At 40.5% G+C, this 144179-nt stretch overlaps 3 protein-coding genes across 9 annotated transcripts; 2 read left to right on the forward strand and 1 right to left on the reverse strand.

The window, feature by feature from the left end:
• The first annotated feature begins 8438 nt into the window (after window positions 1-8438).
• LOC119737770 (THUMP domain-containing protein 3-like) lies at window positions 8439-26065 on the forward strand. Of its 2 annotated transcripts, XM_038212360.1 has the most exons (9): window positions 8439-8671; window positions 14349-14426; window positions 15959-16536; window positions 18366-18435; window positions 19155-19267; window positions 20319-20406; window positions 21853-21866; window positions 23054-23177; window positions 24600-26065. In XM_038212360.1, exons 1-9 carry the CDS (start codon window positions 8459-8461, stop codon window positions 24759-24761), a joined length of 1440 nt encoding a protein of 479 aa, XP_038068288.1. In that variant the 5' UTR covers window positions 8439-8458; the 3' UTR covers window positions 24762-26065. The 2 variants fall into 2 exon arrangements, with proteins under 2 accessions (XP_038068288.1, XP_038068289.1); XM_038212361.1 differs by lacking the exon at window positions 14349-14426.
• Window positions 26066-30172: 4107 nt separating this feature from the next.
• On the reverse strand, window positions 30173-102954 carry LOC119737771 (ankyrin repeat domain-containing protein 26-like). The gene is made up of 58 exons (XM_038212362.1): window positions 102623-102954; window positions 101710-101824; window positions 100011-100184; window positions 98352-98458; window positions 97812-97949; window positions 95883-96034; window positions 95084-95114; window positions 94842-94914; window positions 93677-93746; window positions 92640-92986; window positions 92008-92079; window positions 91795-91822; window positions 91526-91588; window positions 90128-90243; window positions 88729-88810; window positions 86873-86892; window positions 86467-86503; window positions 84663-84970; window positions 76555-78371; window positions 75918-76020; window positions 73471-73678; window positions 72150-72282; window positions 71841-71921; window positions 71095-71193; window positions 70380-70464; window positions 67870-67983; window positions 67629-67655; window positions 67042-67137; window positions 66322-66426; window positions 62979-63113; window positions 60732-60811; window positions 59791-59875; window positions 58769-58825; window positions 56139-56258; window positions 54893-54939; window positions 54474-54621; window positions 53062-53187; window positions 52601-52663; window positions 51322-51387; window positions 50488-50625; window positions 49882-50001; window positions 48734-48805; window positions 48066-48164; window positions 46331-46381; window positions 45947-46020; window positions 44267-44336; window positions 42992-43090; window positions 41306-41387; window positions 40639-40667; window positions 39983-40042; window positions 38309-38377; window positions 37956-38012; window positions 37040-37129; window positions 34633-34716; window positions 33818-33912; window positions 32922-33033; window positions 32417-32462; window positions 30173-31623 (listed from the first exon to the last, which is right to left on the reverse strand). Exons 1-58 carry the CDS (start codon window positions 102826-102828, stop codon window positions 31487-31489), a joined length of 7518 nt encoding a protein of 2505 aa, XP_038068290.1. The 5' UTR covers window positions 102829-102954; the 3' UTR covers window positions 30173-31486.
• A 117-nt stretch (window positions 102955-103071) lies between these two features.
• On the forward strand, window positions 103072-113539 carry LOC119737772 (deaminated glutathione amidase-like). Of its 6 annotated transcripts, none has more exons than XM_038212363.1 (7): window positions 103072-103264; window positions 106161-106507; window positions 108507-108662; window positions 109839-110048; window positions 111738-111848; window positions 112468-112569; window positions 113214-113539. In XM_038212363.1, the coding sequence occupies exons 2-7, from the start codon at window positions 106238-106240 to the stop codon at window positions 113397-113399; spliced, it is 1035 nt and encodes a 344-aa protein (XP_038068291.1). In that variant the 5' UTR covers window positions 103072-103264; window positions 106161-106237; the 3' UTR covers window positions 113400-113539. The 6 variants fall into 6 exon arrangements, with proteins under 6 accessions (XP_038068291.1, XP_038068293.1, XP_038068292.1 ...); XM_038212365.1 differs by having other exon boundaries at window positions 103072-103249; XM_038212364.1 differs by having other exon boundaries at window positions 103072-103236.
• The last annotated feature ends 30640 nt before the right edge of the window (window positions 113540-144179 follow it).

Genomic DNA, 144179 nt, shown 5'->3' on the forward strand with positions numbered 1-144179 from the left:
AAGATCAGCGGCATAGGCAGTGCCGCCTATAGACAGGGAGTACCGGTAGAAATCATCCTGAAGACCGCAGGCTGGACAAATTGTTCAACATTTGCACAATTTTACAATAAACCGGTTCAGGCTTCAAGTTTTACTAAGGCAGTTTTGGACTGTGCCACGGTACCTTACGAATAATTAATAAACATTATTCATGTTAAAGCCACACATGTATCATACAAGCCTTGTCGAGACCTGTAAACAGTCTCTGTTTATGTCATTTCAATTGGTTTTCAGTCAGTGGGCTTGTGGTGGCCCATATGCAATTTCGGGTACACTCTTTGAAACTCTCAGGATCACTAGAGGATACCTCAAGAAGTTCCAAACCACTTGATGCCATTCTTTTTTCTGAGCCTTTTGTGGCCGTGGCCATGATTTTAAAAAGTGGGGGGCATCGCGCGCAAAAAATATTTTTAAAAATGTTACTTTTCTTTTTCGCATTTGGACAGTTCACCCAAGTGCTACATCACAAGGAAAAAAAATCCACATTTTGCCTCTTTTGGGGGTAGGGCAACATTTTAAAAAGTGGGGGTCACATGTCGCTAACAGAAAATCGACCTGTAAAATGCAATCTTGAGGTTTTTTGTTTTTGTTTTTGTTTTTGTTTCAATCCATTATAATTTGGCAAGGAAAAAAAGTTGACATGTCAACTCATAAATTCTTTGGCTCCCATTTGGGGGGCGTGTCACACTTTTTTTCATAAAAAGGGGGCATACGTGTATTCCAAAAGGAAGTTTATGCGAGCCCATATGGATTATTGCACATTCTTTCAAACTCTCACAAACACCTCTGGACACCTCAACAAGTGACAATCTGCTCCACCCCACTCTCCCCCCCATTGGCCATTAAAATGGCAGCCGTTTTTAACATATCTGGCATATTGTACACATACATGTACAAATGGACAAATAATCAATTTTATGAGACATTTATGTTTTGATATACAGTGAAATCTCGATAAGTCAAACTTTGAGAGAATGGGCTCAAAATTTGAGCTAAGCTGAGTTTTGAGTCAAGCAGGGTTGTACATCACTGTTATACAACTGAAGGGAATAATTAGTCTTTGTTTGACTTAACAGGAGGTTTGGTTTTACTCTTAATATTGAACTTTGTCATTTTCAAACAATATTTCCAATGACCAAGTACCACATTTAATAATATCATTTTTATAAATGAAGTGAAGATAAATAAATTTGAAGTTAAAAAGGCTATTGCAGTTTGTGTGTAAAAAAACGAGGTCAACATTGTTGTCAGGACAAAATAAACTACAGTGAAATCTCAAAATGTCAAACTGTTGATAACTCAAACCTCCTGTTAAGTCAAACAAGGACTTTTTTCCCTTCTATAACAGTGATATACAACCCTGCTTAGGCCAAAAAAGTCTCCGGTTTCTGGTATGGAGCTTGCCCAAAAAGTGGTGCGGCGACGCCGTTTTTTTTTTTTTTTTTTTACCTGATTTTTTTGCTTCAAATGTCGGCTGATGACTGCAAATGGTGCCCGACTAAACTTAGTGCAAATATATGGGAGTCCAGAGAGGCCACATAAAGCTTATTCTCGACCATAACCCAATCTAAAAACACGTTAAAATTGTGCAGCAGCAGGATTCCAGTCAAACCAGTGAGTTTGGCGGTTTTGAGACATCATCTTTCATTGAAAAAAAACTTTTTCATTTTGCCGACGCGCATGGCAACGGCGACGCGCGCGCATACCAGAATTATTTTCTGTCATGTTTTATTTTCAATGAAATAGTTTTTAAAAACTGAATAACATAATATAATACATTTGCGGGGTGAATAAACAAGAGAGGTCACCCACTGAAAAAAAGGCGCTCTCTCTTGCCCACAATATTTCAAAAAAGGCGTATATGGACCTTTTTTATATAGGTAGCAGTCATCAAGGCAATACATTTGTCTTGCTGTGACATACCAGAAATAAACCTTTTAAGCACTCATTGTTACTGAATTAAAATAACAAATGATGCCCTATAAGACGGCCGCTATACTCATAAAGTCTACCCATGAGGTCTAAGAAATACGAAGGGTGCTCAAGTTTAAGGAATAAGTCAATCTGGCATGAAATGTCATCATGGCCTACGTCAAAGTGAAAATGCACAAAACGCTTCTCCGTCCCATAAATTCAAAACTTTTATTTTTCGATTCATTGACATTCAACGGTTGTATTAAAAAATGCTATCAAAAGCTTGGAAAACACAACGACTATTCTCTATCAATAGAATTTCTGTAGAAATATAACTATGCAGTTTTTCTAGTATATATTTTCCTGCTCAGTCTGGCAATTGACTTTGTATTTCGTTAATCTTTCAGAAATTTGAGATGATTAACACACTGTTATAATGCAACTCAAAATATAATATACACGACTACATGTAATCGTCGCACAGATTTTTCGTATTATTCAGGGAATTATTGTAATTAAGGGAATTATTGATGTTAATGTATTTTTACTCTGTCGGACGATTTTAATCAAATTTGGTATACTACTTTTAATTGGATAATTGTATTTTGGAGGAGACAGGGGTTTTTACCAATTAATCTGAATAAATAAATTATTATTCCATCCTGTCTGCTCATTGTCTCTGTCCCTTTGCCAGATTCATGCTATTGTGTCTCATTCAGTGCACATCACTGGAGTTCGTTTCATTCCCTTTAACGCGTTTCTATCATTCCGTTGCCCCTGTGAGCGTCCTTCGTTTGTCTTCTAAGGCCAAAAAAAGTCTCCGGTTTCTGGTATGGAGCTTGCCCAAAAAGTGGTGTGGCGACGCGACTTTTTTTTTTTTTTAAACCTGATTTTTTTGCTTCAAATGTCGGCTGATGACTGCAAATGGTGCCCGACTAAACTTAGTGCAAATATATGGGAGTCCAGAGAGGCCACATAAAGCTTATTCTCGACCATAACCCAATCTAAAAACACGTTAAAATTGTGCAGCAGCAGGATTCCAGTCAAACCAGTGAGTCTGGCGGTTTTGAGACATCATCTTTCATTGAAAAAAAAACTTTTTTCATTTTGCCGACGCGCATGGCTACGGCGACGCGCGCGCATACCAGAAACCGGAGACTTTTATTTTGGCCTTAACTCAAAACTCTGTATTCCACACCAAATTATAAGGGATTGTAATAAATACAAAAGCAAAACAAAAAAGCTCAAGATTGCCAGTTACAGGTCGATTTTCTGTTAGCAACGTGTGCCCCCACTTATTTAAAAGGTTGTCCCACCCCTAAAAGAGGCACAATTGTGGAATTTTTTTTTCTTGTGATGTAGCACTTGAGTTAAATGTCCAAATGTGAAAAAGAAAATAATTTTTTGTTAAATTATTTTTTACATCATGGCCACGCCCACAAAAAGGTCAGAAAAAAATGGCATCAAGTGGTTTTGAACTTCTTGTGGTATCCTCTAGTGATCCTGAAAGTTTCAAAGAATGTACCCAAAAATGCATATGGGGGGTCATTTTCGACCGTAAGAGAACAAGTCAAAGTGCACGTTAATTTTATTGTTTGCCTTGAGCAGAGCCAGGCTTTAATTCATACTTATAGGAACGATACACGGTAAATACACAATCGCATTTAGCACAGAGTTTACTCCAGTGCGTAGCCATTGAATACTGGTGTGACCCATAGATATAGAACTTAAAAAACTAGATCAGTGGATCGGACGCGCGTATCGGATACGCGCGTTTTGACAGGACGCTGCCATTGGTCACGTGAATAGGGTCAAACATTTAAACGCGCATTTCTTCGGCATGACGATCACTTGTACTCCATCACTGCTTGAAAATGGTGGCAATCTGTGCGGCAGCAAAGTTCAACTAAGACGGAGAAAGGGACCCGGAGGACAGTCTTTCAAGAAGTTAACATCATGTGTGAGTAACTTAATACACAGAATTTATCTCTTGAGAGTACATTTCGAACAAGACAGCTTTTATAAAAATTAACTCAATATAGGCTACGTTACGCAATGCCAAATGGGCATAAATCACAGGAATGGGTGTGGAGAAAAATCCCCCATGTGTGATCCAAAGGATCCTCCGAATTGTGTAATAACCGCGTAGGGCCTACTTAAAATATTTTCAGTGTAATGTTTTAAAAGTTGAGATGGTACTCCTGATCCTGAACATCGAATAACAATTATTTCTGGCCTAACATCACCCTCTCCTCTCCTGCTTTTCAATAACAGTCCGAGGATTGGGAGTCACTTTTTGTTGTGGGATGTGGGTGATGAAAGAAAATGCACCATTCTCCTAGTTTGAACACATCAATGAGAAAAATTCCAAATGGCAGTAAATGGAATCCGACAAAGCACGATCGTCTTTGCAGCGACCAAGTATTACAGTGAGCCTTGGGGCCAGGATAGGCTGTCGATAATTACTGTCATGTATTTAAAGGCCTATCATGTGCTTTATTTGTTTTATTTCGTAGAAAGACTACAGTCTCGTGTATGGACTTCAGCACGAGAAAAGCTGCCAACGGCAAGGAAAGAACCGACCCAAGCCCCCGTCGAAGATATTGCTTCAGTGCATGGCCGTACCGGCAAAACAAACATCAGCGATAGAGCATGCATACAGTGCCACCAGAAATGGATCTACCCTCGGAAGTAGCAGGAAGGCTATATAATCCAAGCTTGAACAGGAAAACAGACAACTCCGGCAGGAAAATCGACGATCATGTCGAAAAAGATCTTATCCGTCAGAGAGGTGATAAAAGGCGTGTAAGAGGAGCAACTTGTTACTCCAGAGACGGCCGACCAGATGGAAACACAGTTTCCTATTCTGCAATTGGAAGTCACTTTGCTGGAGCTGGGAAAACTGCGCCTTGCTCAACGAATCACAATCATACAAGTGAACAGATGAAGAAGTTTGCACTGCTGGACAAAAGCGTACGTCTTCGTCAGAAAGAAGATTGCACTGCCGACTGTGCGTACAGTGAGGAGATAGCTGGCTACGCATGCATAACTGGGCCTCGTGCGTGGACCATAGCTAAAATTTAACAAGTTTCGCTTAGTATTTCGTTATCGTCTTATTGTTGCTCCTCAGAAATTGAAAGATTGAATAGCCCTCTGTTTGCGTTCATGCATATGAGGAAGATATATTGGATTACTTATTCTGGTTCATAAATTTATGGGAAGCAATACTCACCTGCTGGTAGTTGCATAGTATAGACCTTCACATAAATATTCGGATGGTGACAACCAAATGTATTTTTTTCATGAGCAATGATATTCTTGACATCTTGATAAATGGATGATATGGATATGGAACTGCCATTTCATCAGATTATTTATTAGCTAACGAGTAAGTTTTCATTGTATATAAATTGTTTATTACCTAAAAGTTATATAGGTATTAGTTTGTTCAGTACTCACAACAGATGGCCAGAGACTTGTTTTTGTAGTCATCCATTCATTTCAAATGTAATGTTCCTATTGATGTTAGCAGTATTAATTGATGGCCAATTGAAAATCATCTGTCAGGTGACATAGCTACCATCTGTAAATAAAGCTATTATTATTATTAAAGCAACGCACTATTTCGAGTGCCCGTTTTTATCGTTGCTCATTTACAGAATGAGTTTCTGTTATTTCATTTTGATGTTGGTAAAATTAAAAGTTTATGTTTTGTCTGATAGGCAAGTAACGGTTGATTTTTATTGCACATTTGCCTTTGTTAAAGATATAAGAACGTAATGTGGCTACTTTTCGGTACAAATTAGTATTCTTGGCTGAAAATCAATTACCTTCAACACAGTCGCCAACTTGGCCCCAAATAAGACACAGAGGCAAACTCATGTGTAACTTTTCAAAGGAATATGAAATGTCACATTGTCAAAAAGCGTAGTTACAAATGTCAACCTGTTGTTAAGAACTTCAACGCATAGCTGAATTCAGGTGGGGGTGTTGGCGATATTTTTCCGTCCAGCATTCACCAGCTGCCCGTTGCGCGTGGCCCTATTCACGTGACTTTGCAGCGCGTCCATGAAGAACCCAGAAGTTTTGTGCACAGTGAATGGCGCGTTCGAACGCGCGTCCGATCTAGTTTATTTTAAGTTCTATATACATGTACATCTATGGTGTGACCGTGTATACTTTGCATAGCGGTCTGTTTAGGCCTAGCCCTATAACCATTCTTTAGAGCACATTAAATGTTATTCAATCGAGTCTAGGTATAGGCTTTTATACTGGCTAGTAAAATCACAGTGCTTCAGACTACCTTCCTCATCTGCAAATATTAAGTAATATTTTGATTATGCTTACCTATAATCGAAAATCAGCTGCGCATGTACATGTACGTTGAGCGGCGATACAATGACGGCTAGAAAATGGCGTCGGTGCAGTGTACAAAAATACTTTGTCAAAGTTCGGAGTATTAGTCCGTCAATGTAATTAGTCTTTCACTGATTTTAAATTGTCCAGCAATGAATATGATTGGTATTGCATGGATTAGATTTGTCATGCATAATTATTCATGCCCCGAAACGTCGTCTGACTAATCACTACTAATTCTGTTCCCGGTATTTGACGACTTTTTCATTGACTAAATAAAGTTTTCAGTGTAGTGATAGATTCGATAGAATTACAATTTACACTTCATTTCTTTCGTTTAATTTTTAAATTATACCGGCCCCTAAGAAGCGGCCGGCTGCAGCCTAGGGATGCACACGGTAAATAGGCCTAAACCCATCCGCCGAGCTCATGAATAAAAGTTATACATGTACCCTCAAACTAAGACTTAAAGAGCGTTCTGAGAGCCATAAAATTGGGGAATTGAAGAGATGTGGCAATGAACTAGCTCTGGCCCGGACTTGGGGATTCAAGTTCCAATTCTGATCATTTTGGATGAAATTGAGTTCGAAAGTAGCGCTATATTGCGATGTTGTGGAGGGATCGTTTTTGAAGACCGCTTCTGCTTTGAGGAAAATAGGGGTCGTCTTCTTTGGGTGAGAATATATCTCGAAAAGTCAATGGTCAACCCAACACAAAAATGAAAAGAAAATTAAAGCTTACATGTTGATCATCATTTTCTGTGCAGCTTAAATAAATGTGAGAGTTTTGAGTATTTTTAAAAGAAATTTAAAGTATGAGCATTTATAGCACTGGTGTCTATGGGAATTTTAAACAGGGTTGCATCCCTCCCTCCATAGAGCTAGCTATAGGCGCGGCGCGCACGGTGTCGAGTGTGCAAACCATAGAGCTACATGTATATTAATAGCTCTATGGTTGCAGACCAGTAAATCGGTCCGAAATTGCCTACGCCGGTGTGGCAGGTAATTCTGTCCCCCCTGGTAAATGTGTCCCCCCGGACAGATTTAACGGGTCTTGACCCGGTAAATCTGTCCGGGGGGACACTTTTACCTAGGTAAACCTGTCCCCCTCTAGGTAAATCTGTCCCCATGCACGACGTTAAATGTGTCCCCCTGGTAAATGTGTCCCCGTGCAACGTCACAAGTCTAGCACCCAGACTGTATATTAGTAAAGTTATTAACTGATTTTGCGCGGCGCCTTGCTAAATTCGGGAATGGTGCTTACGTCAAAGCACAACTCCCGTTTTGATGACGACTTCGGGAGCGAGCGATTTGCATGGTGGGCGTGCGCGCGAGTGTACCGCACCTACGGAGGGCGTGCCTTTTCTGCTTTCTTGCAGAAACATAGATCGGTTGATTAACATCTAAACGTTAATTTCATTTTGATAATCATTGATGAAGGGTGGAAAAATCTAAAAATGTATACCCTGTGCGCTGAATTCATTATAATAACATCAATATAACAACTTATGCGTGCAAAACTAGGGGGGACAGAATTACCTGGAGGGGACAGAATTACCTGGAGGGGGACAGAATTAACGGGACAGGGGGGACACTTTTACCTAGGTAATTGTGTCCCCCGGACACTTTTACCGGGGGACAGAATTATCGTCCACACCGGCCAAATCAGTATTTGAGCATACTGTGTCATGAACTGGAGGGTTTGTAAAAAATATGCGTGGAAGCCGTGCACAGGACTGTGAGCTTGTAGTTCCGTTCAATTTGGATGAAATTGGGGTCCTAAAAAGCGCTCTATTTTGCAATGGAGTGTAGGCATCGTTTTTCAAAATGGCGATGGGCTTCAGGACTTTTTTAAGGGGTGATCATCTTCGGATGGAAATTTCTCCTAAAAGTCATCAGTTGACCCCCCGTAAAGAAAATGAAAGATGATGAAATAAGCTTTAATTTAATGTGTAACTCGAACACCTTGGAGAGTTGTGAGTATTTTCCCCGAATTTCTGAAGTGGGAGCATTTATCATTGGGGTCAATGGAAGTTTATTTACTGGTCTGGAACCCTATGGTGCAAACCCATGGCTGCGTTAAAAAAAAATCGAGAGGGCGCTAACAGTGATGTGGATATGTCAAAGTTCAGTCACGTTGTGCGCAGTGCATGCTTGCTTTGCGTTTGCACTTACTTGCAGCGGTCTGCAACTTTAGTGGGGGAATGGAGGGGGACAAGAAATTCCTCTTCGGTGCCACAGTTGCCACCGGATTTGAGCGAACTGCACTTGACGAATGTACCGAGAAGCTTGGGCATGAGATAAATGCCGCTGTCGATCGAGGAAGAGTGTTCTTTGAAATTCACCGGAACCAATTAAGAAAGGCAGGTGATGGGTTAGCTCTAGCTGGAGTTACCCAGCCCTTAGCCCAGGTTGGACGAAGTCTTCATTGCAATACGACTACGTAACGTAGGGAGGAAAGGGAGTCCACCAGGGCTACCCAGCCCTGAGTTTTATCATTGGGTTGTCATCTAGGGCTGGAGCGTATTTTTTCTCGTAACGTGTAGTATATTCAAAAATTTTGGAAAATGTTCAATTTTGTCCCCGTTACACACTAATTGCAACTGCAACTCACCCCAAACTTGCCTGGAATAACCATTACACAGGTCCTTGAAGAAAAAAACGATCCACGATGAAGATTCAGCCTACAATTGCAGTGAAAACAGGAGGAATAACAGCTAACTTGACAACCTTGCTGGATTGGCCAGGACTGCTATTGGTTTGTGCACACAAAAAAAATTGTGTACAATGAATGGCGGCGGTCGATTACCATCCACGTACAGCTCGCTGGTACTACGCGTTTTTGCAGTCGGTGCATGACGTGACGCGGAAGCGTAATACCCGATGACTGTTTCATGCATTAAGAAGAGGTTCACTCGCATCACAGTGCGGTACTGGAACGGCAACCGTCGAGTTGGCCGGCTATCGTGCATTCATAGTGCAGTGTTATTTACACGACGGTTGCCGTTCCAGTACCGCACTGTGATGCGAGTGAACCTCATCTTAATGCATGAAACAGTCATTGGGTATTACGCTTCCGCGTCACGTCATGCACCGACCGCAAAAACGCGTAGTACCAGCGAGCTGTACGTGGATGGTAATCGACCGCCGCCATTCATTGTACACAATTTTTTTTGTGCACAAACCAATAGCAGTCCTGGCCAATCCAGCAAGGTTGTCAAGTTAGCGGTTAGGCCCTATTCCTCCTGTTTTCACTGCAATTGTAGGCTGAATCTTCATCGTGGATCGTTTTTTACTTCAAGGACCTGTGTAATGGTTATTCCAGGCAAGTTTGGGGCGAGTTGCAGTTGCAATTAGTGTGTAACGGGGACAAAATTTAACATTTTCCAAAAATTTTTGAATATACTACACGTTACGAGAAAAATACGCTCCAGCCCTAGATGACAACCCAATGTTAAAACTCAGGGCTGGGTAACTCCAGCTAGGTTAGCTCTACTGAGTGGAGCGTTGAATTACGGGTACCCCTCCATTACGGGTACCCCTCCGTATGGAGGGGTACCCGTAATTCAACGCTCCACTCAGTAGAGCTAGTGATGGGTGAACGAAACTTGTGTTTCACTGTCAAGCATGTCAAGTGTCATATGACTGTTTGTTCTTTTTTTCTATCGGCACTTAGGCCTACACTTACACTTACGGTTTAATGGGTAAGTTAATTAGGCATAGCCTTTGTGACCCCATATCCTATCTTTTATTGCTCCCAGTGACAATCCAGTCTTTTCTTGAATGCTGCTACAGTTTTGGCATCTACTATAGCTGGAGTTACCCAGCCCTGAGTTTTATCATTGGGTTGTCTATTACTGGCTGGAGCGAATTTTTCTCGTAACTTGTAGTATAGGCAAATTTTTTTGGAAAATGTTCAATTTTGTCCCCGTTACACACTAATTGCAACTGCAACTCATCCCAAACTTGCCTGGAATAACCATTACACAGGTCCTTGAAGTAAAAAACGATCCACGATGGAGATTCAGCCTACAATTGCAGTGAAAACAGGAGGAATAACCGCTAACTTGACAACCTTGCTGGATTGGCCAGGACCGCAATTGGTTTGTGCACAAAAAAAATTGTGTACAATGAATGGCGGTCGATTAACAGGCACAGAGAGCGATCGCTGTCAACTACTCGTTTTTGCCGGCTGCGCTGGCTGTTGGCGCATGACGTCACGCGGAAGCGTAACACCCGATGACTGTTTCATGCACTAATATAAGGTTTACCACTCGCATCACAGCTTTGGTACTTCCAGTACCGCACTGTGATGCAAGTGAACCTCTTCTTAATGCATGAAACAGTCATCGGGTATTACGCTTCCGCGTCACGTCATGCACCGACCGCAAAAACGCGTAGTACCAGCGAGCTGTATGTGGATGGTAATCGACCGCCGCCATTCATTGTACACAATTTTTTTTTGTGCACAAACCAATAGCAGTCCTGGCCAATCCAGCAAGGTTGTCAAGTTAGCTGTTATTCCTCCTGTTTTCACTGCAATTGTAGGCTGAATCTTCATCATGGATCATTTTTTACTTCAAGGACCTGTGTAATGGTTATTCCAGGCAAGTTTGGGGTGAGTTGCAGTTGCAATTAGTGTGTAACGGGAACAAAATTGAACATTTTCCAAAAACTTTTGCCTATACTACAAGTTACGAGAAAAATTCGTTCCAGCCCTAATAGACAACCCAATGATAAAACTCAGGGCTGGGTAACTCCAGCTACATCTACTACTGCTTGTGGAAGGGAATTCCAGATGTTTATCACTCTATGGGTGAAGAAGTTCTTCCTACATATGTACATCCAATGTTTTTCTTCGGGGATGGCTTGAAGAGTTTAAGAGAGTGACCTCTTGTCCTGGTTTAGTCCGAAAATTTGGGACTCTCAATACTGTGTATCAGAGTCCCAAAACTTAAGGTATCCATATCGTGCAAAAGTTTGTGCTGCATAATAAAACCGTGTGAATCAAATTTGCAAGCTTCTTACTCAATACATTTTCTTCAATAATCCCCGAAACTTTTGCCTCGCAAAGTTGCTGTTGTGAGCATTGCATCACCAAAAATTCAGCTTTTAATTCTAATTTTAAAGAGAGGTATCGAAATCCAAACGTGAGACATCACATTGATGTGTACTGCAATGCATTGTGCAAAAAGACTCCTCAGCTATAACATTTTCATCGTGTAGATAAAACAGTGCCCTCTTGTTGATCTGAGTGAATGCAAAATGTTTCATTTTTTAACAGAGGGCGCTATGTTCATTTGGCCATCGATTAAAAAACAAGTAAGCTGCAAGGCTCTTCCTGCACCTACCCAGAATACCTTGGGAATCAGACATACATTTCTAGAGCATGGAGAATGACGTGGATGGTTTTTGAACTGCCAAAAACTTGCCTTAAAGTTGGATTTAAGGTCTCAAATGTTGCAGGTGACATGCTTGCAACTATATCATTTTGATGTTTGTGTTGTGTGGGCATTAATTAGCCAAATGGTGAGTAAAAAAACGTCAGTTGTAATTTTGCACGTTTTTATGCACTCACGGTCCCAGTCTGGTCCTGGTTCTGTCAGCTGTTTTGAAGAATCTGCTGCTGTCTACTTTATCAAGGCCTTTCAATATCTTGAAACTCTCTATAGTATAGGTCTCCTCTTTCTCTTCTTTTCTCAAGGGAATACAGGTCTAGAGCTTGCAGTCTTTCTGCATATGAAAGCTCCCTTAGGGCTGGGACCAAGTTGATGGCCCTCCTTTGAACTTTTTCCAAGATATGTTATCTTTTTTCCAGCCATGGCCACCGTGATTGGACACAGTATATGACCTTTTCAACCTAAAGCAGACTTGATGACACCTTTTTTTGTAATTTTTGAACAGTTTCTTGGGGTAGAAATTAGGATTTTCCTGCGCGGTTTACAGCTGGTGCCGCGCGATTCAGCGCCTTGCAATTCACGGTACATCACGCGGTGATCGCCATCTTTATTTTCGTGTTGCGTTTTGTCGTTTTCATCGTCATTTTACTTCCAAACTTCCCTCAAAAATTCAAAACCCTGCCCTTTATGTATGACATACCTGCATGTTCTTAATGTCGCCAACTAGTAGTGGGTCAAATAATTGAAAAGTGGATTTTGAACCATGTTGTTCCCATATAGTATAGGAACTGGGTCCGTAGTTTCACGATCGCCCAAAATATAGGCTAGCTGGAGTAACCTCAGCCCTACATTTTATCATGGTGTTGTTGCGCCATGGTTGTACTACTATTAGGCTGGAGGTAGACTCGTGAACATGGCTATATACAAATGTACATAGCCACGGTCCACAGTTGCGTAGAAACGAGATTGAACAGGTACCCAGACCCGGATGGCTCCTACCAATTCGCACGTGCATGACTCGGAGTACCAGCGTACCGTGCCTGACCTCAGAAAATCAAAAGTTCAGCTCATACATTTGTTGTCGTGTCGAGGTCGTTTTTACCCCTCAAATTTCTTGGCAATGCAGGATCCAATTTTTTTCACTAGCCAGCCGGGCTTCTAAAACAGACTCTTAACTAGCCCACTGGTATTTTCACTAGCCCGCATGTTTTTTTTGGTTTTTTTTATAGAGTGTCTCATAAACAAAAGTTGGCATACATGTAAAACGTGTATAGAGCAAGTGAAAGTTGATCCATGGTGGCACGCTTCAGGGCCCCTCGAAAATGAAAATTAACGTGTAAAAGTCAGAGTTTTTAAAAATTAATTTTGGTACACTGATTTCTTAAGAAAATCACCCTTGGACTTTTATGGAAACTGAAAAATTACATGATGTGAAAGAGACTACTTGCCAAAATAGACCGCTCACTTAGCTTCCTAAAGCATGAAAATTTATGAAATAATTTTATGGCGGTCATTGGGTAAAAACTTAAACTTGAGACTAAAATGTCTTTTGGGACGGGGCCGTATCATAAGTCTGACGCCTCATAGGTCCGACGCCTCATAAGTCCGAAATTTCGGACCTATGAGGCGTCGGACTTATGAGGCATACCGGTACAATTTATTTATTCTGCCTCATAAGTCCGACGCCTCATAAGTCTGACTCCTCATAAGTCCGACAACGGAAAAACGAGGCGTTTAATTTGTCGGACTTACATGTACGAGGCGTCAGAGCTATGGGGCGTCGGACCTATGAGGCGTCGGACTTATGAGGCGTCGGACCTACGAGGCGTCGGACTTATGGGCCTTTATTTGGTTAGGGGATACGATTTTGTCGGACTTATGAGGCGTCGGACCTACGAGGCGTCGGACTTATGAGCGGACCCCTTTGGGACGGGTAAAGATAAAGGTAATTTTTTTTTAATGAACTTGAAGGATTCAAGGTCATTAACAAACAAATCTAAACTGACCGTTGATAAGAACTGTTTTAAAACGTGACCCAAACGAGCCTGAATAAATCTAAAATCCAATCAGATGTAGATGGGTATATATCTTCGCGTCGTTATCATTTTCGTTCTCACACAAGTACCCGATGTGAAAACAGACGTGGTTCACCAAGGAGACCTTGGAGCGAAAATAGGTCGGGGCCTTAGTAGATTTCGTTTCCAACTGATTTCTCGTCTATTCTGAGGCAATCATGTCAGTGTTTTTCAATAAACAGATCTAATAATTTAACCCTAAAACAGTTCATAAATTATACACAAAATTGATACAGGTTTGCTTTCTAACTTTCATGAATTATTTCTTCCTGTCCTTTCATCATTGCTGTATCCCAATAATGTTTGACTCGCCAGCCGGGCTACTTAAGGAATAGTTTGACTAGCCCGCCGCTGTTTTGACTAGCATTTGGCTAGCGGGCTACCGCTAATTTCGAACCCTGCAACCTGTACAAAAAATGCTACTCACCGTGGGTGTGATGTTAAATATGCAAAAATCGACCGTATGGTTTCGTAGTTATTTTAAAAATGGTAAGGCGTATACTTTTTAGGACATATATCGTTGATAAATACTTATTGTTTGTCCATTTTTGATGTTTTTGTTTCAGGCATTGGATCTCCGGACCATCGATCATCTCTTCGTGGTTGTTAAACGGTTGAAGGGACTCAACCTGTCTCAGGAAAGAGTAATATTGTGTAGTTGTCAGTAGTGCAGGAAGTTAGTAGTAATACGAGTTATGAACTCAAAAATTGTAATAAACAAAAATTGCCAAAATACGTACTGGATTGAGTGCAGTATCCCGACATCAATTTTCACAATTTTTAATCCTAACTCCCTAGGCCTTTTTGCTAGGATGTAGCCTCAATCCTGCAAAATCCTCCAATTTGCCTCATGGAAAAATAGCATATAGCCTCAATCCTGAAAATTCCTCCGTTGTTTCTTGAATATGGTCCATGGAGGGGTGACCACTGCCTGAATCCTGCAAAATCCTCTGGCTATGACTGTCAATAGGCTGAGGCAGAGGTAGTGACATCCTGGAGCAGTGCGGAGGATGTCAAGTATAATCAAGGACTAAATTCATGCATGGCTGAGCATAAACAACACAAGGTTCGGCCCAAGACCTTGACACAGTGCGTACTCCGAAATCAGCAACGCACTTTGGCCATGTAACCTCAATCCTGCAAATTCCTCCAATTTGCAAAAAGGATTTTGGAGGATTCAGGGCGGTTAGGGTTAATCAAGGTGAATACAGTACAACTTTTAGAAAATAACTTGCGTGCAGTAGACTTTTAACACAATTTAGGACAAAGAGTGGCATCAGGATACTTTATTTATATGGTATTGGGTCTTCCGATACTTTTTCTGTTTCAGTGCAGCAAAACATGAACATTCTAATACATGTACACATGTGAACTACTCTAAAAATGTGGGACTCTCAATACCATGTATGGAAGTCCTGAAACTTAAGATAATGAAAACATGCAACATGAGACTGGCACATGAAACAACTAGCCCAGGTTAGACGAAGTCTTCATTGCAATCCCTCCGTAACGTAGGGAGGAAAGGGAGTCCACCAGGGCTAATGAAACAACCAGCACAACACCGCTTTAGCACTGCATCAGTCAAGTGTGTCAAAAGAACAATCTGGTACCTAGTCTCTATTTCACATTCTCTCCATTGTCATGCCACCAGACTACTGAATGGTCAATCTTTTCAAAAAGTTGGACATGTACAAAATGTACATGTACCAGTCTAGTCTTAGGCTACATAGTGAAATCACTTGGCTTCACATGTCAAAGAAGAGTCTCCTATAAATATTGAATTAAGACTTCCTTGGCTGGTATAATACTGAGGACCTTGTCTTTGCCTCGTGAAAAAAATTGAGAATATTGTCTGCTAAACGATGAGTTAAGTTGGCGTGGTTTTGTTTTGCATGTTTTCTTTCGGCCTACTAAAGGTCCCAGTTTGCATGTGTACTTTGAATTAAGACCATTAACTTGGCTTGTGAAAAACTTATCAGGACCTCATTTTTGTGTGACATCTGGAAACATTGGAGAATTGTGTCAGCTAGAGAGAATATAAATTTAGCCTGATTTTTCTCCACTTTTTTTTCTGCATCGAGGAATCTCCATCTAGTTTTATCTTCAGACCTACTTGATTGCAGGTTTTGCACGGTGACATTTAATTTCACGCCCACCCCGTCTCTTTCTCGTACAGGATGAAGCTCTGCAGGAACTCTGCCGTCACTTGAGCCACTCAGACTGGGTGCACGCTGTGGACGCATGGACGCTTGTCAGGGGAGTTGATTTCATCCCCAGCCTGCTGGAACATACCGTTCCCTCACCAACCCCAACGGAACGCCTCTTGGACAATCTTAGCATTGCCGACACGGAGACAAATCGTTCACAAAAACCCTCTGGTGAAGATTTTGTGACCGGAAACAGTCCGTCGAAAGAAACTCCCCCCAGGAGCAATCTGGAAACTTCCCATCACCAACCGGTCACGGATACACGACCTCGTAATTATCTGCCCACGTTCAGAGTGACCGGGCACCGAGTCAGCGACAGTCACCTGTTCTCCTCGCGAGAGGCCGCGGGGAAACTAGGAGAGTATCTCATCCAGCGCTACGGCTGGCCCGTCAAGATGAAGGAGTTTGAGATGGAGGTGCTGGTGAACGTCAACAACAATGACGCGACGATCGGAATCAACCTGACGGCGGAGAGTATGCATAAAAGGAACATCGTGCACTTTGGTCCAACAACGTTGCGCTCCACGCTAGCCCATTGCATGTTGAGGTATTGTAGGTCTACACATTAGGGGTGTGTATTTATGGGTAGTACGGGTATTCAGCTACCTGATTGAAAAAAACACGGGTACCCAGGTACCTGTTAAAGAAATCCAACTCCAAAAATTTAAATCGTGTAACTTGCTGTACGGATTGTTCATGAAGGTCCGCAGGTAATACTTCCACAAGGGTGCGTCATTACAACAATATACAAGTGTGTACAGTGACCTCATTATAATTATGAAGTTTTACAGTGTAAATTTGCATTTTTTGCATGCGTCATGAACGTGAATCTGTTTTGTTTTTCCATGTAGCCCTGTTTTCATTTTGAAAAGTCTGCACAAATGGCATTCAAAACCTTTCTTTTTCATTGTCTGAGAAGTTACCAAGTAATATGTAAAGTTGGTTATGGGTGCCCGATCCCATAATCTGAAACCGGTTCTTGACACCAGTGGTCGGCTACTCGGGTACCCAGTTGCGATGCACACCCCTACTGCATATTTACTAGAATGAGATCATACACTCAACCAAAAAAGAAAGTCCCCCCCCCCCTCAATACTTTTTTGTCTAACTCAAAAACTACTGGGTATATGTTGCTCAAACTGCGACAGAAACTCCTATAGCAATCAAGCCATGCTCTTTGTTTGGCCCAAAACATTGATAATGTGTACAAAATTATGCAATTTATGACAAATGGTACCGAAAAAAGTTGCACTTTTGTATGAGTGCAAGGTGAGTTTGAACCACAACTTGCACGTATACAAAAGTGCAACTGTTTTTGGTATCGTTTGTCATAAATTCTAACACATTATCACAGTTATGGGCCAAATAGAGAGTATGACTGGATTGCTAAGGAATTTCTGTACTGATTAGTCGTCATTGGAGCGATAGGTGCTCATAATGAAGGGGGGGGGGGGGACTTTCTGTTTTGGTTGAGTGTACATGTATGTATGTTTGTTGGGTATGGCGGTTGGGTGTAAAAAATCTGACACCTGGGGGCGCTGCTCAATGGATACCAGCTGAGCAAAATTTGGCACTAGGTGGCGCTGTTTGTTCACATTCTGGAACTGCAATATTTGCCACTTGGGGGTGGGATTTGAGGGTGGACATCACCTGATACCTGGGGGCGCTGTTCAATGCTGATGGGAATGAATATTCCTCTGGCATTAGAAGGCACTGTTTGTTAGTATTCTGCAATTGCAATTTGATTCCCCCCCCCCCCCCCCCCCCCCCCCCCCGCCAATGCATAGTCTGAGCATCAGAAATGTGTTTCATTACCTAACCGCCCTGAATCCTCCAAAATCCTTTTTGCAAATTGGAGGAATTTGCAGGATTGAGGTTACATGGCCAAAGTGCGTTGCTGATTTCGGAGTACGCACTGTGTCAAGGTCTTGGGCCGGACCTTGTGTTGTTTATGCTCAGCCGTGCATAAATTTAGTCCTTGATTATACTTGCATCCTCCGCACTGCTACAGGATGTCACTGCCTTTGCCTCAGCCTATTGACAGACATAGCCGGAGGATTTTGCAGGATTCAGGCAGTGGTCACCTCTCCACGGACCATATTCAAGAAGTAATGGAGGAATTTGCAGGATTGAGGCTATATGCTATTTTTCCATGAGGCCAATTGGAGGATTTTGCAGGATTGAGGCTACATCCTAGCAAAAAGGCCTAGGGAGTTAGGGTTTTAATAAGTGAGCGCATGGAACTCCCAATCTTTTAACCATATTGGCCAACTGAATTGCAGATACATGTAATTAGAAAAAAGGTCATAGTTCTCTTCTCATTTATATCTAGTATCTTCATAATTTCAACTTGGTGTGAAATGTTTCTGTTGTTAGGTTAGGTGAGCCACAACCGGGAGATGTCATCTGTGATCCTATGTGCGGCGGGGGCTCCATACCGATAGAGGTATTACATGGATCTTAACACCTTCAAAGGTTTTAGAGTATTCGGGAACCATGGAAGATGATCTTGAACTCATTCACTATGGAATTATAAAACAAAATCAACAACATGTGCATTTAATGTATCAGCCAACGTTTGGGCTTGCTGTCTCAAGTAGGTGCCATTCTGAGCCAGAAATTGGCAAATCTGGGATAAGGGAGACGTAGCTGTGACTATTGGCATTGTTTTCACTGACCACCGGCATTGTAATAGGGAAGTGGTGGAGGTAGGACATTCCGCTTGAGATTTATCTTGCACGATGGAACTTTGCGAGAGGAGATACTAATTTCAATGTTTGGTTTTGCCCTTTATACCGACCTAGTTTTATGAGCACCATATTATCAATGATTTCTGAGACTTCATGAGAATAAAAAAAGCTTGAGAATTCTTTTTTAAAACATAAAAAACAAAATCTTGCAAAATACCTGAGCATATGGTGCTCATAAAATAAATTTTCCTGTTTTAAATCTCTTTTGCTTTTTGAATCTCAGGAGGTTGGAAAACGGGTAAAAATTGTGGCTGTGAAACAACCCAGAGTACTCTGTTAACAATTATGTGGTCAACCCCCCCCCCCCCCCCCCCCCCCCCCCGCACCACCACCATTAAATTGGTCTATTGACTGAGAACAATTTAAAACATTTTGAGAAGCTCATTCAATGTTGTTTCTTCTAAATTCCCGACAGGCTGTGCAGAACTGGCCATGTTTCGTCCTGGGTGGTGACAATCACGACATAGCTTGTCAACATGCAGGAGGCAATGTCACAGCTGTGAATGAGAAAAGACGATCAAATGGAAGGTATTGTAATGGGATAGACCAGTGTTGTTGTAGAGTCCGTCACAAGTCCGTCACAAGTCCATCACAAGTCCATCACAAGTCCATCACAAGTCCATCACAAGTCCATCTCAAGTCAATCACAAGTCCATCACAAGTCAATCACAAGTCCATCACAAGTCCATCACAAGTCCATCACAAGTCCATCACAAGTCCCCCACAAGTCCATCACAAGTCTATCACAAGTCCATCTCAAGTCCATCACAAGTCCTTCACAAGTCCATCACAAGTCCATCACAAGTCCATCCCAAGTCGATCACAAGACCATCACAAGTCCATCACAAGTCCATCACAAGTCCATCCCAAGTCCATCACAAGTCCTTCACAAGTCCTTCACAAGTCCACCACAAGTCTATCACAAGTCCATCACAAGTCCATCACAAGTCCTTCACAAGTCCATCACAAGTCCATCACAAGTCCATCCCAAGTCGATCACAAGACCATCACAAGTCCATCACAAGTCCATCACAAGTCCATCACAAGTCCATCACAAGTCCTTCACAAGTCCTTCACAAGTCCACCACAAGTCTATCACAAGTCCATCACAAGTCCATCACAAGTCCTTCACAAGTCCATCACAAGTCCATCACAAGTCCATCACAAGTCCATCACAAGTCCTTCACAAGTCTATCACAAGTCCATCACAAGTCCATCACAAGTCCATCACAAGTCCATCACAAGTCCATCACAAGTCCATCACAACTCCACCACAAGTCCTTCACTAGTCCTTCACAAGTCCATCACAAGTCCATTACAAGTCATACATTCATACTAGTTGGACTAACTATTTTTTTGTTTGCATCAACATACCCAACATTCAAGGCTTTTCCCTGATGACCACAAAAAGTTACATGTTCCCTCATTTGATCATGGCATGCATTGGAAATATGGTTACTCGCATTACACAAAAAAGAGATTGTAAAGCTTGTAGTTCTGAAGATTTCATAAATTTTCCACATTTCAACCATGTCCACTTTTGCTTGAAATTGGTTTTTGGGTTTGTCTTTCTTTTTAGGCCTGATGTTTCAATAGATGTAGTTCAGTGGGATGTTACCAGCCTACCGTTACGTAGTGACTCCATAGACCTCCTTGTATCTGACATGGTGAGGATATACCTTATTATCATCTGCTGATTTCGTTTTATTTCCACAAACAACTCTTTGAATTGTAAAATGTGACCTGTTCTGTCAAAAGCAGACGCTTGTGGGCAGAGGTTGAAATTGAGATAGGGCCAAAAAACGCTGTGGGGTGATTTCTTTTGATTTTCTAATTTTTGCATATTTGTAATCCTGAACATGTCTAAAATATACTATAAAAGTTTTAAACCCTAATTTGAACTCTAAATATAGTATTTTTGATGATTTGTTAAGTTTTATCAGTTAAAGAAATGACTGTTTTGTGACGTTCGTGGCCATTTTCTCCGTTTTCTACTTTTCGACACAATGAACTTCAAAATAGCATAACTCTGCCCAGGAATGACTGGTTTCAAAAATTAAACCACCTATTAAAAGCAAAAAGAACATATTTTTTCACAATATGCAAAAATCTCATTTTTGACCTTATGCCCAGAAGAGTCTGATTTTGACAGAACAGGTCACAAATAGACTGGCACCTTTAATGAGAGTACTGTATGGATTCAGAATTAGTGTTTTGGTCATGAATTGAATACTAGGCATCTCAGGAACAAGACACGTATGGCCACAATACAATATGTCTGCTCCAACCAAACCTTGCTCTAGTGATTTGTATAAGGACCCTTCTGCATTCAACAATAATTGACCACGTAGAACAGAAAGATTTTTTTAATGGATCAGATCAATCAAGTCCAAAACAAAATAAATGTCGTTTCAATCAGTTGGGTATTTTTTCGATTCGGTAGGTTATTATAAGCGAATGGGAGTATACAGGGTGAGTCCAAAAGAAAGTGACTGAAAGAGAGAAAAAATTATTTGAAAAAATATGTGGCTGTCTCCATTTAATAAAAATAACATAAGGATGAAGTACATGTTACTCACAAGTATGTCTATTTGATTACAAATATCACAGCATTCATTTTTGTCATTTTTTAATGTTTTTTAAGGGAAAATCATTAATCAAGGTCACTTTCTTTTTGACTCACCCTGTGCACAAAATAAGTTTCAAAGTTCACTTCAAGAAAGATGGTGGTTTAATAAACGACAGACATGAATTGTGCATCCCACCACAAGCCCCACCTTAAAAAAGCCAGGAAAAGTAATATTTACTGTGAAGACTTTTTTGCAGTTGAAACACAGATTAGAGCTTTGACTGTATTAAAACATAAAATACTTCGCCTTTTGCTACTTAAGTTTTCACTTTCTTAGAGTTTAGGCACTCTCCTGAAGATGGTCAGAGCATACTGACCGGAACGTTGAGTTTATACCTCTGGTTCTTTTCAGAACCATTCTCTTAGTTGAGAAATTATTCGCACATGGTGTTTCCGCAAACCTTTCATTATTCATTATTTAAAACATAAAATGTCTCATTTTTTCCCTTGCAAAACCTGTGGTGCTGGGTCTTGAATCTACCAGCCATTTGGGAAAAGGTAAGAATAATTGACATGTTCACTGCAGAACAGAAATTTTGGGGTTAAGCACTTTAGGATGGACTTTATCCTTTGCTTGGATGACCTATCACAAAGAGACCTCCTCACTTGAAATAAGTTCTCAGCCACTTTTAATCACAGATTACCGATTACCAAATTGATCTCCGTTGATATATAAATCACAATTTAGAAAAAAGTACTGGCTAACCAACACTCTTTTTTTTTTTTAAATTTCTTTCTGGTAATGAAACCAAGGATTCCTCAAAAGTGCCCTAGGCACTGTAGCTCGAAAGCCTGACGAAATCTGTAGAGAGAAGACAGTGAGAAGAAATTACAGTTTTAGAGGTGGGAGGAAAACCCCAGAGGAATACTCTGGGGGGAAATCCACGGAATCAGGTAGGGACTGAAAATCCATTCCACATGTCGTCACCAACACCACAAAGTGAAACTCCACGCGTTCAACCATATTTAACACGTTATTTTTGTTTTCACGAAGTAACACTCAAGTTCCATTTACCATTGTAATGCATGGCGTGCACTCTACTCAAATGCGAGCAAAAACGTTTTCACGAAGTAACACTCTTCTTGTTTGAGCGCGCGCATGCTGACCTCCGTTTCCACGAAGTAACACTAATCTAGTGTTGTAATACATTGAAGCGTACTACTTCGTGAAAACAGAAATTTATAGTTTCGCAGCTGTTTTGGTTTCACGAACTAGCACTCATCTTTTTTCTCCTATTTCTTGTTGATTTGATATACAAACAGGTGAAAAACAGCAAATTTCATATATACATCAAGTGTCCACAACGAGAAACCCAACTGAAAATACTCATCAGTTTTGATGCAAAATGTTGTTCTAGAAGGCGTTCAACTGAAGATGCTGTTTTCTCCAATTGCTAGTTTTTTACTGGTATGTACGTGAGTGTTACTTCGTGGTGTCGGTGACGATGTGGTCAGGGCAGGAATCGAACCCGGGCCACAGCGGTGGAAGGCGAGGAAAGAAACCACTGCGCCAGCCTGATTCTCTTGAATAAACCACTAGTCAACCAGTGGTCCTCAATAACACTCACCTTGTGCTGAAGCAGAAAAATCAGTCCACTTAAGATGATGACGATTTGGAATGTAGAAGCATGCATGCTGCACTCTCAATACTTTGTTCATCTGAGATTTTGAATAACTTTCAACAGGATGGGGAGTCGGCTGAATAACTGGGAGCTGTACCGCCGTGGGCTTGTGGAGATGGGCAGGGTGTGTCGGCAGGGTACCGGCAAAGCAGTGCTACTCACGCAAGACAAGAAATGCATGGCAAAGGTGAGATCATAGTACGATGCCGTCCGGTTTGTAACCCAATAGCGCCTGTACTACATTGTATTACATTGTATGGGCTCCGTGCACAAGTACCCCCTCAACGGTAAGAAAGAGAGAGTTGGGGAGACCACTGGGAGAGACATTCAAACGCATTGCTGACGACGCCTGATGCTCAGATGACGACACTATGACTTTTGCGCATTCAAATTAAACAGTCGTGCGTGCTTTGTGCTATACACACACGAACCAGTACGTGCACGCAGTGTACCGTCCACGAGTCTCTCAAAGGAATCCGTAAAAGAATGAGTGCTCGGGCAGTTTTGGGTGGTTCAGGGAGTAATAGGCGGTTTGAGACGGTACCATAGAGCTATATTAAATTACTAGAGCGCTAACTCGCCATTCTGCGCGCGGAGACGCTTTGAAGCCGTCCTGGGCGCAGACATTTTGAATTCATGAGCTCGTCTGTAGAACATAATGAGATTAGATGGATTGGATTTTGAAAGTGTACTCTACATGCAACGCGCAAGTAGAACTCACGCAAACAACTGAAGCGCGTCATTGACGGTTAAAAAAGACGTGACGGCAAAAAGCATCTGCAGCGAATACGCGCACGCGTTGCGCTGTTCGCGTAGAACAAGATGACACGCTCATTTGCTGATCGTGCGTTTCGGTTTTGGGCGTATCGGCTTCGATAACGCGCCAGTATGGAATACAAACGCAGATATGCAAATAGCCGTACAAAAGCCGTACAAAATGTCTAGGTCTTCATAGGTTTGTGCACAAACATGGATGCGCCCAGCAGGCATTACTTTGTACACGAAGTTAGCGCTCTAGTAATTTAATATAGCTCTATGGACGGTACAGAGATGAATGGGTTAAACAAGAATAGGCTTGCCATGTTGAGCTAGACCTGAAAGTTTCAGGTTAGGACATTATACACTCAGTGACTCGGTCAGTGACTCAGTCAGTGACTCAGTCAGTTAGAGGACAGTAGACTGGCCCTTCAAATCCAGCAAATATATCCTCATCAAAAAAACCTTTTTTTTTTTTTTTTTTTTACATCTTGTTCAACCCTTTCAAAATATTGGATCCACAAAAATGATTTGGTATGGACTCTGTTGGAGCAGTAGGCAACACTGTGTGGCCTTCCTAAAAGTGTCAGAGTGGGAAATCTGTGAGATTTGTCTATTGCTCATTGTACATACCACCAATCTTTATCTGAATTGACACTAACCCGTATCGTCTTCGCTGAGGAAAGTATCTGAGCTTGGGCTCATGGCAGCAGTGGTGCCAACTTGTTCTTCAACCTCCCTCTCTTTTACAGCTTTGAGGGGTACTTTTGCACGGTGTACATACAGAGACGTAACTGTCATTTGATTTGCTTTTAATTTTTTTTCATTCGATACGTTCTTCTTCGACCTCAAGATTCTTCAGAAAGTGAGTTCGGTCTGGAAAAGGCAGCTGCAATTGACGATCAACATCGGCGGACTGTTTGCGTGTGTCTACGTGCTGAAGAGACGAGGGCAGGCCAAGCCGACTGTAGCCCAGGGCACCCATGACGGGAATGGACAGGAAGGGATGGAGTAAAGGGCACTCAGACGGAATAGACCAATCTATCAACCAATTCGCGCCGGAGGCGTATACACGCAAAAGTTTTGCGATGTCCTCAACAGATGACAGATAAACACGCAGGGAGCAAGGCTGGAAATATATGTCAGCGACCCGCTCACAGCAAGCAAGGCCGGAAATACGAGTGTGCTGCTTGAAGGTCATGGCTTCAACCCGCCTGGCTTGAGGTCGAGTGAAAAGTAATCCTGCGCCGCGTTCCGTTCTTGTTAAAATAATCCCGGCGAGAACTGGTTAAAGCGTCTGGCTTGAGGTCAAGTGAAAAGTAATCCTGCGCCTCGTTCCGTTCTTGTCAAAATAATCCTGGCGTGAACGGGTTAAAGCCCTGCCCAATGGTTTTTGGCCAATCACAGCCGTGACTAATGTCCGACATGTGTGCACAAAAGTCTGCTTATACAACGTACTACAGACATCCCAAGGACTGACAGACAAAGAGAGTAGGGATAACTCTTCAGATCATTGCGCAATTCTTTTGTGTGGTTAAAGGGAATGTACAACATTTGCTTCTGCTGTAATTTTCAGAAATGGATGGATTTGGGGGTTAGTATTTGTGATGCGATCAAGCTAAATGAGTTGTTTGTCGACAATTATGATTTTAAGATACAGCCCAAAATAGGTCAGCAGGGGTGGAAATTTCAAAATTGACTTTTTTGTAAAATCGGAAGGCTACATATGTCCTCTTTCATGTCAACTTTTTTTTTTCAGAGAACTAGAAACACTCATGATAACGTAGTTAAAATGTGACATTTTTGCTAAGGAGTTAATATTCACTAACCTGAAATAAAGCATGTTTATTGTTACTCCATAAACTCTTCAAGTCTGAATTGTTGATTTCTCTGTTTTCTTCTTGCTGATCTGCCTGTGTTCTAAGTCCCATAACTTCTAAACGGAAGGTCGTATTCACATGGGGTTTGCACCAAATATAAACTGAAAGATAGCTCTATTAAAAAAATGTTAAAAAAAACAACAAAATTTTGATAATGGCCGAAAAGCGACTCATAATAGCTTGATCGCATCACATTTTATAGCAAATATTGTAACACTGACTTGTTTGACGTTTTGGGTTCGTAGATGCTGGAAAAAACCAAGAAAAACAATCATGTTCTTGTAGTCTGGTTCCCTGACCCCTCTTAAGATGAAACGGAGCAATTTATAGAAGTAAGGGAATTGCAAGGTCAGCGAATCAGTCTAACTGGCTTGTACCCGTTCACATGTGTGTAATCGATTGCAAAGAAAATGCGGACTAACTAAATATGATAAATTGGGAGCAGTATTTGAAAAAAGCCAGTTTACCAGCGTTGGAAATTGATACACAAACACCAAGTTTTCTTGAAAATGTCAGCACACCAGGTGCCATGATTTTACAGGATGCTTTAGAATGTCATTCGCTAACAGTCCAATGACTTATTTTGCAATAATTTGGTAGTTTTAATTTTTCATGTTTGCAAATGTTGTATATTCCCTTTAAGCTCAGGGCAAGCAGGCGGATTTGGTCACGCTTTACTGCTCTCCACAGTGCTGTTTTTGTGCAGCGACTCTTGCGCGACACAGTTACTTTAACACTTCATATCCCTTCACCTGAAACTGACCTGCAGGGTTTGAAGGGTGCTACATATTGCTCTGAATATTGACTTCCCACAGAGGGTTATTAAAGGAAGATACAAGAAAGTTAAAGGTAAAGGGGGATGAACCTGTGTTCACAGGAACGGAGTGCCCATCTCTCATTCATTAGCGATTGGGCCAGACTCATATGCTGCTGTGGGGGGGATAGCCACACCTCCTCCACAGCGAATAATGCCGGTACCCATTTAACACCTGGGTGGAGAGGAGTAATTGAGGTAAAGCGCCTTACTCAAGGGCACAACACGCATGGCCACGGTGGGGCTCGAACCCACAACCTCTCGATCACGAATCCTGTGCTCCACCGCTAGACCACACGTGCCCACTTACAAAATGAAAATTTTATTGGGACCACAGCTCAAACATTATTGTCAAATTAAATGTTTTCCACAAAGATGCCACTATTTGCAGTAAATATTTCTTTTATTACATCAACACGCAATAGATATACATCAAGTAATTGTTATTCAATTCAAACCATATATATTAATCATTTTAATAATACTTGTTAATTTATAAATGGGGAAAAAAAAAACTCAAATAAAACCCAAAGCAGCTACGTAATGAAAAAGGAACTTGCATTTTGAATAATATACCCTGTACTTGAGTTGGTCATTAGACTGAACTGTTCTTGGCTTCCGTGTGTGTTGCATAAATAAATGAGTTAGTTATGAAGTACTGAAGTATTTAAAAATGTTGAACCAAAAGTTACTCTACATTGTACCGCAGTCAAAAAAATATGTAATGTCGTAAGAATTAGCAAAAAATAAAACTACAAAGTTACAACTATAACGTGACTGCCTAATATAACACATTACTGAAAACTTCATATGACCATAAGGATGTAGCCCTCAAATAATTGTGCTTGTAACGTCATTAAGTTTGGTTCAATCATTTCATGGTGTCTGATAAACATCTAACACTGGTGACGAAAATCCTGCTTTTTGGGGGGGGGGGGGGTCTAGGGCTGCGGTATCCACTGCACTGTGTCACTGGCAGAGCCTAAAGCTATGGCCCCATAGCCAAAATACTTGATTCCCATGTGGCTAAAGTTAGACATTATATGGACGTATTTGAAACCCTTATCTCGAGTGACTCGTGAACAGTGTTCTTGTACTTATGACAGCTACTTTTGGGGGTACTCGTACAATGGGAAATTTAGGCAACGGTGCTACCCCACTACTCGCCCTTTAGAAAAACAGTACCCCAGAAGTGAAATTCTAAAGAAAACGGATACAAGGACAACAATGCAAGTACCCCATAGTTGCCCGTTACAAATGCCAAGTGCGTGTGGAGTGCAGCTGGCAATGCATTGAAGATGGCAGCCTCCATGAAAATATATTTAATCCTGGAATGGGTACAAAAAAATGGCTAAGACAAGCCCACTCATTAATCACGTACAATTTCATTGTTTTTTATCATTACTGCTCCTGCACTTAAATGGGTGCTTTCAATTTTATGCACATAAATATTAACGCAGGTTGTGGTAGGGGCCTAAGTCTGCCATCTTTGTTCTTGACGTTCTTCATCTACTCCCCAATAAGTGGGGAGTGAAAATCCTGTTCGCAAACACTGTTCGTGTGTTGGTTCTCATGATTCGAAAGCTCGTTCTCACGTTCGATCAACATGAGAATGGGGTTTACAATATGCCCTATGAAACCAGAATAATTTGTTCACATATTCAGTTGGTACCCGGTCTTGCAATTCTACACAATATGCGACGTGGTCAGTCAAAAACAGGCACTTTTGGGCAAGAAGTCAATTTTGAGTTGTAGCTTTGTTTTTGGAAATTGGATGTTCCAAAGCGAAGTTTTTAACTTTTTTGAAATCGGACTGTCTTAAATGTCGCGCTAATTTTGAACAAAAATTTGTGAAATGACATTCCTCCCTAAAAGTGTTTTGAAAAAGACTTTGAGCAATGAAATTTCAGTTTACAAATTTTACAGAACATCTTAAACATGTGTGGCATCACAATTTCACAAAATCTCAAAATTGCTGAAAATCACCCAATTGTCATTTTGCAGCCACGGTTATTTCTCCATTCCTAGCGCTGCCCAAATCTGCCTGGTTTTGACACACCACGTCACATATACTGGTAGCCCCATAAATGTGGCCTATTTACTGGACTGCCTCCGTAAACATAGGCCACACATCCACATGTACAAAAACGTGTCGCACTTTGCCAAATTTTGATTTTCGCATTTAGGCTTAGTTTGTAGGTTTTTTTTGTTTTAGAAGCATACTCACCCTCTTTATAGGCTAATCAGAAAGTGCTGCCTTTTTCAGATGTATATTTTTCGTGAAATTTCCAGATTCATTTTTACACGTTTGCGTATCAAAATTTCAACATGAAATTTCACAAAAAAGGCAGCACTTTCCGACTAGCCTATAAAGAGGGTGAGTATGCTTCTAAAGCAAAAAAATCCTACAAACTAAGCAGACTGGCAGACCGAGTTAGAAATTCAGCAATATAAAACATATCCAACGGAATATTAAGGAGATTCACTAAAAATTTTAGTGGCTGATTTTCAGTTCTGAAAATTCGAGGGATTTTATGAAACACTGCTTTTTACCCTCAAAATCTCCCTTAAACATACCACATTTCTACATGAGGCACTCTCTTAATAATATTAACTTTTATATACTGCTACAAAAACGTCGCAAATAGGCGCATGAATAAAATTAATTTAAAATCTGGAACACTTAATAAATAAAAAGTTGTACATTTACAAGGTACTGAATACTACACAAATCTCATCTTTAAGGAAAGAGGAACGTTGAGGAATTTTGTTGAGGTGAAATACTGAAATTGCAGGAATGGAGGGTTTCTTATCAAAAGCTTTTTGGACGGAATTCAAGGTAACAGGCAAGTTTAATTTTATACGAAGGAATTCTGCATGAGCACCAACTCTTGGATAAATAATTTTAAAACGAGGCTAATTGGAGAAAAGAAAATTACAAGTCACATTTTTTTTTGTATGAATACCATGAATCTATTGGGCGGACTTTGAAAACTTGAAACAAGGTGAAAAAAAAAACAATTGCTTTGTCGTACAATATATTATTTCATTTACTATAGAAAACCTCTCAAATTCTTAAAAAATTAAAAATATTAGTAAATATTGAATGGGTACTATTTTAGCAACAATTTTTTTTTTTTATCTGTAATGCCTCCAGGCCTGTGAAATGTAAGTAATTACAAAACCTTTCCTGTTTAGGCCAAGTAAAAAAAATAACTAGTCTCTCGTCATGGCTTTTTTTTTTAACAAAGAGGGCGGGCGGTACCCCCCCCCCCCCCCCCCAAGTTTGCAGTTTTTCCTACATGTACATGACGGATGGATTCTTCCATTTTATCACTCTTGCGCTGATTCAAAATTGTGTCCGAAAGAGGCCATTACCCGTTCTGCATAGCTACAAGTTTGTGTGAAACAGATATCAAGACATATTGACGATAATTGTTCAAAATATATTGCAAGTGTATGAATTAAAAGAGGGGGGGGGGGGCAGGGAGGTGGGTGGGAAATGGAAGCGGGAGGGGGGGGGGGAGAGACACGAGAAACTGGCTGATTTTTTTACTTGGCATTATCACCATTGTTCCAAAACAGGCAGTTGGTCTTAAAAATGTGGATTACAGGATTCACAAAAAAAACCACTGGCAAATTCGCCCTTTTCACACTTCCGCCATGGGCATGCACAGCCTCCATCTGGCAACTTTACACAATAAATATAGCCGGTTCAGTGATTCCCGTGTCGGGGTTCAGATCACTGAACCGGCTATTTTTATTGTGTAAAGTTGCCAGATCGAGGCTCTGCATGCCCAATGGCGGAGCGTGAAAAGAGCGAATTATCAGGTATATGGTGCCAAATTGGGTTCTAGATGACTTTAACACTTCATCAAGAAATCAAATTGAGAGGAAAAAAGGAGTGCAATTTCTCCTTATAACTGATATATCTTCTAACAATGGACGGACGTAACCCCAAAAATACTTCTCTACAGTGACTGTGCCTAATGCAGTAAATGTGGCCAGTTCCAATTGCCATGAAACCATATTGCACAGTTTCAGATATTTTCCTATCTAAAAAAAAAATGCATATCAAGTGAAGTGAAGCGATCCTCTTTCAAAGGTCGGTTCATACCGAGTGTGAACATGCACACTGAATGTGAATACAACACCGTACAGGAATTTTTAACCTAACAGAAAGTACCCACACTGCAAGAGATGGACAAACTTTGGCCAATTTTGCTGCCAAAGAACGTAACGGAAAGACCCTTCCAATCAAATTGTAAAGGTTTGTCACAATTTAGCAAGAATGATTCTTATATAAGATTTTAGGCTTTGCATGGTGGAGTATCGATACAGCTTCGGTTTGCGGTAACAGCATGTGGTTGTGTCTACTTTCTCTCGGTAGATTTAGTTCCAATAAGAACCGTCCTGCTAGTTCAAAAAAGGAACTTGTCCTGCTAATTATATTTTATTTACTTTCGTTAAGTACATGTACATTGGGCGGTGGGCCTTCTCGCAATTATCTTCACTGAGGCCGAGTAAGATAAGTTTGTTCTCAACGTTCTGACTAGCCTGCTCTAGTCCTCGTCAGGAGAATGATTCTTCCTGTGAAATTCACTTTGCATTTTCCTCTAGGAGTATGAACAAAACCTTACTATTCAAACAACCTATGAGTTTAATACTTGTTTTTATGACAGTAAAAACAGTCCAAGTAGCTATAGGGGCACTCTATGCTGAAAGGTTCTGAATTTTATGGGGAAAAAAAATATATCCTTTGGCGACCAATTCAATAACAATTCATCGGAACAGTACAACCGCAGTTAAGAATACAATGAAGAATACAAACATCACACACACGCAAACAATTTCAGTCCGTTATATATAATTATACACACACGTCCAAACTCTCTAAATTTGACAAGAGTCTTTTTAGTTTTCAGAACAAACAGTATATAGTTATCACAATTACAAGGTTAACAGGAATCACACACAAGGAGATTTCAGACAGTGTACAATTAAATACAAAAGTCAGGAAAACGTAGTTTGATTGGTTTTGTTTTTTTAGACGAAGTAGTTCTTACGGAGCGTGGCAAGATACTGGTTGTTCTCGTGCCGGAGCGGGGAGTTGTAACCGTCGTAGCTGCGACTCAGCGCACTGGCTCGCAGTTCGGCTAGTGAGGACCCAAGATCTGTGGGTGCTGGAAGCGGGAAGGCCAAGAAATGCAGTTTTATTCAAAGTGCCAACCTCGGTATAATTCCGACCCCAACAAATTGGGATTTGGATATCAGTGATCTGACTCCTATGAAATGCTACAAGTAGTTATTCAATGGGGAGTCAGGTTGGCGTCGCGGTACTTAACTTGCCTTCCACCGCTGTGACCCGGGTTCGATTCCTGCCTGGGCCAATCTATGGGTTGGGTTTTCAGTCCCTACCTGATTCCGTGGGTTTTCCCAGAATATTCTTCTGAGCTTTTCCTCAAACCTCTAAAACTGTAACTTCTTCACATTGTCTTCTCTTTACTGGGCCCCATGGGAGATCAGTGGATTCCACTGAATTGACTACCCAGTTAAAATAACAAATAATATTAATCTGACACAGTACATTGCCTTAGTAATAGCAAAAAAGTGTTGTCGCCAAATATGTAATTATATGTAATCTGGGCACAATTTTACACAAGCACAAGTACAACCTAATTGAGCAACATCTTATGCGCATGCGCACGTGCCAAAACGCCTTGCTCAACCACAAAAGGCTATAAACCATTACCACAGATTTTCTTCTGTTAGCCAGGTTTTCTCTCAAAGCAGAGTGAAGATATTGGGCCCTGATTGATATTCATGTAAAGAAGCTGCACAATGCCTCCAAATCAGTGCCTGTAGTTTGAAAGTGATGACTATGGAAATGATTGCAACAATAAGATGGAATTAACACAGCTTGCAAACAATCTGTAACTTCTCACTTTGCCAAATCCAGTTTTCCAGAGTTCTTACCTGCTTGTAAATGTCTTGTGATACTCTTGTCCAACTCACTCCATACCTGCAGGAGAGACAAACAAATCCAAGTGAGTTTTTTTCCCTCTAAACTCAGGATCACAGCAGACTATCCAAGCAAAATACTTCAGGCCTTTTTGTTAAACAGATTGTTGATAAAACCTACACCCTCTCATTCTTCAAAATCCACCAAAAGGTTTCAGAGAATTTTGCAGGATTGAGGAAGAAAGCGCCCAGGCGCTATCAATTCAGAGGAAGTTGATTTCCACAGTAAGTTTACATAAAAAGAGTGTTACACTGGTTTTCTGCATGAAGGTTAAAAATATGAAGGAGTCACTTCTTCCAAGCCTAAGCCTAAAAAACCACAAGAGAAGGTGAACTTTGACCACAAATATAAACTTTTCTAAAACTCTGCACAATCCACGTGAGATTTTGTTAGCACCAATTGTTTTTTTTTTCCTGCATACTGTTTGAAAGAAATTTTTCAGATTATACAAGCACTGACCTTCTCAGTGATGGAGTCAATGTGGGGACTCGGGGCTTGTTTCTTGGGCAGGTGACTAGGAGACAAATCTAGGCTTCCATCTAGCATCTGTCGGTTACGTTGCTTCTGCAGCCTGGGGGGAACATTGTCAAAATATGGTGACATTAAAAAAATTAAAGAACAAAATTAGTCTTTCCTCGTCGAGCTAGACATAAGTTACACTCGGCAATTAGGTCAGTGACTCACTCAGTCAATCCGTCACATGACAAAAGGCTGGCCATACGGCAGTCCTGGGTCAAAACGTTGCTGTAGAACGCGATAAACTGGCGTCGCGATAAACCAGTGCCGCATTAAGCCGCCGCCGCGAGACGGCGTTATCACGACGAACCGCTATCACCCACGAACCGCAAAAAAATGTCGTCTGGGGAATCTTGTTGCGTTCATGTAATGCACGCCCACATGTTTGGCCTAATATATGAACGATTTTTAATGGACCGTAATAGCCTGCAGAGTAGCGCGTGTGCTTCAGTTTCCCCCATTTTCCTGGGGAGATTTTACAAGATTCCCTAGACTTTGTTGCTAGCGGTTCATGGGTGATAGCTGTTCATGGGTGATAGCTGTTTTTGTGATAACACCCTCTCGCGGCGGGTTATCGCGTATCAAACTACGTCTTGCCCCTAGACCAGCCAAACAGTGCCCAGCAAAAATCAGCAACAATCGTTCGCAACTGGGAACAAAAAACTAAATGACATTTCCTGTTACGGGTGATTATGACAACTACCATTTGAAAAATTTGAGAGGGAAAATACAGGGCCTTATGTCATGGAGCCGTTACGAATGACACAACACTTCGCAAATTTAATGACAAACTTGTTGGACTTATTCACAATTTTTCCTTTATATTTTGCGACACCTACGAAAACTTGGCCTGTGTGTCCACGAGTCTGTCCTGAGATTTCTCGAGTTGAGCAGCCAATTTGTCCTGTTTCTTCACCGCATCTTGGTACAACTCCTTCAAGCAAATACAAGGGTAAATTTCAGTTTGGTTAACACAAGCTTCTGGTGTTGTGATTAGTTTAGTAGACATGTCAAAGATTACAAACAACGATAAATCTGAAAACAGAAAAAAAATCAACCCCATTTGGCTGATTGCATTTTTCTCCACCTGTGCCCAGTTTCGTCTCAATTTGCCAGAACGCCTCACATATTTCATAAAAATGACAAACTGTACTTATTTTAAAAAATCTGATCGCCACAGTAAAGTCTGTTCTGAGCAAATATGGCACATCAGGCCGGAGTATATCCACAGGTTCCCTTGGCATAAAATAGCTGGAAATATATTCCCCGAGACAGGATGCCAGTCCTTAGCAGGTTACTCCCTGGCTAATGCTGGTAACCAATTATACTCCTTGGTGGGGTGAGGTAAATTGTGGTAAAGTGGCCTGCCCATGAATACAACATATAACCAGCAGTTAGATTCAAGATCCTCTGGCCATATAGCCTCAAACGTAAAACAGTAGGTCATATATCCCCCTCCCCCTAAAAATGGAACCAATTAGTCCCTCTGCCCTCTACCACCCCCAACTGCTTTGCCTTTTACTCCCTGTACTGCCTGAGACGGCCCGATCGCTCTATGGTTTTATAAACTCATCAGGGAATGTTAAAATACAACGCAATACACTGTTGTACAGGTGCTAATTGGTTAATCAGATTTGTGATAATCTAATCTTACCTTGAATCGTGCAACCTCAACCTCCATTGTTTCCTTCTGCGCCAGCATGTCATGATAGCTGCTTCGCAGTCTACCGATTTCATTCTACAATTTAGAACACAGTGGTATATTTCAAACGTTAGCAGGCAATAGAAATTCATTAGTTCCTTAGGCGATTTTGCTAAGGGTTCATCTCAATTTATATCCGGGCCGAGTTCCGGACAAGTTGTGGTTGTTGTATCGGATATTAAGTTGCAGGATTCTGAACAACTTCCCCGCAATTTTCCTGCAAAGAAGTCATCAGCATTGATGAGTCAGGCAGTTGCTGATAAACACTTTTTCGGAACATGTCCGGGACAAATGCGGAGCTTCTTCAAGACAAAGTTAACTTGTCTGGAATTCGTCCCAGATATGAATTGAGACGGGCCCTAAGATCCTTCCTAAATTCTCCAAAATCCACCACTGTGCAGAAAGAAATGGCCCATTCTTTGCACTTAAAGTAGCTGGGCTCTATCCTCCTTAATCCTACAAACTCCTTCAAAAACCTTATAATGGATCTTGAAAGATCTTGGAGCATTAGGGTGAAAACAAATGGCATTTTGAACATCAACCCTTCAATTCCGTCTCAACAACAAACAAAGTTCTTAGTAATTTGTCAGCCTGGTTTGCTTCAAATAGACTCTCTCTGAACATTAATAAGACCAATTTTATTTTGTTTTGTCCAAGACAGAAAAAATATGCTCGCTCCAAAGTCAAAATTTTTATTGATGACTTTCAGATCAAACAGGTCAGTCATACCAAATTTCTTGGAGTTCATTTTGACCAAAACCTCACTTGGAACAATCATATTGATTCCGTTGCTCTGAAAATTGCTCAAAATGTTGGTGTTATTAGGAGAGCTAAAGATAGTATTCCTCGCAGTTATTTGATTACTCTTTACAATACCTTGGTTCTGCCTTATATTTCCTATTGCAATATTGCCTGGGCTAATACTTACCCGACAAAACTGAACAAGATACTTCGTATCCAAAAACGTGCACTCAGATACATAACAGGGTTGAAGTATAGTGCAGAATTGCTTTAGGAAGTATAATGTGCTCGAAGTATCCAACATCAACCACATGCAAACTGCGGTATTTATGTATAATTACCACAAAGGCAACCTTCCTGTTATTTTTAACAATTTCTTTTCAATTAGCAACCACACATATAATACTCAGTCCTCGAAACATAAATACACTCAAGTTAAATGTAAAACCACAGCTCTCCAACACAGCATTCGCTATCAAGGCTGCCAACTCTGGAACGGATTGCCATCTTTCATTTCTGAAGCGAAGTCTTTAACTGTTTTCAAAACATTGTATAGAAACTACTTGCAAGGAAATTGATTTTGTTTATTACTACTTTACCACTCTCACAGTGTTTACATTGTACATTGTTTTATACATACATTCTTGTCTTTATTAAGTTAATGGAACATCTTAGATTGGGGTGGGGTAGTTGGGTGTAACGGGAACACTTGGGATTTTCTCGGGGGGGGGGTGGGTGGGTGGGTGGGAGGGGGGGATTAAAAGGGAGTGTTTCATAAGTCCTTGGACTTCTTACAACTTCCTTATAACTTCTCTGCTTTTCATTTATCTTTGTTACTTATCTTTGTCATTTACTTTTATGTTTTGTTTATCTATTAAGTTACGTACTTTATATGTTTTCATTATGAAGTTATGAAATAAACTAGATTGATTGATTGATTGAATTCAATGCATGGCCTTTTTTGACGCTTTACAGTTGTTAACTCAAATAGGCAATAAAACAGCATCCATTAGTCTTTTATTTTAACACAATTAGAGGGCCTCACGTTTTGATGCTGAGGATGAAATCGTTAAGCCATCTAATTTGCTTGATTTGCATATTTCCGGTCAATCCAGTCGGTATGCAGCTTGCAGCAGTTTTATTCATTATCATTTCTTTAGTTTGATGGCGAATCTGTTTAACTTATCGTGTAAACATATTGTAAAAATGCAAAAAAATAGTTAGTGGCCTGACGTTTCGACCCTAGCAGAGTCTTTCTCGAAGGCTAAATGACAAGACTATAAACATAAACAGGTATATGGATACATTACTGATGTAACAAAAGCAGTCAAGTGGAAATACACAGAGAAAATACACAGAGAAAGCAGGCGGCTGAACAGAAAGGAGGGTAACAAAAGGGAGGGGGATTGGGGGAAGGGGATGGTTGACCACAAGAGGTGGGGAACACAAAGGACAAAGTCAATGATGGGGAGAGGGAGAGAAAGGTAGTTAATTGGTGAAAAAGTTATATTTCACCATCCCTTTCAATGTTTTACACCAAGATGAGCACAAATTATTCCTTCCTGTAACACTAAAGGCCTATAAAAAAACCCACTTATCTGGACTCCAAAATCCATACCTTGAGATCGTTAATGGTGTTCTCCTGTTCTTTCTTCAGCTCATTCTCGTTGGAGTTTCTCAGCGTCTCCAATTTCTCCCGAGCCTGAGACTGTGCACAGAATAAAACAATCAGAGAAAAACAGAATCACCAAATGTACTGTGGGTTTTGCCTGGGAAATATCAAGGTTGTGCCACTGAGAAATGTTATGGGCAATAAAGGTTGGCTAATAAACGAGATAAGTTTTGCTGGTCTCAGAGGGCCAGCCTAGTCTCCTCTTCGTACCTATCTCACTGACTATCACTCAAAGACAATTGGGCAGTGCTCATGTATAGGATTACTCCTTTTAACGCCAATGAATGGGCTAGGCAGGCATGCAACTTTGAAGAAACTTAAAACAAGGAAACTCCAATCTTTACAAGACGTTATGTGAGGAAAGTTTGCATGCCTGGCTAAATCCCGCTCATCGCATAGACCAGATGCATGAAAAGACTTCCAGTGAAAAACCATTCTGAGACATCTGAATAGAGCACTGACTTTAATACTCTCTGATTCCACGACTGTCACTTGAGAGCCAGGCAGTGCTATTGTATAGGATTACCCCATAATGCCAATGAATGGGCTAAATCGGGCTCACTGTGTAGACCAGACGCACAAAAAGACTTCCAGTGAAAAACCATTCTGAATCAACTGAATAGAACACTGACTTTAATATGGACTGAATCCAAGACAGTCACTTGAGAACTGGGCAGTGCTCTTGTATAGGATTACTCCATGACGCCAATGAATGGGTTAAATCCAGCTTATTGGGTAGAGCAGATTCATGAAAAAACTTCCGGTGAAAAAACATTCTGAATCAACTAAATCATTTTTTGTTGCACTTTGGGACCGAATACACTCGGCTTACCAAGTCTTGTTAATTTAATTATTGTCCTACCTGTTCTTCCAAGTAGGTGTTGACCTGGTCTAGTTTCTCATTTAATTCCATCCTTGCCTACAGGGGGGAATGAGAAAGACATATTCAGAGTAGGTGTTAAGGCAGCACGAAAACCTGCCAGAGTAATAATCAAAAAAAAAAATGTGCCAACCTGACGCCATTTTAAGATGCACCGTTGGAAAGGCCTTCTTTCGTTGATTTCTTCGAAATGACACCTTGCCAGAAAAACAAATTTCACAGGGAGTTTAGTCCCCTTACCATCTTTCAACCAATTATGCTTTTCAACAATAATTACGCCAGTTACTTTTTGGATAGATGCGAGTGATGGACTGTAGCTTTAATGGTTTTCATACCTTGGCATCCAGCTGCTGCTTGTACTTCTCCAATTCTCCTTTCTCGATGAAGTTATGCTGCACTAGCAACTAGAGGGAAACAAGAAAAACAACAGGACATTGCGTCGTGACATGTCATGAAACAGTCTAGCATGTCTTAACTTTTTTTTATACCTTCACAAGGAAAAAACATTAACACAGCTTTCAATTTTGTTACTCAATTAATGTTTATTCAAATTCCCTGAGTTTTCCCTGAGAAATTTCCAAAAGTCTATGAGAAATAGTTTCGCTTTAAAGAGGTTGTGGAATACTCGAAGACATTTCCGTCATTTTTCAGGTATATGTAGCCTAAGGTGTGATGAAATATAAACGACTATTGTGTCTGTCACGAAACGAGTACAAAAGGTACAAAAGGTACTCGTTTATACTACGCTGCATCGGGAGTCCTGTTTATTACGTCAAGATTTACTATGTTTTGCTTGCTGCCCCCAAGACAACACAAATTGTACGTTCGGGTCGAAACAGGACCTGAAAAACAGCTCTCAAAAGTACCTTTTGTACTCATTTCATGACAGACACAATAGTCGTTTTTATTTCATCACACCTTAGGCTACATATACCCAAAAAATGACAGAAATGTCTTCGAGCATTCCACCACCTCTTCAACAAGGCTGCTAGGAAGTCTAGAGGTGGTGTAGCACAGCTGATTGTTATTGTCCGGAGAGGTATGTAATATTCACACAGCATAAACACTAAAAAGCCACCACAGCCAGTCAGTCACTGGACACATCTTGGACACACATGGAGCACGACGCACATCCACCAAACTGGCAAAAACCTTTCCCTTCTTGGTCACTGTCAAATGCCCTGAGTTTTCTTTGACTTTTTGGGTGCTTTTCCCAAATTCCACGAGTTTTCCCTGACTGGAAAACTGAAAACTAATTTTCAAGGTTTTCTCTGATTTCCAGAGTGGCTGGGAAAACTGGTTGGTAAGTCCACAGTGGCTTGTAACTTTGATGTTCTGACCCATCACAGCTGAGATTGCACTACCGAAAAAATGTCTGACTTTAGGGCCCGCTTGTGTCGTGCAGATCGGAATCGCGATCAGTGATCCGATGTGTCGATAGCTGCTCCAGATCACTTTTAAATGGATCCTGCTCGCGAGGTGGATTAGCAAGATTTAAGATGGCGACATGCACGACGGACGGAGAGAAGAAGTAGTTTTTTTATTAAGTACACTTGAATCATCAAATGAGCTTTTGTGACAATTTATCTTCATAAGTCTTTTAGAATGTATCTTCATGATTAAAAATAGTACGATTGATTTACTTTTGCTGGAGAGTATCGATAGCTTGTCATAAAAATAGCCATTCTGCGTACAAAATCCGAAGCAGGGGACATTCGTGTGCGCCCTATGGATTCGAGAGTGGTTCTGTTTATTTTCGTACGGCACTGGATCACATGATCGCGATTAGGATCTTGAATTGAAATACATTCACTGAACGTACCACGCATGCACCTAGAAAAACATGCAATTTGGCATTGGAAAGTCGCAGGTGATGTTAGCACACGTGTAGTTGACGTGGCTTATACATCAACGTGTTGTACAAACTTTCCAGAATTTCCAGAAATGGAATCAAAGCAAGTCAGAAAACAGGATTTGGGCATAAAAAAAATTCAATTATGGCATATTACCTTCATCTGGGTCAACTCTTCTTCCAGCTTTCTCCTCGTTTTCTCCAGCTTGTCTTTACCCTGTTGGGCAAAAGAAGAAATTAATAAACAATAGGTATTTTAAGAACAAAATACAATGCCGTGCCTGATAGATATGCCGCAACAGAAGAAAGCAAATAAATGACTTTCTCTGATTTATGAATATTTAAACGTGATTCCCATGCTATTTTCGAAGTTAACCTCTAAATATAGATTTTTTTTCAATAGCTATTTTCCTAGCAATATAAAAGTTATTCATTTCTGAATGAGACATCAAATGGAAACAAATCCAACAGCGTTTAGTTATTGAATTATTTCTTCAGACAATTTAATGTTAATTGGCTACCAGACAAATATTCAGCTCTTGCATAGAAGGGTTCATTTGTGCACTAAATGAAGGCCGTGTTTCAGAGGGTTGCAAACACCCAAAATTGGAATACTTGTTTGGGGGTTAAAACAAAACATAAACATTTTAAATTTGTGAAGAGAAAACAAATCCAACTTTTGAAAAGCACAGGGTATGCAGCAAGTACTTTTAAGAAATGTTGGTGCCTTAAAATGTTCAACTGCTGAGCAATTGAAAGGTCTCAATGTGAAGCTGAGGAGATATCTTAGATAATAAACATAAAGAATTATACCTTCTCATGAGTCTTTGCTGACGACAACTCTGCAAGTCAAAATCATAAAGAGATACGGTATGTTCGGGTTATGTTATGATTTTTTTTCAATAGCTATTTTCCTAGCAATATAAAAGTTATTCATTTCTGAATGAGACATCAAATGGAAAAAAATCCAACGGCGTTTAGTTATTGAATTTTCATTATTATTATTATGTTCATTTATTACCACAAAAAGTGGGAAGCAATATGGAAAAGTTACTGGTTGAAACTATGCACATAACTTACATTGATATCAATAAACCATTTCCATGCACAAATTCCTGTAAACTTTACTACCAAATAATTTTTTTTTGAAGGGGATTACAGTCTCAGACTGTTGTTGCATCAATAGCAATGAGCTCTACTGCGGTACTCAGTACAATGGAGCTTAGCGGACTACTCAATGATGAGCATTGCATGGTACTAGGGGTGGGTCTGGGTGCCATACCTTTCTGCAACTGACTATGCAGTGCTTGGAAATACGTTGTACTAGAACAGGGTCAGGGTACCATACATTGCTGTGGCTGACTACACAATGATGAGCACTGCTTGGTACTAGGTCGGGGTCTAGGTACCACATCTCATTGCAACTGACTACATAGCATTGGTAATTACACGGTACTTGTATGGGGACAGGGTACCATACCTTGTTGAAACTGTCTATTCTGTTTCTCAACGTCCACTCTCAAAGAGGCCTCTCGTTCCAACTGCTGGTTCAAGTCGTCAATCTACAACAATCAAAACAACAAACTAATTTTGAAAGCATCTCTCACATCTTGTAGCTTAGCCCTCCTGCGGCCAATTTCACGGTGCTGCTAAGCACACAAATTTGCTTAGCACAAAAAGAGTCTGGCTTAGTAAAAGCAGGTTACCAGCCAAAACTCCGTGTGATTTTCATGCTAAGCAAACAACAGCTGAATACTAATCACGAGCAATATACATCACATGGAGTTTTGCCTGGTAACTTGCTTTTATAAGCCAGTCTTTTTTTGTGCTAAGCAAATTTTTGTGCTTAGCGGCGCCGTGAAATTGGCCCCAGTCTTCGGCACTTCACAACCCTTCAAGTTTTGCAAAACTACTTTTGCCCATAGAGTTAGCACCCACGCCTTATATTCCTTTGAGGTAATCTTCTGTGGAGTATGGATAACACCTCAAATCCCTGCACGGTTCCTTAGTTAACCCTAGTCACTGTAGCACCCAAAACCACCCTGCCTATATTACTCACTGTAGCACCCGAAACTGCTTGAGCACTCTATGGGTATGTTCAGACACCAATTTAGCTATAACAGTAACAGTTACAACAGTCGATCTGACTTGAAGTAGGATTTTGTTTTCATGAATGGTTGGCGGTAGGAAAATTAAGAGATTCACGGGTGCTTTGTGCTCACCTTGCAGTCCCACAGGACGTTGTTTGTTTAATACAAAAGCGCGCCACTGAGAAGGCGTTACGTCAACTCCGGGTCACAGCGCTGGCTAAAACGGGAAGCGTTTTAGCTAAAACCCTTCATACATCGTTTTAGGAAATAACTCGTTCTGGTGTAAAGATAAACCCTCCCTCCAAGGGGGTTTAAGTTGCCGTTTTAGCGACGAGTTGAACTCGACTCGGTCTAAATAAACAAGCGTTCAGACATCGTTTTAGCAAGAAAGTTACACCAAATCGAGTTCAACCGGTGTTTTAAGGGAATTTAAAACGGTGTCTGAACGACCCCGGTTTATTGACTCTTCGGTGAATGAACACAATGTAATACAATGCAGTACAAATGCTAATGGTTAAGCTCAGGGCAAGCAGGCAGATTGGGTCATGCTTCACTGCTTTCCACACTGCTGTTTTTTGTGCAGTGACTCTCTATATCCCCTTTTCACACTAGAGCCTCTCAGCCCGGGTTGAACTCAACCCTGGGTGAACCAGTGCCACCCCGGATTGAGTTTTCGATTTTTCAACCCCACATTCAACCCCGCATCGTTTCACACTTGTTTCATGCAAATCAAGCTTATCATGCTCAGTTACTACTGCTTTGAACCCTGGCAAGAATTTCAACCCGGGTTGAAAATCTCAACCCTGGTCTAGAGCAGGGTTGAGTTTAACCCCGGGTGAAATCAATCTCGGGGTTGACGGGGGGTTGACGCAAGATGCATGTTACCCTGCATCAACCCCGAGATTTGTCTAGTGTGAAAAGGGCTTCCGAGACACAGTTACTTTAATACTTCATATCCCTTCACCTGAAACTGACCTCAAAGTTTTACAGGGTTTTTACATATTGCTCTGAATACTGACTTCCCACTAAGGAGGGTCAAAAGTGAAGATTTGAAGATCAAGCGTTCCGACCCCTACCTGTCTTCGTTGCGTGGCCACCGCTGCTTCCATGTTCAGACGTTCTCGCTCGTAGCCCGTCTGTAAGGTGTTGAGACGTAGCTCAGGGGCATCTAAATCCTTCATTTTTATAGAAAATATTTAATAAAATAAAAATTAGTCTTAATTTGGTAATTTTCGTGAGACTTAATACAGACAAGGGGGAAAAAAACAGGTTTAGGCCAAAAAAAATAAATATTCGGTCTCTGGTCAGACCAAAGTTCCGGAATTGACGCGGCCACGCGGCTTTTTTTTTTTTTCTTCTTCAAGCTTGGATTGTACAGACAAGGTGGGGTACTATTTTGCTTTTTTGGTGTCCTCATGTACATTGGTGTCCTCCATAATTTGCCTTGGTGCTTTCGATCATTTGCCTTGGTGCAATTTCCCATTCCTTGGTGCTCTTTGGTAAAAAAAAATTGAGGTGCGGAAATAGAGGGCGCTGTTGGAGCTACCGCGGAACATTTTGGAAATAAAAAAGATCGACGCGCATGATTAAAATCGACGCGCGCGCTGACCAGAGACCGACTTATTTTTTTTTTGGCCTTACTGTAACTTCTAATTTTCTTTTACATTATTTTTTTTTTGACATCAGATTCGAACCAGCCAACCGCGTCAAGAGTGGTGGTTGAGTGGTAAGACCTCTGCACTACTAAGCAGGAGGTTGTTGTTATTTTTTCTTGCAAGCCCTTCGGACAAATGAGTATCCACTTCATTAAAAATACGGCAGTGAAAGGCAACTTTCAATTATTATTTATTATTATTCTGGTTTATTTTTAAAAAAACACCAAGTCGGCAGTCACTATAATGTGTCTGAAGAGACCGGCTTACAAGTATTGATACATATAAAACATATAAATAAAAGGAGATTCATCTAAAAAGTATGAGAACCTGGATTATACAATATTTTAAAAAGTTGATAAGGTATTAAAAAAAACCACCAAAATTACTTAAATATCTGAAATGATAGCATAAAAACTGGATCAGGCTTATTAAAAAACTAGAGCGATGTTAAAATGCATGTATAAACTGTTCAACAATATTAAATATATACAAATTGCAAAAACATACAAGCATGTTAAAATTGTATAAAAACGTGGGTTATTTGAAAGAGGGAACTGTTCTCCTATAGTTACAAAATTCTGAACAGTGCTGGTATGGTCGAATTTGTGTATCTCTTATATTAAATAAATATCTCCAGGACATAAATTCCATCCTGTGCAGGGACTTCTTTCCAATTTTCTTATCTGTTCTTCTTACCTTGAGTCTCTTCTTGGCTGTCCTCAGCTTGGCCTTCAGTGTGTTGATTTCTTGCTCCTGAAGTTGGGTCCTGCAAACGAACAGTGTAACCATATGGGAGTTTTGTCCGAGACCCAAATTTTTGAATTCAATGCAACTAAAACCACAAATCTGACTCCCACTGCATCTTCAAACCAACTATCAGCGCTATGCAATAAAGAAGAAAGGGTGTGAGTACCAGTATGTGAATATTGGCAATCGTGGACTTAAGACAAAAAGGGTTAGGGCACAAACAATGCATCCATTTATTGACCGAATGTCCACAATTGAAATTCTTGTACAAAAACAATGAAAGCTGTTGCTAAAAAGTTACAAACGAAGGAATGAGGATTAGGGACAATAGGGTTCCACGATTGCTGTTGTTTACAAAGATGCCTTTTGTTTATGGTGTAAATCGAGGACACACACGTGCGATCTTTCTTTGTGGCATACCTTAGCCTTGACCAAATCTGTCAAGCCAAGCTTTTTTCCCTGACAAACAGTCCGGCAGCGGTTTTGCCCCACTTGTCACGGCACACGAACGCCGTGCACTTTGCCGGTACGTATACATGTACAGCGCACTTTGCTGGTACGTAAACAGTAGTTAACCTACGTACGTACTACGCGTACACCCCATGGAGTAACCACTATGCGGCCGCAGTCGAGGCGAAAGACAGCCTTGACGCAACCGTGGCCAATTCCTCATGTGTTTCTTTACATTCTCGATCGATATCGATCAAAAATTTCAGATGCACATATTTTACACGATAGCCAATCAGAGCCCGTGCACTTTGACCCGAACAAAACAAACCACACGCACGTGTACAAAATTTATTGACCTTTCGACTGCATACAGTGCAGTAGTGACGAATATTCATTTGATTGTCAGCCATTATCCAATGAGAGAAGACTATTTACCCTAGCGCATACTACAGCCTGTCTCAAAAAAATGGTACAATCGAAAACAATTTTTTTTTTCAATATTAAATCTCAACATAAGCAAGTCATTTTGAGCATCACATTAAAGAAAAAAGACCATGCTTTCCAATACTTTTTGTTTCATCTCATTTGCTTTTGTCAATCCAGAGATAACTCCAGTTTACTGCAGAACACAAAAATCGAGTTTGTTTCTTTTGCCAAGTTGCAATCTTTGGTGAGCTTCAAGACAGCATGGCACAGTACTCGAAACAACTCTGCCCATGCATAAAAGTGGCACAAAATTGATTTTGGTGTATCGCACTAAAATTGATTATATCTCTGAATTGACAAAAGCAAATAAGATCAAACAAACACTATTGGAAAGCCCAGTCTTTGTTCTTTAATATTATGTCAAGTAAGAATGACTTATTTTGAAATTTCATATTTCACCAATTTTTTTCTCTGATTGTACCATTTTTTTTTTAGACAGGCTGTATATTATCATAATGAGCATATACCGTTGCATCAAGGCCATCTTCCGCATGACATTACTGGCATGGTTACTGTATCATACTGTACAGTGCGGATTTGTGTCTGGGGCATCGCGGATCGCACAGGAAAAGCAGCGCAAGGCGTGGCGTACCGTACATAATTATGTGCCGTGACAAGTAGGGTAAAAGGCTGCCGGCCCGTTTGTTCAGGGAAAAAGCTTGGCTTGACAGGCTTGGTCAAGGCAAGTCATACCTCTGTACTTCACTCTGCCACCTCTCCTCGTAACTCCTCTTCATCTCCGCCATCTTGCGAACTTTCTTCTTTTCCTAGGAGACAAATTCAGTTCAATCATTTTAGATATGATAAGTTTTTTTATGGAACAACTCAAATTCCTCAGCTTTGCCACAACTTTGCCACTGTGTATATCTGCCCCCTTAACCCCAATATTCCGTTGCCATAACATCTCCTTCTTTGTGTATGAAATCTCTGAATATGAAAGCCCCTCCACCGTTACAAAAAAAAGGAATTTAAAGTGCAATACAAGAAATTAATAAAGGGCACTGGGAATGTAGGGTACATATTGGTGATGACATTAGAACGGGACAACATTTTTGTTTTGGTATGCTAAGAACCGACCTCATCCACTTGGGCCTGCACCTCTGTCTTGGCTCTCTCCAACTGTGCAATCTGAAACAAAATTAAAACAAGAAATTTAACGATACGTCTAGTAAAAAGTGACGACCATTTGTTAGGGAACTTGACTGTCACTTATTGGACGTAGGTGTGCCTTACGCATTGACCACTAAAATCTGTGTGGGATATTGTTTGGAAAAATTGTAAAGAAGTCAAGAGGACAAGGCGGTTCTCGAACCGCGCGTCTCGCCTGATTTCGGGATTACCTTTAAAGAGTGACCTTTGACCTTGGTATGTGACCTTTGACATCATTAGCATATGGAGGTTCCCACGTTGCATCTATGACCCAAGTTCGGTTCAAATTGGACTTCACCTTTTCAAATGTGACCAATTTTACATTTTCAGCCAATTTAACAACTTTACCTCAGATGACTTTTGACCTTGGCATGTGACCTTTGACATCATTATCATATGAAGTTTCCCATGTTGCATCCATGACCCAAGTTCGGTTCGAATTGGACTTCACCTTTTCAAATGAGACCAATTTTACATTTTCAGCCAATTTAACAACTTAACCTCAGATGACTTTTGACCTTGGTATGTGACCTTTGACATCATTAGCATATGAAGTTTCCCATGTTGCATCCATGACCCAAGTTCGGTTCGAATTGGACTTCACCTTTTCAAATGAGACCAATTTTACATTTTCAGCCTAATTTACAACTTGACCTCAGATGACTTTTGACCTTGGTATGTGACCTTTGACATCATTATCATATGAAGGCTCACGTGTTTAATCTATGATTCAAGTTTGGTTCCAATTGGACCTCAACGTTAGAAATGAGAGTAATTCCTTGAAACTTTAACCAAAATATCACATACATGTACACATACTCAAGTTAAGGGATTTTAAACACAACCATCGTTTTAAAGTTCTGCCCACGGATCACAAAAAAGGGTAAGTGTTCTTTCAGCAAAACGAAAACAATTCATTCAGAAATGTGCGTGAATTATTTTTTGTCTTGCTAAAAAAATACTGACCTTTTAGGCCAAAAAAAAAAAGTCTCCGGTTTCTTGTATGGAGCTTGCCCAAAAAGAGGTGCGGCGACGCGGCTTTTTTTTTTTTTTTACCTGACTTTTTTGCTTCAAATGTCAGCTGATGACTGCAAATGGTGCCCGACTAAACTTAGTGAAAATATATGGGAGTCCAGAGAGGCTACATAAAGCTTATTCTCGATCATAACCCCATCTAAAAACACGTTAAAATTGTGCAGCAGCAGGATTCCAGTCAAACCAGTGAGTTTGGCGGCTTTGAGACATCATCTTTCATTGAAAAAAAACCTTTTTCATTTTGCCGACGCGCATGGCTACGGACGACGCGCGCGCATACCAGAAACCGGAGACTATTTTTTTTGGCCTTATGATCCGTGGACAGAACTTTAAAACTGTGTTGGTGTTAAAATCCCGCAACTTGAAAAGTACATGAGTGATTTGAATGATTCCTGCACTAAAAGAAAGCCTATTAATTGGGCTTTCATATCCTAGATTTTGAAAAGTGCTACTTGCAGAACTTTATTTCAAACATGGTCCTGCTATTTGGGTTTCCTTTTCATTTTTACTCACCCTGTACATTCATACGTACAGACATAGTGATTGCATAGTCTCTTTTCTGAACAAAGTCCACGCGAGACAAAAATGAAGGATCTAAAACGAACTCTAGCATCAGCTAAAAACCCACCCTGAGCCCAAGCCGTGACCTCGATTTGACCTCCAATTCCCAGAGTCCTCTGTGGTCTTCAGCTTCTTTGGCAAACAGACTCCGATTCGCTGTCTCCTCCTGCAAGGGCAAAACAAATTCTTTAACCCTAACTCCCTAGGCCTTTTTTGCTAGGATGTAGCCTCAATCCTGCAAAATCCTCCAATTGGCCTCATGGAAAAATAGCATATAGCCTCAATTCTGCAAATTTCTCCATTATTTCTTGAATATGGTCCATGGAAGGATGACCACTGCCTGAATCCTGTAAAATCCTTTGGCTATGACTGTCAATAGGCTGAGGCAGAGGCAGAGGCAGTGACATCCTGGAGCAGTGCGGAGGATTTCAAGTATAATCAAGGACTAAATTTATGCTAGGCTGAGCATAAACAACACAGGGTCCGGCCCAAGACTTTGACACAGTGCGTCCTCCGAAATCAGCAACGCACTTTTGCCATGTAACCTCAATCCTGCACATTCCTCCAATTTGCAAAGAAGATTTTGGAGGATTTGGGATGGTTAGGGTTAATGTTTTAAAAGTTGTGGAGTTTTTCCATGTAACTGGCCCTTATGTACAAAATTAGTAAGTTCAAAAGTGCAGTTTTTTTTGTTGAAAGTAGTTAGAATGTCATTAGGACCCATAAGTCACATACTTGCAATTTTCCCTCCATACGCATCGACGTTGTCTGCAGGTTTGACACCAGATCTTCCAAACTGACCCGCATCTGCAAGTAAATACAACCAAATAATCTCAATTTCTCTGGTAAGAGGGACCACTCAGGACATTTCTGTGTCCATTTCATGTGTTGGGCAATTCCACGGTTACTCACGTTGCATTTTTGATGTACTTTTGAGTTTCCTTGGGCTGTAATTACCTAACTGAAAAGGTTTAATAACCGTTATCCCCATGGTAGATAGAGTAGACCTAGACCTACCTAAGCACCAAAGATGACATCCAGAAAAATGTGTTATGTGTGATAAACAAGATGTACAAAATTGGTTACTCACGTTACATTTTCATAATGTGAGTTACCGATTTTGTGCGTGGTCCTATTTTGGCCTGAATCTCCAAATGAAAATTCCCGACAAACGATTCATGTAGCCTGATCACATCACATATGGTCAGAGCAGGAAATTGCAACCCAGGCCATAGTGGTGAGAGGCGAGCGCTTTCTGTGCCACCCATGCCACCCAATACTGCTTATCTACTGTTTATGCATTAAAGCCAGAGTCCATCATTTGCAGCTATCCAAAAAGTAACTGGTGTAATTATTGTTGAAAAACACACTTGGTTGAAAGATAGTAAGGGAACTAGACTGCCTGTGAAATTTTTCTTTCTGGCAAGCTGTCATTTTGAAGAAATCAACGACAGAAGGCCTTTCCAACGGTGCGTATTAAGAAGCACCGTTGGAAATTTCCCGTTAGTGGTTTGTTTTTTATTCGGCGAAGGGCGCGCATGCATTGACATGACGCATACGCGCGTGAGACGCGCGCGTGGTTGCTATAATTCGTTCAATTCGTCAGATCGGTGCGCGACATCGCGTAGCTGCAATCGGCTAGTTAGAACGTGTCTCGGACGCTGAATTCAGGCCCAATTCAAAACATGATCCAGCAACTTTTGATTTGAAATTGAGATCCTAGAATGTTGTTTTTCTTGAAATACACAGCTTAAGCTGAGCTGAAACTTCATCAGGTTAGTTGTTCAGCACCCTTCTTTCGATTTTGAGCACTTTTGTTGCTTCAAACGAACAAAATGCACAAATTACAAATGATGGACTATATCTTTAAGTCGACATCTCACCTTGTTAGAGTCCTGAACTTCTCTCTCCAGGCTGTTACTTTTGTCCTTCTCCTGTCTGATGGCAGCTTCCAGCCGGGCATTCTCTCCCTCCAAGTCTCGCAGTCTCTCCTCCAACTCAGACTGGAATGAGGCAAGCCATTACCAGGCATGATTTCACATCATTTAGGTCAAACAAATCTGACTTCAAAGAACATATTTTCTATTAAAATTTATGCAGATTATATGTAAACAACTTTCCTATCCAGGGATTTTGAATGCAGTCAGCAATTTTCGTCGACATTTAAGTGTGGTAGCGAAAAAGTATGGTCTGTCGCTGTAAATTTCTTATTCAAATGATATTCTGGTGCTCCTGCATTCTCCGGAAACATTCGTCTACAAAAAAGACAAGCAGGCTTCACAGATAAACAACACAATATGGAGGGCATGTTCCATGTAAGCCCACATTCATATGAGGAGAAAGAGGCCAATCACACGTACGCAGAAATGTTGAACAAACTTCTGTCAAGCAGATTTGCACATTGGTTGTGGACTGATCCCCCCCCCCCCTCCCGTTACTGGTTGTTTTTCAAGCACTGACAATTACTGAACAAACACTCTGTCATGTACCTTTTTCTGTAATGACGTTTGGGTGACCATGAGTTGTTGGGATGTGTTCAAGTTGTTTCGCTGCGTCTGCATCAGGTCAGATTGCAAGTCTTCAATCCGCGCCTCCAGAGACCGACGATCTCTCTCCGTTGATCTCATCTTGGAGGTAACACATTGGGTTAAAAGACCAAAAGGTCAAACTTGATCCAAAATGTATGGAGATTTTTACTGATGGCAAATTTTTCTTCAATTCAGTTAAAGAAACAACATCCTATATTGCAACTTATGGTTTAGTGAAATATGAAATTTGTACAAGTTTATTTATGCTGGTCGATTCACAAAATGCCAAAGCTTGTCCAATATGAGAAAGGCCTCCACAAATATACAATGCATCTAAAAACATTCAATTAGGAAAAAAGTAGGAAGTAATCTTTAACAAATCCATTTAAAAACAGAAAAGTAACAGAAGTTAGTATCAAGTAGAACCATAAGACAAGATAAGTTTGCGGTAGCACCATGTGAATAAATCTCTTTTGTGAGTATGTGGTCAGTTTGGAATCCCTCATTCTCCTGACGACGGGCAGAGCATACAGTTCGAAACGTTGAGTCCCTCCGGTTCGTTTCAGAACCACACATACTCACAAAAGAGATTTATTCACATGGTGCTATCGCAAACTTATCTTGTCTTAGTATCTTTCCACCATGCAAACCTTCAAATCTCAAGTAAAACCATAAAGGACGTAAAATGCTAAGAACACAGCCAAACCAGTTACATGTATCCGATAACTGGACAGACAGAACGCAGACAAAGACAAAAACAGAACCGGTTGGGGTTTGAAAGAATTGTTCTCTTACTTGATCCTGCAGCTGTTTCATGTGGTGAGCTTGCTGCTGCTTCTCTTTGTCAAGCTCGTTCTGGGTCTGGAATGAAAACAGCACCATTGATGTATTTACGTGATCTGCATTGTGCAAGACCTGATATTATACACACCAAATTCCTTTTTGTTCAACATTTTCATAACATTTTCCTGTAGCCGTAACCTCTTAACTTTGTAATTTGCCATCCAGTATCAAGGATAATGACTCTAAATGATTTCTGTTTTGTTGGGCAGGTAGTATGCTATTCATAATCACTCTTAGCAGATGACTGCATTAACAAGGGCATCTAGAATTATGAATTTGTAAATGTCAGATGTAACAGGGACAGGGCAACAAGTGGGCCCAAATTTATAGAGTGACTCACATATGTCCCATGTTCTGTCAAAATCAGACTTTTCTGGGCATAAGGTCAAAAATGAGATTTTTGCATATTGTTAAAATATGTTCTTTTTCCTTTTAATAGGTGGTTTTATTTAATACCCGGTCATTCCTGGGCAAAGTTATGCAATTTTGAAGTTCATTGTGTCGAAAAGTAGAAAACAGAGAAAATGGCCACGAACGTCAAAAAACAGAAATTTATTTAATTGATATACCTTAACAAATCATCAAAAATACTATATTTAGAGTTCAAATTAGGGTTTCAAACTTTTATAGTATATTTTAGACATGTTCAGGATTACAAATATGCAAAAATTAGAAAATCGAAAAAAATCACCCCCGCAGCATTTTTTGGCCCTATCTCAATTTCAACCTCTGCCCAGAATCGTCTGCTTTTGACAGAACAGGTCACATATAAGCTAGAGTGAGTATCACCTGTTGTCCAACGGAGCAATCTCTGTAACCAACATCTGATATATATATGTGGGCAATGCAAATTTTATGCGACCTTGCGCGCCAGCCAATCGGAGTCGACTTTAGAAACTGTGACGTCATTTCGATATCAGAGATGTGGACTGTTAAAGCTGATGATTGGCCAATTTGGCTATGTCCTGTTTTTGTAAATACAACGGATTACCAAAGACCCGATAGAAGGCGTCTGCTGAATGGTCAGAATCTCAAGGTCAAGTGCAGTCTTGTTTTGAAAAATTCACTCCTTGGTTGTATTGCGCATGCCCTAAGTGAAGATAAGCAGGAAACTGACGGGTCACGTGCCAGGGTAAGAATGCAATAAAGTAAAAGAGACCAGATTTCATAGGCGTAGGGGTCTGAATTTTATAAGACACCTGCCTGAAATGGGTATAATATCCATAATTACCTTCCTGGCCAGATCCAAGTTGGCTTCTGCGATAGACAACTTCCTGAGAGCATCTGTCAGCTCCTGGCGGAAAGTAAGAAATGACAAGAATGTTACGAAAATCTGCAAGACAGTGTGGACAGTTACGAGACCCTTCTGATGTCCAACTCAAACTTCTTCAATCAATCAATCAATCAAAATCTTGAATTCTTCCCAACACATACATGTACACATTTTGAATTATTGTGTATGGGTGGATGGAGGTCTCCAAAAAGCATGAGCTTGTCGAGTGGCGAACCCGCTGTATGAAATGAACAAAGAACAATTACAATTACAACAACAGAAGTTAAATAACAAAAACAAAAAATTGGTACAGAGCTAGTAATACGAATTAAAATTATAACTATTTGGTCTTACAAAAAGGAGATTATGCAACTCCCGACACCAAGTTTTCTACGAACAAATTACTTTGCGGTTCCTACCTGTTGTATTTGCCTGATCTCCTGGTCTCTCTGGCTCCTGTTGTGCTCTGAGCGTTGTAACTCCTCCTTGAGTCTGCCGATGTTATCAGATGACGTGGAAACCCTCTCGTCCCACACGCTGCGTGTCTGTCAGTGAAAAAGTTTTACAAATATTGACTCTCATTCCTCGTTTACTTACTCTGAACTGTCAGATATGCCTTTCAGATAAAACAATGACAGAACAAAGGTCAGGTGAAAACACAATGCAGCCCACAGAGACCACTTATTGTAATTGGCAATAAAAATAGAGATAGTGAAAAACTGTTTTTACCCCAGCAAAAAAAAGAGTCATCAAATTTAGGACGACAAGCCTACCCAATTTTGAAAATAATTTGTTATCTTTATCCAAGACAAACAGACAGGACCCAGTTTCACGGCGCTGCTTAACAGTTAGCAGAAAAGTTGTGCTTAGCATAGCAGACAAATGTGCTATCCCTAAGCACTATTTCACGGCGTGGACGTGGTAACAGTCGCGCCTGCATGGAGATTTCTATTGTAAGGTCACTACGCTAAGCAATTTTTTCACTGAGGTAAGCATGCCTTTTGCTGCGCTTACTGCTTATGGTGTCCATGAAATGGACAGAGGCTCTGTAAGCAGAAAATCGTGTGCTTAGCAGCGCCGTGAAATTGGGCCCTAGTCAGGTACAACAGAAATGTTCATTTTGGGTACATTGGCAGTGCATTCGGTGTCTTCACAACATCACACGTCTGCATTACTTCTCTCATGCTTCATTTTGAGCCAATTCAATTGGTGATTTACATGTACGTTTCGGTACATTGCGCTTTATTCTCTGAAGACTCTATAAATTCAGAATGCTGGGGCGGTTCCGGGCTTTACAAGGAGTAATGTGGGGTGCTGGGGTCCAATGGTTACGGTGTTCGACTCGTGTGCCGTGGTACATGGGTTCGAATCCTGACCGTGGGAACATGGTGCTTGCGCTCCTGAGCAAGGCGCTTTACCATTAATGCTTCGTCCTTCGGATGGGACATAAAGCCGTAGGTCCCGTGTGTTGTGTAATGCACGTTAAAGAACCCAGTAACACTTATCGCTAAGAGAAGGGGCTCGCCCCGGTGTTTCTGGCAGTGGCTGCAATATGCGCCACAGCACCTTGTCAACCCTTATAAGGTGCTACATAATGGGTCTCATAATTCTCACAAACTCAATTTACCTTTCTTTAATAATAGAAATAATTTCCAGCGCCTTGAGTACCTAATTATTGGTAGATAAGTGCGCTAAATAAGACTCCAGTATTATTATTATTATTATGTGCAGGGCGGTTTGGGGCGGTACAGTTAAAAGGTTTAATCAGCCCTGGCAGTGCTACTGTTCAAATACAGAAATGCGAGAGGCAAAGGCGAGGTCTGGCACTCACCCTGTCGTTCTCGGCTTGCAGAGTCTTGAGTGTGTTGCTGAACTTCTCCTGGGCCTCCATCAGATCCTTGTCTCGTTGCGTCTTCTCCTGTTGAGCGGTCTCCAGGGAGCGCCGCAGCTTGGATATCTCGCTCTGGGAATCGTTCAGCCTGTAAGGCAACCGTGAAACAGAATTGCCATCACGGAAACACAAGTCATCAAAAATTAAAGCGTATAATTGTGTTAGATTCTGAATAAAATTTTCACTGCGACAATCTTTATCAGCCGTGCAACTGTAAAGTCACAAAAGAGGAGGAAATTTCACAGACTCTGAATAGTGTTTTCCGATTTTTAATGGCAGACATGGGAACAAAACAAGGGCTAATCAACTACTCTGAGGAAAAGCTCCATATAATACCTGCTTTTTGAAAATGCACATACCTTTCCATCAAGGATTCCATTCTTGCTGATATCTTATAGTTGTCCTCCTGAGAAAAGAAATTGAATCATCAGAAAATTGTTGGTTACAAACTTCACTGCATAACCAAATTTTACAGTTTTTCACATGTTTTCATTGATACAACAAAAATAGACAATAAACACAAAAACAAACTTAAAAATGGTGACAGATAATGACATCCCAATTCTTCAAACAAAACAGAGAACATACAGAATAAACAACTGTTAATCCCTCCCTCTCTGGCTGGCAATTTCAACAAGGCCAGCCCAGCAGTCAAAATAAATCAAGTGACTGTTTTTTAACAGTTGAGTGCTCCCTGCCTTCATGAAGCAGGATTGACTGGCTGTGATTGCTATGAAACCTGATACAGCTTTGCTTTGACTGTAGGAGATTGATAAGCCAGCTGTGCCTACCAGTTGCCCGCTTTTGTCTATTGGTGGAATTTGATTGTCACAGTACCTACACGATATGATCCAACTGTTGGTGCCTAGCCTGTGTAAAAGGCATGGCAGGGAAACAGGATTGGATTTTTGACTGTCTGTGACTGATCAAACAAAAAGAGGGTTAAAGGTATATTTAAAAATGGTTGCTTTTAGCAAAAGCATTATTGAAAGAGCAAAGCACTACATGATATGCAAACCCTCATCCAAGTATTGGGGACATCTCAACCAATGTGAAAGCCATATGCAACCTGAATTTATGTACAGTCCCACGTTATACAAATAATGAATGTTTGTGGTGCAATGGTAAGAATAATTTCATGAGGTCACAGATGAAATGTTTCATTCCACGAGGTGAAGCCGAGTGGAATGGAACATTTCATCTGTCACCGAATGAAATTATTCTTTCCATTGCACGAAAGTGAAACATTCATTATTTGTTTTATATAACACCTGAATAAATCCTTGTCATCTGATTGGTTGACTTTTAATAGCCAATTTATTCAGGTCAAAAGCTGTTTAAAAGTTCTACAAGTTCATCATATTTATATTAATACTGGAAACTGTACAACAGGTTGAGAACAATCATCGATTTAAAACAGCGCCACCACCGGCAGCAGTGACACCGTGCAATGGAAGTTCTATTCACTGTGCAATAGAACTTCCATTGCACTGCGCGCTGCGCGCCACGTGCGCGCTGGTACGAGTAATTCAATGACATGTGATCAACAATCCACCAATCAGATGACGGGGATTTATTCAGGTGTTGTATAATTTACATTAATACCTTTTCCTTTTGCAGCAGGGTGTCGTGCGAGCTCTGGTGCGTGTTGCGACTGTCTAGCTCTCGCTGTAGGGACGTGAGTTGATTACTGCGCTCCATGAGCGAAGTACCGGTTACCTGAAGCTGGTAACCCGCCACCCAAAACCCAGCGAATGAGAGACGGCAGCGAGAGGGAGGAGGAGCAAGGGTTTGGAGGAAAATAACAAAAGAGAGGAAATGATGATGGAGGAAGTGAATCCCGGATGAAGTAAAGATGGATGAAGATCAACTTGTGAAACTGCTCGCCAAAATGAAACGCCTTCAAAGTCGAACCAAAGTAAAGAGTTAAAGCTATAGTCCATCATTTGCAGCCATCCGAAAAGTAACTGGCGTAATTATTGTTGAAAAACATACTTGGTTGAAAGATAGTAAGGGGACTAAACTCCCTGTGAAATTATTCTTTCTGGCATGTCTGGCAAGCTGTCATTTTGAAGTAATCAACGAAAGAAGGCCTTTCCAACGGTGCATCTTAAGACGCACCGTAGGAAATTTAAATTAGTAGTTCGTTTTGTTATTCGGCGAAGCGCGCGCAAACATTGGCACGACGCACACACACGCGCAGTTGCTATAATTTGTTGGATCAGTGCCCGACATCGCGTATATAGACTCTGCATTTCGAAACAATTCAAAACATGATTCAGCAACTTTTGATTTGAAATTGAGATCCTAGAATGCTGTTTTTCTCGGAATATACAGCTGAAGCTGAGCTGAAACTTCATCAGGTTAGTTGTTCAGTATCCTTCATTAGATTTTGAACACTTTTGTTGCTTCAAGCGAACAAAATGCACAAATTACAAATGATGGACTATATCTTTAAGAATTGTTTCAAAGTTGAACAAAGAAATTGACTGGAGCCGAGTTTGTACAAAGGCATAGACAAATTGGGGCACCCCCTACGTAGGGCTGGATAGCTCAGTTGGTACATTGTACAGCACTGGAACGGCAATCTGGAGGTCACAGGTTCAAACCCCGGTCCAGTCAATTTATTTGTTCAACTCTGAACAAAAAATATTATAATGTACCTAGTCAGTTTCCCTTTGTGGTTGATTTAAAGATTAAGATTTTTTGTTATTTGTAAGAAAAAAAAATATCCAGATCCAATTTTTTTGGGAGTAAAAAACAAGCAGATTTATGACACCTCTTTCTGTTCAGACTGTTTCCAAAAAGTTAAAGTTTCGTGAATCATACATTTAAAAACCTCTCCAGTAAACATGTGAGAGGTTACTTTATAGCTGTTCTCCGTCAAAATGGGAACTGTAATGTCAAATTGGCAATAAGGTGGACATTTTACCAAGTGATCATACATGCAATTAATCTTTTCGAAATGTAAATAAAGTGGACAGTTTTTCAAAATTTTGCAGATGAATTCTTGAAATTTGACAGATTCCTACCATGACAAATTTGGCAGTCATCTTTTTTTTGTGAAAAAAATTTACTTTGCGTTTGCATTCATAGGAAATATGACCTCATGTTTTTGGAAAGAATGCCGTTAATAAAGCACAATTACAAAGCAGCATTTGCACCCCAAAGCAAAAAAACTTATCGAATGACAAATGTAGAAGAATGGAGCAACCCTTGCATATGTGTGAACATTATGCTGTATTGCATATAAACATCGCAAAAAAAAGAAAGTTCCCACTAATTGGAGGGGTCATAATTTTGAATCTGATCGTCTAATGATAACGTCATTTATATACCTTTGGGGAATGTTGTTAGGTACGTTTTGATACCCAGTTTGCTACCAAAGACTGTAAATCGTCCAACGGTTTATGAAAAAATGATGCAGTTTGAAACGTTGCAAATTTAAAGAGTACACGAGTGGAAATTGCTGCGTGACAATGTTACACTGCCCGAAACGAACAGCCCGGAATACTGATCGCACAGTGCTTGCAAGCATATGGGAGCAGGCGAATTGAAATGTTCTCCTCGTGTAAGGCCAAAAAAAAAAAATATTCGGTCTCTGGTCAGACCAAAGTTCCAGAATTGATGCGGCGACACAGTTTTTTTTGGGGGGGGGGGGCTTTTTTTTTTTTCAAGCTTGGATTGTACAGACAAGGTGGGTACTATTTTGCTTTTGTTGTGTCCTCATATACATTGGGGTCCTCCATAATTTGCCTTGGCGCCCTCCATCATTTGCCTTGGTGCAATTTCCCCATCCCTTGGTACAAAAATTTGAGGAGGTGCGGCAATAGAGGGTGCTGCTGTAGCTACCGCGGACAATTTAAAGAAAAAAAAAAGGTTGACGCGCATGATTTAAATGAATGCCCGCGCTGACCAGAGACCGACTAATTTTTTTTTGTGGCCTAATCATTAAATTTGCAACTTTTTAAACTGCATAATTTTTTTATAAACCATTGTCAATCTTGGATGATGTACAGTCTTTGGTAGCAAACGGGGTATCAAAATGTAGCTAACAAAATTCCCCAAAGGTTTATATAAATTACGTCATCATAAGACGATCAGATTCAAAATTATGACCCCTCCAATGTGTGTGGACTTTCTTTTTAGCGGTGTTTACATGTAACATGCTGTTGCATACAGAAATATAAATTTGTTTCAAAGATTTTCCATCAATTACAGAAAAAATGCCTCACCTCTTTTTCAAGGTTGCGGAGTTTGCTTTCGATGGAAGTGTATTTCTTGTTTGCTACCTGAAAAAATAACAAGAAAAAACATTTTAAAAAGGTAAAAGAAGAGGCCCAAATAATAAGTAAATTTAACAGTAGAACGTGCCTAGAGAGAATCTTAAAGGTGCGTAGAATAATTTACTTTTTGTGCACTTTTTTTTTTACATAACAACCTGTTGAAGATTCAGCTCAGTGGCGCACCCAGGATTTGGTTTTGAGGGGGGGGGTTCAAAAAAAATGTCCCAACATTTTTGGCCGCAGAAAAAAATGGGGTTTTTTTGAGGGGCGGCCTATTTTGACGTTGGTGGCACCACTTACACCCCTATTATACTACTCGAAAACAGGCCACATTCATATCACCAAGGCAAAATCGTGGGACTAAAAAAAAAAAATTTGACAACCTCTTGGGGGGGGGGGGGAGGGGGAGGGGCTCAAGCCCCGCCTCCCCCCCCCAGGGGCCCCCCCCCTTGGGTGCACCACTGATTCAGCTGAGTGGATACAGTACATACGTTTTAAGAAAACAGAAAATGTGCGCACATTTTTTGGCGTCTCATAACTGGATTCCGTTGCTAACGCACATAAAAACAAATGTGCCCATTAGCACCTAAACCACCTACAATGTTGGTTTTCTTCCACATGATATTATTTTAGGTGGGATAATTTCACAGGGTATTTGATACCACTCTCGTCTTCACTTTTAGCAAGGTTTCTGTTCTTACTTCGTTTGGTAATTTTTGGATAATTGCAAAAGTTCCTACATGGCTTTAAAGGCACTCCAGTACATGCGTATTACAAACAGTGCCCAAGCATTAATTGAAGTCCCCCCAAAAAATAAAAAAATAAAAATTGTTATCACCATGGTACTACCTCTTGGTCAAAGAATTGGTCGTCACTCTTTATTTTAATTGAAATCATGACAAGCACATGTACGTGTTCCGTAACAATAATGAACCAAACATTCACATATTTGGCTGAGCCTTTGCACCTACCAGTGCAGCCTCCCTGAGTGCGATGACTTCTGCTTCCAGTTTGTCCCGTCCTCGACTCCACTCCTCTCTGTCCCTCTGGAACGACCTGGCCAAAATCAAACACAACGATGAGTCCTCAAATTTAGATTTAGAGAAACGATCAAAAACTCCTAGTCCTGTAATCTTATCTCCTTGACCATTACCAGATGATGGCTGTACAAGATATTGTAGGGAGACCGAGTGCGCCCTCAGTTGTTGTACGTCCAAAAGTTTGGCAAGTGATTTGCATATTTTCATGAAACACTTTGATTTGCATAATGTGACCTTTGTGCTTCCCGCGCAGAGGCAACTTATAACAAGTTTTCTTCTGCGGGCTTCGAGCAGAGAAGACCGATATAAAATTGTCTCTGAAAATTCTCTCATTTTTGTAGGGAGCATGGCTCCTACCATGCTCCTGAGGTATATCACTGTGGGAGGGTAATTTCATAGAAAGCTCCCAGTGAGTATTGCTCTGTTTTATTATCTTTTTTTTTGGAGAGAAATTGTGTATTTTCGGGATGAGACATGATTCGTTGCGTTGTAGTTTTGTACTATGAAATAGTGTGTAGCGTATATACAGCCATGTGTTGAACTTTGACACACACAATGTATGTACTGTCATATTTAGTCTATTGTGCATAGGGACTTGAATGCTTGAACTTGAAGTCTTGTCCGAATAAATTTGTTGAAGTTCAGGAAATCATAGTCGTCATCTTAGTGATTGTATATTTTGTTTGCACGAACACTCGTCCGCTTTAATTAGAGGACCGTTCCTCCTTTATTGACGTGGGAATTGATATGAAAAAGACATTTTTAGGTTTATTCACTAAGTCTTCAAAAGCTCTATCATGGACATTACATAAGGTGGACATCGTTGACATTGAATTATTTGTACTCTTCAATCTTTAGAAATGAACACTCACCTTTCTAGCTCACTCCGTGCCTGCTGTGAACTCTCCAATTCTTGGGATGTCGACTGCAGCCTTCTGTCCACAGACTCAAGCTGGAAACAAAAGATTGAAGGTTTTGTATAGCAGCGTTAACAAACTTGGATACTTTGTGAATACTGCACATGGAGTGACTCAACTTTACCAAGGGTGTGGTTCTATACTTCTAGTTCTTCTTTATATGTGATGCGATCGAGCTAAAGGAGTCGTTTGTCGACCCTGGTCAAAAAAAATTTATTACAGATTTGAAACGAGCACAATCTCAGCATTTCTGCTTTGAAAACCGCACGCTGATACCATTTTTAGGTCAAAACTTATGGAAGTCGGAACACCAAGAGATGTGATGAAGTGATGTGATGAAGTGGCTTTATCTTGGCCTGTATCTCCAATTAAAAATTCCCGACAAACGACTCATTTAGCTTGATCGCATCACAGAGGATAACAACCCCGACCAAACTGCTGGATTCTGCTGGATCCAAAGAGCCAGCCTCTGACTGACTGAGTCACTCCGAAAGCATATTTATCAAACAAAATAGGAGGTAGTATTTTATATTTTTTTCTCTAAATGTATCATTTTTTTGGAGCTCTACAAAATGAGCTATAATATGAAAGTCAGACTTTTTAAGAATTAAGATTATTTATTTGGATTCTGCAGAACAAGAGCTTTCCAATGGCATCCAACATTAAAGGGAATATACATCATTTGCTTTTGCTGCAATTTTCAGAAATGGATGGAATTGGGGGGTTGGAAATATATAGCAAATATAGTTACACTGACTTTTTTGAGGTTTTGGGTTTGAAAATGCTATAAAAACCAAGAAAAACAATCATTTTCCTGTAATCTGGTTCCCTGACTCCATATAAGAAGAAACAGAGCAGTTTACATACATTGGGGAATTGTAAGGTAAGGGAACCAGTCTAGCTGGCTTGTACCCGTTCATAGGTGTGTAATCGATTGCAAACAAGTGCGATGGTCAATTGGGGCCAGTATTTGAAAAAAAGCCAGTTTTTTTTCCAATGCTGGTTGGCCGACCAGCGTTGGAAATTGATACAAAAATATAACTTTCTAGAAAATGACAGTATACCAGGTGCCATGATTTTACAGGATGCTTTACACTGTCATTCCCTAACAGTCCAGCAAGGTATTTCAAAATGATTTGGTAGTTTTATTTTTTGATGATTGCAAATGTTGTATTTTCCCTTTAAGGGGTACTGAGTTCAGTAATGGAAATATAGACCACCAACTTTATACTTAAAGTTATAAAGCTGATTCTCGACAAAATGGCATTTCAGTGTCCTGCAGTTGTACGTGTTACAGTGAATGAGCAATCTACTAATTAAACCGGATGAAAGCAGGTTTTAAAGATGTTTGACAGAACAAAAGCATCGGAGAAAGGTAAAAGAGGACTTATACATGTAGATCAAGATTCACCTGGAAACAAACAATTGACCACCCTTCAAATTTTGGCCTTGCTATACTGCAAAATGACAATTTCCAACTTAAAGCTCATTCTGTGCTGACAGGTCACATATCGTCACTGACACCACGAAGTAACACTCTACCGTGTTAAACCATATTTTTGTCGATTTTCAGTTTTTTGGATTTTTAAACATTATTCATCAAGGCCTACCATTGCACGAAGTTTCAAAGCTTCAAGAGCTTTACTCTAATAATTACGCTAAGTATCCATGGCAACTTTTGCGCAAGAGTGACAATTTTCGTTTTCACGAAGTAACACTCAAGTTCCATTTACCATTGCAATGCATGGCGCGCACTCTGCTCATAAGTGAGCAAAAACGTTTTCACGAAGTAACACTCTTCTTGTAATAAGTTGTATGAACGCGCGTGCGCTGACCTGAAGTTGCACTTTCCTTGTGTTGTATACATTGGAGAGTGTTACTTCGTGGAAACGAAAATTTACAATTTTGCAGCTTTTTCGGTTTCACAAACTGACACTCATCTTTTTTCTCTTATTTCTTGTTTATTTAACACACAAACGGGTGAAAAAACAGCAGATTTAATAAATTCATTTCATCAAGTGTCCACAATGAGAAACCCAACTGAAAATACTCTGTCGTTTTGACGCAAAATGTTGTTTTAGAAGGCGTTCAACTTTAGATGCCGTTTTCTCCGATTGCTAGTTTTTACCGGTATGTACATGAGTGTTACTTCGTGGTGTCGGTGACGATATGTTGTGTAATGCAGAAGGAAACCAACTGTACCTTTGTCTGTAACTTATCGGCTTTGTTCATTTCTTTCTCCACGGCGCCATGCAGCATGGCGTTCTCAGTCTTGACGGCCATCAGCTGAGAGTTGAACGCCATCGTTGCGTGGGCCAGGGCTTCCTCACTCACTCGCTGAAGCAGAGCAGGGAAAATACCAAAAATGCTAAGTATTTCAAACTTTTAATGGCAATGGACACCTTTTGCAAACATTCAAAAATGAAACCGTCAAACCATCATGAAATACCCTACTGGATTGTAAGTTAATAATTAGGATCAAGCAAATTGTGAAATCATCGCGCCTAGTATACAGGGTGTCCCCCCAAAAATGCTCCACTCTCCTTTTTTTTACAAATTCAAGCAAACCTGAATGCATACATTTTCTTATTATGCATGGTAAGAATGCTATGTGTCTTGGTTGTTATCTACCCAAAAAAATGGATCATACTATCAATCCACTAGGGACAGAAATGCTTAAATATGAACTCGCCTCCATTTGCCAACTGCACTGGGGACTCAAATCACCAATTTTAAAATGTCAATTTTTGTCAAGTGTGCTTTTCAAAAATTCTACTTGGTATCTATTATGAAAGACCAGTCATCAGTCGTTATCAAGCATACCAGAGAAATCCAACCAACCATGGCATTGTCCATTTATTGGACTTTGACTAAAAATACCTATTTGTAAACCCACCACACGTAACAATTGTTCACCTATGGCTGAAAGTCCCCAGTGCAGTTGGCAAATGGACGCGAGTTCATATTAAGCATTTCTGTCCCTAGTGGATTGATAGTATGATCCAATTTTATTGGTAGATAACAACCAAGACACATAGCATTCTTACCATGCATAATAAGAAAATTTATGCGTTCAGGTTTGCTTGAATTTGTAAAAAAAAGGAGAGTGGAGCATTTTTGGGGGGACACCCTGTACTGTCATTTTTGAGAAAAGAGGAATTACCATTACTTCCTCGTGAAGGTTATTGGACCAAACTGTCGCACTTTCAACATAAAAACAAAAAGAAAGATGTAATTTTACAGTTTTCTCAAAAAGTGTGCCATCTACCGCTGGAATTTCGACAGGTTTGTTTTTCAATATTAACCTGCTTCAGATTTATTGTATTGTAAGTCCTTAAATCAGCCAATCGTGTCTATTACCTTGAAGCAATAGTTTGTGCTTATAAGCTCTGTGGAATTTGGCTCTGAGCTTCATATCATAGACTCTTAAAGGGAATATACATCATTTGCTTTTGCTGTAATTTTCAGAAATGGACGGGGGGTTGGAAATATATAGCAAATATAGTTACACTGACTTTGTTGAGGTTTTGGGTTCGAAAATGCTATAAAAACCAAGAAAAACAATCATTGTCCTGTAGTCTGGTTCCCTGACTCCATTTAAGAAGAAACAGAGCAGTTTGCATATATTGGGGAATTGTAAGGTCAGGGAACCAGTCTAGTTGGCTTGTACCCGTTCATAGGTGTGTAATCGATTGCAAACAAGTGCGATGGTCAACTGGGGCCAGTATTTGAAAAAAAGCCAGTTTTTTCCAACGCTGATCGGCCGATCACGTTGGAAATTGATACAAAAATACCACTTTTCTTGAAAATGACAGTATACCAGGTGCCATGATTTTACAGGATGCTTTACACTGTCATTCACAAACAGTCCAGCAAGGTATTTCAAAATGATTTGGTAGTTTTATTTTTTGATGTTTGCAAATGTTGTATTTTCCCTTTAAATAAATTTGGTGCCAATGTTTGGCATACGTCACAGGTTTTACAAGGATGCTATGGGGCCCTTGACATTTTGATTGATATATTTGAGGCAACATTACAGGGTTCCAAGCATTTTATAAATAACAAAATTCCACAAGTTTTCGCTTATATTTCCCTGAGAAATTTTCAAAATTCCACAGGAGCTATTTTCACGTTAATGAGGTTGCTTGGAAGTCAACCGGTGGTGGTGTTACTGTCTGGAGAGGTGTGTAATATTCACACTGAATAAACACTAAAAAGCCACCATAGCCAGTCAGTCAATGGACACAACTTAGACCCATGGCACAGACGCACATGCGCCAAACTGGCAAAAAAACTTTCACTTCTGGGTCACTGTCAAATTTCCCCGAATTTTCCTAATTGTTTGTGATTTTTCCCAAATTCCCTGAGTTTTCCCCGACAGGAAGAATGGAAACTCATTTTCAAGGTTTTCCCTAATTTCCAAAGTGGCTGGGAACCCTGCAGTATACAAACACATGCATACCAACACATGCAACCAATTTGACACCTCGTGTGTAAAAAAACCCCCTAAAATCCTGTATTAGCACATGAGTTGCATCACTGGGCTAAGCGAGAAATATTGGCTAAGGTTTCTGCGATAACACCATAGAGCTATATTAAATTACTAGAGCGCTAACTCGATGTACAAAGTAATGCCTGATGGGCGCATCCTTGTTTGTACACACAAAATTTTGTACGGCTTTTGTACGGCTAATTGCATATCTGCATTTGTATTCCATACAGGTGCGTTATCAAAGCCGATACGCCCAAAACCGAAACGAACGATCATCAAATGAGCATGTCATTTTGCTCTACGCAAACAGCGCAACGCGTGTGCGTATTCGCTGCATATGCTTTTTGCCGTGACGTTTTTTGAACTGTCATGACGCCCTTAAGTTGTTAGCATATGTTCTACCTGCCTGTTGCATGTAGAGTACACTTTCAAAATTCCATCCATCTAATTTCATTATGTTCTACAAACACGCACATGAATTCAAAATGCCTGCGCCCAGAGCGGCTTCAAAGCTTCTCTGCGCGCAAGAATGAGGAGTTAGCGCTCTAGTTATTTAATATAGCTCTATAGGTAACACTCATACTCGTTTCCTGATCCCATAGGGTTCTTCAAATCCCAAAGTGGAACTTTTTATGTGCCAGCGCCGAGCACGAAGCCCTTACGGCGTGGGGTCCGGGGCCTACTTTAAAGGGCCTCGGGAAATTTTGGATTCTAGATGCTCTGTGGTGCAATCTGAGGCATTTCCTGGCCACTTTCCTCCGACTGTAAGAATCAAAGTTGCTCATGTTAACAACTTGAAGACAAGATTTTTTAGGGGGATGGGGGTGGGTCATCAAAATTTAAAAAAAATTCAATTCTGTTTTTTTTTTTTTTGAGCCAAACTTGTCACCGAGTGGAGGGTTCTTTCGAACCCCCCCCCCCCAGCTTACGGGCCTGACACCGTTAGCCTAGATTGGTGATCCTAAGCCATGTAAGCACACACTTATGCGGTTTGCAGGACTATGAACCTTACTGGATACATATGCCACTCAACGATTTCGAGACACTACTCACGATTTCGTTCTTGAGTTCCTCTATCTTGTTGGTAAGTTCCTCATTTTCTGATGTCAGCATACCCTGGTCGTCCCGATGTCGCATCCTCTGTCGCTCCAGCTCCACCTGAAATCATTCAATTCAATTCACAACGAAATGTTACAACTGCATGTTTGGATGGATTATGAAAACTGTGCAGTTTGTGATACAAACTTTTTGTTGGTAGACAATTTTCTACCAACAGGGAAATTCCCATAAATATTTGGCAGACTACAGGCTAAAATTTCCATAAGTAAATCACAAGCTTGATACCAAATTGCAAATCTAAAAATAACCAGTAGTTGCAACTGGCCCCTTAAAAGTACAAATACATGTATTCAAGTATTTTTTTACTACTAATAATAATAATCGGCAATGAGAACGCTCTTATTAGTAAACTAAATCACAGCGCTTACAGTATTATTATTACCCCTGATCACTGGGCCAATTAAACACTCCAAATACCATCTCAGCTCCCTGGGGAGTATACAGGGAGTATACTAATAAACAGAGGGCTCTACAATGCTGCAATTTGGGGGACAGAGAGACGAAACGAATGCATTTCAAATTCATGAATTGAGGAAAAAAAGGTTAAATTACCAATTGTAAACATCATCTGATATCTTCATTGGTGACTTTTGACCTTAATGAAAAAGTGTATCGGACAGCATTGACCAATGGCTCATTTGACCTTTGACCTACCCTAAGTGCATTGAGTTCTGTCTTGAGTCGGTCGCTCTGGTTGAGCACGTTCTTGCGGCTCTCGTCAGCAGCTTCAAGACGGCTGACCGCTTCAGCCTATGTTGATCAATTGGAAGGATGGAAATCAGTAAAAACTTCATTGTCATATGCAACATTGAGCTTAACCACTTCACGTCGGATGACATGTATACAAGCAAAGGTTTTGCGATAACCTCCTCTACTCCTCCAGCTTTGTCTTCACCTTCGCTGAAGAATTATTGAGTAGCCTTTAGACAAATCTGATTACTTTTTTTTTTTAATTGTGATTGGCCTTAGCTTTGAAGTTGTGTATCTTTGTGAAGCGCCTTGAGCATCTCTTAGGCGGACTTTGGTGCTATATAAATGTTCACTATTATCATTTAATGTAAAAACCGAAAGAACATACTCTGAACATTGGCCTCACATAGTAGAATTCAATATTTCTCAAGCACACCGTGGACCCATATTGAGCCAAAGTTCCCTGCAAAAAGCCCCTTAAACTCTCCTCGAGCACAGGTTGGAACTAAGCCATGGTTAAGCAAGAAAAGCCCCCAAAAAATTTGACGTACCTTTTCTGCAAAGAATCTTGAGGTTTCCTATGAACATAAATAAAGAAAGCAATAAGAAAAAAAAAAAATCAAAAAAATGAACAAAAGCAAACAAATGACTTTTAATACCGACTTACCCTATCGGTTGTTGGCATAGTTTTAAGAATATGGAACATGCAGAGTTTTGAGTTTTTGGAAAAAAAATAATTCTACAATGTCAAAGCACATTATTGGACATTCTGTTTCTGACATCTTGGCCTACCTGATGTAAGACACCTTGGGCATGGAGTTGATCCTGAACCAGTTCCTCCTGCAGTGCCCTGGCGTGTTTCTCGTGAAGGAGTTGAGAGCGTAGCTCGTCGCGTTCCTCCTCAAACTATACAGGACAATTCACATCAATGATTCAAAATACCACCAAGATGTCTTTCACCGCGTTCCCACATGAATTGGGGAAAGGTGGATAAAGATCCGGCATTTTGGTGTGATCGTTATCTTACCGCAACGAAACCGCAAGTCGCGTTCCCACTTATGCTTGATCCACCTTTTTGAATGGAAATGTCGAGTCCGAAAGGTCACTGAGTTCGGAATTACGCGCGCTCTGTGGGAGTGCCAGTGTTGCATGCTAGGCCAGGACGGGTCAGTTTTCAAACAGCGCTATCAGAATTCACCGACAAAAATTACGCGAATTCACCGACACAAATCACGGATCCGTAGAGGATCCGTGCGTGCATAAATTAACTGGTGAAATCGAACAGCGCCGCTCACTGTGTGACATCACGGCAGAAACCAATGCATCGATAAGGGATTCCCTGGTTCTGAAGCTTCTCATTGGTTAAAAATGGTCACATAATGTACTACGACATCATTTTCCAATTTTCTATAATCAATACCACAGATTTGTCACCTCCGTACGTACCGCGTTATCGGCACTATTCTCATGGCATACTCGTAAGCTTTTCCATGATTCTGTGCCAAAGCGAAGTGTTTGGGTGAGTGCGGACTCAGAGTCATTTATGGATGGAAAAATAAGTAAAACTTCACGAGTGAAAAAGGTTTAGAAATGGACGAATACGCAACGAAAATTATAAAAGGCCTAGTGTAGTTTTAGGATATACCACGTGCGCTGCATGCATGCATTGTGCATGCGCGGTGCTAGCCCGTAGTTCAGCGGTTGTTTATTGTGCGTAGTTCAGCGGTTGTTATTTTCACATGAGCTACACGCCTGAAAACGTGTTTCTTTGTTCATAAGACCGCAACATTTTCGCGCTTCTCGTGCACCGGGCGGATGTTGACAGGTCAAATTGCCGGATCAGATCCACCTTTTGCGTTCCCATCTGATCGTGATCCGCCAATTGCCGGATCTGATCCACCAATTGGGGGATCTGTATCCTGGTCCAGAGGTGGATCAGAAAAGGTGGATCTGATCCTGATCCACCTTACAACGGTTAGCATTCCCACTACACACAATTGCCGGATCTGATCCACCAATTGGGGGATCTGATCCGGCAATTCGGCAAAAGGTGGATCAGATCCCCCAATTGGTGGATCAAGTGGGAATGGGGTCTTTGTCTGAATTGTCAATCCAATCAATCACAGGTCAATCATGATTGAACTACAAGTCAAATCATAGAATGCACTTGAGACTTGATTTGATTACTTGTGATTTGCTTGTGACTGACTTGTGATTGAGATGTGATTGACTTGTGATTGACTTGTGATTGACTTGTGATTGGCCTGTGATTGACTTGCAACTGACTTACATAGGTAACAGGAGATCATCCCTGACAAAAAAATTCTCTGAGACTTAATATGAGTACTTGTGATTGACTTGTGATTATCTTGTGATTGACATGTGATTGATATGTGACTGAGCTGTGATTGATATGTGACTGACTTGTGATTGACATGTGATTGATTTATGATTGACAGTGCAATTGATGTATGACTGAGTTGTGATTGACTTGTGACTGACTTGTGATTTAATAGTGATGCCTGATGGTGAGTTTTTATCAAGAATGATAATATTGTAACTTGTAGAAAAGCGATTACGATTTGAAATCAGACAATAACAAAGCAGCAGCACTGGAAAGACGGGCTGTGGTGGGAGCGGAGCCAGTGATCCCAACTGTGTATAATTTGAGGAGGTGACCACTGGCAAATGCCTATGCCTAACGAATGAATGAATGAATACAAGCAAATCCCATTTCTGAGCAGTGTAATATTGAGTCCATCACAAGTCCAGCCACAAGTAAGGCCCCTTTACACAGGGCTGCGACCTTTGTACCACTTATGAGAGACCAAAAAATGGCCAGGACGCTCAATGGTCGCCTAAACCCAGAAAATCCTGTTTCCATGTAACTGCTCCAGCGATCCTCGTGCCTCCCTTGAACCACCAAAACTGCAATTTTCGGGTGTTTTCATGTTGTGCTAAGAGCGACCTGTGCGTCCACTGAGCCACTTGCCTGCCTCCCCTGTGCTTCCCCTGTGCAACCTACGGCCATGGTGGCTCAAGGGTTGCCGTGGCCGTAGGTTGCACACAGTCATCATTCAATGCACGCCATTGGTCGGCCAAAGGAGGCACAAGGGAGGCAGAAGCATCGCCCAGATTGACGGTGAAAATCACAGTTCATTTGAATAGCTAGTGACTTGACTTGAGACAGAAGGACTTGTGATGGACTTGTGAGGACTTGTGTGTGATGGACTTATGGACCCGACTACACTGTTTCCAAGTCATCCTTGAATTTTAGGACCAAACGTCGGTTATTTGTTTACCTGTCTGGCGAGATTCTGAGCTGTGCGCAACTCCAGGCTGACATTTCTGGATCCCAACTCAGCCTTCTGCTTGGCTTCAATTTCACTGGAGAAAACAAACCCAAAACAAATTAGAAATGACATCAGCCATAGAAGACAAAATGCTCGAGTTTTCCAACATAATAACTGCAGTGACCCTTGCCTTCATAGCATTATTACACAACGTTCCAATGCACAGGAAAAACTTGCAGACAATATCAAGTCAGCACAGAGGTTGACTTTTCTTTGATGTGAGTCACTGAAATCAGTGCTAATGCTCTCAGTCAGCTTCATATTACAGAGTACAGGCACGCAACTTGGAAGAAACCAAAAAACGAGGAAACTCCAATCTTTACAAGACTCTGTACAGTGTCTTTTCAATTTTCAATGGCATAAACTTGTGAAGTGAAAAACGATGAAATCAGCTTATCCGAAGAAAAGTTGCATGCCTGTAAGCACTGGACCAAGTCCCCCTAAATCCATCAATCACACTGCTTCCAATGCAGGCTTTGTTTTAAGCCTCCAGGCCCAAGTCCATCATACTCCATCAACATTTAGTCAAACCAGGCCTGCAGGACCAAGTCCCCCAAATCCACCAAAATGGGGGGGGGGGGGGGGGGGGGGGGGGGCGGGATGGATTTTGATGGAGTTGGAGAGATTAGGGTTAAAACAAACATTACAATTAGGAGGCTCTTACAGTGCATACTGTTCTTCTTTCCGTTGGAGTTGTTCTTTAGTCTTGTCAAGTATGACTTCGGCATTGTGTCTCTTTTCCAACTCCTGGCTTAACTCATGTCTAAAGAAATCAAACACACAGAAATACCATACATATTGTTAACAACCAAGTAAAATGTGGGGAAAAAACTTGCAAAATTGGGACAAAAACTTCTGTAAGGCTTTTCACACTAGAGCCTCTCAGCCCGGGTTGAACTCAACCCTGGGTGAACCAGTGCCACCCCGGGTTGAGTTTTATTATTTTTCAACCCCGCGTTCAACACTGCGTCGTTTCACATTTGTTTCATGCAAATCAAGCTTATCGTGCTCAGTTACTACTTTTTTGAACCCTGGGAAGAATTTTAATCCGGGTTTAGAATCTCAACCCTGGTCTGGAGCAGGGTTGAGTTCAACCTGGCTGAAATCAATCTCGGGGTTGGCGCAGGGTTGAAAGTTGAAACAAGAGTGGGTGTATGCATCCAGTGTGTCCCTTCACAGCATTTCTCGGAAATGGTAAAAACGCACCATCAATCGTTCGCGAGCACGGAGTCCATGGGAAGAATGTAGGTGTGAAACATTTACCCAAAATTCATCATCACTTTTGCTCTAGTAACAAGAAAGGCAGCAGAGAAGTTCAGATCACAATGCTGTCAAACACATCCGATCTTCAACAATGTTTAAGGTAGTGAGTGAATGGCCAACACAATGCTCACATCGGTGAGTACTTACTCAAGAGTTCGGACCCGAGCCTCGAGGTCCAGCAGTTGTTGGTCCAGTGCTACTTTGCTGTGATTCGCTTCATCCACCCTCCTAAAAATAAAATCAGAGAAAAAAACCCCGCTTATTTCTATTTATGCCCATTAAGCGAAAGAAAGAGCAAATGCATGAAATATTTCCCTGTTTTGGAATTGGTATGGCAACAATAGACCTGAGACATGGTGTCAATCTTTGTTGACGCAAGTTGTTTTCTGAACAAAGCCTGACTTTATAACATCTCATGGCCATTCCAATATTGAGACGTTAAACACTACAACTCACCTGTGCATCTCATCAATGTCGCCCTCTAGAGCCTTACAGTGATTATCGGCGTTGGCGCGCAGTCCTTTTTCTCGGTCGGCGATGCGCTTCTGTTCTCTCAGCTGACCCTGTAATCGCAGGAAGGCCGCAGGATCTAAGGAAAGAAAACAACGCAATGCTTCAATATTGTGATACAAAGTCAATTTGGTCAACCTACCAAATGTGGGTTTTTTATGGGGGGGGGGGGGGAAGGGGGGTGTGGCCTAGTGGTTATGGTTTGTGACTCATGATCAGAGGATCAGGGGTTCAAATCCAGCTGCTGGCCATACGTAGTGTCCTTGGGCAAGCCACTTCATCTCAATTTGCCTCTCTCCAGCAAGGAGTGCAAATGGGTACCGGCATTACATTAGCTGGGGAGTAACCTGCGATGGACTAGCATCCCTTCCAGGGGGAATAGAAATATTCTCAGTCATTACATGAGACTGAAACTGGAGATAAACACCGGCCTGACGGGCCACATTGGCTCCTGTGGTATCCCTATGATGCATGGCAGCTCTGACGCATTGTAGGTGTTTTTATAGCAAAATACGGTGACTGTTATATGTACTTATTCAACGTACAGTAAATAGTTGTCTGGTTTTCAGCAAAGGGTCGTCAGTTCTCCTCTCGAAAAGTTTGTAAAAACATACAACAAAATGGCGGACGTATAATACGGTTTGGAGGGAAACAAGCTCACGGTAATACTTCAAAATTTTAAATGCAATATTCCACGCTTATTCATATTTAATTTGAAGCATATTCCATTTACCACTTTGTCACACACATTGTTTCGGTATTATAGTCTCATTTTATGGCATAAAACGGGCTAAGAAAAGACTCTTATTTCAAAATTTTAAATGCAATATTCCACACTTATTCATATTTAATTTGAAGCATATTCCATTTACCACTTTGTCACACACATTGTTTCGGTATTATAGTCTCATTTTATGGCATAAAACGGGCTAAGAAAAGACTCTTATTTCAAAATTTTAAATGCAATATTCCACACTTATTCATATTTAATTTGAAGCATATTCCATTTACCACTTTGTCACACACATTGTTTCGGTATTATAGTCTCATTTTATGGCATAAAACGGGCTAAGAAAAGACTCTTATTTGGCAATGACCAGAAGACACATCATTACTTGCAACGTATTTCTAACCATTGACAAGAAACTTACAACGCGTTCAACACATCTACGCGTTGCAAATTGCAACGTGTTATGCGTCGTAAATCGAGTTGCGACACTTCCCAAAATCGGGTCCTGGTCTCAGACAACAGAGACAAGACACTCACCTGTGGGACCGTCGGCTGACGACGTCCCCCCAGCGTTCTGATTGGTGTTCAGGCCTTGGGGCGTGGAGGTCAGGTACGGCGAGAGGAAGGACGCTTGCAGCTCCTCGGCAGTGGCTGGTCCCCTGCCGTCCACATCATCATCATCTTCATCGGTTGAGGAGGAGTCCAGACCATCCGGCTCATTGAGAATCGCCAGCCACGCCGGTTGCTGCCCAAGGATTTACAGACACCCTCTTAATTTTTTTTTTCATATTCAGCTTTATAAACAGTAGTTTCAAATTTAATATTGGGTTCAGTTACTAAATTTTAAAATTCTGTATCATGCATTGCATTGTTTTCATCATTTGCCCCCAAAAAGCATTTTGTTGTAGATTTAACTCACTGTTTGAATCGTGAAAATAAACAACAAAGGGCAAACTGACTACCTACAATTCAGAGTCAGTTTTCTTCAGCAGTAAACAATGATTTGAAATAAAAAGCCATAGTTCACTATCTGGTTGGCAAGTGCGACATCTGTCAGCTTAAACCACACCCACAAGACCATTAGAACAAGAAGTAGCATAAAATGGTCAGTTAAGGCCAAAAAAAAAAGTCTCCGGTTTCTGGTATGGAGCTTGCCCAAAAAGTGGTGTGGCGACGCAGCTTTTTGTTTTTTTTACCTGATTTTTTTGCTTCAAATGTCGGCTGATGACTGCAAATGGTGCCCGACTAAACTTAGTGCAAATAATTATATGGGAGTCCAGAGAGGCCTCATAAAGCTTATTCTCGACCATACCCCCAATCTAAAAACACGTTAAAATTGTGCAGCAGCAGGATTCCAGTCACACCAGTGAGTATGGCGGGTTTGAGACATCATCTTTCATTGAAAAAAAAACTTTATGCGTGCGCATACCAGAAACCGGAGACTTTTTTTTTTTGGCCTAAAGGGAATATACAACATTTGCAAACATCGAAAAACAAAACAAAACAGTCTAAAGCATCCTGTAAAATTATGGCACCCAAGGTGAAGTCATTTTCAAGAAAAGTTGTATTTTTGTACAAATTTCAAACGGTGGTCAGCCGACCACCGTTGGAAAAACCTAACTATTTTTCAACTACTGCTCCAAAATTTACGATTTTTTTTAGTCCAAATTTTGTTTGCTGTTGATTACATGTTCATGGACGGGTGCAGGCCATCTAGCATGTCTAGACTGGTTCCCTTACCTTACAATTTTCCGGTATCTATACATTGATCCATTTCATCTTTAGTGGAGTCAGGGAACCAGACTACTTGAACTTTTTTTGTTTTTCTTGGTTTTTCCAACATTTTCGAACACAAAACTTCAAATTTGTCAGTGTAACAATATTTGATCTATTATACTAACCCCTCAAATAGTTAATTTCTGAAAATTACAGCAAAAGCCAATGATGTACAATCCCTTTAAGCCAATGGCACTAGTAATCATGGGTGTACAATGTATGTTAACTTCTGGTTCCATTCAAGCTATGCTACACTGTGTGAAGTACATGTTCATGGTTGAATTGAGATGACGTCATATTGCTAACGAACCGGATAAAATCTGGTCTCTTTTACCCTCACACGTGACCTGTCACTGTCCCTAATTATCTCCATTTAAAGGGAATGTACAACATTTGCTTTTGCTGCAATTTTCAGAAATAAATGGATTTGGCGGTTTAGTATGTTATAAAAAATATTGTTAAACTGACCTAATTTACGTTTTGGGCTTGTAGATGCTGGAAAAAAACAAGAAAACCTGTCATTTTCTTGTAGTCTGGTTCCCTGACCGCACTTAAGATGAAACGGAGCAATTAATACTCTTTGGGGAATTGTAAGGTCGAGAATAAGTCTAGCGCAGGCTTGAACCCCTTCACAGGTGTGTAATCAATTGCAAAGAAAAGTCAGAATAACTTAATATGAAAGAGTAGGAACAGTTTTTGAAAAAAAAAAGCTGACCAGCGTTGGAAAAATACAGTTTTTCGTGAAAATGTCAGCACACCAGGAGCCACAATTTTAAAGGATGCTTTAGACTGTCATTCCCTAACAGTTCAGTAAGGTATTACGTGATAATTTGATCATTTCGTTCTTTGATGTTTGCAAATGTTGTATCTTCCCTTTAAAGGTAAAATGTATAGACCATCATTCGTCATTTGTGCATTTTTTTTCGTTTGAAGCAAGAATATTTAAGAATTCGCGTGATGACGTTATCAGTGAATGCCATATATTTCGAGAAAACAACATTCAAAAGTTGCCGAGTCGTGTTTTGAATTGCGCCCGAAATCAGCGCCCGGAAAACGTTCTCATTCAGCTAATTGCGATATGTGTCACGTATGCTTTTCAACAATAATTTTGTCAGTTACATTTGGATAGCTGCAAATGATGTACTCTACTCTACATAGGCAGTACAACCAAAGAGTCCATATAAAGAAACAATGAATCCTATTATTACCTTTGAGTATAGACCGTGTGGGTTGCCGTTAGTCAGCGTGTTATGGGTTAATCTCAGGGATCTGGAAGCTGCAGTGGAGTGAAGAGGATTCTGAAGGTTTTGCCTGTCAAGATGAAACAAACAAACAAACAACATCTTAGCAGTCTTGCTGATCCATTTGTTTATCCTGCACCCAAAAATGTTAAAAAATGTTTTTAAAATGTTCTCTCTCTTTTTTTTTTTCTTCTTTTTTTTTGGGGGGGGGGGTGTTCACTCAGTTTTCACAACTGGTGTATTCAAGTATCAAAAAGAATGTTTTAACCTTATGTCTCCAATAACAGTATAAATAATGCAGTAAATTTTACAGTACATGTACATTCAGATTACAAATAGAATAAGTTTTGTTTTGGGTTAAAAGTTGCTTTACTTCTTGGACTACACGATCACTTGACTTTTTATGATCCAATGAATATAAAGAAACTTCTTCATCATTCATATACATGTACATGTACGTTCAAGCATATTTCTGTTGTGAGGCAATGCAATGTATAGTTTTCAAAATCTTATTCAGAAAGGTTGATTCAGTAGCGATTGCTAAAGAAATGATGAAATGATTTGTGCAATAAAGAATTTATTAAATGGAATTTTCTATTCCTACCCAATCAATCCTTGATTGAACTCCGCTGTATTTCCCTGTGAATCCAGACCGTTACTCATGTTGTTGTTTCGTCTTCGGCTGCCTGAAAGTACAGGACTTGTACCCTGAACATCTTGCTGCTGCTTCTGCAAGACAGCGGCTTCCATCTCATGCAGATCGGCGTCGATATCGGAGCTGTGGTCGTGGTCACCGTCGGCTGTCACCGCATCGTTGGACTCCTCATCCTGCAACCTCCTCTCGATGGACTTCTGGTATCTCTGGAGGTACCTCTCTGACTCCTTGTTTTCCGCCTCTTGTTTTAATTTCTTGATCTCCTGCCACTTGCGTTCGATGTCCTGGTTCTCCTTCTGGAGACGAAGCTTCTCCGTCTTCATCTGCTCCATCTCTCTTGTTCTCTCTTCAGTTACTTCCTTTAGTTCCTCCTCCCGCTGAGATTCCATCAGCTGTCTCTGCTGCTCGGCTTCCTTCTGCCGGGATTCAAATTTCTGTCTCTCCTCCTTGAACCGCTGAGACTGAAGCTCCAGTTCCCTTTCAAGGGCTGACTTCTCAGCTGCCTGCCTCCGCTTCTCTTCTTCAAATTCTTCCACTCTGCGTTGAATCTCATGCTGCTGCTCCTCCTGCATGCGCTGCAATTCCTTTTCTAACTGTTTCTTTTCTCCCTCGCTCTTGGACGACATCCCCTGGAGCAATTCCCTTTGCCGCTTCTTGGCTTCCTCCTCGATTCTCTTCCGCTCCATCTCAAGACGTTCTTCCTCCCTCTTGATCCTGTCCTCCTCAAACTTCCGCCTGTCTTCCTCTCGCTTCCTGTCATCTGCTAGCCTCTGCTTTGCCTCATCTTGCTGTAGACGAAGTGTTTTCAGTTCCTCTTTCTCCTCTTCTAACCTCCGTCTTTCTTCCTCATTTCTCCTCCTTTCTTCATCCTGTTTCTTTCTTGTTTCCTCCTGAATCTGTTTCTCCAATCTCTGCCCATCCTCAGTCCTTTTCCTTTCCTCTTCCTGCTCTTTCTTTATCATGCGTCTCTCTGCATCAAACTTTGCTCTCTCTGCTTCAATCCTCTCCAGTTCCATCTTGGTCTCCATCTCCAGTCTTTTCTTTTCTTCCTCTCTCCTCAACTCTTCCTGCTGTCGTTCCTGTTCAAGTCGTTTCCTCTCTTTCTCAAGATGCATTCTCTCAGCCTCATTCCTCTCCTCCACAGTTTTCATCTTCTCCATCTCTTGTCTCAGCTCTTCCTCCCTGTGTTTCCGTTCTGCCTCTTCCTGTTTTCTTTTCTCCTCGCGCAGTCTCTCTTCCTCTTTTTGCTTCTCTTGCATCTCCTGTTCCATCTTCTTCAGTCGCTCTTCTTCTATTTTCTGTCTTTTTCCCTCTTCTGCTTTTCGATCCTCATCTTCCTTCTTCCGTCTCTCCTCCAGCTGTCTCTCAGCCTGCAGCTGTTTCTCCCTCTTCTCCTGCTCTAGCTTCTTCAACTGTTCCTCCTGCTGTTTCTTCTCTTTGGCAGCTCTCCTCTCCTCATCCCTTCGCCTCTGCTCTGCTTCTTCTCGTTCTCGTTTCTCTGCCTCTTGCCTTGCCTTTTCTTCTTTTCTCTTCTCTGCCTCCCTACGTTCTCTCTCCTGTCGCTCCTCCTCTTCGCGTTCCCTTTCCTCTCTTTCCTCTTCTTCCCTCTGTTGTCGTTCTCGCTCAATCTCTTCCTGCTCTCTGCGCAGCTCTTCCTCGGCCTCCACTTTTCGTTTCTTCTCCCGTTCTGCCTCCTCCTGTTCCCACTGTTGTTGCCGGCTGACCTCCGTCTTCTGTGCCTGTTTCAACTCCTCGTGGGCGCTGGCCTGCGAAAACACACACACAAACATGCACCATATCAGAGCAGTATCAATGCTGCACTGAATTGCAAATGGATACTTAAAAACAAGAGCGAAGTCAATTTAACCAAAACCGGATTCCCCAAGGACGAAAAACTGATAATGAACTACAAAACAGTGTCATGACAACTGGCAAATCAATACAAAAGGCCAATGTTTCCGCTTCACTTCGGCTGCCATTTAACTGCAGTGACAATGCCAGACTCAACCAGATAGAAAACACCTGCGCATAATGGCTTCAATTACACGAACAATGATCAATCTGACAGTGGCCTTTTCCAGCAAAGTGCGAAAACACTCGCCCTCATTCAGGATGCAACGTGGTTTTAACTGATTTTACTTTTTTCATCTATTTTCAGCTGCCTATTCTGATATTTAAGCTGACCACTTAGAGTACGATCCAGTCACATGCAACCTCCGGCACTCGGCACGCAACAGAAGAAGTGTGACTACAAACTGGTGTCATCTTCAACTGTGAGTAAAGCTCGTTTTTAATTCGATTGAATTAGATTAGGTTTAATTTAGGTTTCAGATTGCAACAAAAACGTGAGGTTCCAAGTATAAAGATGCTGTTTCCTAATTCTCGTCAACTGAGATTAGTTGACCAATTTAATTCTTTGAAAATGAAAACGAATAAAACTGTTGCAAACTGCTTACTGACTGGATTGACCTGAAATATACAATCAAAAATAGTATAAAGGCTCAATATTTCAATCCTATCAGAACCTTTGTCCATTTGTTGTTTTTTGGGTTTTTTTTTCAATTCTGATCAATTTTGAGCGGCTGTATTTGTGTGGCTATTTCCAAAAAGCACAGTGTGGATTGCATGACCCTCACTTCCCATTTTATTTTGTCATTTTGATAACTTGTATTTAAGTTATTACAGTTCAGTGTCATTGTTCTTGCACTGCGGGGCCTCAATCACATTGTTTTCAAATGCATGTGAAAGTTCTAGTGAGTTTTTGTTTTTGAGGCACAGAGAAATGCTAATATTTATAAAATAAGACAAGGAACTTAGAATACCATGATTCAGTATGCTTGATTTGATTGAACATTCATACTGTTATAATGTAACATCAGTAACAACAAAAACATGATGTTTCCGTAACATTTAAGGAGCTTTTTTTTGTAAAATGTCATCGGTGCTTGTATAGAGTGAAGCTATATCTACCACAAAATGTAGTTATTCATGAAACTTCACTGGCTTTATCAATGCGTACCAAAAGTCAAAACCTATGTCAGAATGTGTATTAACTTCCTCATCAATGAATTCAATTAACACAAAGTTTTAAAAATGATGTCATGTTATACATGAAGGCCTCAGCTAAAGTTGTACAGACATTTACTTTCACTGCGAGTATTTTATTTTGGTTTTTTAAATTGGTCAGTTGGCTCTGAATTAAATGTCCATAAAGATGGAATTGCCCTCAACAAGTTTCTGTAAGGATCCAATGGTGAATATGTAACAAAACTAATAGCTTATAACTTTTTTTACAAATTATTTTTCAATCATCCATTCTGTCTTTTAAGTAAATCCCAATGTATATAGTTTGCTTGTGTGTGTACGTGTTGTTTAGACCCTAAATGTGTTTTCCTTTTAATTCCCATCCCTAAAAACCCTCCTCCATGATACCGGACACTTTTTGGCATGACACCGGGCCCTGGTGCTTGTCGTGCAGGCGCTAGGCGTGCGTGCGCGGCCCCTAGACACAATTTACTGTGGCGCCGTGTTTCGCCTATGGAGTAAAATAGAATGCTACGCTCGTGGCACAAATACTTAACGTTATGTATTTTCTTTTGATGAAAATACGTGACTCGAGTCACCAGTCACCAAGATCGAGTCAGAGTCATCATGGTCGAGTCCGAGTCGAGTCCAAGTCACGAAAAATGTGACTTGAGTCCGACTCGAGAACGAGTCCTGGACTCGAGTCCTACAACACTGGGAATTTGATATACATGTAGCCCACCAGCCTATTTTTTCTACTTTTGTTTACTGTCGAAACTACTCAGACATCCAACTGAGAGGTAACTTTTTTCTTCTAAATTTTAACACAAATGGGAAATCAAAATAAGAAAAACTAGAAAGGGCTCAGAGAGTGCACACCTCTTCCAAGACTAAACCATTTCCCTCCATTACACACAGCACCAATGTACAAATGTGGTTTCTAAAACACATCCTTAAACTCAAACATGTTGTAGTTTACATGTATATGCCTGTGTCGGTCTACCTTTCCACTCTCCCATTGTATAAAATGGTCTAGTCCATTGACCTGTGTGGTTAGATTAGGTGGGTGATAAGGCATACAGGGTCACCGGGTCAGCGATACACACACGAAGCTGTCACACAGGGTGAAAGTTTTCCATATGATGGGTGAAAAATCCTGACAAAAATGTCTGCATCCAGACCCAGATCACTTCCAAAATCTAAACGATTTTGTACTAGTACCAAGGACCACCCCCAAAAAGATTTTCATAAAAATGCGTCCCTAACTTTTGTCAGTTATCCTGTTAACAGGCAAACTGATCAACGCCGGTGAAAACATAACCTCCTTGGCGCAGGTAATAATCTGATGTACAAGAAAAAACTCCATGCCTGACATGCCTGATATTAATGTACAAATATAATCTCTCTTCAAAGTCCTCTCTGATCGTGCAAAACACAAACACCAAAACTAACCTGTTGCTTGGAATCCAACAATTTATCATACTGATGTAATGGATAGGTCTAAACAAAAAGATACGGCAGCAAAAATGCAACACTAACAGCAATACAGACATCAGTGTGTACAGGTGGTTCTAATACTAAAGAACAAAAGGAGTCTGACTGCACAGGAGATGCAATTTTCATTACGCCAAGTTTGTCCTTGAGGGTTGCATTGCGCAGCATCCAGGCTCCATTGGTATAATGACAAGCGCCGACGACAAAGCATGACAAAGGGTTTTTGCTCTCTGGGCCCGGCATATCATTGCTGGCCAGTCAAGTGGATCAATATTCGAAGCTAATGTACCAGTAGGTTGGCAGACTGGAGAAAAATTGGTAGGGGGGGGGGGGGGGAGGGGCAACCCTACCTTTTTCAACCAATAATCAATGTCACAATCCAAAATGGGGTTCGGCCATACCCTGGCCATTTGTCACTCACAGGTATTGTCATACCGTACACTGGTTTGCCTTGTTTAGAACAACATTTCACAATTTGTTGGCAGCGTTTTCCTGCCTCCATTTTATCCCACTGGAAAAATATTGGTAAGGCTATTTGTATGTGACATTTTCAATCAATGCCCTGATATTTTTGCAGAATAGCATCACTATATTTTGCAAGTTTATAAGTAGGAAATCAATGAGGGGTGGCATCTTCATTTACATTCATTTTCCTTTAAATTAAGATCACTTTCATGAAGTTTTCTCTCTTGATGTGAAAGTACCGGTAATACAAGGTTCCTTGTACCAAGGTTCCCTTTGGTTTGATTTTGAAGTAAAATACATTGTACTTTGATCTGAAAGTCATGCTGTAGATAATAAACTTCATGAAACATTCATTGCATTAATAAAAAATAATAATTAAAAAAAATTCTCCGTTTAAATTGCAGAACAACACCTTAAGCGATTACAAGTGAAAATCAGTCTTTTGCCTTTTATTTTTTTACCCTTGGTTCATGTAAAAACCAATAATTGATTTTAAGCAGTTTATTCAAAATAATTACTTTGTAAAAATTACAGAAGAGATATACTTTTATTTACATACTTGGAAACATTTTGACATTCTCAAAGTAAAAAGAAAATCCGTTTTTTCCCCTTCAAATGGAACTTAAACACAGATACCCGGTACATCAATGCCTAAAGCCCTAAAATGAAGACAATTTTGAACTATGACATTTATTGATACAATCAAAATTATATGAGTTTATTTATCCACAATTCTCAACCCTAAAACCCATTGATCAACCTGGGCAAACATCCAAATATGATGCCTCTTCTTGTCTGTTTGTAAATAAAGCAGGAAGGTCGCCTACGTAAACAGATCCCACTTAGTCCAATCATTTCATGGTCCAAATACCGCCGGATAGCTCAGCCTACTATGCCAATTATGGCAGGCTCCGTAATGCATTGCCCACAATGAACTAGGCCTGTGCATTTAAGAGTAAATTAGCATTAAATCATTCAAACGTGGACTTGATCGAACAAATATTCCAAATACGCTCATCTTGTTCAATATGCCCCAGCCTTTAAAGTGGCTGCTAATCGACAGTTGCATGCACCTGCGCCTGTCAATGTCAACAATGGACAGAGCTAATGAAAGTAATATAAAGAAGAGGTCGCAGAATGGCTGATAATAATAATTTGGGAGGCTAATCATCCTTACTCGCAGCTGGTATGCTGAATTGCGAAGGACGCGGCTACAACGTGGTCGGGCCGCTGGCACGTAAAGGCGCCTATGGCTGCCGGCCACATCGACCCATATATGACCACGGAGCACAGCCTGAGATCGAAAGTGTTTGATTTTTCCGGAGGGAGGAAAACCGGAGGGCCCGGAGAAAAACCCTCGTGGCACAGGAGAGAACCAACGCACAACTCTACTCACATGCGATCCGCGGCCAGGATTCGAACCGTGGTCACCTTGGTGAGAGGCGAGCGCTTTACGCACAAGCCACCCATGCCACCCAAAATCTGACCAGTTTCAAAGAAGAGCTACTATTGCTCACGTATTATTCCTCATGTTTCGACAAAGATGTGGCATTTGGCAAATAATAAAACCAAGCAACTTTTACAATTCATTCAACTTCATTCAAAATTCATCATCTCCACAAGGCCTCTCACATTTTTCAAATATCTGAATCGAACAGAAAATTATGCTTTTTGGATTTCGGTATATCTGGCACAGCCTATTAAAAATTGAACACAAGTGAGTACTGTATTATGGCAAAGCAATTTTATACCTGACCGAGGAGGTGCTCAGGCCAACAATAGTACAAAAATCGTTTGTAGTATGATGTGACTAAATAAAACCAGGACAACCACAGCAGGTCGTTGCCATAGTTACAGTGTCTGCACTTTTACAATACACCAATATTACATTTGTTTTTTGGGGTGTCTTTTTTTTTCCCTTCATAGTGAAACATGTTGCATCACGCTATGAGAAAGAAATGTTCAGAATTTAGTCTTTTAGGATTCAAAACAATTGATATCTTAACCCTCCTGCTGTCCAGTCAAAATTCACTTCCACTTCCCCTGCAATACTTTTAACAAAGGCTAGTCACCAGCAGTCAGATCACATGCCAAGCAAGCACTGTGACTAGTCAAACTGGGTCAACAGACAAAGCAGGCAAGTTGTGGCCACAGCTGTTTTATCAATCAACCGGAGTCAAAGCATAGCTGTATCGAGTTTGAGCAGTCCAAGGCAGTCAATCCTGCTTTATGAGGGCTAGGAATTCTTAAGGGTTGAAAACAGTCACTTGCAAGGTACGTTTGCATAGAAGGGCTAAAGGGATTCTCGTTCTGCAATTTTAAAAACGTCAAGTCATTCTATAAATCTGTTATAAATGTCTTTGTCAGCTGTGGAAATTCACTGCATAGACCTTATAAATGCATTGCATGCATCTCAGAGGGCATTTTTGATTTTGTTTTAATGTTGTTTATTTATGCCTATTCGAGCGATACAAAACCAATGCCCGCTAACTCCGCCTAAACGCAAAAGGTGTATTGTGTGGGGGCAGTACAATCCCCCAAAAAAGGCAATTTTTCATTCCTCAACATACACATGTTGCCATACACACAAAGTACAGAGGCTGAGAGGGGTCCCATGAATCAGGAATATGTTATAAAACTAACCCAAAATGCACGTTCCACTTGATGCTGCTGAAAATAGCATATGTATACCCCATGCTCTTGAAATTCAGATTTGTTTTCTTCCTCCTAACAAAGTTTCAATTTGTATGTTTTGTTTTAACAAACAAATTTACTTTACTCCGATTTGAGGTGTCTCCAATCATCTGAGAAGGGCCTTCAATTCATTTTGTGCACAAATTCACCCGCCCTGCGAGAGCCAAATCATTGCCTGGCAGCTAATAATTCAAATTTTGCGAAGAAATAATTCAAAAACAAATCGGCGGAATTTTTTCATTTGATTTACCATTCAAGGTTGAATAACTTTTATATTAATAGGAAAGTAGCAACTGAATGAATTTCGAAAATTGCATGAAGAATGCATCTTTGTTGCAGGCAAAGTAACAAGTAAGTTGACCCCAAAAAAGTAAACTCACCCTCCTGTTACTCTTCCTGGCCTTCTCCCATTCACTTTCTTCCTCTTCATCATCTTCATCCGAGTCCCAGTCATCATCGTCATCTTCGATCACCTCATCAACTTCGTGTTCCTCCTGCCTACTAGCATCCTCCCTGGCCCCGCCCTCCCCTGCCTCCTTTGAATCTCCGCCCTTCCCCGGTGCCTCCTTGGAGGGTATCGGCGGTAACTTCCTCTCCACGCGGGGTGAGGACGCCGGTTTGGACTTGGAGGCTAGACTGTCTGAGTTGGTCTGGATCCCTGAATCTCCGGGTTTTATTACTGGCGGATCTAATGAGGAGATGATGTAAAGAACATCTTAATGCTGACACAATTACACAGGAAGGGCCAAAATTCTTTGATAAGTTGTGTACTGACGGGGAACCAGTCTTGAGGAGTATAAATTGTACGACATATAAATTCGTAATTCATTTTTATAATAAGTTGGTAATTCATTTCCAACATTATTAATATTTTTCAGACAACAACAAAAACAACACAAGTACTTTGATTCTTCGAACAGTGGAGTAAGCCACTTTTGAGGAGTATAAATTGTACGACATATTAATTCGTAACTCATTTTTATAATAAGTTGGTAATTCATTTCCAACATTATTAATATTTCTTATGCATCAACAAAAACAGCTTAACTCTTTCGCTACGGCAACCGCTGACGGCGGCTCATACAAATTGTACAGGTCGTACGGAGAGCCGCTGGCAGCGGCTCGGTTGCGTCGCTATGAATAAACATGATGTCCCCATGACGTGGGCCATATCTACATAATTTATATCGTATAACCTCTGACCCTAGTTCGAGCCGCTGCCAGCGGCTCTCCGTCTGGCTGGGGTGCACTTTTTGTTATTGTGAGCAGTTTGTTTACGGAGATACATTCAAAGATGGCGGGGCCCACATCGACGCTCGGCTGAATTTTCAGCTTTGAATTACGTCCAGTTGGGACGAAAAAGGTAAATTAAATTCCGTAGCGAAAGAGTTAAGTACTTTGATTCTTCAAACAGTGGAGTAAGCCACTTTTAATGTTAACCACTTCGCGCCGGGATTATTTTTGCCCAAAATTTCGATTTTTCGCAAAGGGCAAGATTTTTCAGCCAACTTCTGATATACAGCCAAACGCCACAAATACTGATTCACAAGAGTCATTTCAACAGTATTTGTGCGATATTTCTTGCCCAAACCTCATACGTTTCAATATGTTACAATAGGCCGTGCACACTACAACACAGACTTCACGGTCTTTGAGTGCCTGTACGAAAGGCACGAAGGATTAGCGTGTTTAGACGCCACCCGGAGGCGAGTCGAGGCAATCTTGACGTCTTAACCAGGGCGGCGTTTGGCGGTCATAACCAAGAATTGGTTCGTTGGTTTCTCTTTGGCTAATTGTTTTGGGGATTTGAGTACTACACTATCACGCGTAATTTTAACCCAATTAAAATTGCCGAAGAAATTCACCGACAAGAAACCACCGAACCAATTCTTGGTTATGACCGCCAAAACGCACCCCTGTAAGCCGTGGCTGTGTATAAAAACAGCCAGTGCATGTTATCACGTACTCCGACGCTTACTGGTTAAAATATTGTTGTTGTTTCCCCCTTAATCTTTTGTTCTAAAAAATCAACAATAGGCCCCATGCCTTAATTAATTTCTAACCCTTGGTCCACGCAAATTTACCTCAAACTTAACCATACTTTGCAGGCAACACAGCTTTCTGCCGAGTTTTTATCACCAATCAAGACACAGTTGAAATTTATGTGACATACAATAGTCTTACCTTTACCGTTAGAGGCATTGGACGGTAGTAGATCATTCTGCAAATTACAAACACAGTCAATTCAGTCCAACATTACAATCAGCATTTAAATTACTAAACATAACAATTCTCAAACAAAATGCTTTAAATTTCCTTGAAAGTTAGAATATGCAACAGTTTTAATGTTCTGAGGCCAATAAAAAAAATTCACTCTTCAACATCCTACAAAATAAACTGAACAAAAAGTGGGTTCTTACTTATACTACATGTTATTTTTCAACGTTCACCTCATATGTTTTCATGGATAATTGAACAAAGAATTTCAGAAAGTAAATAAATCCTATTATCTGTTACATACAAGTCTCAACCCTAAGACTACAAAACGCACAGATAGAATTGAAGGAGAAATGAAGTCAGAAAGACTTACGTCCGAGTCCCAGTCTGACTCTGTTTGCATGCAAAGGAAAGAAAGAAGAAAAGTTGGAAATAAATTGGTGCACTTTTCAATCAAATAATTGTCTGCGCATCCATGATTTTGAAAAAGAACTTCATACTTCACTCAATTTGGTCTTCCAAAAATATTATTTTTATTATGTGCTAAGCCAAAAGAGTGATATACATGGGAAAATACAATTGGGATTAAAATTGACATGCTTCTGAACTCAAATCTTTAAAGGGCCCATGCAATGTAGTTGTTTTTAATGCTATCCTTGAAAATGCACCTCTGTGTCTAAGGCCAAAAAAAAAAAGTTTCCGGTTTCTGGTATGCGCGCGCGTCGCCGTAGCCATGCGCGTCGGCAAAATGAAAAAGTTTTTTTTTCAATGAAAGATGATGTCTCAAAACCGCCAAACTCACTGGTTTGACTGGAATCCTGCTGCTGCACAATTTTAACGTGTTTTTAGATGGGGTTATGATCGAGAATAAGCTTTATGTGGCCTCTCTGGTCTCCCATAATATTTGCACTAAGTTTAGTCGGGCACCATTTGCAGTCATCAGCCGACATTTGAAGCAAAAAAAACAGGTAAAAAAAAAAAAAAGCCGCGTCGCCGCACCACTTTTTGGGCAAGCTCCATACCAGAAACCGGAGACTTTTTTGGGGGGCCTAATTTCGTTTGCCATTTTCAAGGGTGTTTTAGTGCCTTTTTTGTTTTTATGCTGACGCCAATTTTCATATTGATGAGAAAAACTGTGATGTCATTTCAGGCAGAAACCTCAATGTTACAGCTATTTCAGCACCAAATGTTGCCAAAATTTTGGACATTTTGCTGTCGTAAGTTTTCTTTTCTTTGGTAATTTGTTGTGTCAGTACATGACAGTAAGCTAATAAGCAAACCTTTCTCACAGATGTTTTCAATGAGCACTTTTTTGGGTTCACAATTTGAGCAGAAAACCCCTGAACTGAACAGTGTCTTCCTGAAATGACATCACAGCAACAACGCCCTCAGTTGTCCAGAAATTAAAACATCGAACATTTTAAATGTTTAAAGAAGTGCGCTTTTCAGTAAAATTAACCAAAAAGGGATGTCAAATAGTTTTCATACACTTAAAGAGTAGAAAGTTGCATCGAATGCATTCCTAAGAAACAATCCATCTCATGAACCCTTTAAACTTATTTCATTTAGTACTTATCATAGGGAATTGACCTAACGCCGTTTGCAAGTTAGCCACTCCCCTTAGAAAACCATATGGAGTTTATGTACAGTAAGTCTGTTTGTCTCAGATTTTGGACGTTCCGCGTCCATTTGAATATCATGTAAAAAAATTGGACAATATTTCACAAGCTGCATTGAAGCGATTCTAACGCAATTCTACCGCGATATGTCAATTCTTGGTATTACTTAGGTTAAAAATTAAAACAAAATATTTTCAACAAAATTTAAAAAAAATTATTTTGTGGGGTGCCGTACCTGAAAGGCACACACTATCATTTTCAAGATATGCTTCATGATTCAAATTTGTAATCATTTACATTTGGAATTTTCTCATTTTGAAAGCATCAGAACTTACAATGAGATTCTCATGAGACATTAGTCTCACTTTTTTCCAACTGTTTTCTCAAATTTCAAATTTGTGAACCATAACAAAACAGTTGACAATGAACCTTACGTTTATGACAACTGGCAAATAACATGCGAAGCTTTTATGTAACTCTGACACTACTGCAACAGGACAGTTCTACAAAAGGTGCTTTTTAACCTCCGCTTCACACATTCAAAACACGGCAAATGGCAAAGAAATTGAAAGCGCCAATCTTGATATCACAGAATGAAATCTTACTTTACCTTCATTTTCTTCATCATCTGCTGCAGCCTTGGCTGTTTTCAAGACAATGGGGCCATCTTCAGCTTTGATGATAGGATTCGACTAAAAACACCAATCACAGAGAGAAAAAACAGGATTGTATTAAAAACTTTTTGCAGCTTTACAGACAAATCTGAAACCATTTATAGTGAGGTGCTACATAGACATTTATCTTCAAGTAAACTTGAATCCTCGATCCTGATTGGTCGATCCATGGCAACAAGCCGTGCTACATATAACCAAGTAGCACGGCTACAGTCCATACCGCACTCCGGGTATTGCGCTATTCCAAGATGTGCACGCCATACACGCACGTGTAATAGGATAACCGCTGAAAATCTTTTGAGTGCGTCAAGTTTGCTTGAAGATAAATTCGTTATCACGCTCGCGCTCGTGGAACACGGAAAATGTAGTGCGTCTGTGTCCCACATACCACTCGGCCTGTGGGACACAGACGCACTACATTATTCCGTGATCCACTCGCGCTTGCGGGATAACTTATGGTATGCGTGCACTCAATGCCCCTTCGACCAATAGGGTTGCAAGAATGTATGTGCGCCATATTTTAAGAATGCATGCGAAACGAATGATGAGCATGATGCCACTTCAGAGATATCTTGTTGATTGTGTTTGCTGGATTAACTTCATTTCTGGTTATGCTGTGTAAATTTAAGAAAATAAACTCCAAAACAGTCTTTGCAAAGACTGCCCTTTTCCATTAAAGTGCCCTTTTTTTGAACAAGTGTCCATTTTTTTTAAACAAGTGCCTCTTTGTTTTTTTAACCATGTGCCCTTCTTTTTTTTAAAAATAAGTGGCCATTTTTTTTTAAAACAAGCGCCCTTTTTTACCAGCAGCTTTTTATAAGTGCCCTTTTTGTAATTTCGCGCAACCGTCAGCAACTGTGCTGCCCTGGAAAGTGCCATCTATTATCTGATAGTAGGCATGATCATCCGGTTTGAACAACGCCCCCATAGGAAGATAGTAAGTACCTGCCCCCCCCCCCCTTTTAATTTGATTTTTCGGAGACCAAGTGTCCAGAGAAGAAACCTTGTCTTCTTTTTAGCATGGATGTGCGAGTGCACATTTTTTATTGTGTAACTTCCCCTCCCCCCAATAAAAATGACCTTGCTATGCCTCTGCATCGCATCCCATGGATGGCAAAACGTGTCAACCATGGGTTGTCAAAGAAAGCTCTGTAGGATAAAGTAAGATTAAGTTAACTCTTTTGAGGGACATTTGTTGTGCTGTGCTTGGTCGAAACATCACGGGCAGAGCTCGATATGTCAGTCTATTGATGTTAGAAATAAACTATATGGGCTCAAAGAAATGTTGATTCTTAAAGTTCCGACGGGTGAAAATTTTGATAGAATGCAACCAACCTGAAGACTTTGTTTGACAAGCGACGGTTTTTTAGGTTCCTCGTCAGTGAAGCTGAGACTAGAATCATCATCGTCATCATCTTCAACGTCGCTCATTCCTAGCTTATTTAGAACATCTAAAAAAATAAACAAACACAAAATATCCTGAAGGAGGGACCATTTCAATGTTTACATTTGTGTTACAACTGTTTGCTTGCTATATTTAATATTCATAAATACTTAAGACAGTTTACGCATTCCTATTGGTCGAGAGCCCGTCACGTGGCCGGTCTTAAACGGATGATAAAGACATGGCTAGCTGGTCTTAAAGACTTTTCCAGTGTCACATGAAATTTGGACTCCCATGAAATCCGGTGCCTTTTAACGTTTCATTGGTTGAACGTTCACATTCCTCACAAATGCATGCGCAATACTACCAGCGAATCAGTATTTCATGGTCCGAAATTCACCTTACACCAGCCCAGCTGCGTTTTGCGCGACATCGCGCAGTACGCGCGACGCGCACGCCAATGTCCTTATAAGGTAACGAGTTGTGGAGGGGCATTCCATATTATAGTCAGAGGGGTGTTTCGTAAAACATGAAGTAAAATTGTTGAACAAAATGGTTGGCAACGTCTAGTTTTTGACTAGTTTTGATTTTTGGACCGAAAATATTTTTTTTTGGACTGAAAAGGTATTCATGAATGGGAATAAATATGTGTTCGGTCGGTATTAAACACTCTGTTTAAGACCGGTGGGAGTCTGGATGGATGATAATTACCCGAGGCGAAGCCGAGGTCTTAAACAGAGTGTTATAATACCTCCTGAAACACACATTTATTCCCTTATTAAACAACACCTGAATCGGGTCGTTGATCACGTCATTGAATTATTTGTCCCAATCCATGACCCTTCTTCACTGCAAACATAGAAGTTCTATTCCACGGTGAATGGAAGTTCCATTGCACGGTCACACTTTTGGAGGCTCTGACCAATCAGATGACGAGGATTTACTCAGACGTTATAATTCAAATAATGAATGCTTCACATTCGTGCAATGGAAAGACTGATTTCATTCGGTGACAGATGGAACGTTCCATTCCACTCGGCTTTGCCTCTTGAAATGGAACATTCCATCTGTCAACTCATTACCATTCTTACCATTGTACTCAAAAACATTAATTATTTGTATACCACAAAAGAGTACATTATATTTAAAAGTCAAATTCCCCAGCCAAATTTACAAATTGAAATCACACAAATGTTTTGCATTTTTTTAAACCAATATTTTATGACTTAAAACTGTTTTCTATTAAAACTGTTTTCTAAATCTTTAAAATTTCAGTAATTTTCAATTTGAGTAACTTAAAAATGACCCGGGGCCGAACCCAAAACAAAATGAGCACAGCAGGACCGTACCTTTTCTTTGTTGCTTGTCTTGTGAACTGAGAGGTCTCTTCTCCGCCTCGTCATTTGGTTTTGCTGAGAAAAAAGGAAGGAAATCATACATAAATAAAAGTAAGCAGGTCGAAAGAAAAAAAACGGGAAAAAAACATCATCACTTGATAAATGTATTTAACAGATAAAAATCTTCTGTTTTCATCACAGACTGCGCATTACCATTAATTCAAAACAGGCTTCAACAGATTAAATAGATACATAGGAATTTTTTACTAAATGATACTCACCAGAGATTGGCTGTCTCTCCTTTGTTACCTAGCAACCAAGAAAAAAAAAACATTATTGTTGATATCTTGCTAGTAAAACTCGATTCAGTGAAGTTTCAACTGTAAATTTAATTCAAGTTCACAATGGCACTCCCTTTATTAAAAATCAAGTACAAATTTACGTTACTATAATCATGACTTCCAATTCAAGTTTAGAAGTTAGCCAAAACTTACATTTGTCATTTTCTTAGGAGACGTTCCTTCCAGAACCCCCAGTACGTCATCGTCGTCCCATTCACTGCCACTCTATGAACACAAACATCAAGAATAAAACACAATTGTTCTTAATAACAATGGCTACCCATAGTTTGTGGACCACTGGCTAACAAGTAATCCGCGGATCGCATGTGTCTCCTTTTTCCGCGGTCGATCCCTATGTTTTGTGCTCTTAAAAAACATCAAATGACTCAAATGACCCCTAGATGAAAGTTGACATCCAATTGTGGAAGAGTTATGATGATCCCCCACCCAAGGTACACTCCATCCAAATACATTAAAATCAATCACCTTTAATGACCCATACATGACCTTTGACCTCAGTAATCCAATGAGGAATTGTGTCTTTCCACCCAAGGGTCACTACATCCACGTTTCATGAAAATCCATGAAAGCATGTAGAAGTAGTTATACATTTTCTTCAAAAACTAAACCGAAACGTTAACATACAATGAGGGCTACGGGTCTATAGTCATACAGGTCTAGGCGTCTATGGTCATACAGAATTTAGTGTCTCCCAAAATTTCTTTCAGGCGACATAAAACTCTATGACTGTGAAGTGAGAAAACACAAGTATACAGTGGGGATACCTCTCCAAATGAAAGGCCACTACTTCTGGGCGTGAGAGGTACTCCTCTAGGCGTGGCAGCAAAGCTATCAGCAGGAGGGGCATCGTCTCTAGGGGTTGGTGTTGGGGTGTCATCCCACGGATCGGGGTCACTCATGGAGCGACCCTTCCCCGCATTCACGGCCTTTGCCTTGGATGGTGAATCGGTGGCAGCGGTGGGATTGGGAGCCTTGGTGCCTGCCAAGCGCGGGATCTTGCTGCTGCTGACGTCTTGGTTGGCGCCTCGCAAGGCGGAGCGGTTGCTGGCCAGGCTGTCCTTGGAGACGGCACGGGGGATGCGGGACTTGGAGGCTGTTGATCGCTGAGAGGCTAAAGAAGAAAAAAACTTGTTTAGAAAATCACTAAAAACTCATAATTTTCTTGTTTTATTCGGGCATGCATTTGTCTAACTGGCACTAGTCCTCTCCAAAAAGGATATGTACACTGACAAATCTTCTGAATATTCCAATGTTTTAGAGAGTTGAGGCAAGCAACAAGTGTAAGTTTGCAGCGACAACGTGTGACAGTCGGCGGTCTCACCGGTCATATCTAGGAGAGGGCTCTCCCCACGCTTACTGGAAAAACTGAGAACTCCACTTGCTGATAAAAAAAATCTGTGCATCATTCTGGAAAACTATGTGCTACACAGGAAATATCAATCATTTGAACTTCTTCCACCCTTAAAGAAAACTTCTCAATTTCAAAACAGCCACCACTGAAATGTCTCCCATCCTGAAAGAAAATCCTGGTGACAATACCTATGGACTTCTCCTGATGACAAACAGAGCATACTGATAGAAACTTTGAGTTGTACAGGTTCTTATTCAAATCCATACATTGTCGCCCCAAAATACTGATATTCTACATGAACTGTGCATTTTGACATGCTGCCTTAGCTTGAAGAAAACCATGATTGGTACACATGTCAGCATTATACCTCCGCAATGAAATTTTGTCACAAATAAGGTATTGCAAACTTGGTGTAGCAGTGTAGCATGTATTTTTCTTCCCCATACTTACTATCCCCGCTCCTTATGGATTCGTCGTCAGATTCAACTATAAACTTGCTTAGCTTCACTGCCTTGGAAACCTTGAATGAAAGATGAGGGGGAAAAAAACGATATAAGAAACATTGAATGTACGTGAAAATGCAACTTAAGTCCAACTGAGAATTGAATTGCTGCACACTAGTGCTTGCAGTGAAGGAATGTGGCCCAGTGGTTATGGTTTGTAACTCATGATCAGAGGGTCAGGGGTTCAAATCCAGCTGCTGGCCATACGTTGTGTCCTTGGGCAAGCCACTTCACCTCAACTTGCCTCTCTCCATCCAAGAATATAAATGGGTACCGGCTAATACCAACCAGGGGGTATATTTGGTCATTCCATGCCAAGGAAACCGGAGATAAATACCATTCTGATGCACCATACTGACTCCTGACAGATTTTACCTTACTAACTCTACTGCTTGCAGTCACGCACCACATATTGCATAAACACTACAATCACCAACATGAACCCATAATCAAAATTGGCAACAACAAAAAAACCAACACATTTCTTCTTAAACAAATTGAAACTGACTTGTTGTAAGTGCTCTCTGAGTGACCTGTGACTGCTATTTCACAGGTGTGTAGCACTGCTGATGTTACTGCTAATGGTTCACAGGCACGTTAAAGTACAAAAATGTATGAATGCAACGCAAATGCACTGAAACCAACAGAGTAAAAAGAAGCTACAGCATCATAATTTACCACTGTTCCTAGTTGAAACTGGAGAATCAATATTTCAATTTTACACAACCCCTGAATAAATTCCTGTCATCTGATTGGTGAGTCGTTGATCACATGTTATTTAATTATTCATCCCAACCCACGACCTGGCCGCACCACAAAAATAAAAGTTCCATTCAACTGAAAATGGAAGTTCCATTGCACGGTACACTTTTGGTGGCGCGGCATTGTATAAAACAAATCATGAATGTTTTACGGTCATGCAATGGAATGAATAAATTTCATTCAGTGACAGATGGAATGGTCCATTCGCTCAGCTGTGCCTCATGGAATGGAATATTCCATCTGTCACCTCATGAAATTATTCTTACCATTGCACTCATAAACATTCATTATTTGTATAATATATTCAAGTATTTTGCATGATTGTATAAGTATGGAAATTCTGTGCTTACCTTGGGTTTCGGTTTGACAGGTTCATCCACTTCAGAAGCGGAGGCACCCCAAGAATCTTCCTCAAACGAATCCCTTCAAATGAAACAAAGAAACCAATAACTTTATTGCATGAGATCTAATGCAGCCATTCTGTTTAGCTGTTGCGTAACACTGTACGTGTATATCAAGTTTTAGCGTAAATTAATTAATGTCAGAATACATTGTGCATTAAAACGATAATAATAATAATTAACAAACTTACTTTCCAGCAGAAATTTCATCTTCATCATCATCTAGTGATAAATAAAACAAAACGATCAATTAGAGAGATTTTTGCTGTCGATTGCAAAAAGTCAAATAAACTATCACATATGTTGGGATATTTGCTACCCTACTTTCACCACAACCCAAGACACGATTTAAAAAAAAAAAAAATTTGACCGCTGAAATGCACGTAAAAGAACACAGTGACACTTATCGCTAAGAGAAGGGGCTTGCCCCGGTGTTTCTGGCCTCCTACATAAACTCCCACGCGGAGTATTTAGGAGAAGAACCAACCAAGCACCAAGGAGAGGGTGCACTTTTTACCACTGTGGGTGGGCCCAGTGGACCAGACACACCCTGTGTGCATTCTGGTTGGCGCGTGTATGGTGTGAGCCTATGCATAACTAATTTTTGTAACATTCAGATGAAATTAGGCCCTAAAATTGCCCATTTTTGCAATGCAGCGTAGGCATCATTTTTCAAAATGGCGATGGGCTTCAAGACTTCTTTTAGAGCGATCATTTTCGGATAGACTTTTCTCTGAAATGCTATTGGTTAACCCCAAAATAATTAAACAGAAAATGAAAGATGACGGAATAAGTTTTAATTTGATGTGTGTCCCGAACACCTTTGAAGTATTTTGGAAGTGCGCGTAATTATCACTGAGGTCCATAGAAGTCTATTTAACGGACTGCTACCTTATGGTGCTCTCCTCAGGTGATAAAAAAGAATGCAATGTGCCACAGCACAGCAGTCAACAGCTGCTCATCTCTACCCATCTAATGACAGCTGTTTACCGTATTCATCCCTAGCACTGCCTCCCCCAAGGCTGAAGCCAAGCCCCACCCCCTCCGAGCCTCCAGTAGAGCCAAACATGCTGGACCCTGGCCGGCCCACCGCGGACCTGGGACGCCGACTGGAGTTAGCTTCATCGATCAGATGGGAACACCTACACAGGTAAAGCAAACACATAAATGTTATCCAATGTTGGCTTCAGATTGTTCATATGTGATGCGATCAAGCTAAATGAGTCGTTTGTCGGGAACTTTCATTTGGAGATTCAGGCCAAGATAGGGCCACTTCATCAAATCACTTCATCACATCTCTTGGTGTTCCGACTTCCATAATTTTTGAACTAAAAATTGAACCAGCATGCGGTTTTCACAGCAGTTATGCTGAGTTTGTGCTCTTTTCAAATCTGTAAAAAGAAAAATTGACCAGGGTCGACAAACGACTCATTTAGCTTGATCGCATCACATTTAAGTCAGTGTTCTCAAAGAAGTATATTAAAGAAATTATTTGACAAAAGCATTGATTGAGAGTGCTAAATGCCAGATTTATATTTGAGGTATTTGTGATGGATCACGAGTGCATCGCAAAGGAACAGAGGTTGACCAATAACTAGGTATGCTTTTGTCATACATCATTTTGAAAAATGTACATGTAGCTTGCGAGTTTGTCTCTGCATTCAATAGGAGACGTTGAATAATAGAGGACAATAGGGTCCCCAATTCCCGAAGGTCCCCAATTTAGATCGTGTACAAAACATATGGGAGGTCTTCCTAAAAAGTTGGGGTACAAACAAAAGAGGGACAATAGGGGGGTCCCCAATTACAGGCAAATACACACTTGTGTGAGATGACTTGGGACTTAACAGAAGGAAAATTGCTGGGGAAAAGAGAGACCGCCAAAAGAACACCCAGACCAAGCCCAATGACCAATCTTTCAGTCGCTGCAGTAGGATTTGTCTCTCTGGATAGGTCTCCTAAGCCATCAGCGTGCCTGCATTCGATGTGGACAACCTTCATAAATCTTCATTCGCAAAGCTAGCCATGATGACATAAAGACTTATGATCATCACAAGTGTCTCCACCACAACAATGCCGAGGGCACAACTGCACAAAGGATGCTTTATCAAAAGCACACACAGCACCTTTTCAAAAATGCAAATAGCAGTCTTTCCGAACATAAAAAGGCTTACACATCTTTTGCATGGCACTGATGGAGATGAATGTTAAACTATGGGGCTTTAATCTTCACGTTTAAGCGAAACCTCACTCACGATCAGAGGGTCAGATGTTCAACTTCAACTGCTGGTCATATATTGTGTCCGTATCTGGTAAATCTTCATCCAGGTATATAAATGGGTACCATCATAACTGAGGAATAACATTCAATGGGCTCTGTGCGCCAACAAAAGAGGGCACCTTTTTACCACTTTTGAGAGCAGGACACACAGCATGAGCGTACTGTATTGTACTGGTTTGGGTGCGAAGTACGCACGACTTCCTGAATGTGCAAATAATTAGCCACAGCGTCTTCGCGTGAGCGTCAGGCGTCTTCGGCACATGAATACGTTCAAATTTCTGGTCTCCCACACTAATCCCCGCCCCAAATAACTTTGGAAATACGCAGTTGATGGACCGGGAACTTGTCTATAGGTCTCCCCTAACTCTCCTTTTCTGGCCGTTGAAGGAGTACTTGATCACGGAGCCCACAGGCTGGCAAGGGGGGGGGGGGGTTTACAATTGCTCTGAGTCTCAGAAGTTTCATGCCAAGTATACTGGCAATAAATACTTACCAGATGATCAGTACTGGCTTAAAGCAGATTTTACTGTACTTGCACGTGCAGCAAGACTTTGTTAGTTCCCAATTAGAACAGTTGGGATCACCAAGTGGCATATTCCAAGCATTCCGTGTTCTGAGACCGCTCCCTTCAATCTTACCCATGGAATCCTGCCATGATAGCCTGGTCGTTGGCCGTCCATCCCTTGCTGTCCTTGATCTCTGTGTCTGCCTTGCGTTCCAGCAGTAACTTGACCAGGCCAATTTGGTCTGACTGACAGGCCAGCATCAGAGCAGTCCTGCAAAACCAAAACAAAGAAGGTGAAGAGATATATTTCTTGTCTTCCTTATCATCGCTGAGTTCCTATGTAGGTGATTGAATGAGTAATTCAGAGGCAAATGACAAACTGGATTGGTGGTGGACTGGTAGTGTTAAGCAACTTTAATCATCAAAGAGGAGGCAGACACAAATCCACTTTGAATTTTTCTATGATAATCTTTCTTGTGATCAAGCCATAGGAATTTTAGGTTTGCTATCTTGCACATGTTGTGTGCAACAATTTTATAAAGAAAAATTGGAGGTACAGTTCTCTAAAAATGATTAAATCCTGTCGGTAAACATTTATTTTGCTCCACTAACAGTTTGCGGAATACCTTGACTCATGTGCATACAGTTCCTTCGCAGACTATGTGTGTTTTACCTGTTGTCGTTATCCGTTGCGTTGACGTCAGCGTCGTTGTCCAACAGCACCTCTGCCATGACATCCTGTTTAGCCTCAGTGCACAAGTGCAACGGTGTACTCCCCCTCTACAGAGTAAATCAAATACTAAGTAAAAATAACAGACACTACAGTGGCACTGTTAGCCGATTTATGTTTAAAAGACGTACAGCTCAGCAATCAGGGTTATATAGATCAAAAGTGAATATTGCATTGAAGAAACCAGGATAGACAGTCAAACATGCATTGTGAACTATTAAATAATCTAAAACTTACGAAAAGAAAAATTTGGAAACAAATATTTTGGGAGCTTTTGCTCTTAACCCTAACCCTGCTCAATCCTCCAAAATCCACCAGGCAGTATTGGAAGTTTTCGGAGAATGGAGGCCATATGTTATTTCCAATTGATTTTGCAGGATGCATTGTGTCAGGTCTTAAGTTACACCTTGTGTTGTTTATGCTTAGCCAAGCTCCGGATATAGCTCCAGAGCTAGCTAGCTCGACCCAAAATAGTTGTGGTTTGGACGCATCTTAACTCCACCTCTGAAGCTAGCTCTGGAGCTATCCAGCCCAATTCGAGCCCCCAAAATTTGTGGGGCTAGCTCCACTTTCAGCTCAGCAGGGCTTCATTTTATGACCTGGCTCCATCGTTATTTGTCATTTGGACGCAACAGACCTAGCTCAATTCTGGCGCATCCGGTCCGAGTTAACCATCATTGTATGAACGTAAGCATATTTAGATTTTATCACTAGCTCCACCGAACCCCTGTTGAGTTCATTAATTGGAAAAGAGCTCTATCCAAAACTTCCCTCCGTCTGAACGTACCCATAAACCCTTTTCACACTAGAGCCTATCAACCTGGGTTGAACTCGACCCTGGGCGAACCCAGTGCCGCCCCAGGTTGACTTTTTAATTTTTCAACCCCGCGTTCAATCCCGCATTGTTTCACACTTGTTTCATGCAAATCAAGCTTATCATACTCAGTTACTACTGTTTTGAACCCTGGCAAGAATTTCAACCCGGGTTGAAAATCTCAACCCTGGTCTTGAGCAGGGTTGAGGTCGACCCTGGGCGAAATCAATCTCGGGGTTGACGCAGGGTTGAAATTCTTCAAGTGTGAAACGATGCATGTTTTCAACCCTGCGTCAACCCCGAGATTTGTCTAGTGTGAAAAGGGCTTTAGTTTCACGGTTCTTTTCAAAACCTCACAAATGCACAAAAGGGATTTCTTACATGGTGCAACTGTAGACTTAATCTCATTGCTGTCATCACCATGCAAACCTTCAAATCTTATCGAACAAACTTTTAGCAAATAATGAAAGGTTTGCGGAAACACCATGTGCGAATAATTTCTCAACTAAGAGAATGGTTCTGAAAAGAACCAGAGGTATAAACTCGACGTTCCAGTCAGCATACTGACCGGAACGTCGAGTTTATACCTCTGGTTCTTTTCAGAACCATTCTCTTAGTTGAGAAATTATTCGCACGTGGTGTTTCCGCAAACCTTTCATTATTTAGTATCTCCACCATGCAAAGCCTCAAATCTTACTTAAAGTTTTAGCAAATACATGCGGATATAAACCAGAGACTCTTACCAGCTGACAAACCTTTCAACAACTTCATGAAAACTACTGTCTGACCTTGTTTGGGGCGTTGACCATAGCGCCGCCCTTCAACAAGAGCAGGACGACATCCACAAAGCCCCCATGAGCGCCAACGTGTAACGCAGTGTTGCCATCCTTATCCACTAGGTTAGGGTCTGCACTGCTCCTCAGAAGGGTCTCAACGCAAGCCACGTGGTTGCCTTGGGCAGCCTTTAAGAGAATAGACATGATGCCTATTATTGGTTATTTCATTACTGGTTATGTTGATATTATTTTGTGGGTAGTGTTTACAAAAATAACCACGTTTCAGAGTACCAGCTATTCCGTTCAGCTACATTTGTCATGTCAACATCATTAAAAATGTAATAACACTGCAACTTGATCAAAAGAAATTGTCTATAGCAATATATAATAAAGAAATAATGAAGTGATGTTAAAGGGAATATACAAACATCGAAAAATAAAACTACCAAGTTTTTACGAAATACCCTAATAGGATGTTGGTAAATGACAGTCTAAAGCATCCTGTAAAATTATGGCACCTGGTGTGAAGTCATTTTTAAGAAAACGGTATTTTTGTAAAAAATTTCCAGCGGTGATCGGCCGACCACCATTGGAAAAACCTAACTATTTTTCAACTACTGCTCCAAATTTACCATTAATTCAGTCCAAATTTTGTTTGCTATTGGTTACATGTTCATGGACGGGTGCAGGCCAGCTAGACTGGTACCCTTACCTTACAATTTTCCGGCATCTGTAAATTGATCCATTTTATATTTAGTGGAGTCAGGGAACCAGACTACTTGAACAGTTTTATTTTTCTTGGTTTTTCCAGCATTTTCGAACACAAATCTGCAAATGCTGTCAGTGTAACAATATTTGATCTATTATACTAACCCCTCAAATAGTTCATTTCTGAAAATGACAGCAAAAGCCAATGATGTACATTCCCTTTAAAATGTAGGAAAAAGGAGACATATAAAAAAAATGAAAATCAATGGGGCCCACACTGCAGGCCACTTGGGGGGAAATAACAGATGTTTAAAGGGTATTTAATACACATAGCTATAATTTTCAGAAATGGATGGATTGGGGATTAGTATTTTAATGAACTATGAAAAAAGTTTTCATAGATGCTGGAAAATCGAGAAAGCAACTGCTGTTCTTGTAGTCTGGTTTCCTGACCCTACTTCAGATGAATTGTCAGGTCAGGGAACCAGACTTGCACCCGTTCACGGATGTGTTACCAATTGCAAACAAAATGTGGACTAGCTAAATTTGGTAAATGGGGGCATTATTTGAAGAAGACCACAAAAAAAAAATCAGTTTTTCCAACGATGGTCGGCCGACCATCATTGGAAATTGATACAAAAATTCCATTTTTCTTGAAAAGGACAGCACTTTTAAAGGAGACTTTTCTTTGATATTTTGCACCTGTGAGTGGAGCCAAGTAATTTCAATTTGAAGCCTAAGACTAGACTGGTACATGTACATGTTTAACTGTTTAAAAAGATTGACCCTTCAGTGGTCTGGTGGCAGATTATGGAGAGATGTGCAGAAATACACCGGCACCATACGTTTCTTTTGACAGTTGACTGATGCAGAACTAAAGGGATGTTGGTTACCTTAAGTTTTGGGACTCTCATAGTCATACACAGTAACAATATTGAGAGTCCCACATTTTCAGACTACATGTAGGCGTACATGTATGTGCTTGCATGATGTCCACAATTACCTTCATGAGAGGCGACCGCTGGTCATTGTCACACAGGTTCAGCTTGGCTTTGTTTGACACTAGGAATGCCGCAATCTCTTTGTGGCCTTGAGAACACGCCAAATGAAGGGCGGTTCTAGAATGAAGGGGAAAAAAGGGAATCGGTTTAAAATCATTTGAAGTGACAAAAGTGCTCAAAATCTAAAGAATAAGATGGGTGCTTACCAGCTAAACCTGATGGACTTCTAGCTCAGTGAATGCTGTATATTCCGAGAAAACACTAATATTCTAGAATCTCGGTTTCAATTCAAAAGTTACCGAGTCATGTTTTGAATTGCGCACGAAATCAGCGTCCACAACGCATTCTCATTCGGCTGATTGCAGCTACGCAATGTGACGTACTGAACTGACAAATAATAACAACCGCGCTTGCATGTGCATTGTTTCTACGCTGACGCTTGCACGCACCCATCTGCATGATCTGAGGATTTGCCCAATTACAATGCAACAGTAGTTGCATTGTAATTGGGCAAATTTCCAAAAATGTGTCACTTGACACATCTTGGAAACGAGTCTAGAATAAAGAATTTGTAAAACTAAAATAATTGTTATATTGTCACTGATTGTCAAACTTAAAATTAGAATAAATTATTGTTGCAGGAAAAAAATGTAGTATCCAGATGCTACTTCTTTGGTTGTGTACAAAGTTAATGGAGAGTCAAGTGCAAAATTGAGAATGCAATGCATTTTTGCAAGCCAATGAGAATGACTGAACTTCACTCACTCACTCACTGAGATATTTAAACATACATGTAGTTGTACATGATGTATGATCACTGATGATGAAAAAAGTGGCGTCAGGATGCAACATTCCTTCCTTGTTGCGATTATGCAGGGCCTACTTAACATATGTTTTCAAATGCCCCTCATTTACCTGTTCCCCTTATCAAGTTGATTGACATCTCCCTTCTTGCTGAGTTGCTGCACTTTCACCAACTCGCCGCCCCAGGCCGACTTGTGCAGCTTCGGTAAATCCTTCTCCTTCAGCGAATAACCTGGAGGATCGAACGCTGCATTACTGACTGGCTCTGGAGCGGAACTTTTTCCCTTCGCCTTACTGCTTTTAAAAATCTTCTTCATGTTTTAGGCATTGTAAATCGATTTAGAAAAGGTAAATTACGGGCCCTTGGATTCAAAGTGGCGTCCCTAGTGAACGACACAGCCTCGTTTTGATCTCGCGAGAATGTTTGGTTGTTCGTGCTTGATTACTAAGTAGAAATCAGTCTCATCCCCAGACGATGTTACGGGTTACAAGCCAATGGTAAATAATATATACAAAGATCAGTGATGGTATCGTACTGCTTTAACGCCTGGAAAACGAGGTTAATCAAACCTTTAATCCATATGACAAGGGGAGCAGCAAATGAAGAAGGCGGTAAATGCTTCGCAGACATGTCACTGTCATGACTGTTGGCAGCAGTAGCCGGCCTTCCCTGCGCTGACAGCTGGATACAAAATCGTGAATTGTTTCTTCAGTGTTCTTAATGTGTACGTACGTTAGGTACGTCATGTACATGTACGTACACGATACAGTAGAGACTGCCATGCCAGGGGCCAATTTCATAGAGCTGCTTAGCCTTAAGCATGTTAAGCATAACATTTGCTTAAGCACAAAAAAACATTGCTGCCTTAGGCCAAAAAAAAAAAGTCTCCGGTTTCTGGTATGGAGCTTGCCAAAAAAGTGGTGCGGCGACGCGGCTTTTTTTTTTTTTTTACCTGACTTTTTTGCTTCAAATGTCGGCTGATGACTGCAAATATTAAATGGTGTCCGACTAAACTTTGTGCAAATATATGGGAGTCCAGAGAGGCCACATAAAGCTTATTCTCGATCATAACCCCCATCTAAAAACACGTTAAAATTGTGCAGCAGCAGGATTCCAGTCAAACCAGTGAGTTTGGCGGTTTTGAGACATCATCTTGCATTGAAAAAAAAACTTTTTCATTTTGCCGACGCGCATGGCTACGGCGACGCGCGCGCATACCAGAAACCGGAGACTTTTTTTTTTTGGCCTTAGTCATGTTATTTTTTGTTAGTAAAATCAGGGGCCAATTTCACGGCACTGCTAAGCACAACAATTTGCTTAGCACAAAAAAGGCTGGCTTAAAAAAGCAGGTTACCAGCCAAAACTCAATGTGATGCATAATTTTCGTGAAATTTCATGTTGAAATTTTGATACGCAAACGTGTGCAAACGAATCTGAAAATTTCACGAAAAATAAACATCTGAAAAAGGCAGCACTTTCTGATTAGCCTATAGGGTGAGTATGCTTCTAAAGCAAAAATAATCTACAAACTAAGCCTAAATGTGAAAATCAAAATTTGACAAAGTTCGACATGTTTTTGTACATGGTGGAAGTGTGGCCTTTATTTACGGAGGTAGTCCAGTAAATTGGCCACATTTATGGGGCTAACCGGCATCATGACCATAGCCTAGGCCTATGTATTCTGGCGATAGGCAAATGGTAGGCCTAGGGATAGGCAAATGATAGGGGGCCCATCTGGTCACTTCGGCACCTTGCCAATTCGGCACCTACCAACTCGGCACCTTGCCAACTCAGCACCTGTACAAACACCAACTCGGCACCTAGCCGAGTCGGCACTTGGCTAACTCGGCACCTTCACAATTGCTTTATTTCGCAAACCGGCTAATTAAATAATAATATCGAGAATCAAAAATGTTGCCTTCGTTATCTAATGTTTTCGCGTGGGGCAGACCGGGCTTGTACGCACAATCTCCGCTGGTCAACGTGGAAATCTTTTGTGCTGGCGTAGCCCGTGATTGCCACCCATCATGCACGGTGAAGCCTGGCGCGATGCAGCACTACGATTCGGCCCACAATTTGGAGGATGGTACCCCGCGCTAAACCGTTATTTTTTGGCACTCATGTGAGAGGAGCCCTGCTGATTTCCTTTGACCTCGTGCGCACAGGACAAAAGCAAGTTTTTATTTTGTACCCCACCCCCCCCCCCCCAACAAAAACCCACTTACTTAAGACCAGAGAGTAACGATTTCTGGGGCATTTCCAAAGAAAAGTGGGACAAATAACTGATTATTTGGGGACAGACCATGGTTTGGGGAGGTCAGGTGCCGAGTTGGTCAGGTGCCGAGTTGGAAGTCGGGAGAAGGAGGCAGAATTTGGGTGCCGAGTTGACTAGGTGCTGAGTTGGCTAGGTGCCGTCTAGGTGCCCAGTTGACAAGGTGCCGAGTTGGCAAGGTGCTGAGTTGGCAGGTGCCGAGTTGGCTAGGTGCCGAAGTGACCGACATTCAATCTGGCATACTGTTCTGTTGTGCATATTCGACATTCCACAACCAACAACACTCCCAGTCATCAAAATGTTATTTACTTATGTGAGTTTGGTGAAATAACAACACAAAATGGTGATATACTGTAACCAGTGATGACGAGCCACATATCCGTATACGGTACATGTGCCTGCTGCACCATTTGGCCCCTTATGTTGTACGTACACCTGACGAGATATTATCGTGCACATACACAATCATGACGATAACTGCGTTGGGTACGGGTACGCTAGTTATCTTGTATGTACACGATACGATAATACACATGATGTAGCCCGGGTTTACTCCACTCCAGTGCGTTTCCATTACCATCCCAAATCCTGCAAAATCCTTTTTGCAAATTGGAGGAATTTACAGGATTGAGGTTACGTGGCAAAAGTGCGTTGCTGATTTCGGAGTACGCACTGTGTCAAGGTCTTGGGCCGGACCTTGTGTTGTTTATGCTCAGCCGTGCATAAATTTAGTCCTTGATTATACTTGAAATCCTCTGTACTGCTCCAGGATGTCACTGCCTCTGCCTCGGCCTATTGACAGTCATAGTCGGAGGATTTTGCAGGATTCAGGCAGTGGTCACCTCTCCACGGACCATATTCAAGAAGTAATGGAGGAATTTGCAGGATTGAGGCTATATGCTATTTTTCCATGAGGCCAATTGGAGGATTTTGCAGGTTTGAGGCTACATCCTAGCAAAAAGGCCTAGGGAATTAGGGTTAATGGGGCTACACACGATGCTATGCTATATGTTGTGGTTGTAGCATGGAGGTAGCCCGTACACCTTTGTATTTGGTTTTTCTTTCATGTATGGTGTATGTACACGATCTCATACTAATTATCAGTTGTGGATCCAGGGGGTGCGGAATCCCCCTGCCCCCCCTCCGGCACACCCTCTGGAGAGCGTTTTTTAATGTTTAGATTATTTGAGGTTTTATAAATCTTTAAGGAATTACTTTTAACATTGAAGACCTTAAACTGCTAAAAGGATCCTGAAGCCTACTATCGGGGTACATGTATACCCTTGTTGGTCTATTTAAAATAATCTTCTCTTTCATTTCTCAATGTTCTACATGTGTTGTCATTATTAACATTCTCTCTGCCCTTTTTCTTCCAGTTTCATCCAAGTAATAATATGATGATGCTTCCAAAATATTTGCACAGTCAAAATAATCGTCTTCGTTGTAAACTGCTATGCTGCTCAAGTCTCTACACCACGTCCTCTGCAAAACCTTGTGTTCATCTGTTCGTCCAAACTTCATCGTCAAAGGTCCTCGTCCAAACTCCATCATCTGCCAGCACCGACAGGCGAGGGCGCTATTCACAATGGAAGAGGTTGAGAAGGGCTTTCGGGAGGATGTCAACCTGGCAGCCGTGTGCCAGATGACGGCTACGGAAGACAAAGATGCCAATTTCCGAGCTGGTTCCTACCTGGTTCAGCGAGCTGCCAAGATGGGTGCTAAGGTGATTATACAATGTAATCGTCTTTCTGGAAACAAAATCAAGGGATCCTCAAAAAAATGCACCTGCAGACTTGTAACGAGTCACTGATTTTTGTGACTCAAGTCGAGTTGAGTCATTTTAAAGAAGTGACTCGAGTAGAGCCATTAGGTCAGGAAGGTCGAGTCAAGTCAAGTCGAGTCACAGTGTGTAGTGTAGTTGAGTCATGTATTTAGCTCGAGTTAATTCGAGTCACAAATATTTAAACACTATACAATAAATAAACACAAGAGAGAAAGTCATTTTTGCCTTTTTCAATTTTACATTCGGGCTTGTGGTGACACCACATTTGACTCTTAATGAAAATAAAAAGGGGGTGCCAGCTGATTGCCATTCCACTAATGGGGACACTGATCATAACCACGTATGTATATTTATTATTCGTGAACATTGTAATGTGACATAAACAAAAACCAGCACCGGCGTAAGTCATTGCAAATATTTTTTTGCAAAGTTTTGCTTTTATTTTTGTAAATCGAGTCTTATTAGCCTTCCTCGAGTCGAGTCGAGTAATTCTGATGAGGGACTCGAGTCGAGTCGAGTCATTTGCTCGCAGTGACTCGAGTCGAGTCATTTGCCCTTAGGGACTCGAGTTGAGTCACCAAAAATTGTGACTTGAGTCGGACTAGAGTCGATTCATTGACTCGCGAATTACAACTCTGGCACTGTGCAAGCCTGAAGATCCCTAGAAACGTAGTGGCTATTGTTGCGGCAGTGTAAAATCACCATTGTGAACCTACCGGTACATCACATTTATAACTACCCGACCAACCAGAATGCTTCGACACATCAGCTCAATTGGTTACACATTGGACTACTTTGCCGGGGATCGGGGTTTGAAAGTCAACATTTTTATTTTTTAATTTAAGTATTATTGTTTTCTTCTTCGTAGTCCTTGGCGTTTGGAGGATTTTTTTTAAAAAGGAAAAAAAGTCTGAGAACCATTCGGTTGAAAGATGATTTTTTTTTAAAAAGGAAAAAAAGTCTGAGAACCATTCGGTTGAAAGATAGTCTGATTCCAACAGCCAAAGATCCTGATGTTGAATACTATCGGGTCAGAGAACCAGACGCTTCCATAATGATAGCACTTAAAAATTGCGTTACGGCTGCCATAACTATAGCCACTGAGATCTAGAAGAATGGAAGAAGTTGAACAAGTGTTCAGTTTTAGAGGTGGAAAGAAAACTCTGGAATGATTTTTCCGGGGAAACCCATGAAATCAAGGAGGGAACTGAAAACCTAATCCACTGGCATACATGTCAGCTTGTTCAAACTTTGAAAAACTCAATGCTGTTGTGGTCCAGACATCTTAACCACAAGTAGTGAGAAGGTCCTGGGTTCGAGTCCCATCCGAGCAGGTAATTATTTTCCTCACAAGATCTAGTCTGAGTATCACCCATTGTCCAACGGAGCCCTGTCTCTGTATCCAACGTCTGATATATCTAAGCATGCAAATTTTACTAAAACCTCGCTCGTCAGCCGCACAGAGTCGACTTTTGAAGTTGTGAAGTCATTTTCATCAGAAATGTGACATTAGCTGTTGATTGGTCAATTTGGCTGCCAAGCTTTCGCAATACAATAACGGGTTAGTTACGGAAGACCCGATAGAAGGCACCCGCAAAATGGTCAGAATCTCGAGGTCAATTAAGACACGGTGTTGTTTCGCATAATTATTCGCCTAATCTGCGAGGATATCATAGACGCTTGTCTGCAAGCGGATATTCCATACACTACACAAGATCATGGACAGCACTGAAATACATTAATGTCTGCTGAGAAAAAGGCCTCGCTCTCTTTTGTAGAAGAAATTTTGAAAAAAAAGGTCCTCTGTCCAACAATGACTTAAAACTGAAATCCTGGCTTGGATACTATTTTCAAATTTGTCTATAAAGTCATATCAAGGCTCGTAAGTATAGTGGTAAAGTGTAATATTAATACGTGCATTTGTCTGTTGACTGTGTAGATGGTGTTCTTGCCCGAGGGTGTGGACTATATCGCCTCTTCGGCAGAGAAGTCAGCCAGCATGGCTGAGCCACTCAACGGCAAAATGGTGACTGGCTACGCTGAGCTGTGCAGACAGTACGGTGTGTGGATATCACTGGGTGGGGTCCATGAAATGGTGCGTACACTGCCAGTTTCAACAAGACTCTCGTTCATATAGGATCATTTGCATTGTCCGTGCAACAATGTCGTATCTCCCCAAATTGTCCGTACGTGAAACCCGAGTTTCAGAATGTCAAAAGATCATATCTCACTTAAAATAAGCCAGATACTACACACATGGTTAATGGACGTCGAGATACGATGTTGTTGCACGGAGTGTATTCGCGCGAGATACGACTTTGTTGCAGAATGGAGTTACCTTGTTGCACTGACCGTAACGTGACGCAATATGCCTATTAAGCTTGTGAGCAGGTGGTTGTGGGTTCACTAGACTAAACTCACTAGTAAGAAACAGGCTTTATAGGTTCAAGTCCAAAACTAGTAAGCTTGTGATTTTTCCCCGCATAAACCCTTGGACTGCACTGAGTACGCTTACGAAATTACGGCAGTTAAAGGGCAAACCGAACGCTGAATTTAAACTCTCCAAAGTTTTAAGAATTTAAAGACTGGAATGGAAGATTGGGAGTTGAGCTGGGATCCTTTAATTAAGCCTAATTATAACCTTCCCAAATCCTCCCAAATCCTCTTTGCAAAATGAAGTATTGAGGCTATATGGCAAAAATGTGTGGCTTATTTCGGAGGATTTAATGTGTCAAGGTCTTGAGCCGGACCTTGTGTTGTGTATGCTCAGCCATGCATAAATTTAGGCCTAGATTATACTTGAAATCTTCCGCACTGCTCCAGACTGTCACTGGCTGTGCCTCAACATACTGGCAGTGATTGCTGGAGGATTTTGCAGGATTGAGGCAGTGGTCATCCCTCCAAGGACCATATTCAAGAAGTAACGGAGGCTTTTGCAGGATTGAGGCTGTATGCAACTTTTACATGAGGCATTTGCAGGATTTTGCAGGATTGAGGCTGCATCCTAGCAAAAATGCCTGGGGAGTTCATAGGGTTACTTGAGCATATTTTACAGGGTAAACAATTAGCAGCGTAGCATATTGGACAAAAAGTTGTGATCTCGTGTGCCAGTGGCACAATTTCAAGGAGAGCTCTCTCTCGGGGTTGAGGAAGATTCTTGGTGCAAACGCCTTTACTCCCAATCTATATCCCCTTCCCAAGACAAGCCTAAATTTTTTTTGGTTGTTTTCCAATTATAATAATAATTGGCCATTATCTTTCTTACCCACAGGGACCAGTACAGCCAGTCGGCGATAAAATCTACTGCGCCCACGTTCTTCTCAATCCAGAGGGGGAAATTGCATCCGTGTATCGCAAAGCGCATCTGTTCCAAGCGCAGATAGAAGGCCGCATGAACCTACAAGAGTCCAGTTATGTTCTCCATGGCGAGCACATGAGCAAAGTTGTGGACACTCCCCTGGGCAAAGTAGCGCCAATGGTTGTATCCTTGTTAAGTTTATTAAGACCTTGCTTTTTAAGTGTAAATATTTGTCCGTCAGACAGATATGCCAATACCCTACTTAAGCAGGGCTGCCAACGCTTACACTTTGAGCGTGATGAGACTCAAGCATTCCAGGTAATTTTAACGCTGTCACGCCCGCACAGTATTTCTCATGCTAAAAAAGGAAAGAAATAATTGACTCCAAACTCAAAAATGATGTTTTAATGTTCACTTTTGCTCAAAAAAATTGGTCAAAGTATTACCTCAGATCAGATCGCACCACAAAGCGTCTAGAATCCAAAACTTTCAGGGGCCCTAACCCCACACAGTCAGGGTTTCGCACTGTGCGCTCGCATTCGTTCTGATCAAGCTCCATCACCAAATTCTCAAGCTCAGCTCGCACTCAAAGTTGGCAGCCCTGCATATGGAGTCGTTGGAGGATGCAAACCTCAGTCAGCAAAGACGGGTGATTTGGATCTGGATGGTGATCATTTACTTCTCAAAGGGATTAGCTTGGCATTCCTTGGAAGACAGGCTGCTCATCACCCTTGTGGTGATCACCTGATGTCAATGTGGTACTAAGAATAGGCCATATTCTTAAAGGGGCACTAGATCCTGAAATCCCCGAAAACGTTGTGTTTTGGATTGTTTTAAACTTAGCCTATTTCAAACATCTGGTTGAAAGGGTATGTTTGCTACAACCCTGCCAAACCTAGCAGCATGCAACACTTGACTAAGTGACAAGCCTGCCAAATGTAGCAAGATGCATCAGGGGAAAAGGCTCAAAGCCACACTGCCTCAGAGTCTGTGATCACCGCATGCAGCAGGATACAACTGTGGCATTGTTCAATGGGACTTAGCTCTCATTGTTTCAGAGCTGGCCATTCATGCACCGGTGTTGGTAGGTGAATGCACCAAAAGGCACCAGTTCTTTTCTACCTGATGCACTGTGTTGCATCTGGCAGGGTTAGGGTTGTTAAGGTAGATATTGGAGTGTTTTGAAGGGCCTAGTAGATTAAGAATGTAAAACTCAAGACTATTGTCACAAAAGTAGAATGCGTCAAAATCTCTTTGACAAGACTAGGCATGCCTCATCTAGCTGGACCAAAAGGTCTCTATAATAATAATAATAATAATTAATAATAATAATAATAATAATAATAATATATAGTGCTTATATAGCGCTTTATACCAAAGGTCTCAAAGCGCTTCACAATTATTACCCCTGTTCATCAGGCCATGAGACCAGTTTTTGCAGCAGCTCAAGATCAGCGCATTCTGGTCTCTACCTTCACAGGTACCCATTTATACTTCTGGGTGGAGAGAGGCAATTGTAGTAAAGTGTCTTGCCCAAGAACACAAGCACCATGTTCCCTGTCCGGGTTCGAACCCACGTACCGCGGCAAGTGAGTCGAACACCGTAACCATTGGACCACAGCGCTCCACAAAAAACCTCAAGGCCACACTGTTTTGGACATTTACTCAGTGACCCAGTCAGTCGGGGAGTCAGCCAGCCAGTCAGTCAGTCTTTCAATGACTCAGTCAATGACTCAAGAGTACCAGAGGCAAGCCCTTTGGATCTGGAAAATCACCTACAATTTTTTTGTGACAGCAATATACTTTCTTAAACTCTACATTACCAAGCTGCTGAAGGGATTGTTTAATCCTTAATCAGTCTTGCGTCGTCAGTGTTACGATGTACGGTTTCCTGAAATGTCCACGGCCCTGACCCAGCAAGGAGCAGAGATTCTCACCTACCCGTCAGCATTCACACAGCTCACAGGAATGGCACACTGGGAGGTATTCATGTCTGCTCCTTTAATTCATGACCCATCCCAACAAAATGAGAGTGAAGTTGCCACAAGTTAAATTTTGAGTTACAAACCCCTGAAACAAATCTTGCAAAATGGAAGTCGGTAGGAACTGTGAACATTTTTGCCCACATAATGCTCATTTAAAACGCTTACAGAGGTAGAAATAGGACACGAAACTCCTTAAAAAACTCTGAATACATAAGTTACTGGGAAAAAGTTGAGAATTGTGAGTTTTCTGTTTTCAGTAATTTATTGAGACAGAAACAAACAAAAATGTTGCCCTTTTGCTGAACCCCCCTTCCATCCTTGCTGGCTATGATGTCATTGGCTATTCAAGACAGCGGTTGCCAGCCCTGATGTGGAGATCTGTGTACAAAAAATGTTTGCTTCTGAGTTTCAGGGGGACTCAATGGGTTTCGTTGTAGTTAAAAGTTTTTTTCCAGGAGTTTGGGAGCTGGGGGGGGGGGGGGTAGGGGACTAGGGATAGGGTGATACAGTCCTCAAGTTGGGGGGGGGGGTGCCCCTGACACCCTCCTGATAATAACGTCACTGGTACATTCCCATTGTTTATGACAATTAACCACTCTTTGTAACAACTCTTTCAGGTGCTACTACGCAGCAGAGCCATAGAGAACCAGTGTTATGTAATTGCAGCCGCACAAACGGGTAAACATCATGAGAAGAGGGCTTCATATGGCCGGGCTATGGTATGTAACATCAAAGACTCACAGCATCTTAAAGGGAAGATACAACATTTGCAAACATCACAAAATGAAATGATAAAATTTTCACAAAATACCTTACTGGATTGTTAGGGACTGACAGTCTAAAGCATCCTGTAAAATCGTGGCTCCTTGTGTGCTGACATTTTCAAGAAAAATGGTATTTTCCCAACGCTGGTCGGCTGAACACTGTTGGAGAAAACTGGCTTTTTTCAAAAAGTGTTCCTAATTTTTCATAGTTAGTTATTCCGCATTTCCTTTGCAATTGATTACAAACCTGTGAACGGGTACAAGCCTGCTAGACTGATTCTCTGACCTTACAATTCCTCAAAGTCTATTAATTGCTTCGTTTCATCTTAAGTGGGGTCAGGGAACCAGACTACAATAACACGATTGTTTTTTCTTGGTTTATCCAGCATCTACAAGCCCAAAACGTGGCACAAGCCAGTTTAACAGTATTTGCTATAACATACTAATCCTCCAAATCCATTTATTTCTGAACATTGTAGCAACAGCACAAAATGTTGTACATTCCCTTTAGGTACAATAATGTGCAAAATGATAGCAGCCTTTATTTCTTAGATCCGCCTTTGCAAGTCAACCTGGTAAACCATTGTGCTATTTTGCAGATTGTGGATCCGTGGGGCTGCATTGTCGCCTGTTGCCATGACGGCCTGGATGTTGCCGTGGCCGATATCGACCTGAGTTATCTGCGCAGAGTCCGCACTGAGATGCCCGTCATGCAGCATCGAAGGCACGACCTGTGTGGACGCTTGGAGGGAAGCAGCAGTAAGACCAATGATGACGACTGCTGACAATAATATATGCAGTTACCATGTCAATGATGGGAGTTGGATATCATCACACAAACATAGCAAAGAGCGTGTGCTAAACATGCAGGACTTTTGCATATGTTTGTCTAAGGCCAAAAAAAAAAAATAGTCGGTCTCTGGTCAGACCGAAGTTCCGGAATTTATGCGGCGACGCGGTTTTTTTTTGGTTTTTTGGTGGTTTTTTTTTTTTTTCAAGCTTGTATTATACAGACAAGGTGTCCTCATTATACATTGGTGTCCTCCATAATTTGCCTTGTTGCCCTTTATCATTTGCCTTGGTGCAATTTCCCCATTCCTTGGTGCTCCTTGGTACAAAAATTTGAGGAGGCGCGGCAATAGAGGGCGCTGTTGTAACTTCCGTGTTCATTTAAAAAAAAAAAAGGTTGACGCGCATGATTAAAATCGACGCGCGCGCTGACCAGAGACCGAGTATTTTTTTTTTGGCTTAATAAACTTTTTTATAAGTCAGCCATGTTCAGTTATTCTACACATCTGAATGTTGACTGTCATTACAATGGGATATGTGGATTGGTATTTTCGTTTCTTTTTGCTGGTTTGGTTTAGTTTGATAGCATTTGAGATATGGATACCATTTGTACAACATTAACGGTGATTGTTTGCTAGAATGATATGAAAGGGTAAGGCTTAGCTTGGGTGCCGTAAAATGACACTTTTCTTATCCCGCAATGTTATATTTGTTAAACTTTAAAAGTGTACCTAAAAGGGACACTGCGTCCTTGAATACGCCCAATTGGGCTACAAAACGCGTTTTGAACGAAATGATGTTAATCGGAAAGAACATTTAAAAGTAGGATATAAACATCCACACAACTATCCTTTAAAAACTGGGCGCTTTTGTAGTATTCTTGCGTTATTGGTGCGAGAATGACTTTCGGGGTCCACTTTTGCGACCCCAAAAAGTCGGGCTGTTCGTGCTAGTTGTGATTCCAACAGCAAGGGTTTGTCTTTTATGGATGTGTAAGAAATCACATTTTGTGCATTGGTGATTGGGCACCGCTGTTCCTGAGCACGGTGCTGTACGTGTGTAATACTAGACACACACAACGTGTATCGTACATTGTATGAAAACGACAGGAAACACGTATCATACTCCATCGTGTCCGATGTAAACAATCAGGTTTTTTTTTCGTCTTTTCCCGGGAACGTTATAACATTAGGTCGGTTTCCTTTCAACCAGATGTTTGAAATAGGATAAGTAAACAATCCAAAACATGAAATTTTCGGGGATTTCAGGACGCAGTGCCCCTTTAAACAGCGCCTTCCACTGTACTTTTTAAAAATGAATGGATGATTTTAACAGCTTGAATTGTTTTCTTTGTCCATTGCGTTTGAAAATTGTTGGGCAGTTTTGGGGCTCTTTTACATCCTAAAAATATTGTAAAAAGTACCAACAAAACTTAATATGATTGAAGTCAGTTATGTGACTGGTCATTTTTATAATTTTTTAAAGCACAAAAAACTTTGACAGTGTTATGATCGGATCTGCCGTTATATGCATCATGCTTGTAAACATTCCTGTAGATTTAATGATGAGAAATCAGTGAAATCTTGAGGTTTAGAAAGATTCAAGTTTGCCGTTTTGGGCAAAACTGTTGCTAACCATGTTGGAAATTATAATCCTTTTTGTCCAAATTTATGTTTTATGAATTAAAGAAAGATCTGTAGTGAAGCCAGATCAATACTGCAACAGATTTAATGCATTCAACTCTCTTCACTTTATGTATTATTCTATAAATTCAGGTTCCGGAGTATGACATTTTTCCTGGCCCTGAAAAGCTCTGAACTATTTGCTGCCAAGTATTATTGAGTTCAAACTATTCTCATGTGTTGGATAGGTAGTTTGCTTCGCATGATTACTCTTATGATAAAAAGGACTTACAGGGAAAATACAACATTTGCAAACATCGAAAAATAAAACTACCAAGTTGTTACGAAATAACTTACTAGCCTGGATGTTGGTAAATGACAGTCTAAAGCGTCCTGTAAAATTAGGGCACCTGGTGTGAGGTCATTTTCAAGAAAAAGGGTACTTTTGTATACATTTCTAATGGTGGTCGGCCGACCAACTGTTTTTCAACTACTGATCCAAATTTACTGGGTTTTTTTTTTCAGTCCAAATTTTGTTTGCTATTGGTTTCATGTTCATGAACGGGTGCAGGCCAGCTAGACTGGTTCCCTTATCTTACAGTTTTCTGGCATTTTTTATCTATTTCATCTTTAGTGGAGTCGGGGAACATTTTTGGTTTTCTTGGTTTTCCAGCATTTTCGAACACAAAACTTCAAACATGTCAGTGTAACAATATTTGACAATATTTGTTATTATACTAACCCCCCAAATAGTTCATTTCTGAAAATTACAGCAAAAGCCAATAATGTACGTTCCCTTTTAAGGAGATTTGTTCAGAATTCAGAGTTTAAGAGAATTATGCATGTGATACTGAACGAGGACAGTATATAAGTGGACCCCACATTTATAGAATTACCCATATCGCAAGTATACATGAACATTCTTGCCGCTCTTCTGTTTTATTGGTTTATATTGTACCATGACAGCCATATGGATGAAGTGTAACAATGATGCAATAAAAATATACACATGCATATAAAAAAAAAAAAAATCAGTGAAAGTCCTACATTAAGGTATGGGGTAGCAATGATCTTTTTCAGTGTGTTTTGGGCAATCTTTTTGATTGTGAGCGTTTGTGAACATAAACATAATACATAGTCCGAGTTTAAAATTGTATCCAGATGTTTATTTTTCTAAGTAATTTATAACATTCTCACGGGAAAATCTATATTAAATGTTCTCATTTTGTGGCAAATTGTCTCTTCTTGATATTTTGACTATATATAACAGGTCTAGATATGGCTCTGATTTTGCCAAATAGCGCCCTCCTATGTGTCCACCATATCTCAAACAGGCTAAGTAATGCATGTACTAATAATAATAAACCCAAGTGAATTTTGTGAATGCTGTTACTAGAATTAGTGGATTTCATGAACAATTTATTCATAGTGTTTTTTTAGCTGATAGTAAGAATAGAACCATTCCCCCCCCCCCCCCTCTTAAAAAAAAAACCCGAAGAATTCAGAACCAGTTGAGCATCAAATCGATTTGTACAGTTTGTCTTGTGCCGGAAGGCAAAACTTCTATTCACATTCACAGCCCCCAGCAGCTGAGAGGACGTCCCTCCCCCTACCCCGCCCCCTTCAAGATTTTCTCTTATTTTCAAAAGAGCGCCACCATCAGTCAGTGCATCAGAGGCCGTTTCTAAAACTATGATACCGTTTCATACATGGCTTTACTCTCTAGCTTCATGATTTCGTAACTCCAGAGGCTCTGGCCCAAAATACGTCTACTTTTTTTTCTACAGGAATATCAAAATGTATGTAATGAAGCTACGTTCTGAAGTCTCTTGGTTCGGTTTGAACACCGAATGCTTACAAATGCCTGGTTCCCGGGCTAAAGGCGAACGGAAAACGAATCGCAATTTCAGAAATGGCCAACCGGATTCAATCAATTTTCACCTCTGGAAATCACATGACATTGTTTCCATGTGACATGTGATAAACACTCTTGTGTGAAATGGTCTTGCCACCGCCGCTGTCGTCTGTAAAAATTCGATAATGATGACTGTGCACCAGACTGTTCAAACGTCATTCGCAAAATTCTGCACAACAAGCAAGGGCAGCATAGTACAACACCCACATGTTGCAAAGTAATGAACCGTCGAAATTGAATCATTACTAGGTTACTCGAAGAAATGTTCGAGTACTGTGTTAGAACTTAGAAGTGTTTCTGTCAGACGGAATTTTTTCTTTCATTTCGTGTTCTTTTTCAAATTATTCAACGAATTTGACACGACTTCTCCATTTGGTAGACCCTTCCTTGCGTGCTGATAATATCGGGACCTCTAGGCTCTAGCTCTGCCAAAGCAAAGCCGGAAAGCATCCGGGATCATTCAATGGAAAGAAGAGGTGCAAAATAGTTCAGTCATACTACAAAGTACAAGTACAAAGAACAACATACACCGGCGTCACCCCAAATGGCTCAACGGTAAGTAGGGCCTATGTTTTGAATAAAAAATACTGCTGACTGCTGTTGGGACAATTTAAAATGGCATTTGTTGGATGTGTAAAAAAATCATTTTTTCATATGAACATATTTTTGTTTGGGGGGGGGGGGGAGGGGAGAGTTCTGTATCCTGCCACCACTTTTTTTCAAAAAATGTTGAGGCTATCGTGTAGTCATGGTAGTGTAGGGCCCCTGTTTTGTTTCGATCAAATTATCATCAAGAATTTTTTTATTAAACTAAAAAATGACATCGTCAACCTGAAGCAGATTTCTCTCAATGTAAATGACACCCTTGGTAATTTTTGAACAGTTTTTTGGCCGGGGTGGAAATTATGATTTTCCTACGCGGTTTTAATACGGGCCGGTTGGTGCTGTGCAGCGCGACTTGCGTGCTCACAGTACATCACGCGGTGATCGCCATCTTTATTTTCGTGTTGCGTTTTGTCGTCGTCATCGTCATTTAACCACCAAATTTCCCTCAAAAATTCAAAACCCTGCCCTTTATCTATGGCATACATTACTTGGAAGGCTGTTTTATGTGCCAGTCTATTTTGGTTCTTGGTTCTTGGTTGGTTCTTCTCCTAAATACTCCACGTGGGAGTTTATGCTTGCTTTCAATATCTGATTAGTTTTAGGACTCTCATACACAGTATTGAAAGTCCCAAGCGGCGACCATGTCACTACATGTGTATAACACTACAGTTTTGTTTATTATTCAAAGCATCATACATGGACGAATTCACCATGTAAGCCTTGTTAACTAACCCTAACTCCCAAGGCATTTTTGCTAGGATGCAACCTCAATTCTGCAAAATCCTTCAACTGCTGCCATTTAAAAATTGCATACAGCCTCAATCCTGCAAATTTCTTGATTGTGGTCCCTAGAGGGGTGACCACTGCCTCAATCCTGCAAAATCCTCCAGCAATCCCTGTCAGTATGTTGAGGCAGAGCCAGTGACATCCTGGAGCAGTGCGGAGGATTTCAAGTATAGGCCTAGTCCCATCGGACTGCATCCGGGCCTGTCAGAGAACTCCAAAGATTACTGAATGACAGGCAACAGCAGTGGTGCTCTTTGCCAAAGTTGACACTCTTTGCCAAAGTTGACGAACGCTCAGTGGATGATTAAAGCTCTAGTCTGGTTCCCTGACCACATTGCCCTTTTAACTTTTTATAGGGGGGCCAGGAAACAGTCTAGTATCTTTGATTATTCATGCAAATACCAGGGACGCCATGCTTTTTGAAAACCGTCAGAATTCTGCCCGAAATCACCATGATTACAGGAGGCCTCTGAAGGTTCGGAATTCAACGTTTTTTTGCTATTAAGCAGTCATACTATAGCTAGGGTGATTTTCAAGTGACAAAATAATTCCGATCTTAATTTGATTTTCTGTTCCACTAGCAACGGGACCACCTAGGCACAGGCCTTATGTTGCAGTGTGACTGAACATACGGAGGTACACGTAGTCCAGTATTTCAGCCTCATTTAGGCCCATGGGACTAGTATCTAGGCCTAAATCTACGCACGGCTGAGCACTTAATAACACAAGGTCTGGCCCAAGACCTTAAAGGTAGAGTCCATCATTTGTAATTTGTGCATTTCGTTCGTTTGAAGCAACAAAAGAGTTCAAAATCTAATGAAGGATACTGAGCAACTAACCTGATGAAGTTTCAGCTAAGCTTCAGCTGTACATTCCGAGAAAAACAGCATTCTAAGATCTCATTTTCAAACCAAAAGTTGCTGAATCATGTTTTGAATTGTTTTGAATTGCAACTATACGCGACGTTGCGCACTGATCCGACGAATTATAACAACCGCGCGCGCGTGTGCGTCGTTCCAATACTTGTGCGCGCTGCGCTGAATAACAAAACGAACTACTAATTTAAATTTTCCTACGGTGCTTCTTAAGAATCACCGTTGGAAATGCCTTCTTTCGTTGATTACTTCAAAATGACAGCTTCCCAGAAAGAATAATTTCACAGGGAGTTTAGTCTCCTTACTATCTTTCAACCAAGTTAGTTTTTCAACAATAATTACGCCAGTTACTTTTCGGATGGCTGCAAATGATGGACTCTACCTTTAACACAGTGTATCCTCCAACGTCAGCCACACATTTTTGCCATACAGCCTCGATCCTGTACAATCCTCCATTTTGCAAAGAGGATTTGGGAGGATTTGGGAAGGTTAGAGTTTTTAATAAGGGTATAAATGTGTGCTTGGCTGGTTTTTAAACGTACTTCTTTTAGCAGTTCGCGCCTGATGACGTATATGCAAAGGTTTTGCGGTATTCAGAACGGATGACGGATAAACATGCAGGGAGCGAGGCCGGAAATATCTGTCAGTGACCCGCTTGCAGCGAGCGAGGCCGGAAATATGAGTGTGCTGCCCGAGGGTGATGGCTTCAACCCGCCTGGCTTGAGGTCGAGTGAAAAATAATCCAGGGCCTCGTTCCGTTCTTGTCAAAATATTCCCGGCGTGAACTGGTTAATACTGGCCAAGCAAAAAGTTTTCCAACGATTTTGCTCAACAGTTTTACCCCAGACTGGGACCGTGAGTGCATAAAAACGTGCAAAATTACTACTGACGTTTTTTTTACTCACCATTCAGCTAATTAATGCCCACACAACACATACATCAAAATGCTTAAGTTGCAAGCATGTCACCTGCAAAATTTGAGACCTTAAATCCAATTTTAAGGCAAGTTTTTGACAGTTCAAAAACCATCCACGTCATTCTCCATGCTTTAGAAATGGTGGTGTGATTCCCAAGGTATTCTGGGTAGGTGTAGGAAGAGCCTTGCAGCTTACTTGTTTTTTAATCGATGGCCAAATGAACATAGCGCCCTCTGTTAAAAATGAAACATTCTGCATTCACTCAGATCAACAGAGGGCGCTGTTTTATCTACACGATGAAAATGTTTTAGCTGAGGAGTCTTTTTGCACAATGCATTGCAGTACACATCAACGTGATGTTTCGCGTTTGGATTTCGATAACTCCCTGCAAAATTAGAATTAAACGCTGAATTTTTGGTGATGCAATGCTCACAACAGCAACTTTGCAGGGCAGAAGTTTCGGGGTTTATTGAAGAAACTGTAGTGAGTAAGAAGCTTGCAAATTTGATTCACACTGGTTTTATTATGCAGCACAAACTTTTGCACGATATGGATACCTTAAGTTTTGGGACTCTCATACACAGCACAGTATTGAGAGTCGCAAATTTTCGGACTAGGTACCGATATGCACTATGCAGTTTAGGGATTTTGTTTATACGTACAAAATCGCTGGCCTCCTTCATTTTTTCAAAAAGCCCAGATGAGATTTTTTTGTTTTGTACTTTGCCTTTATATAAATGACATATCATTTGCATCAAATAAGGGTAGCACTGAAGATAAGCACGTGTACATGTAGGTGGCAAAAAAGTCATAAAATCAAAAGTTTACATACTGGTGCATGTAGTTTAACTTTTTTGTTGCACACTCCTCAGCCCACAAATAGACTCACAGTTTTGTGCATTCCAGTGTTATTCAGGTATGCCTATCATCAATAGAATTTTGTATTGTCACAGTGTGGAACATGCATAATTCATGAGATTGTCATCATTTATGCACTCACTTATACTCAGTAATTTGGTTGTCAATATACATTGTAGCCACAGACAACAAAAGAGATAATTGCTTGAATAATTAAGTGCCTTAAAAGGCAATTAGCAGCATTAGTAATGTACACAAATTTCACAGAACTCCTGGGCATTTCAAGTTAATTGATTTGTTAAATGCCTTTTGGTGGTTGTGCTTTAATTTCCTTCTTGGCTTGGCTGTTTCAGAATGTTTACTCGGATATTTTGACATTTAAAATTGAACTTTCGTGGAACTGTATCACACCACGCAAAATACTTCATGTGTACATGCATTTACCGTAGGCCAGTACAATGTAGGTGTATACATGTACATGATATTTGAGCCAGCAAGTTTTTACCATTATCCAATAGGAAAAATACGATGGGCTTATCTAGTCGATAAAAATAAATGAGTTCTGTGAAAGAAAACAAAGCTCATTACAGTTTTTACGACATCCTAAAAAAATTTCAAATTGAGTTTCAAATGAAAAAATTGGGCCTCGACTTCGGTCAATCGATCATACAGATAATAAGTGGGTTAATACAAACAGAGGAGTCCGTGACCAGAGCAGTCTGTGTTTAGGACCAAGACGTTCGCATATAAAGGGAAATAAACTGGCGAGACTTGCACTAACTATACTGACTTCTGTCAACTAGCTTTCATTTGAAGTTGTGACTTGTAAGGCTGCGTGTGATTTTTAGAACTCAACTTCTATCAACACTTTGTTCTTGAAGCACAACCGTTGACCTTTTTCCATCAGCTATCTTGTTCGTAAGTGTGACGTCATTTCAACTTGAACCACGCCCACTACACACAGAGTAGCCCTGAAAATCATTGGAACCGGAAAAAAACGTGTACAATGTAGTGCAAAGTGGGGTGTTTAGCCAATTTGCTCCCTTCACAAGTACCCCCCTCATCGGCAAAGGGAGTACAGTTGGGGGTGACCGACCGACGCCATCTTGCCTGACTGCAATTCATTTGCCGTGAAGCGCGGCCACTGCGTGTACATAGTACAAATCCCCTGGTGAACGTGCGACACACACAAGGAACGGTGCGCGTCAACCAGCGAAATGTCCCGCCCATTGGACGTCATTGCTAGGTAAAAGGGCGCCCTCTTTATTCGGCGCACAGAGCCCATAGGTGCCAATAATCAGGGGTGCGTACCCCGGCGTGCGCATGTATGACGTAGTCACTTACGAATCCAGATAAGCAGTTTGTCTGATGTCTTCCCTCATTAAATTAGCTTTATAAAAAAAAACATGAACATTAGATAGTACATGTTTGTGTAACATAGGAAAATCCCGTCGGACAGTGACACGATTCAATAATATTAGTCAAATACTACATTATAAAATACCAGTCAAACAAAAATAACTAGGGCTTTACTATTAACGCTAGTCCACTGTTCAAATTCCATTTAAAACAGTTATTATCAAAACCATAGTCTAGTGATGACATCACTGTTTGGCAAACCTGAATAGCTGCCCACAGACATACATTTGTACGCTTTCACATTTGTGTGCACATGGAATTATTGCCTTGCTAAATCGGGCCGTGTTATCACTAGAAAAGACAAATTACGGGTTTGTTGCTTTAATTGTCAGAAATGTTTCAAATGCAATGTACTATACCGGGAAAGGTCCATTGCCCGTATTACAATTGAACAATTCATGCAGAAGAAAATTTGTTCGTAAGAAGGATTGAAATTGTTCAAGTACATTGTAGCCTGGCCTGCATGACGCATACACAGTACCACCCAAATGTTTGCCGTGTGGCGAATTACAGCGGGCACATTTGCTCAAATTTGATTTTGAGCGGAGACATTTTCCTTAATATGCATTTTTCAGTTTTTGGCATGGCCTTGGGCATTGAATACGAACACAGTTTGCGGCGAGCAATTTGATTACTTATGCTCCAGAACACCTTTGATATATCTATCTCGGAATCAGCCTTTTGTGGAGCCCACGACAGCAAGACTTATGCATAATTCAATTAAAATGCTCAAGGCAGGTGGGGGGAAAACCAAAATTAATAAAAGTGTCAAAGGTCAAGTGGGGCTGTCGTTATGGAGTGCAATGTTCCTTTTTACGTGTGTTTGTTGGTGGGCCATGTGCAAAACAGGCGTTTCGTCTTTAATACTGCTGCAAAATTTAGCATCTCGGGAAAATGACAACGTTTTATTCCATTAAGCTGCCGGACCGATGTCTAGGTTTAATGGGAATATACATGTGCAACATCTGCAAACATCAAAAAACAAACTACCAAATTATTACGAAATGCCTTACTGTGTATGACAGTCTAAAGCATCCTGTAAAATCATGGCACCTGGTGTGCTGTCATTTTCAAGATAAGTGGTACATGTATGTATTTTGGTATCAATTCCAACGCTGGTCAGCTGACCAGCATTGGAATAACTGGCTTTTTTCTAATACTGCCCTCGGTTTACCATATTTAGTTAGGCAGCATTCTGTTTGCGATCCTTTACAGGTCTATGAATGGATACAAGCCAGCTAGACTAGTTCCCTGACCTTACATTTCCCAGATGTCTATAGATTGCTCCGTTTCATCTTAAGTGGGGTCAGGGAACCAGAACACGATTGTTTTTCTTGGTTTTTCCAGCATCTACATGTACGAAGACAAAACTTCAAACAAGTCAGTGTAACAATATCTGCTATAAAATACTAACCCCAAATCCATCCATTTCTGAAAATTAAAGCAAAAACAAATGGTGTACATTCCCTTTTAACGATAAAACATTGGTACAGTCCAGAGAGGAGAGTTAAGAGCCAAAAAAATACACCCAAATACTCTTTCAATTAGTGGGGGGAGAAATTAGAGATTTCAAAATTGAAATAGAATGTTATCTGATTTCACCGGAAGTTCCCATCCAGCTCACACTCATGCCAACAAGAAATGACGAGTTAGATGCCGCATGAAATGCCAATGAGGTATGGTTTGTAGGATTCAATGACCACTGGGCTTAAATTACAAAAACCACTCCAGAGCTGTAATGTTGGGGGGAAAATGGATGGGAGCTATAAGGAGATGACCACTAGCAACTTACAGTGAATGCAGTTACAACAGAGACCATGGAGCAAATTGGGAGATGTTCCAGAAATTGGTTTTCTTTAGCCTGTCACAAAAAAAGTTGAAGGCTTAAAGGGAATATACAACATTTGCAAACATTGAAAATTAAACTACGAAGTTTTTACGAAATACCTTACTAGGATGTTGGTAAATGACACTGTCTAAAGCATCCTGTAAAATCATGGCACCTGGTGTGAAGTCCTTTTCAAGAAAATGGTATACATTTCCAACAGTGGTCGGCCGACCACCGTTGGAAAAACCTAAATATTTTTCAGCTTCTGCTCCAAATTTACCCTTTTTTTTTCATTCCAAATCTTGTTTGCTATTGGTTACATGTTCATGGACAGGTGCAGGCCAGCTAGACTGGTTCCCTTACCTTACAATTTTCAGGCATCTATAAATTGATACATTTTATCTTTAGTGCAGTCAAGGAATCAGACTACTTGAACATTTGTATTTTTCTTAGTTTTTCCAGCATTTTCGAACACAAAACTTCAAACATGTCAGTGTAACAATCTTTGATCTATTATACTAACCCCTCAAATAGTTCATTTCTGAAAATTACAGCAAAAGCCAATGATGTACATTCCCTTTTAAAAGGTTGGTTTTGAATATCTGGTTTCCAAAACAGAATAGTGGAATTCAAACCGAATGTGGAAAAAAAAATCCAGATTCAAATCCCACCACTACTTTCAATCTTGGAGAAAATGGCAAGTTCAGAATTTGCTTTCCACTGTTACATTTGTACCAACAGAGGGCGCTTTTTCATACATACACTTGGGGGATATACATGCCCATGTACAAGCACTGCTGGTGATGTTTGTAATAATTTACACACGGTGGAGCTCTGATCCATCAAGGACACAGCTTTATTGATCGCACCCACATACAGACAATGAGGTCTTTTCTCTACACCGCACTTCCATTAGCGACGGGCCCACACTTTCTTAATTAGCAACGCTTCATCCCACTAGGGGAGAAGAAAAGAAAAAAGGACTGTGACAGGTAGATTATAACGGAAGATGGTGAATGGACCAATCAGGGGAGGCCAGCTCGCTACCAGAGGGAATCACCACACCTGTGGAGTACCTCCTATCTTCCCACTCTTAATCTTATGCTTGACTGAACGTCAAGATATAACAACAGACGTAGTCACTGGATACGTGCTCGCCCAAGCACACTGGCTACTTTCTAATGGTTGCATGCGCAAATATCGCCATCCTAATCAATAGATGAGGGGAAAGTAATAAGGCGGAAACTCAAATGGCATAATGTCAGAGTTGTTTTGGGGTTTTTTTTAAGAGAAACTACATACAGTATTACATTTCCATCAAAATCCCCCATTTTTTAAAATATTTTTTTGAATTTAGAGAAACTACATATTATGTTCATCTACCATTCAAATTTCCATCAAAATCCCCCTAAACCTGAGCATAAAGGCCCATGTACATCATATGTATCATTTTCATTTTGAAAGAAATTTGACTACCTTAAACGGACTTAAAATCTGATCTCTATTCGTGTCGCGTACACTTAAAAATTGTAACTTCACTCATTCACTTGTCTTTCTTGCCATTCTACATACCAGAACATGTATGTAGTTTCTTATTCCTCTTTTAATTTCAATAAGTATTGGGGTTTATATATTTTATCATCGTTCACAACTTTTTGGAGTATTTTGCAGGATTCAGGAAGGCACAGCCCATCCACTTTCTGTAAAAAAAGAAGAAAGGTTTTAACTGTTTCTACTTGTGTCAAAACAAAAATTCAACAAAAACATAATATACAATACAAATTATTAATGAAAAATTATAACACTCAAGCCTTAGTCCCCGATTTCAAATGATGGAAAACTTCCCCCTCATCCGCAGGAACAAGACCTAATACATCACTGGCCTAATTAAGAATCTCCCCGCTGTTCCGTCTTCGTTAAGTTTTCATAGTCCTTTCGATTATCCCTACACGTCCGTCCCGACCTTGACAGACTGTTCCACTCTCGCCCCGTTAATTTTGTAACGGAGCTGATAAACCCAGGCAATATTGACCCGCGCCGTGCCGTGCGACCTTCATGCACACGGAGAGTCGAACGCGAGGTTTGATTAATACTCTTTTCAAGGTGTGGAACGGCCTGGGTTTCAGCGGAGTCAACATGGAGGCCGTTCCAAATTATGCTCAGGTCTCGGGCCATGATAATGAGCTATCATATGAAAGGCTCTCCCTTGGTAGGCAGCCATGATAGCACGGACTTGTCCTTGATGTAAATTATGGGCCCCTTCTGAGTTGACGGAAACAATTTGTGCAGCTTTTTGGCCAGTTTGCAGGTCCATTAACAGTGTTTGACAGTATGATAAATTGAAGACCCTTGGAGAAGTCATATTCATTAAGGTGGAAATGAAGGAGCCATGTATTGATGGTTAGAGAAATTGAATTTTTTTACATTTCATAAAGGAATTTTGTCAAATGGCCCCTTGGAGTCAAATAAAATGCATTCATTGTAAAGGGACAATAATTTTAAGGCAAAAAACAAAATGGAGTACCTATGTACAGTACATGTGTGTATTGTTGTTTCTGTTTTGATTTCAAGCAGCAATTTCTTACTTGGGTTTATAAGATAGTATAATTATTCTATTGTCTGTGAAGCTATTCTTTAAGTCTTTCAGAGACTTAAATGTTAATTCCGTAAATCTTTGTAGATCATGCTCAAAAGGTTGTTTATTTCTTTTTGGGAGTGGGGAGAGGTGGGTTGGGGGGGGGGGGGCAAAAGCACTGTCTCAAAAGCATACATGTACCGGTAGTAGCGGTGTTTGATAAATTTGTCCTGGAACCTTTCTATCAAAATTACCAAAAAACACTGTTTCATGAAAATTGTCTCCTTTAATTACATGTATGATGAGATTTCCTATTTCATTTTATAGGGGGCCTATTTGTTGGGATGGGGGATGTTGTGCTAATCCAGTCCATGCTTGTCTTGAATCCTGATAATTATTACCATGGGCTTCAAACAGTTGGGGGGGGGGGGGATGTCCCCCACTTTTGTTTGTTTGTCCACCACCCCCACTTTTTTCGTCCCCGAATAAATCCTATAGCTCAGTAGCTGATTCAATGACTCGAAATCGATGTTTAAATGATGATCTTTCGCTCCAAAATTGGTTAAAGTGGTGAGAAATTACCTCAGATCGCACCACAGTCCACAGAGCATCTGGAATCCAAAATTGTTTAGGTCCTTAAGGGGCCTCAAGCCATAAGGGCTTCGTGCTTCACGCTCTTAGTTTGATCAAGGTACCGTACATGTATGTCCCCCTCCCCCACTTTTGAGAAGGATTGACACCCTTGATTATATCACAATTGACACCTCACATGAACTGTGTGTCTTGAAGTTTCCTATGGCCTAGCTGTCACACAGTATACTGCATACCTATTCAATCACAGTGTTTCCCTCCTCAGTGCTTCACTGGTTGTCTATTTTAGTACCCTGGAGGGCCTTGTGGTAATTTGTTGTGGTTTTTGTGGTGACTGTGGGTGGCACACACTCACACATTCCCCATGCCAGGATATCCCCTCTGCTGATAAACCACAAGCCAAGCAGTCCATGATAGAATGCCTTGAACTGAAGTGCAGTGACCCCTAAAGGTTGACTGAATGTGTGTGTGAGTGTCCTTAACTTGGGACAAGTTGTGTTGTTGTTGCGTTGGAGGAATTTCTGTGAAAGTGTGATGCATGCTGTGAAGTGTGATGTTGTTTTGTGCAGTGTACATGTATGTTTTTTCATGTTCATAAAGTGTAATGTATTTGTACAGTAGTTAAGGGGGTGGGTATTCTGAGTATTATTATTATTATTATTATTATTATTAATCATTTCTGGTAATGAAACCAAGGATTCCTCAAAAGCGCCCTAGGCACTGTAGCTCGCAAGCCTGAAGAAACCTGTGGAGAGAAGACAATGAGAAGAATTTACAGTTTTAGAGGTGGGAGGAAAAGCCCAGAAGAATATTCTGGGGAAAACCCACGGAATCAGGCAGGGACTGAAAACCCAATCCACATATTGGCCCAGGCAGGATTCGAACCCGGGTCACAGCGGTGGAAGGCGAGGAAAGTACCGCTATGCCAACCTGACTCCCAACTATCATCCGTTGTTCAACTGAGCCTGCTAGCTCCATAACGATGCCGGATATGTTGAGAATGCACATGTTTTGCGATCCCGCTCGCCAGCCAATCGGAGTCAACTTTAGAAATTGTGATGTCATTTCGAGCAGACAGTCAGCCCAAGCTGTTGGTTGGTCAATTTGCTGTCTTGCTTTTGTATTGCAGCAACGGGTTACCGACAGTATTTAGAAGGCGCCCGCTGAATGGTCAGAATCTGGAGGTCAAGACGCAGTCTTGTTTTGCAAAATTAATCGCCGAATCTGCATGCATGCAGGGACGGATCCAGGAATTTTTGCAGGCGCGTGGAGGGGGGTTTCATCAGCAAAAAATTCTGAAATATTGACAGGTTTTTTTCTCCAAACGCTTGGCCTCCGTAAAATCAAAAACTGGAGGGGGGGGGGGGGCTGGTACCATATTTCAATGGGGGGCGCTGTTCAAATTTGATGATTATTAACACTAGATTACAGAATGGTGTACAAATACCCCCTATCTTTCTGCCTCTGTCCGTATTTTGAACAGGCGTACATTATACCAGTATCATTTTTTTGGGTGTCAGAGTGGACATTCTACCAGTATCATTTTTTTCGGTGTCAGAGCGGGGGGGGGGGGGGGGGAAGGGGGGGTGGTTTCGCACTATTATTTCGGAGTTTCTATGAACAGGTTGTTTTGACAAAGATAGTTGTGTGGATGTTTATATATATCCTACTATTAAATGTTCTTTCAGATGAACATCATTTCGTTCAAAGCGCGTTTTGTAATTGTAGCCCAATTGGGCTGTTCCAGGACGCAGTGTCCCTTTAAATTTGGAGTAATATCTGGTAAAGACAATGTAATAATGTAATAATAGAATGTTAATTGTGTACATTCTTCTTTAAATGAGTACACAATATATATATAAAAAGCTTTGCTGATTGCTGTATTTTATGACATTGAGTAGATACAAACCTTCAAAGTTAATAAAGGGTCTGATATTTCATATTTTTGTCAAAGGTCCATGGGAAAAAGTCAGGTTGAGCTCACTTTACAAATTTTGTTAATCAAGAAGCGATTTTATGAGGTCTTTGCCAAACGCTATAGTACTCTGTATTCAGTATGAGATTTGCACAGAGACATTCCAGAGAGCTAGAGATTCCCTTATCCTGAGTATGTACCGTACATGTATGTGATATCTGCTAACAATGGTTTATTTACTTATAGTCTGTGGAATTCACATGGCAATGTTCACAAGCAAACAGCTCAATCAGTGCATAAACAGGTACATATACATGTACTGTACATGTATTTGTACATGTCTTTGGTCAGTCCTTCTCAAATTAAGCTAAGGCCAAAAAAAAAAGTTTCCGGTTTCTGGTCTGCGCGCGTCGCATCGCCATAACCCTGCGCGTCGTCAAAATTAAAAAGTTTTTTCAATGTAAGATGATGTCTGAAAACCGCCAAACTCACTGGTTTGACTGGAATCCTGCTGCTGCACAATTTATCATGTTTTTAGATGGGGTTACGATCGAGTATTAAGCTTTATGTGGCCTCCCTGGGCTCCCATACATTTTGCACTAAATTTAGTTAAGCACCATTCGCAGTCATCAGCCGACATGAAGGAAAAAAGTTTTTAAAAAAGACTGTATCGCCGCACCACTTTTGGGGCAAGCTCCAGACCAGAAACCGGAGACTTTTTTTTTTGGCCGTATACAGTATTTAGCTAAATACCCCAGTACTTGCCTGAAAGTCTGTTATGTCCAAAGGGCAATGTATGTAGTTGGCTGTTCTGAAACGATGAATTACATGTAAATTACACGGTTTTCCTCACTCAGTCAAGAATGTGGACAGGTGTGATTCATTGTGCATTTTTTAAAAATCTTTCCTGAAGAAATTTTTTTCCCCCATTCAGATCTGAATGTCATCGGCACTGCCTCAACCCATTAAAGGAAATATACAACATTTGCAAACATCAACAAATAAAACTACCAAGTTTTTACGAAAATACTAGGATGTTGGTTAATGACAGTCTAAAGCATCCTGTAAAATGATGGCACCTGGTGTGAAGTCATTTTCAAGAAAATGGTAATTTTGTATAAATTTCCAACCGTGGTCGGCCGACCATCGTTGGAAAAACCCAACTATTTTTCAACTACTGCTCCAAATTTACCATTTTTTTCAGTTAAAATGTTGTTTGCTATTGGTTACATGTTCATAAACGGGTGCTAGACTGGTTCCCTTACCTTACAAATTTCCGGCATCTATAAATCGATCCATTTCATCTTTAGTGGAGTCAAGGAACCAGACTACTTGAACATTTTTCAAGCATTTCCGAACACAAAACTTCAAACATGTCAGTGTAACAATATTTGATCTATTATACTATCCCCTCAAATAGTTCATTTGTGAAAATTACAGCAAAAGCCAATGATGTACATTCCCTTTAACAGGGATTGTTGGAGGATTTTGAAGGATTGAGGCAATGGTCAACTATCCACTGAACACATTCAAGAAATAAAGGATGATTTTGGAGGATTGAGGGCAGGCTGGATACAATTTTTACATGGTGGCAATTGGAGAATTTTGCAGGATGGATGGTTCTTAGCCAAAAGGGCCTAGTAGGGGGTTAGGGAAGCCCAATCCCATACTAAAGAGATGTGGACTTCTCTAAATTGAGACAGTGTTCACATGTTTTTTTCACTGCATGAAGTGGTTCTTATGTAGCTGTATACATATACATGTATGTGCATGATTAGAATTTAACCACAAATTGATGAGAAACCTTACAATGATTAGAATTTAACCACAAATTGATGAGAAACCTTACAAAATGGCTGGTTGCTGAAATACATGTAACTCACCGCATCGCAGAGTCATAAATGAAACGATTTTGGCCTGGAGGGATTGTGGTTGAATGTGCAGCTCCCAAACTGCGTAGGCAAGCTGGAATGAAGTAAAATGAAGTGTGGGTAAAGCTAAAACATGAATGCACTTTTTGGGTTGAGTTCAGATTTCATTTGTGCTTTGAATGGTTGAAGTTGAATGGAGGACATTTACATTTGTAGACCTTACTGTGGAGTGCCCAAACGGATCAACACATTTTCTACCGTACAGTGTATCGTATGTAAACAGAAAAACTGCATGTGTCAGTTTTGAGTCACGTTCGTTCATGTGTAGTGGCCAAAACATTATTCCGGTAGTAATAAAGGAAATGTTTTACGAGCTAATAACTTTGTATAGGCCTACTGGTACTTACCATTTATGTATGTAATGTGAAAGATAAAAGTGGACAGGTTTTTAGGTATAAAACAGAGGGTCATAGCTTAAATCTGGACTCAAAACTGGTGTTTTTGAGAAAAGGAAAATTTCACTTTTTAAAACTCAGCAAGTGTGAAAAGTAGCTCGCATGTTTGCAATTTACAAACTCCCACCTTGTTGATTAGCATCTCCAAATTTGTATTCACGTGAATGTGTAGACCTAACTGCATTCCCTGGGTTACAGCCCCACCTGAGTTGAGTAAAAGCTTGTGAATATTTTCACGTAAGCCCTCAGAGAACACTGAGTATACAGTGTTTATAAAATACGTCCGCAATGGGCCAAAACCCATAAAATTCAAATCTCCCCGGACACAAATTCCATCTTATAAAAATAACTGCATTTACAATCATCAGTATACAATGTACAGTCTTTTTTGGCATCTTAAAGGGAAGATACAATATTTGCAAACATTTAAAAACGAAATAATCAAATTATCACGAAATACCTTACTGGATTGTTAGGGAATGACGGTATGAAGCATCCTGTAAAATCGTGGCTCCTGGTGTGCTGACATTTTCAAGAAAACTTGTATTTTTCCAGCGCTGGTCGGCCGACTCAGCGTTGGAGAAAACTGACTTTTTTTCGAAGACTGCCCCTAATGTTTCATATTTAGTTATTCCACATTTTCTTTGCAATTGATTACACACCTGTGAAGGGGTACAAGCCTGTAAGACAGATTATCTGACCTTACAATTCCCCAAAGTCTATAAATTGGTCCGTTTCATCTTAAGTGGGGTCAGGGAACCAGACTACAAGAATATGATTATTTTTTTTAGTTTTTCCAGCATCTTCAAGCCCAAAACGTGAAACAAGCTAGTTTAACAATATTTGCTGTGACATTCTAATCCTCCAAATACATTTATTTCTGAAAATTGCAGCAAAAGCAAATGATGTACATTCCCTTTAAATCTACATGTATTATACGAATTCTTAACACTTTAAATGAGTCTCATCCCCACTCAAGTTCTTATAAGGAGACATAAGTACATCATGAGACCAGCCACTTCTTTTCTCCACTACATCTCTTTGACAGATCTGTTAAGTGGAGGTCTGCCATTTAGCTTTTCAAAATCACGCCCAGCCGGGGCGCTGTGTGTTGCCTTTAAGACCTCGTTACAATACGCAGGTAGTAACGGTCGCTCCCTGCAGGTGTGTTAGCACAAGAGCGATATATTGCAAACAGTCCCAACATGCCGCAATTCTGTGGGTTAAATTTTTAATTCACATCCCTGCCTGTATACACCGGCCGCTGTCAATGGAAAGGTCACCATTTTCCTCGTGGCTGAATTAATATTTGTATGGCGTGTTCATTCAACAATGGCAATGAAATATTTGTAGTGTGTGGGGATTTTTTTTTTTATTCCGAGGTAAATAATTGAGCGTTTGTGGGATATATTGAAATCTGACTACTCTAAGAGAGGAATGGCTGGGAGGTTGAAGTGCCCCCCCCCCCCCCCCGACTAAAGAAAGAGAGGGGAAAATATAAACAAAAACATATTCCATTGGAGTCATAAAAAATGAAGCAATTCTCCCCCCCCCCTCCAAAAAAAAGAGTAACTACTACAAATTACAAATGAATGTAAATATGTAAATTAAAAATTTTCACTGGAATTTTTGTTTTAAAGTGTCCATTTACTTTATAAAAGTGGGTTTTTTTGGGCCAAATTTCGGAAAGAATGTTGCATCCTGACGCCACTTTTTTCATCATATATCATCGCAATAAAGGTCAGTCATTGCATACATTTTGAAAAGGAATGAATCTGGGACTGAAAAACATTTTCAATTTTGTTTTAAAAATACTTTAAAAATGGACTCTACTCTCCATAGACTTTGTACATGTACAAACCAAAGAAGTGGCGTTAGGATATGACATTAATTCCCAAATTTCTGCACAGAATTAGATCAAAGCTACAGGGACAGGACACTGGTTATTGGACACTAGACGGTATTTGGTGATATATTGACAAAGACATACATTGTATGTATCCATGGCTCTCTCAACTGGTAGTTTTATCTTTGCCAAAAAAATTCCAAGTTTCAAAAACGAGCTTGAAGCTTTCCAAAATGTTTTCCCTTTCCTGGTCCCATCAACAAAAGCTGCAAAATGTAATGAATACAGAGCATCCCTTTACAAAAATCTCAATCCCTCTACCCTAACACTGTTCACAGTAAAATCACTGAACTATAATAGTGCGCATCAATGGCAAACATTTTCAACAAACAAGTTTTTTTCCAAGTTCAGTTCAATTCGGGAATAACCTTCAACTTTGTGTTGGAATTGGACAAGGGCAAGTCCCGTGTGTAAATAAAAAAATTCCGCATGTGTGGATTTTGGCCGATTGTCTATGTGGGTGTGGCTTAGTATAAGTGTCAGTCAAGCGACACCACTGCGTGTGTAAACAATTTAGGAGGGGGGGGGTACGGAAAAAAATTGACTGTATGATATTAAACTCTCTCAGCCGTTTAGAGTGCTGTCGGTTTTCACATGGCTATTTGACTGGTTAGTGGAGGGTTCATTGTGATCCTGTTCGTGCGGGGTGCACATACGCTTGCACCATTTCCTTGTTATGTATGTCTTCTTGCGTCAGCGCCGAGCACATTTTGCGCGCTTTCCCCAACTTGTGAATGTGTACGTGTCGTGCATTCAGCAGATGGTCACTGCAGCAGCAGCAGCAGCAGAAGCATATGGTAAGCAGGTCGTATTATAACAGTCGTTTTATTGATTGTTCTATCGTTATTTTATTTTTTGGCCATGAACGGCCTGCAGAGAGACTTGGGGATTAATTTGTTCATTCTTGTGTTGTTAAATGCATATGTAGCTTAGTCAAACGGAAGGAGTACTGGCACTGACGCTATGGTTTATTTAGTAAAATCCATCAAAACCAACTTGTGATGATTGGAACAATTCTTAAATAAATGTTAAGGCCATGTAAAAAAAAAAAAACAGTTTCTCCCTTCTCGCCCCGCCCGCTTCCTTTTCTCCCAGCTGCCTCCTTTAAATTTTTTTTTCATTCATAAATTTACAATTTACATTGTCAATACTGTATATTGTCCTTTTATTTGTTTCCAACAAACTTGTAGCTATGTAGAAAGGGTTACTATGGCTCCTTTGGATACGATTTTATATCAGCAACATACGGAAGAATCCATCAGCATTCTTGGAAAATGCGCCATCTTGGGGGGGGGGGAACCGCCCGGCGCCCGCCTCCCGCCCCCTTCATAATTTGTTTAAAAGGCCAGACAAGAAATTAATTAGCCCTATTTGTCTTTACTTGGCCTAATACGTGTAGATATATTGATAGGATGAAACAAGTTACTAGGCCTATATAAAGCAGTGCTTACCAGGAATATTGGAGCTTAATTTTCGGCATGTTATGTACCGGCAGTGTACATGTACATTCTAATTTGTCTTGCTTGTCTTTCATAGTATCGTTTTAGTGCTATTTTGTTCAATGAACTTTTTTGTATGCCTGTCAAGTAAACATTTTTTGTACATGACCCCGGTAAGTTTACAACATATAGGTGGGAAAAATGTTAGACAAGTTTACACACATCCTTGCACTGCAAATTGGGTTGGGTTGCGTTGCGTTTTGTATCTTGCCTGCTTATATTTTAACAAGTATCCATGCTGAATGAAAAATAATGACATTACCGGTACCTGTACATGTATGCATGTATATATGCAAACTTTCATACAGTCCCCAACCAGTAATAAATGGATGTTAGTTTTTCATCGCAACCTTTCTAATAAACGGGAGGTTGTGCACGCAGGTGCATTGTGCATGGCACTGAGCCGTGAAGATTGTTTTATGGTGGAGTTTCTGTAAATATTACACTGTGCATAAGGTACCCATGTCACACATCAATCAAGATCACATCTTTTACTGGCATGCATGATGGATTAATAGCAGATTGTGATAGCAATTAGTGTGCTTATCCATAACACCCCATGAGATTTCTCCCCATGCTTGATCCGAGGACTGAGAGATACGGACTATTCAATCATCCAGCGAATAACAGAATAGCATTTTTACGATGTGAATATTCAAAAGATGTGACTGATCTCAAGACGAGCGACTATGTGCACATAGCGGTACATGTAAAGGAGTACATTGAGGACTCCATTCACATAATGGAATGAACCGGGCACCAGATGCATTGCCCTTGCAGTGTTTAAATGATAAACCTACATTGTACCTACCGATTGCAAAGAGGTGAAAGTTCGATCAAATTTTTTTGTCTCTAAATCCCTCTTTTTACAATCCCGTAAACCCTTTCACCGTGGCTCTCTCATATATGCACGACCACTATGTACTTGCAGCTAAATCCTTCTCCCTTTTATGCCTAAATGCACACCAAACCCATGGGCAGGCCTCAACCTCCCAATATTCCCCAAGTCGATTATTACACTGGTTTTTTTTTACGGCAGAGTTTTTTCCCCCCCTTTTTTTCCCCTCGCTGCCTATCATAGCCTGAAGGCGGCATATTTAATTCAGTAGAATTGTCTCACGTGTACAGACCGGTCCTCAGGGGGAGGTTTTGGCATGGCATGCCATAAGTGTGACGGGCAATTCCATGGAAGGGCTATACGACCGACCGCATATTACTGCATTTTCACTATATTACTGAAGGCAGGGGGTGATTTTTTTCTGTTTGGGCTTCGACATTTACCGGTACACACCGTTTTGCCATGTTTGTCTGAACAAATACTGTACTGTGAGCGTTTTCTAAGAGCTCAAACGTGATCTAGGTCATTTATGTGTGAGCAGATTTGGTGTCTTAAGTTTCACATTCTGGAGGAGATGTCTGTGTTCTGCTATTCAAAATGTGGTTTTTTTTTAGTTTTTTAATTAATTTTAAAGGAGTTTATACATGTATTTTGTAGTAGACATTGTAGTCTACATGACTAGTAGACATGTGTATGCCTACTGTAATTTTCTATAGTAGAATAGATCAGGCATCTTCTGTGGAAAAAAATGGGAAGCCCGGTTATTTTTTTGATTAACATTGTCGAGAAGTCTTCATTGTTAAGTGACCAGGTCTTTGAAACCCTCCCTCTCTGGCTGGCAAACTCAGCTACATTCACACTCACAGCAGTCAAAATCAATTAAGTGACTGTTTTTGACAGTTAAGAATTCCTTTGTAAATTGACAGAGCCACTCTTTTACTACATGGCAGTTGTACCAAGCAGTTACCTTTTTGTCTGTTGATGGAATTTGACTAGTTACAGTGTTGGCATGAATGTCATCCGACTTTGTTTTACTGGTCTGTATGTTGCATGGCAGGGGAAGTGGAAGAAATTTTTGACTGTCTGTGACTGATCGAACAGGGAATATTTTACTACTACCGGTATTCCCAACACTCACTTTTTCATTGTCCTTAGAATCATATTACAGTGAAATCTCGTTAGGTTCAAACCTGTTAATGCAAAAGCCCTTCTAACTCAAAGTAAAAATGTATTCCTGTCAATTGTTGAATAGAAAATCCATTGGATAACTCAAAACTCTGCTTAACTCAAAATTTAAGCCAATTCCCCTGTGGTTGGACTTATCGAGATGCCACTGTTCGTTAATTTTAAACGCTGATTTTACCGTGTCTGACGCGATTGACTTTGCTTTGCTTGAGTAGTTTCCTATATCATCCCCTGTCACCAAAGCGGAACAAGACTTAAAGGGAATATACATCATTTGCTTTTGCTGTAATTTTCAGAAATGGATGGAATTGGGGGGTTGGAAATATAAAGCAAATATAGATGCACTGACTTTTTGAAGGTTTTAGGTTTGAAAATGCTATAAAAACCAAGAAAAACGATCATTTTCCTGTAGTCTGGTTCCCTGACTCCATATAAGAAGAAACAGAGCAGTTTACATACATTGGGGAATTGTAAGGTCAGGGAACCACTCTAGCTGGCTCGTACCCGTTCATAGGTTTGTAATCGATTGCAAACAAGTGCAATGGTCAATTGGGGCCGGTATTTGAAAAAAAGCCAGTTGTTTCCAAGGCTGATCGGCCGATCAGCGTTGGAAATTGATACAAAAATACCACTTTTCTTGAAAATGACAGTATACCAGGTGCCATAATTTTACAGGATGCTTTAGACTGTCATTTACCAACATCCTATTAAGGTATTTCGCAAAAACTTGGTAGTTTTGTTTTTCGATGTTTGCAAATGTTGTATATTCCCTTTAAACACTCGGACAGCTGCAGAGACACTAGTCAGTATTGCCAGTGGCATCATTTGGGCACTGAGTTGGAACCGATGAAAATTCCTGATGGCAGGGCCATATTTTTTGTTAAACTGTGACTTAATTGCATTACAATAACTCAAAATTAAAAGAAAGAAAATTAGGATTTCGTTTTGGTTTGTTGTAGGTACTGGTATGAGCTCACTGATCTGAATTGTTTCAGCTGAATCAAATTAGTTAAGAACAGTTCATTAGGTTTTTTTTTTAGGGACCATATATCTAAAGGGACGTAGGAACATTAGTATTAATTTAGCCGGAGACACACCTACTGATTCAAAGGAGAAAAACCTTGCTCGAAGTGAAGGTAGGGATATGGTGCCAAACACGCTGTGAAATGATTCCGCCTGAAATTGTATCGTTGGAAAGAAAAACAAATCACTGAGGTGATTTAAAATGGGGGCATTGTTTTTACCTGAGTAAGCAACGGAATCCAGTCACGAGTCCAAGAAATTGTGGATGTTTTGTGTGTTTTCTTAAATGTATAGCATAGCCACAGCTAAAATTTCACTAATAGCTATCCCTAACCCCCTAGTACTTCCTCAGGACTACCCTAAAAACCAACAGAGTCCAACCGGACTTTCCTGTTCAATCCACTGTGCCTCATTTTCAGTTGTCTGCTGAATCCAACGGAGTCTGACAATGCGTTAATGTGGTTCAGTTGCCTGCTGAATCCAACATTTTGCATGAGGAATGTACACAAGGGGTTAACTGCTCAATCCAACAGGCTCCATCGGGTATGCGACATAGTTAGATCCTGTTGGATTCAGCAGGGTTAGGGTTAGTTTAGTTTTATGCGCTGCTAAACATTTTGATAAATTTTGTTGCTTCCAACAACCAAGAAAAAAAACCACAAAGAGCAAATGACCATGAAGACATTTACATTGCATTTTGTTTGATGCCAATTCCAGAAGCACGAACAGATTGTAGTACAGATGTGTTTACGATTGATTCTCCACTTTTAATTTTCTTCAATATTGTCATTTTCCATATTTATTTATTATTTTTGGGGGGTGGGGGAATAAGCACTGTCGATATATCGATATTAGCCTACTCCATTATTCAATATTATTTTGATATCGAAATCGCCGATATCAATTTTTTTTTAACATATCAAAATATATACACATCAAAATATACATGTATACACATCGTATTGAAAATGCGTCAAATTATTGTCAAAATACATCTCCTGTTTGTGCTTCTACTTGTGTTTAACATTTGCAAAGGTTAACCTTTGCAAAGCTTTGCTGTATAATGAAATAAAACTTGGCGGCAACTTGTGCTTGTGACTCAAAATAGAAAACATCGCGAAATGGCAAGTGGCGTTGCTTTGTGCTCTGAGTTCACTGGAATTTGCGGTCTCCCCCAATGTAAAACCTCAAAAGAAACCACCCTCCCCCTTCTGGACAAAAGAAACTCTCAGTGCTGAGATTTATTTTTAAAAGTTTGAGCAATGTGCTCCAGAGAAAACCGTGGAAAAATGTGACTTTAAATGTTTTTATTTTTTTTTACTTATTGTATTTTTATCAAAGTGTCATCTTTGTGTTCTTTAACTTTTACATGGGATAATCGATATCGAATATTCTCGAAATCTGGATTTTCGATATTTATTGATGGATTATTGAAAGTTCTGATATAAATGGTGCTTAGGGGGAATGGGGTTGCAAAAATCAGATATTAAAATCCCAAAACCGGAGGGACATGCTGTATTATGTGTGAAGGTCAGTGTACATGTACATTCATGTTCAGGGGTTAGCAGTTTAATCTTGGCCACCTGGCATAAGATTGATAGATTGTGTAGTGTCCACTACATGAATCAAGTCTCACAAGAATCAAATCTTTTCTTAAAGCTATAGTCAATCATTTGTAATTTGTGCATGTTGTTCGTTTTAAGCAACAAAAGAGTTCAAAATCTAATAAAGGATACTAAGCAACTAACCTGATAAAGTTTCAGCTAAGCTTCAGCTGTACATTCCTAGAAAAACAGCATTCTAAGATCTCAATTTCAAATCAAAAGTTACTGAATCATGTTTTGAATTGCAGCTATACGCGACGTCGCGCACTGATCCGACGAATTATAACAACCGCGCGCGCATGTGCGTCGTTCCAATACTTGCGCGCGCTGCGCTGAATAACAAACGAACTACTAATTTAAATTTTCCTACGGTGCTTCTTAAGAATCACCGTTGGAAATGCCTTCTTTCGTTGATTACTTCAAAATGACAGCTTCCCAGAAAGAATAATTTCACAGGGAGTTTAGTTCCCTTACTATCTTTCAACTATAGTTTGTTTTTCAACAATAATTACGCCAGTTACTTTTCGGATGGCTGCAAATGATGGACTATAGCTTTAATTCTGTGGCTCTCCAAAGAAGGAATCAGTGACAAGAGTCTGTAGAAATTCAACTTGTACCAGCAGACTCTCTGCCATATGTTTTTGTGCACAATTTCCTCTCCATGTGTGATAGTACAAATTGGAATGGAGTTGGCAATGTCTGCCTGTGGACTGTCCTGAATACACAGGGGGGACATGGAGGTCAACTGAGGCCAGCCAATCCAGAGGAGAAATAAATGATCCCCTGGGTCTAGCACTGAGGTGGGGAGTAATCAGTGGTGTTTGTCAGGTCTAATTACCACTTCACATCCAGCAGGAGGTGATTGACAGATCCATGTAAACAGGCAGGCATGGTGATCCAGGAGACTTGTTGGCAATTTCCTCCCTGTAGTACATGGTTGGAACAGTAGAAAGCATGGCAGTCTACAGCAGGGATTGAAAACTTGGGTGTCCAAATTTGCCTTTCATTAAAAAAACAGAGCTTCCAGGTTTCTGGGGCTTAAAGATTTTACATACTTTTAGGCCTACATAAAATTTGGTTTCCTAGATAGCCATAAATGTTCTAGCGTGTGAAAAGATGCCCCACAGGCTCTAGCAAAAACCTGCATTTGCAGTTTTCACTTATTTTGATATTAAGACGATACCATATGCGCAGATTTTTTAAATGTATAATCTTTGTTCTTAAACATTCATACCGGTAGGCATGTTTAGGACAGGTCCAAGCGTTACTGAGGGACAAACACAAGCCATTTTCATATTTAAAAAAAAATTATATACAGTTTATAATAATTTCGCCTATTAATGACAAAAAACTGCTACCGATACTCACTTTCTAAAACACAAACATTTCCAACCTTGATATGAGTTTTTGAAATTGCCGTTAATAGAGTGACGGACATGGGTTTTGGTCATATGCATATCACTCAAATTCTGTGCATTTTAAAAAGCCATCATTAGTTTAGCATAGTCATAGTCTCTTTTCCTATTTCTGTATTCCTTTAGCTTTGTTGACTACCTTTCACTTGAAGATTGGTCAATAAAATAGGTAAAACATGAGAAAAATGTAAGTCAGTAAAGCGTTATGGGCTTACCGTTACGGAATAACCAAAGGTTTACCTGTACAAGTGTGTACAAAATGACAGCTTTTCTGAAATGTACAAATATACACATTTGCACTAAAATCAACTATGAAATCTTTCTCTTTGTATAACACTTGCATTTTAAATGTGAAAACAAGATGCCAAAATGTCTACCTAAAATCCAAAATTTTAGACCCAAACCCATTTTTTTGACCAAAACATACATTTTAGTACACTCCAACTCACTGGGACACCATTCAATCCAGGTCTGTTTTCCCTTTAATTTGATACCCATTTGAGCTTGTGGTTCTTGTAGTTCTGAAGATTTCATACATCTTCCACTTTTCAGCCGTGTCCACTAATTGCCCTTTAAATGTAGATGACAAGATAGAATCGCAACACTGTTATTAATTTGACATGTCAGAAACCGTCTTCCATCCTTTTTATTCAGAAATTGTTTGGTTTCTGTAAATAGCTGGTTTAATTTACATGATGTAGAGGAGTCAAAATTTATATGATGTAGAGGAGTAAAAATCACCACATATACAAAATTATGGTAAATATCTCAAATTTGTGTTAACAACAATGCAATTTGAGGACTCAATTTACACCTGTTTTAACGCTCCCATGTACATCTTGAATTTATAAAGAAATTTATGGTGAAAAGTTCTCTTTTCTATTTTGACTATAACCATGCTGTCGAACTGGTGTTCGGAATGATTGATTACACAGAAGCATTTACCCAAAGTTGATGAATTGCTCTGAAAATTGCAAACCCTTACAATTCCCTGTGAAAGGCATCAATTGCAAATGGTCGCCCATAATTTGATATGATCACACACATACACACACTGCAGTTCTATAAATGAGAAATTCACAAACATATCCTGCTGTACATCGAAAGTGCACTGAACCTCGTGTCGGCTTTGGATGTTTATGGACTATTACCATGTATGAATACTAACAGGCAGGGGAATAAAAGGATAATTTTGTTCACTTTTTTTGTGTCGCAAATTATGTGCACATCATGTAAATGTAATGATGTAGAGTGCAGTCACTGGAAATTTAACACAGCACAGCAAGTGTAGGTGAATCACTATAGGTGATTCTGTGGATGTACATGTGTGCATCAATACTCGTATTCATAATGCCTGTAGTGTACTTGTACTCAAACTCATAATACTCGTACTCAGTTCATACTTGAGTACATTTTTTCGTACTCGTAACTTGTATGAGAATGTACCGGTACTCGTACTTCATACTTGCAAGAAAATAATTTCCTGCACTAGCACTCGTTAATACATTTTTGTATTTGTACTTATGGAAATGTTTCCCTGCTTGAATTAAAAAAAAAGAAGATGAGGTACAATGTACATAGTACATGCGTGAAAAGAAATCATTTTCTACTGTTCGAGAGGCTTTTGCACTTGTCCAACTCTCAGTTTGTGCTGTATACACGTACATGTACTCAGCTTGTTGTCCGTGGGCTTTGCAGGAAATCAAGCTCAATTAGAAATATCTGGGAAGCTGCTGGCCAACGAATTTGTGTTTCATGCACGAGTCACGTGTTTGTGCCATGTAATTTCTTGAAGTAGTAGCGTTTTGAGTAAAATAAACTTTTTTTTTTACCCCATGATGACCTTTGACCCAAGTTTGGTCATTTGACATGTTGGGGCTGGGCTACTGATACTTTTGACAAAGTTTGGGTTTAATCGGTCAAAACATGTAGGAGCAATAGACAATGTCAACGTTACTAACTAACTAACTAACTAACAGAGAAGCAGGATGATTTTTTGAGCTGCTATCAGGTGGGACTCAAACCCATGGTCCCCTGCCCTAAGTGCAGACATCCCACCACACGATCACCGAGTCCGCCAGGGCTGGATGTCTGGCCCATATCTGGCATAGCAACAGACACCACAACCGAACTATTCATAAGATGAAGTTGCATCGGGGAGATGTACATTTTATATTTGGTTTTGCCCTTCACCAACATAGGCTATATATATTTTAAATGATTAAAATGGCATCAATTGTTGTTAAAAATTTCCTCCAAATTTGGTAAATATCAGACTTTCTAAAACAAATTCACCAGAGTATAATGTCCCTAAAAAATGGAGACTTCCCGGTATAAATAAAATACATGCATCTTCATGAACATGCAGCTATTCACAAAAAACATTGACTTTACGAGTAATGAAAACCAAATGGTACATGTGCAGGTACATATAAATTTATATGCATAACATATGGTGTAAAAGTAAATCATGCATTTAATCAGACTGCTGTGGAAGTATCAGCACATTCACCTGCTGGTACATGTAGTCACATTTTGTAGCGCTTCAGAAGCTTAGCCTTGACTTATTAGCCATAATTTCTTGTTTCAGTCCAGGGTAAAAATCTCTAAATTCCTTTTGTCTAGAGTTCCAGTCCCTGCACACATGCTTTTTGCTTTCATTTTAAGATGCTGATGTACATATATGTGCAGTAGTTTTCACACCTACATGTACGATGAAATAAAAATAAACATATAAGTAAAACAAAATCCAGGAAGATTGTCTCAGTAGACTCATCAAAGCATTTTAATCCTTTAACCCTAACTCCCTAGCATGATTTACGGTACTAGGAACCATATATAGGGGCCTACCAATCCTGGCAAATTCCATGGGAAACTGCACACACATACATGTATTTTTGACTTTGATTCTGGAGGTGTGCCAACCCAATGTAAAAGACTGTCAGTATAGGGTCACCTTTATAACCCATCTTGACAGATTCCAACAAAACATGCTGTTGGGGTTTGATGGGTTGGGGGAGGTGTATCTAGGAAAAGGCAAGTTGCATTTAAAAGCTGCTTTCCACTGCATTTA

The sequence above is a fragment of the Patiria miniata genome, unplaced genomic scaffold (assembly GCF_015706575.1).
Source record: "Patiria miniata isolate m_02_andy unplaced genomic scaffold, ASM1570657v1 HiC_scaffold_3, whole genome shotgun sequence".
In the NCBI taxonomy this organism is placed as follows: domain Eukaryota; kingdom Metazoa; phylum Echinodermata; class Asteroidea; order Valvatida; family Asterinidae; genus Patiria; species Patiria miniata.

Excerpts from the sequence above, each read along its gene's own strand:
- LOC119737772 (XM_038212363.1), top strand. The coding sequence starts at position 106,238 with ATGCTGCTCAAGTCTCTACACCACGTCCTCTGCAAAACCTTGTGTTCA. Across the intron at positions 108,663-109,838 it reads TGGGTGGGGTCCATGAAATG|GGACCAGTACAGCCAGTCGG; the intron begins GTGCGTACACTG and ends TCTTACCCACAG. Across the intron at positions 110,049-111,737 it reads GCAAAGTAGCGCCAATGGTT|TGTTACGATGTACGGTTTCC; the intron begins GTATCCTTGTTA and ends TTGCGTCGTCAG.
- LOC119737770 (XM_038212360.1), top strand. The coding sequence starts at position 8,459 with ATGCTTGCTTTGCGTTTGCACTTACTTGCAGCGGTCTGCAACTTTAGT. Across the intron at positions 16,537-18,365 it reads CTAGCCCATTGCATGTTGAG|GTTAGGTGAGCCACAACCGG; the intron begins GTATTGTAGGTC and ends TTCTGTTGTTAG. Across the intron at positions 23,178-24,599 it reads ACAAGAAATGCATGGCAAAG|ATTCTTCAGAAAGTGAGTTC; the intron begins GTGAGATCATAG and ends TTCGACCTCAAG.
- LOC119737771 (XM_038212362.1), bottom strand. The coding sequence starts at position 102,828 with ATGAAGAAGATTTTTAAAAGCAGTAAGGCGAAGGGAAAAAGTTCCGCT. Across the intron at positions 43,091-44,266 it reads CAGCCAAGAAGAGACTCAAG|GATTTAGATGCCCCTGAGCT; the intron begins GTAAGAAGAACA and ends ATAAAAATGAAG. Across the intron at positions 38,378-39,982 it reads AAGAGTTGACCCAGATGAAG|TTGCTAGTGCAGCATAACTT; the intron begins GTAATATGCCAT and ends GTTTCCCTCTAG.